The following is a 119,058-nucleotide window of genomic DNA, read 5'->3' on the forward strand; positions in this document are numbered from 1 at the left end:
TTTTATTATGTAAATTTCTTCTAGTATAATCTAATATTACTTATTTACCTCAAATATTTTACTTTTCTTTTGTCAATTTACGCATATAAATACATTTAAAACGTATAAATCGCACGTAACACGTCATGATTCAAAAACTATTTTCTGCATGTGTGTAGAAGATGTATGAAAGAGATGAAGGACATAGAAGAGTGACTAAGATATCTAGAGATATCAACAAAGATAGTTATACAAAACGAAGGCTAAAAATCAAAACCTATCTCAAGTTGCTTTTACTTTCTTAATTTTGATTTGAATAATTCTTCTTCCTCCTTTCCCTTATACCTCATATCCCCACCATATCTAAAACACAAACTGTACAAACCCTAAAAACCAGGTTCCCACAAGGCTGGCCAAGGAATATACATAAATCAACCAAATCGACAAAAAAATATAAACACAATAACCTCCTTCAAATACAGACCAATCAAGAAATCGAAAATAACACGAAATATCAGACGGCTAATTCTGTGTTACAACTCTCCTTCAATAACAAAATAATAAGTTCCATCATTAAGTTTTTGAGCAGAAAGAATCTAGAAGCTACAAATATGAAAAAGTCTATAAGAAACTACAAAGTTGCATTACGATTTGATTCCGCGGTGGTTTTCAGGGGAACAACAAAGTCAATAGCATCTCAAGTTTCAATATCATTCCTCCTCAGCTTGGGGCGAACGGCTGCAGTTAACAAAAGACCGTGTGTTAAACAACAGAAGCTAAGAGTAGATGGTAAACAAGGTTAATAATCCAGATTAGTGCGATTGAAATTCAAACCTGCTATATCTCTCATTCATGGGGCTTTCAGGCCCGCCATAATTGGGGCTATCCCTAGCTTCAGGCGCAGAATTTGGGCTTGCGACACGACCATTTTCCGGGCTGGCCCTCTCTGTTTCATAAGGACTACCGCTGTGGCCACCACCATGTTCAGGACTGACCCTCTCTCTCTTATATGGACTACTGCTTGGGAGACGGCCATTTTCAGGACTATCCCTTGGACCATCCCGTTCTCTCTTATATGGACTACGTCTGGGACCATTTTCAGGACTGACCCTATCTCTCTTATATGGGCTACGACTGGGACCATGGCCATTGTCATCCCCAGGCCTCTCTCTTCCGTAAGGACTACGGGTACGATCACGAACACGGTCACCACTCACCCTCTCTTTTCTAGGACTACGACTGGAGATGCGGCCATGATCAGACCTGTCCCTCCTATATGGACTTGGGCTGCGCCCACGGCCATAGTCAGAACTAACTCTCTCCCTTCTATAAGGACTTGCTCCACGTCCATAATCAGGACTACCCCTTTCTCTCCTGTAGGGACCAGGGCTAGGGCCTCGGCCATAATCAGGGCTACCTCTCTCTCTTTTGTAGGGGCTTGGGGACCTTCTTCTATCACGGCCTCTGTCTGGAGACCTATCACGACTTCTCCGGTCAGGGCTAAATCCATCTCCTCTTTCATCGTCATCACGAACTGCATATTCCACCGATATAACTCGATCCATCAGCTTGCTGCAAAAACACATATCATCGGCCAATAGATGCACAAATATACAGAAGAATGAACAAAGATATAGTCGAGAGAGAGAGAGAGAGTGAGAGTGAGAATGAGATATCCACCTCATGTTTGTAGCTTCCAATGCCCTGGTAGCATCCTCTTGTGACTCATACTGAACAAATGCAAAATTTCTTCTGATCCTTACGCTGACAATTTTCCCATATGAATCAAAATGCCTCTCCAAATCTTTGGTCCTTGTGTGATAAGGATCAAAATTTATAACAAACAAGGTCTTTGAAGGTCTTGTATTAGTCGAAGATCTTCTTGATGCACCAGGTCTTCTAGCACCACGTTCTTGCTACAATACAAAACATCAAAGTGCTAAAACCAGGACAAACTTGAAAAAACAACTGACAAACAGTGACAAAATTAAATAGTGATAAAAATGGCCTACATTTGCTACCTTCGTCCATTCAACACGAAGCCTGCGTCCTTTTCGACCAAATTCTTTTCGGTCAAGTCCCCTAATGGCATATTCAGCATCTCTCTCATCCTCCATATAGATGAAAGCAAACCCTGTAAAGAAGTAAGTACAACATTCTGAACTGACAACAAATGCCATGTATTTTTGCCAAACAAAGGTAAGAATTCCCCGTACAAGGATTCTTCAATAAGAGACGGCATTGCTCCTTTCGACAATATACAAACCACCTAAATACTATCCTAATTAAACAGTGAGGCAACCTAAGGGAAATCTATAAACTAAGGGACCAATAAAAATAGTAACAGACCTTGCAAAATGAACTAAGTGATGTCAAGGGACAAGAATCCAAAATGGATGTCTCATGGTGGGTCAATGTAAAGAGAGTGCCTTCTCCATCTAATCGGCTGCCCCTGCCATGGGATGGCAGTGTTTCAATTGTGATTGAGGGCTGGGCGAAGGTCATGAGGAATGAAAGGCAATTGTGACTGGAAAACGTGGGATGGCGGTAGTGCAATTGCCGATCAGAGTGACTCTTCTTGAAAACAAGAAGAGGAAGCTCATCACAAGCAAGAAACAGAATTCTGAAGAGCCCATCCACTAGCCTGGAGGATTATGGTTATCCCAAGATAATCCTGCGTCAAAGAAAATGTTGAGTATGGGGGTTTATGCGTCAAAAAATACATGCTCTTTCTTAAACGTATCCGGAACCCCCACAGTAACTCAACAAGGAAGACTCCTGCCACTGAGAAATGTAGCCAGATGATTATTCGGTCAAACTGCTGATGAAACAGCACATCTGAGGTGCCACGGCTACAGATGCAGACATGCCATGGTTGAATTTCCTTTCCGCTGTAAGACCCAGTTTTGATTCTTGCAGGGGGATATATGATTGTTACTATAAGTTTATTTCACTGCAGATTACATGCATGCACAATTTTAATCCAATGTTTTCTTGTCTTCAACAGACCCCTCGCAGAGACAATAATTTGAACAAAGTAACAAATTATAGTGATGTCCATCCCTCAAAGTTGCTTTTAAATAACCAACTCAAAGCTGGATGAAATAGGAATGCAAGATTGCTGAATCGAGAACATGTTTACAATCATTCATGTTAATTCTGGAAACAAAGAAATTGAAAATTTTGAAGATGCCATGTTAGAATATATATATATATATATATATATATATATATATATATGTTTTTTTTGGTCAATAATGCTGTACTAGAATTCATCCTTTAATTTTGATCCCAAAGGAATTAGAAATAATTTATTTACCAAAATCACTAAAATCACTTTCACAACTCAAATCTTACCACAAATCTAAGCTGTAAGTGTGGTAAAATTTTGAAACAGATATATATTGTTCGCCCATGTGAATTCACTTTCACAACTCAAATCTTACCACAAATCACTAAAATCACTTTCACAACTCAAATCTTACCACAAATCTAAGCTGTAAGTGTGGTAAAATTTTGAAACAGATATATATTGTTCGCCCATGTGAATTTAGAAGTCAGTCCTCATTTTGGGTTTCAATTCATTAGTTCAAATGAAATAAAATGACTTATTACTCTTTCAGGATCAAAACTAGAGGATGAAATCTCATACAACATCTGAGCTGACTATCCAGCTTCATAGTGATTTACCATGTGAAGTAGAGGATGTTTTGAATATGTTTGAGGAGAATGGATGCATCACATGAGGAAGAGGGTTAAATATCGGTGCCACAAGTGAAATAAGCACAATACAGAGACAGAGAACTAAAAGGTGAACTCACCAGACTTCATATCGACCCTATCAACTTTCCCATATCTACCAAACAGGCGCTCCAATTCATTCTGTCGAGCATCATATTCAAAATTCCCACAAAAAATCGGCTTCATTTTCTGGCATAAATGAAAATAAACTGTTATCAATCATGAAAACAATCTTTCACACCTTACGTGATGCGGTGGAGCAAAAGACCAGTCTATCAAAGAATATGCAAATGATAATAATGAACAAGAAAACCCAACATCACTAAATTCCACATCACATAAACAAAGGGCACATAATTTCAAAGAACACCACCCGACACCAAACATTCTTTCAATTGTGAAAAAGCACTGGTCATATCTTATACAAGAACCGTTAAATTCACAATTACATTCACCAAGTTCCAAATCACAAGAAATATCACAAATAATTAAAAAAAAAATTACAAAGCACTGGTCATATCTTATACAAGAACCGCTATTCCAAATCACAAGAAATATCACAAATAATAAAAAATAAAAAATCAATGCCTACAAACAAATTCACTGATATTCCCTGTGTAACTTCAGCTATGCGATTTAGCTAAAGAAAAAAAAAATTCAGCTAAGAATTGCACTAAACAAGATCTCGGTCTCAAATACAACCAAAGAAAATTATGTAAGAACACACAAATCCAAATTAATAACCAAAAAAAGAAAACCAATTGGATAATTAACCCTAAAAAATCTCACAAATTTCAATAAATTAAGCCAAGAAACAAGAAAACAAACACCTAAGTCGCAGAGCAATCAGATCTACAACTAAAGAATCCCTATAAGTCAGATCTCCATTTATTTTCCAGAAACGGCACGAAAGATAACAAATTGAGCTGCAGAAAAAAGATTTTGGTTTCTTTACGAATTTTCTTGGGAACCAAACGGAAAATTGAGACACGTAGAATTAAGTTTCAGGTTTCAGAGAGTTTCGTACCTTCTCTTCGGAACCGTAGCAAGCGAGCGACGTGAAGGAAGTAGGTGATGCTTTCTTCGATTTGACCGAACTGTGAGGCCCCGTGAGTGGAATAAATAAATAGTAGGGATAAAGAAAACAACGTTTTTGATATTTGTGAAAAGGGCCCCGTACTTTATATTATTTGTAAACTTGGCCCTTTCACACGTACATGCACAACTATTTAATATCAGGGGCAAAAATGATATTTTACAGCCCACGTGCGTTATATCGGGATTCCAAATTATCTCGCGGATTACAAATAATATACATGAGGCTAAATTGGAGTATCTTAACATCAGGCATATGCATATCGCGTGCTAATTAAATTGCGACAATTAATAAACTAGTGTCGAATTGTAACAATTGAAAACACTGTAACCAAAATGGAACTTCAGTCCATTGGTTTTAGCCAATTGTGACATCATATACTTTATGTTACTATATAATATGTGCAAACGTAAGTTATACCAGTTCACTACAGCAATTTATTCGTCTTCTTTTAATCAATTTCGAATAAATGTAAGTTATACTTTATGTTACTCTGTAATATTTTGGTAACCTTTTTATTCTTTTGCAAACAATAAGGAATCAAATAAACCAAGGAACTTTGGAGGAAGAACCAAATTGGGTTGCCTCAGCATTGGTTTGGTCTGGAAAGAAATTCAAGTTGGGTTGAACTTCTTGCATTTGATGCACTTGATTTGCTTGTCCTACTCCACCTACTCCGCCAGAGTTGATGAAGGTGACCTCAACTTGTGTTTTAGCTAATTGGCATTTTATGTTGTGAATTTCTTGATATAATTAAAAAAAATAGTCTTTACATAACTGTATACAGAGTCTTATATTCTACGTTCAGCTTCATACCACAAAGTCTCTACTATGTCAGCTCTCATATAGTCTGGTAGTTGCTGACGAATCATAAGAGAAAAAACCAAAGTTAATCATCCCATTAATACAAGATCAATTTCTCTTAAATTCATAATTAAGAAACGGCTGCTATTCAGACTCTCTCAAAAACAAGTTCAAGTGGAACAATTTATGTCGCCACCTGCTTGAATCCACATTATAACACAATAAAAGAAGAAATATTACGGACATGGAGTTTTAACATTGCTGGCACCATAGATCAAAACATAGAGTTTTTACCATTTCGGATATGGTAAGTAGGTTTCTCCATTTGGCGTTGCATACGCGGATGAACAATGACGGCTTCTTTGGAGCTATCCATTACATTAAGGCCTGGTTTGGTACTGAGGTGATTCTGAAAAAAGCTGGTATCAAAAAAAGCTGGGAGCTGTTTTTGTGTTTGGTAAACATTCAGCTTCAACTTTTTTTCACAGTTTTGGGTGAAAAAAGCCAAAAACAAGAAGCTGCAAAACCCAGCTTTGAAAAACTGGCTTTTTTTCACATTTGTTTTACATAAAAGTTTACCAAACACTATAATACTGCTTTTTTTTTTTCAAAAGCACTTTTACAAAAAAGTTTACCAAACACTTTGCTGCTTTATTTCACAGCTGCTTATTCTCACAGCACAGCAGAAGCAGCTTTTTTTCAAAGCACAGCAATACCAAACCAGCCCTAACTACTATCCAACTGCTTTAATGGCAGTTCAGACCACCATTGCCTTATCTCCATCAAAGACTCGGAGGATCCCAAAACCCTAACTTTCCCATTGATCTCCAAAACTATAACATCCCAACCAGAACAAGTCCCGAAGTTACAGTTCAATCCCCACAAAGAATCCCATTTTTCTTTGGCTTTAAAAGAAGCTAATTCCATAGCTGTCATAGCTTTCCCAATGATACTTACCGGCCTGTTGCTTTACTCAAGGTCAATCATCTCCATGCTCTTCTTCGGCCGCCTTGGTGAGCTCGCCGTAGTGGACGGGTCCCTTGCCGTGGGTTCGCCAACATCACCGGTTACTCCATACTCTCCGGCCTCGCCATGGGAATGGAACTCATCTGCGGCCAAGCTTTTGGCGCCAGAATACACGCTCTGCTCGACCTCTCTTTGCAGAGGACAGTCCTCCTCTTACTATTTACATCCTTACCCATTTCTCTTCCCTGGCTGAACATGAAGAAAATCATCCTCATCTGCGGCCAGGACGAAGCGATCGCTGCCGAAGCTCAGTTGTACCTCATCTGTTCCACCCTCTGAGAATTTACCTCAGAAGTTAATCCATCACTCTGCCTCTAATTATGTGCAACTCTGGCGATCATCCCCCACATTCCCATAAACTATTTTCTCGTTTCGCACCTCGATTTGGCAATCAAGGGTGTTGCTTTTACTGGGGTTTGGTCTAACTTCAACCTCGTAGCTTTCCTGATCTTATACATCATCTTCTCTGGGGTCTACAGAAAAACCTGGGGAGGGATGTCAATGGAGTGTTTCAGAGAAATGAGGACCCTTCTAAATTTAGCAGTGCCCAGCTACATTTCTGTGTGTTTAGAATGGTGGTGGTATGAGATCATGATCTTGCTCTGTGGATTGTTAATAAATCTGAGAGCCACCGTTGCTTCAATGGGAGTTTTAAATCAAAGTGCCGCCTTAATCTACATATTTCCTTCTTCCTTAAGCTTCAGTGTTTCCACGGGAATCGGCAATGAAATTGGCGCCAGCAACCCGAAAGGGGAGTGGTGTCTCAAGTAACGGGTTTTAGTCCTCTGATTCAAAGACGATACCTCTGAATTCGGGGTTGAGGAGGACAAACCAAGCAAAGCTGAAATCAAGGAAGATTGTTTATGTTTATCAGGTGAGTTAGATACTTATATCCAGTTCAAGTGCCGGACGCAACTCCGAATCAAATAAACCCCACTGCTGCGGACCAAGGCCTAGACACTAATTATATTGTGGCTGTGTGCAGTAGCAGGGAGGTGATCAACAAGTCCTCAACCCCGAATTCAGAGGCAACGTCTTTGAATCATAGGACTAAAACCTGTTATTTGAGACACCACTCCCTTTTCGGGTTGTTCCCGCCGATTTCATTGCAGACTCTCGTGGACACACTAAAGCTTAAGGAAGAAGGAAATATGTAGATTAAAGCGGTGGTTTGAATTAGAAGAACTCCCATTGAATCAACGGTGGCTCTCGGATTTATTAAAAATCCACAGAACAAGATCATGATCTCATACCACCACCATTCTCTGAAACACTCCACTGAAATCCCTCCCCAGGTTTTTTGTGGATGATGTTATGATCGGGGAAGCCACGGGGTTGCAGTTAGACCACACCTCACTAAGAGCAACACCTTTGATTCCCAAATTGAGGTGCAAAACGAGAAAATAGTTGATGGAAATGTAGAGGATATGATCGCAAGAGCTGCACACAATATGAGAGGCAGAGTGATGGATTGACTTCTGAGGTAAATTCTCAGAAGGTGGAGAAAAGATTGAGCAAGAAGATCAGGGAGAGAACAGAGGAGGTACAACTGAGCTTCGCGATCACTTCGTCCTGGCCGCAGATGAGAAGGATTTTCTTCATGTTCAGCCAGAAAAGAGAAATTGGTGAGGATGTAAATAGTCGGAGGAGGACCGTCCTCTGCAAAGAGAGGTCGAACAGAGTGTTTTTTGGCACCAAAAGCTTGCTGCAGATGGGTTCCATTCCCATGGCGAGGCCAGGGAGGATGGAGTAACAGGTGATGTTGGCGAAGCCTATGGCAGGGGACCCGCCCACTAAGGCGGCCAATGAAGAACATGGAGATGATTGACCTTGAGTAGAGCAACAAACCGATAAGTATCATTGGGAAAACTATCCAGCTATGCAATTGGCTTCTTTTAAAGCCAAAGAAAAAGGGGATTTTTCGTGAGGATTGAACTGTAGTTTCCGTACTTGGTTGGGATGTTATGGTCTTAGAGATCAATGGGGAAGATAGGGTTTTGGGATCCTCCGAGTCTTTGATGGAGACGAGGCAATGGTGGTCGAATTGCCATTGCAGCGGAGAGGCAATGTATTTGGTTATTCATGAATCTGAACTAATCTTACAACATCCAGTACGATACAAAGCAGTTTATAGCTAATTTGCATTGGAATGAATCAGAATGAATTTCACTATTTTGTTAACCTTTTTATTCTTTTGCAAACAGTAAAGAATCAACTAAACCAAGGAGCTTTGGAGGAAGAACCAAATTGGGTTGCCTCAACATGGGTTTGGTCCGGAAAGAAATTTAAGTTGGACTGAACTTCTTGCATTTGATTCACTTGATTTTCTTGTCCTCCTCCTCCTCTGCGAGAGTTTGTGAGGACGATCGCAACTCGTGTTTTAGCTAATTGGTATTTTGCGTTGTGAATTTCTTGATGCAATTGAAAAATAGTCTTAACACAACCATAAACTGAATCTTGTATTCTACATTCAGCTTCATAACACAAAGTATATGCTGCTTCAGCTCTCAGATGGTCTGGTAGTTGCTGATAAATCATAAAAGGAAAAACCAAAGTCAATCATCCCATCAATACAAGATTAATTTCTCTTAAGTTCATAATTAAGAAATGACTGTTATTCAGACTCTTTAAAAAACAAATCCAAGTGCGACGATTTATATTGCCACACACTTGAATCCATTATAACACAATAAAGAAGAAATCTTACGAGTTTGAGAAATATAATTGCATTTATTACGTTTCTAGAGTAGGATTATGTACCTGGAGCATTTTGGAAACATTGCTGGCACCATAGATCCTATGAACAGAAGCAAATCTTTGAGGATTGTTTGCAGGAAAATACGAAGAGAAGATGCAATCGGAAGGACATCTTCTTCTCAGATACTTGCAAGCTGCACAATAAGAAATCATGATTCAAAATCTAGAGAAGGATCAAAATCTCACCCTAATAGATTTTTTTTCAATCTTTTCGGAGGAAGAAAATCTTAGAAAAGATTGTTGTGAGTTAGCTTTTGAAAAGGTAAAGATACGCACGCTATTTGTATTGAGGGAAATTGGTGTAGCTTTGGAAAGATTTTTCCAACGGCTACTTTTTTATTGGCAAATTGAGGATTATAGAGGAAATTTGATTAGGATGATAATCCTAGACTTTTAATTAGCGTTTGGTTTCTCCTTCTAGATATTTTTGCTGATCACAACATTTTCTTCCAATACATTGAAAAGTCAGATTGGCTTTAAACCGCATTTGTCATATTAGGTGGCTAACCATGGAAGAGTTGACCAAATTTTGTCTGACTTTTATACCATAATTTTTACCATAATTTGATGAGACTAGGCTTAATATGGGCCTTACTCAATTTAATTTGTTTGCTCTAAAAGCCTTGCCACCATAGCCCAATTCTTCCCAATCTCGTAAGTGAAATTGTTTGTGAAAGAAGAGGGCTAATGTATAATAAAAAAGAGCACATATTTTTATTTCATTCATTACGTAACTGATAGAAAAATAAGGAAACATTCTAGTTGCCTTGATGTTTTTCTTTGAAAGAGAGTAAACATGTCAAATGTCTTAAAAAGTAAAGCATACTAGGTCTTTATTTTATTTTCAAAATACAACTTAACTAGATAGCCAAAGTTCAACTTTGCAAGATAGCCAAAGTTCACTTGTCTAGCAAACTACATAATTATTACATAGCCGAAGTTCAACTTATTTATCAAACACTATTACTATTACATTGAAGCAAGCCAGACCTATTATCTAAATCCAATCAAAATAAGTAAATAAATTTCTCCGAGACTGGATTTGGATCAATCTTGCTCGCTTTTAACTCCCTTCAATACAGCTTAAAGACCATCACCCAGTAGGGCATTCAGGAAATCATGGTCACAATCCTGCAAAGAACACAAGTGAAATAACCAAAATGTTCATTAGCAAAACTTTTCAGAGATACTATGTCAAATCGTATAAGTGGTAGCTATAAATTGAATTCTTGACTTGCCGGAAAAGGTAGTGGTGTCTCAGATAACATGTTATAGTCCTCTGGGTCAAAGACGTTGCCTCTGAATTCGGGGTTGAGTACTTGTTGATCACCTCCCTGCTGCTGCACATAGACACAATATATGTTTAGTATCATGATCAAATCCATTGTGTGTCCATGCGCACGCGTGTGTGTATGTGCTCAAAGTATGAAATGAGTATGCATTCCTGGCTCCAAGATTGTTCATTAGGTGCGTTTTCTTCAACATGGTATGGGCCAGAAGAGTTAGGGTTTGGAACCTGGTCCACGGAAGGGTTGAAATGAGTAAGCAATATAATTAGTAGCATGATCAAGTAAATGTGCGCGTGCACACGTGAGTATGTGATAAAATATGAAATGAAGTAGGCATGCCTGGCTCCAAGATTGTTCGTTAGGTGCATTTTCTTTGACACGGTATGTGCCAGAAGAGTTAGAGTTTGGAACCTGGTCTGCAGAAGGGTCGGAAACTTTGTTTACAGCAGTGCCCAGACCTTGGTCCGCAGAAGGGTTGGAAACTTTGTTTACAGCAGTGTCCAGGCCTTGGTCTGCAGCACTAGGGTTCATTTGATTCGGAGTAGCGTCTGGCACTTCAACTGGATACAAGAAACTTGAGAAGTCGGGAGGAAGTTGATCTTGATCTCCACCTTTTTGCTGCACACAGTGAAGCAGACAATTTGGTGAGAAAACGGTAGAAAGGAAAAGAAAGATCTTTAAGGTTTAGGGTTTTATATGTACCTGAGAAGAAGAAGGCTGATAGTTGTTATGCTCGTCCATGAAAAGATTACTAATCATCAAATCATCAAGAGTTTTGTCCAGTTCTTGTTCAGGAGCCACTCTATTCTTGTTGACCAATGTAGGAGCAGTAGTAATATTATTATCGTTATTCTCAGCTGGGGGTGGCAACACAGAAACATTTTGCTGCTGATCTTCTTTGTTCTTATTGAAAACTTTTAGAAACTGATATGCACTAGAAGTAGTAGTGCTAGTCTCAAACCCAGCAGAAGACGACGATGACGAAGAACCTCCTAAGGTAGCCATTGGTGCAGTAGTACCACTCAGACTCACGTTTCGAACCCCATTGGTCAAGCCATTGATAATCTCATTGTTGAAGTTAAACCCATTTGATGAAAGTCCACCAGTCCCATTGAGATTATTGAGTTTTCCCAATATCTCAGATCTGCAATTAGGGTGGGTTCCAGAAAAGTTACCAATCAGCTGCTGATTAGTAAAATTGTTCTGAATTCCAGATGTGCCAAAGTTGTAGCTGAATGGGTTGTTATTGGTGAAAATTCCCTGCTGCTTTACTTGTGGAATCATTTGGATCAAATTACTTGCAAGCATATTATTGGTGGTAAGTCCAGTAATATCGGCAGAACTAGAAGACATGCTTCCACTGGATCCATGATTGTTCATCAGTTGTTACTTTCCAAAATCCCCTGGGTGGCGACTTTCTTGAGAAAGCAGCTGATGATTCACATTTCCAACCCATGGTTGGTGGCGGAGAAGATTAGCTTGAGTAATAGGGTTCAGCAGACGAGACTGCCCCGAACCGATTAGTTGAGTCACGGATCTCATAGTGTTGCTGCTTCTTGAAGATTGCTGATAATTAGGGCATTGGATCAAGCCAAGGAGATTAATGGTATTTCCATCAATCCCAACTGAGGATGGTTGAAATACAGAGGCATTGATTGGAGATGCTCCCATTTGTTGTTGTAATTTCAGGTACTGCGAATATTGGTCTCCTGCTTCCGTACTGTTGAAGGCCAGTCCTGGATGGCCAACTGCAAAGCTTGACCTGAACACCCTATCAGACAAGCACTTGGAAAGTCTAGCTTTCTCAGCAACTCGTTTCAAAAAGATGCGATACTTCTGCAAATTCACAGATGCACATACCATCATTAACAATCTGGTCATCAAGGTATAATCTTTCTAGCTTATATACGCACAATGTTTTGTGATAAATATTAAAATACTTGTTATGCAACAAGTGCAAAACCCTTTTTTTATTTCTTTCGCAAGAATTGAACATCTTCACGCACACACAAGTTTTCTTTCTTTCATTAGTCTTTCTACAACTGATAGAAACGGAAACCACACATAAGTGAGTTAATTATTAGGCCAAGTGGTCATGTTAGTGCACGCCCTTTGTACTCTCTCTCTCTCTCTCTCTCTCTCTCTCTCTCTCTCTCTCTATATATATATAAATATCTCCTCTTGTAAAATAAATAAAAAAGGAAAAGGAAACCACATAAAAATAGATTTTAAAAAAAAAAAAAAAAATCTAATATATATTCCAATGACATTCAAACAAATAAATAACCTGCAAATGACTAGCTACATTTGCCCTGGTTAAGCCAGGCACATTCATGAAGTCGAGAATATTCTTTGGCACTGCCCCTGCATGAACCCAATTACATTAATCAGTAAACGCAAAGGTATGTCTATAAACACCAATGTTTTAAAAGGCTCGCCTTATGGCGCGCCTAGGCGCCCTCTAAGATTGGGCTTGAGGATTGCTGCTTTTGGGGTTTTAACTGCCTCATACCTCTTCCTTGCACTATCGTCTCTCTGCCTTTTTTTTTTCTTTCTAATTTTTATTTTTTATATACTGGATCTATGTGTTGTCTGCATGCATTGTTATATGTGTTCTCATTGCGCTTTTCATCCTCTATTATATATATATAATATAATATAATATAATATATGTCTATATATGTGTGTGTATATTTATAATATATGTGTGCGCTCAGGATGATTATTGGTTAATAATTTTTTTAAATATAATATATGTGTCAGTGTATATATTAAAAAATTTAGGTCTTGTGAGGCTTTACCTCATGCCTAGGCCGGGGCTATCCCTCGGACGCCTCGCCCACACCACAAGCTTTTAATACACTGATAAACACACACTCAGAAATTAGAAAAGAAAATATGAGATGATTGAAAATGTCACGTACTGTCAAGGCCGATGTGTCTAATGGCCAACGGAAACTGATAGTGAAGTGAGTTTATCCAAACCACTTTTGGCTTCTTTGGTGCAACCATGCGTTCTTCATTATCGTCTTCCCTACCTGTCTTTTTTGCCTTCTTCGTCTTTACCTCGGCCCATTTTTAATGTTGTTCCTCATTAGCATCCGAAGATATCTCAGAGTTACTTCCATCGTCGACCTCACCAGGTGCTTCTCTTGGAGCACCTTCTATTTCCCCTATGACAACAGATTTACCTTTCTTAGCTGCCACAGCATACTGCCACACATTTTTAATGTCATCTTTGCTCACAGGCTTTACTATATAGTAAGCAACTCCACCCTCTAAACTCTTTAGTATCACACTCTCGTTGTCATCTGCGGACATCACTGCATTAAGAAATGAATTAAACAAAATGAGTTGGACATGTATTGATTAAAAACGAAACTACATTTATGAGATTAATTTGTTTACTTAAGAATGACACTCACTAATAACAGGTAGTTTAAACTCGTCACGAACATGCTTTTGCAATTCAAATCCATCCATCTCAGGCATATGGAGGTCGGTAACAACAAGATCAAATGCGCCTTTCTGCTCTCGAAGGGTAGCCAAAGCATCTATAGGATTCTTAACAGGGACAACTAAATAAAGTGTAGCAAAAAAAATATTAGTGTTGACTGTAGACAGCATGAATCAATGAAATCTTGCAAAATTATTCAACGTAGCAGTAAAGCGATCTAAGAATCGTTTTTTGAACCCTCATAAGCAAGCATGCATGCGATTTACGTTAAGGAATGGATCTCTTAAGGGGTTTTTTTTGCTTATTATAAAGGGAAATATTATTGGCACTCCAAAAATCTCATTCTACACTCCTCACAAATGTATTTTTCTTTCCTAATATCGAAAGTTTGGAGTGTAGAATGAGATTTTTGGAGTGTTAATAACAATTCCCAACAAAATAATTCTTTTTTATACTCTGATTGCAATTTGCAAGGAAGCCAACAATTGAGTACCATTTCTTGAAAAAAAAAAAAAAAAAAAAAAACAATCAAGTACCCTTTTTACTAACTTAAAAAGTTACACACATAAGAACCCTAATTGAAAAACAAATATATATAGTTTTCTTATCAACCATTCTTACAAAAAAATTAAGACGGCGAAAAGTCTGAAGAACAAAAAATCTCCGAGATCCACTGAATGAAAATGATACAATTTTTTATTTTTTTTTAAAGAGCACATGCAGCAAAAATCTGATCAATTTTACATTGTATAAGATGAGATCTAGCTAGATCTAGTGTCTATAGAAAAAAGGTTCGGTCAAAAAATATTTTCAACATAATTTTTCTAAGAAAACATAACACATAAGAAAAGGCATGCAAAGTCTGAAAAAAGAGTTGACCACTTGAAGATCTAGGTCACTTATGAAACTAAACAAATTACAAATGATAGGACAAAACAAAACAAAAAATCAATTATTATAAGAAATATTTAAATCATTTTTTTTATTCTTTTTAAAAAAAATAATCTAGACAAACTTTTCAAACATAAATTATGTACAAAGGGCGCCAATTCATGACAAAAATTCCAAATTCCACTATTCTTGTGTATATAGGTGGCCAATCAAAATGGAATTTGTATCTGAATTCAGCAACAAAAATTAATTCTTAGAAATTCTTGTCATACGCTTAAACATAAACACAAGTTCTAAAAGGACGGCGCACGAAATCGTATTCAAAACCTTGTTCTTTTGTTTTTGGGTTACATATTTGATTTTAAAATTAGTATATGTAGTTGTAATCTTCAATCTATATACCTTTATAGTTCCATGTTTTGAGCATTGCTGAAACAATAGTTAGAGTGGTGGCATCGTCGTCTACAACCAAGATGTTGATCGTATCTGCGAAAGAGGGTTTGGAATTGGAAGAAGATTGCCTAAACTCAGCACTATCTGTAGCATCCATTGCTTGGAATGAAGCCTATCTTACGCCACATTATTGAGCAGTGAGGGGTTTATATAATACAAGGGCTGGTTAAGTCAGCCGTGACAACAAATGAAGGTGCAACAAGTGTAAGAAAACTGCTTAATTTAAAGAGAGAGTGTTTATCTTTATCTGAATTACCTCTATGTATTTTCCAGACAAATGCACGCAGTTCACATTGTAAGTTACAAAAGATATATGTACATGCATCGCCCACTTTAACATTTCACACTAATTAATGGTAAAATCTAGTATGAAATAAAATATTTATTTTACTTTACCAAACATAGGAGGTTCTTACATATACTTCTTTGTGAAGAAGATTTCACAATCTTTCATTTAATTGCCTGCCATGGAAATGCATTTTTTTTCCAATTTTGGAGCATAATTCCAATTTTTCAACCTGAATGCTTATCATTTTATTTGCAGTCCAAAATTCAAATTTTAATTTTTTTTTTTTTTTTTTTTTTGAGAGAGTGTTGTTTAATTAGTTAATGAATTTAAGATAACTCGTACACTTCAACAAAAAAAGATAATTTAAACACAGTTAATTAGCATTTTTTTAGTTCAATTTATATAAGTATGAATTATCCATTTTACAGTCAGCCAAGTTACTTCTCACATATTGAATCAAGGTGTTATTAGAGTTATTAAGTTAAACAATCTTCATTCGAAATTTTAGAATGAATACATTAACGTGGAAAAGAATGGTAAAATATTAGGAGTTTTTATTGAAGGTCTACTAGTTGTAGCTTAACTAAGTGATCTATTATCCATTGTATATATAAAGAAATAATAAAATATCTTGAAATTAAGGGTTTAACAGTCTCTAACGACCTAACGGTTAACGACTTAAGCGTTCCTGCTTAGCCGCCTATAACGACTCACGGACAATCATTTGCATAACAAAATAATAGAATATATTGAATTAACAGTTTTAACGGTCAAACGACCCAACGGTTGATGACGTAATGGTTTAAGACCTCTTACTTACAAAAGAAGAGGAATACAACTAGACCGTAGTACTAAATGACATTTTTATCACATTTTTCTAACTGAACAGATTAACTACTATATGGTATAATATTTACCTCTTTAAATTAACCGAAAAACTAAAATAAGAATATCAAATTCAAAATATTATGGTTTTTCTGGTTGTTAAAATTCAGAATATTATAGAGCAAAAGTGAAAAATTGCGAGGTTCGTTATAGCTAAGGCATTCGTGTTAGACAAATAAGGAATATGGTTGGAGTCCTTGTGTAATTGTATATAATATTATTATTGGAAGAATAAGCCGTCCTACAGCCGTTAAGCCGTCCTACCTTGTCCTACCTACACATTTGTATCATGTATATATATCCTTGTAATCTTGTAGAGAAACACAATGAGAAAAAAAGCATTCTCTTCCATTTCTCCACATTCACGTATCAATAACAAATATATTTTTTAGCCTACATACCTTTTTCTACATGGTATACAGAGCAGGTTTATAACCCTAGCCCTAATTTTTTTTTTTCGGCAGCTTTCTCTGCCGTTCCCATGGCTGACTCTTCTTCTTCCGATGGTGTTTTTTCCCTTCATCATTCCGACCACCCGAATCTTGTCCTTGTATCCAAGAAGTTGAATGGTGATAACTACACATCCTGGGCCCGTGGCATGCAGTTTTCCTTGAGTGCCAAGAATAAACTTGGTTTCATCACTGGCGATATCCAAGAACCTTCTTCCTCCGACGACTCTGATGCTCACGCGACTTGGCGTCGTTGCAATGACATGATTCTCTCTTGGCTTCTGCATTCCTTGGAACCTGACCTTCAAGAATCTGTGCTTTTTTCCACCTCTGTCCAAGCTGTATGGGATGATCTTCGCGAACGCTTCTCTCAAAGTAATGCTCCACGCATCTTCCAACTCAACCGGGAACTTGCTACAATTTCTCAAGGTTCTTCTTCTATCTCCGCCTATTTTACTCGCCTGAAAGCTCTCTGGGATGAGCTTGCTTCTTATAATGATGGTTGCATGTGCTCTTGCAACGCCAAGCATGACCGTCAACAACTCATGCAATTTTTAATGGGCCTCAACGAATCCTTTGCTGCTGTTCGTGACCAGATTCTTTTAATGAATCCCCTTCCCACTGTTCGTCAGGCCTGTTCCTCGGTGTCTCAAGCTGAAAAACAACGCTCCCTGGGCGTCCTCCGCTCTGTCGATCAACCTGCTGTCATGGCTGTTCGTGGCCCGTCTCGTCCCTCCTCTGCTCGTCCTCCCCTCCACTGCACCTACTGCAATTTTGATTATCATACCCGAGACACCTGTCATAAACTTCATGGCTATCCCGTTGGCCATCCCCTCCATGGCCAACCGTGGCGACCACCTCGCCGTGCCACTGCTTCCAGTTCTTCCCGCAGCCATGCACCTTCCAGTCCTCCCCGGCAGCCACGGTTTTCTGCTTCCCGGCCCCATAATTTCACCCAGGCCCATCACGTGCAAGGCACCCAGGCCCCCGCCTCCTCTTCTACTCCAGCGACCCACCAAGTGCACGGGGCCCAGCCCACTTTGCATGACTTGCAGCTTGCCATGCCTGACCTCTCTGCCGAGCAGCACTCCCGTGTTCTAGCTGCTCTACGTGACACCACCACCCCTCCTCAGGCCAATGCCGTGCTCACTACTGATTTTGCCCAAGGTTTGTTACCTGTCACCTCTCGTCATGGTCAATGGATTCTTGACAGTGGTGCTACGGATCATATTACTTCTTCCGCTTCATGTTTGGTTAATCGTTCTCCTTCACATTTGCCGCCTGTTTCTTTGCCTAGTGGTGCTTCCGCTCCCATTACTTTTACCGGCACTCTTCCTTTAAATTCATCAGTTACTTTGAAGGATGTTTTATGTGTCCCTAATTTCCGAGTGGACCTTTTATCGGTTGGTAAACTTACAGATGGATTATCGTGTTCCATAACCTTCTTTCCTTCTTGGTGTGTTTTGCAGGACTTGGTTTCGAAGGCGATGATTGGTGTGGGTAAGCGACGTGGCGATCTGTATTACCTTGTGGCCCTTACCTCTTCTCTCCCCACCCGTCAACCTCTCTGCAACATCATTACCATCCCCTCATCCCTCTGGCATAGGCGTCTAGGTCACCCCTCCTCCACTCGTTTGCAAGCTTTAGCATCTAGCTCTCTTAATTGTACTTTTGATTCTAGTCATATTTGTGATGTTTGTCCGTTGGCAAAACAAACTCGTCAACCTTTTCTTTTGAGTTCAATTTCATCAACTTTCCCTTTTGCTTTAATTCATTGTGATATTTGGGGCCCGAATTGTCAATCTTCTCTTTCTGGTGCTCATTATTTCTTAACCATTGTGGATGATTTTTCTCGCTTTACGTGGGTCTTCCTCATGAAACATAAATCCGACACTCAACAATTAATTAAGGATTTTTTTGCTTATGTCACTACCCAATTCCGCACTACCATCCAATGCATTCGTACTGACAATGGTGGTGAATTTTTATCTCTTCGTAGTTTTTTCTCTGATCATGGGGTGCTTTTACAAACTTCTTGTGTTTATACCCCCCAACAAAATGGCGTTGTTGAAAGAAAACATCGTCATCTTCTTGAAACCGCTCGCGCCCTTCGTTTTCAATCCCATCTTCCTATCAAGTTTTGGGGGGAATGTGTTCTTACCGCTACTTATCTCATCAATCGTCTCCCTACCCGTCTTCTCCATCATAAATCCCCATTTGAGGTTCTCTTTTCGAAAACCCTATCTTATGACCACTTCCGCGTCTTTGGTTGTCTGGCATATGCCACCTCTGTCACTCCCACCACCAAATTTTCCCCTCGGGCTCATCGTTGCATTTTTCTCGGTTATCCTCATGGACAAAAGGCCTATACCCTTTACGATCTCGACAATCACCGCATTTTCACTAGTCGAGACGTCATCTTTCACGAAACTACTTTCCCTTATGCCGTTTCTCACCCTCATATCCCATCCTCTTCGCCTACCCTACCCATCCCACCCCCTCTGGACTTTACATATAACCCACCCTTTCCTGCCCCGACGCCTCACCCTCCTCAACATTCCTCCCCTTCCACGCCTCCCACAGATTCCCTTGCTGCCCCATTACCCGTTCCTCCCCTTCCCCGCACCTCTTCCCGTGCCCATAAACCTCCATCCTATTTAAAAGACTACGTTTGCTCGCAGGTGATTCTGCCATCCCACCCATCTTCGACTTCGCAACCCGGTTCTACACAAGGTACGCGATATCCACTTTGTAATTTTCTCTCTTATCACCGTTACTCTCCCATGCATTTTTCTTACATTAACTCTGTCAGTCGGACTGTGGAGCCTTCCTCCTTTGCCGAGGCTACCAATAACCCCAATTGGCAACGTGCTATGACTGAGGAGCTTCAAGCTTTACATGCTAATGGTACTTGGACTTTAACTTCCTTGCCCCCTGGCAAAATTCCCATTGGTTGTAAGTGGGTGTACAAACTCAAGCACAATTCCGACGGCTCTATTGACCGCTACAAAGCTCGTTTGGTTGCTAAAGGCTTCACTCAGGCTGAAGGTATTGATTATCATGACACTTTTTCTCCTACTGCTAAGATGATTACGGTGCGTTGTCTTCTTGCTCTTGCTGCTAGTCAGTCTTGGTCTCTTCATCATCTTGATGTTAATAATGCTTTCTTACATGGTGACTTACATGAAGAAATCTATATGTTTCTTCCTCCTGGTCTTCGGCGACAGGGGGAGAATCTTGTGTGTCGCCTTCACAAGTCACTTTATGGTCTTAAGCAGGCTTCTCGCCAACGGTTTGCCAAATTCACTAGTGCCATCATTTCTGCCGGTTTTCAACAATCCAAAGCTGACTATTCATTGTTCACTAAAAAATCTGGTATTTCTTTCACAGCTTTGCTCATTTATGTGGATGATATTGTGATTACAGGCAATGATGCTAGTGCCATTAATTCTCTGAAGTCTTTTCTCCGTGATCATTTTCGGATAAAAGACCTTGGTGATTTAAAATATTTTTTGGGTATTGAGGTTTCTCGTTCCAAACAAGGGATTTATATTTCTCAACGCAAGTATGCATTAGAGATTCTTAAGGACTATGGTTTTTTTGGAGCACGACCCATTGCTTTTCCTATGGATGACACAAAATTATCTGATAAAGGAGAACTTCTCAAGGATCCTGAAAAGTATCGACGATTAGTAGGTCGGTTAATATATCTCACTATCACTCGGCCGGATATCACCTATTCTGTGCATGTTCTAAGCCGTTTTATGCACGAGCCAAGGATATCTCATATGGATGCTGCGCTTCGTATTGTTCGTTATTTGAAGGCTACTCCAGGTCAAGGTTTATTATTTCGTTCTGACAACCAGACCAAGTTAACTGCGTTTTGTGATTCTGATTGGGCAGGTTGCCCTATCACTCGCCGTTTGACTACTGGGTATTGTGTATTCTTGGGCGGTTCTTTGATTTCTTGGCGGACGAAACGACAGAAAACCGTTTCGCTCTCTTCAGCAGAGGCGGAATATAGGGCCATGGCAGGTGCTTGTTGCGAGATAGTTTGGCTTCATTTTTTGTTGAAGGATTTGAACATTCCTTTGGATGGTCCTTCCATTTTATTTTGTGATAATCAAGCAGCGTTACATATAGCTGCCAATCCTGTTTTTCATGAACGAACTCGTCACATTGAGATGGATTGTCACTTTATACGAGATAAGATTGTAGATGGCACAATAGAGACCAAGCATGTGGGTACGGCACAACAGTTTTCGAGTATGTTACGCAAGTTGGGAGTTCTTGACATCCACTCTCCAACTTGAGGGGGAGTGTTAGACAAATAAGGAATATGATTGGAGTCCTTGTGTAATTGTATATAATATTATTATTGGAAGAATAAGCCGTCCTACAGCCGTCAAGCCGTCCTACCTTGTCCTACCTACACACTTGTATCATGTATATATATCCTTGTAATCTTGTAGAGAAACACAATGAGAAAAAAAGCATTCTCTTCCATTTCTCCACATTCACGTATCAATAACAAATATATTTTTTAGCCTACATACCTTTTTCTACAATTCGTAGCAAAGAAAAGCGGTCAAATTTCACTTCTTTGAGGGTTTCGGGCTTTAAATGTAAAAGCTGGTAAAATTTGTTTGATATTATCTTGTTACACTTTACAGCCTCAACGTCTCAAAACTTTTGATTTCAAATTGGAGGGAACCTGAGTACTTCTGCCAATTGGTAGTCTATCAGGGCTGGCTTTGGTTCACAATAACTTACCATAAACTAAAGCTAAAATGTATATTAATACAAAATCTCAGACATGAAACCAGGATAAGCCAATTGGCTCGTGGTATTTGAAAACCATTGTCTTAGTTCGGTCATTTTTTTCTAAAACAACTCATGCCATTATGTAAGGGCTCAACATCTTTCCACCATTGTGGTAAAGGGCTGCTGACGCCTCTTTATTTTACTTCAAATTAATATATTAGCATCGGTTATTCATGTACACGTAGACAGCTATGTCATACAAGGATGTTCATGCATATCAAACGCAGGTGAAACAAAACGTTTTTCTTTGTTTGAAATCCAACGGAAAGAAGAAATGAAATCCAGGGTCACTGATTGCATTCTTAAACTTTCACCACCTTTAGATTATGATTCGCTAAATTGGCATGGACTCATAATATCGTTTAATGACTTCCTTATCGCGTAATCAAATATCCATGCAAATACAACCATTTTTTGGACAATACCAATGGCCAATCCCATGGTTTGCTCACAATATTGATGTCATTGCTGACACATATGCTTTAATAAAAGTGACTCTTCCTATTAATTTATATGTGGGATCCACTTTTATTAAAGAGTGCATCAGCAATAACGTCAATTCTAGAAGTCATCATAGAAGGGAAGCCATGCATATATGCCAAGCCGAATCACTCCTTCACCCAAAGGACGAAGGCCTTAAGCATGGAGGTTTAATGGAAATGCAACAAGTTTCCTATAAATTACTTGGTTTTCTAATTGTTTTTGTTTATATCCTTGTTGTATTAAGGTCCCCTGCCACCTCCAAAATGCAACATAATATTTACCTTCATCTTCAAGCAGTAAATAATATCAATCCGACTATTTCTAATATATTTGAGGTGATTATGAATTGCAATATACAAAAATAAAAATGCTTTTACAACAACAATCTTCAGTTCTCTTTTCTTATAAGTTCTTAAAAGGTTATAAGAAAATGGAAAATACTTGATTCCTAATATGTAATAATTCATTCTTCCGTTGTTTTTACAAACCAATCAAATTTAACACGTTTACACATTGTGATTTATGTGTAATGAGGAATGAGACCTTAACATCAAGGAACCCCACCAGAGTTCAAATTTATATACAAAACAAAGATCAATTAGCCATTTGGGATTTCAAATCAAAATGGACCCTTTAACCCGCCCTTTATGAACTGCTCATATAATGCCCACAAGTGGGTGGCAATAATAGTGACTAATCAAGTCTTGGACCAACTTCACAATCCAACCATTACAAGAAGCATCAGGAGCACTGGTAGGCCTCTGCCCTACAAGGTCCCTAAACCTTAATTAGGTCTCCCGGGTCAGCTAGTAATGCATATATCACACCATTCATGCATCCCTTTCCAATAATGTACCCCAACCACTCTCTTACTCTTGTTAACAGCTTTGCTCCTCTTTAAAGACCATGCAAAGTACTGAAATATTCAACAACACGAAAACAAGTCACTTGGTAATTTTCATTCTGCATTGTATTATAGACTGTTCATAACTTGGTTAAATTAAGATACCTACGGTGTCTCGCTCGTATATAAGAGGTTGTAGGAGCGAAGGATATGAAGAACTTAGCTGCTCATAAAGCTGAGATGTCAGATGTGCTATCACTTGTACTTGATTCCTACAATGTAATCAGATATATGTTTTGTTTGATCAAGTTAACTATGATCTAATATGTATTGAAAAGTTGTACAGTTAACTTTTATGTTGTAATATTAATCCTGTTAATCAAACTTTACCATCTCTAATTCATCATTAAGACTCTTTTTTGAAATATCAGAGGGTGATGTTATCCCTCGAACAACTGAGCTCACTAAGCTCAGTTTCTCATCCCAATTCAGCGAATTCCAAGCCCTTTCAAGCTGCAAACACAGCACATAAATTACCAAAATTTTATATCAGGAATCTTTCTACGGTGTGATTAAACACTTGCAGTCAAATTTAGCGACCACATATCGAAAATCATTTTAATCACATATCAGCAATTTTAACTCTGTAAGTACGCATGCAGTGTAAAGAATATTGATAATATATCCGTACTTAAAAAAATGCAGTTAACAACGTAGTAGAAATACTTTTATATATAATCCTGTATTGCAGTAGGGTTTAGATTTGTTCATACAGTAATTTCAATTGGCCGATCCCCCACTAACTTTTCGAGCAGCTCGGAACTGCAAACCATTAAAGATCACATGGACATGGTCACACACCTGATTTCATTTCAAGCTGTACATATTACCATCAATTAAATTTAATTGTAATCAACTACCTCATCACCGAAAGGACGATTGGTGTCGGATGAAATCTTTGATGAGAAAATCACCAAAAGTAGACGTAACGCTAGAGCAGTTTGACCCCCTACGACATAAAATTATATCAGTAGTTTCATCTGCAAATAAAACCATAAATTGATGAACAAGAAATTGGTTTTTACCCAAGTTTGTGCTCGACCAATGGCCCCGAAAAATCCAGTTCCATTCAGAGAGAACACATTTGACCTTAATTGTTGGCCTCCTGTCTCACTATCCCTGGAGGCATCAGCATACATAATCCCAGCCCTGAAATTGGTTCTGCAAAAATTTAAGTTAAGAGGTGGAGTATGGATATTGATCTGGAGTGTATTTCATTGAACTACCCAAACAACTACAAAGGTTGCCAATTGGGTACATAAGCTCCAGTGACCAAGAAATTGATTTGGTGTAAATTTGCGCAGTAAAACAAACAACAGTAAACCCCTATACGGCTACCACAAACACTGTCCTAACCCCACAAATCATCATCAATACAAATATGTTACAAAAACACGGTAGCCGCAACAGACTTATACTGACGACTGCAGAGGTTATTGCATAAATGCGATGCCAAATAGACTTATCGTTGAAAGACGAGACCATAAACTCAACGCATAAAGTGAAGACAACATCCAACCACCGCAAACACACAACCACAACATTCATAGGGCGAGGCAACATAATCAAACACTACTCCGACAAAGGACCATCGGTCAGCTCATCTCAGCGAGCAGGTCACGAACCAAGACCACACCTTGGAAAAATGGCGCTGTCAAATTTGAATGCCCAGGCAGCAGGTCCGCCGGATCTGAACGTGCAAGGATACGTAGCCACCAAATCGATCGAGATGAGCATCACCGCCATGAAAAACAAGCTGATGGAAGTGGAACCAACCACTAGCAACCACGAAACCTTCCCAAACCACAAACCAGCCCTAAATCGAGGAACCTTGAAATAGGGATGGCTCGGATCTGGGTAGAGGCACACAACCAATGACGAGTTACTCACAAAATGGTGGGAAAAAGCTATGGAGGCAAGGAGGGGAGGCACTATAAAAGCTAAGAGAGGGTAGGGAGGCGGGGGAGAGAAGGGGGAAACGCGGGAAAAAGGGGCGGCGCTGGGAAGAGGGAGGGATTTAAGGGAATAAACGAGGTGAATGGGTTAGCAGACGATCGAGGGGGGGGGAGAGGTCGGGAGGAAGGTAGGGAGTGGCTGACGCCGACCCTAAGCCGGAGCAAGGGGCTAACGACTAAGATTGCAAAAACCTAGGGTTTTGTTTTGGGGAGGGTGGGTCGAGGACAACTAAGAGGGAAAAAATAATAGTTAATTGTACCAATAATTTCTTAACTATATTGCACATAATCTCATATTGAAATTAAGGGATGCAAATGTTACTCGAGGAATAATTCATGAACATTACTGCAATTATTCTACAAAATAACAATTGATATTACACTAAAGTATAACAGTTGATTAAAAAAAAAGTTTTAACTATAGCAATAATCCCTAAACGACATAACTCAAGCACGTAATCTCATATTGAAGCATGTTGGATAATTATCAACAATCAATGACAAATTTATATATGCTAATAAATAATAAATGCGAACAGATGACTTAACAGAATTTGAACTCAACGAATTAATATTTAAGCAAACAAAACTGAAGATTGAGGCTTGCATACCGCAATGTCCTTAAAACAAAAATTTCGCACCTACTCAGTGCTCGTAGTTCTATGGACATTTGCCTCACCAGGATTCAACGATCTAAGTTAGGATTCCAGCATCGAAAAATTAACTTATGGCAAATTTCTTTGTGGTTCTCTCAGTAAGAAAGTTTGGGATTGTAGAAGAAGTATTTGATATTTGTGTGTTCTAAATGCCATGCAGATGGATGTATATATATAGATGGTTTATACTTGTTCACAGCAGGTATGAGAATAGGGTGCGACTGTTGGGAAACATCTTTCTCAAAGGGGTGCTTTGCTCTGAGCTCTTTCATCACTTTCAGGCTTCATCTGAAAAGATGAGTCTGTTGATAAAATTAATTAATTAATTAAATTCGAAATTAATTAAAAATAATTAATTAAAGAATTTAATTTTTAGAGCCCAGTAGCCTCAAGAGCCCTAAAGGCCCAAGGCCCATATTTTGATAATTAATTATCAATTAATTCGCACACCCCAAAGCCCAACCCCAAGGTTGAGCCCAATTTCATTCTCCATGGTTAATCACTATCTATAAGGGACAAAGCCTTATAAAGTAAAGGAACCTTTCGAGAGTGACCAATGTGGGACAATGAAATTTTTGCTCAAAATTTCCAACAATACCCCACATTTGAATGCAAATCTAAATGAAAATGTATGATTAGGCTGCCTAAAACTGAGAGAGAATAGACATGATATATATTGGGTGAAGTGCATTTTGGACTTGAACTTACCCTAGTGAAAACATATTGGGTTTACTTGGTGACGCAGTGGAAGTGGAAGATCTTGAATTGTTCTCTGCAGTAGTAAACCAAGACAATATGCTACACATATATCATGTCTGCCACATGTCAATTCATACAGTTGTGTTCATTTTGGCCATAAACAGATTCCTGATTTCGTAGGAGCTTTAGACAATTTAGCCATTTCAATTCTCATAAATGCGGCCCCATTTACTCCTATATAGGTGACATTAATTAAGAATAGTTTGTCATATTCCTCTTGATAACAAGATATTAATGTCATTAAATGTATAAAACATAACCCCTCGAACTTCAACAGACAACACACATTTTATCATAAGAGTGGGTAAGTTGTGTGTTCAACTTTTGAATCAAACTCAACTAGTTTGCCTATTAAACCTAGACCATGGGATCTCCAATCAGCTAGGTTAGGTTTCTACCCAATCTGATTCATTGAATTGTCTTGAGACCCATTCCCCTTGATGTAATAATATTTGCTCTCTTGGTAGGCCTTTTTGTCAAATGATCAGCTATATTTTCCTTTGACTTTACATAATCAATGAATATTATTCTACTGGAGAGCAATTTCTTAAGAGTATTATGCCGACGCCTGATATGTCGTGACTTTCCATTATATACATGACTTTTGGCCCTTGATTGCGTGGCCATACTGTCACAATGTATACATATAGCAGTTATAAGCTTTGGCTACATTGTAATATCCTCCATAAAATGTTTGAGCCACTTGGCTTCTTCTCCAGCCAAGTCTAAAGCTATAAACTCTGACTTCATGGTGGAATGAGCTATACATTTTTGTTTAGAGGATTTCCAAGATATTGCTACACCTCCCAAAGTAAAAACATATCCACTTGTCGACATGGATTATGTAATGTCAGAAATCCAATTAGCATCACTGAAACCTTCTACAACAGGTGGATACATTGTGTAGTGTAATCTGTAGTCAAGTGTATTTTTCAAATACCTTAACACTCTTGCTATAGCATCCCAATACTCTTGTGCCGGATTACTTGTATCTACTAAGCCTACTTACTACATAATCTAAGTCAGGCCTAGTTGAATTCATCAAGTACATTAGACTTCCAATTACTTCAGAATATTCAAGTTGAGATATGGCATTGCCTTTATTTTTCTCCAACTTGCATCCAACATCAAAAGCAGTTGCAACAAGTTTGCAGTCAAATTGACCAAACTTTCGTAATATTTTTTCTGCAAGTTTTATTAGTACTCTTAATGTAGACACATTTATGAGATTCATTTATTTTGAACCCATGTGTCAACAAAGTATGATCAAATTTCTTATGCCATTGTTTTGGTGCTTGTTTAAGTCCATACAATGACTTAACTAATTTGCACACTTTGCTTTCTTGTCCTTAATTTAAGCACGAACCCTTCATGTTGTTCTATGTATATTTCTTCATCAAGTTCTCCATTTAAAAATGTTGTTTTTACATCCATTTGATGTATATCAAAGTTGTACACAGCTGCAATCGCTATTAACGTCCTAATTGACGTTATGCGAGAAACTGGAGAATAGGTGTCGAAATAATCCAACCCTTCCTTTTGGCGATAACCTTTGGCTACTAAACGTGCCTTGAACTTGTCAATGGTTCCATCAACCTTAAGTTTCTTCTTGAAAATCCATTTTTGACTAATTGGTTTACTAGCGGGAGGTAAATCAACCAATTCCCATGTGTTATTTTCCATAATGGATTCTATTTCACTTTTAATTGCTTCCTTCCATAAAGGAGCCTCTTAAGAAGACATTGCTTCTTTAAAAGTTATAGGTTCAATCTTGGACAAGTAGACAATGAAATCTTGTCCAAAGTTTTTAGAAACGTTGGCTATTTTTCCTCCTCTTGGTTCCACATCATTTTCTTGGACACCAGAAGAAGAGCCTTCATCATACTATGATCATGAATCCCATTTGTATTAGAACCAGATTCCTTTTCTTTGTAAGGAAATATATCCTCAAAGAATTCTGCATCTGGCGATTCTAATATAGTGTTAACATGTATGTCAAAAATCGAAGATTTTACAAGAATGAACCTATAAGCAGCACTATTGTTTGCATATCCAATGAATACACAATCAATAGTTTTAGGTCCTAGTTTCGTTCTTTTTGGTAACAGAACTTGCACCTTTGCAAAGCAACCCCATACTTTGAGGGTTTTATAAGTAGGTTTATGTCCTTTCCATATTTCACAAGGTGACTCGTCAATCTTCTTTTGAGGCACCTTATTCAATATGGTATTTGTCGTTAGTAAAGCTTCACCCCACAAACTGTGTGGAAGCCCATAACTATTTAACATGGAATTAATCATATCCTTGAATGTTCCATTTTTTCTTTCGGCAACACCATTTTGTTTGTGGTGTGTATGGAGCCGTTGTTTGATGTATAATTCCATATTGTGCACAAAAATCTAAGAAGGCAGTAAACTCATACTCCTCCTTTATCGGATCTAAATGCTTGGATTTTTCTCTTGAGTTGATTTTCAACTTCAGCTTTATATGTCTTAAACATATTCAAAGTTTCGTCCTTTGTATGAATCAAATAAACATAGCAATACTTACTGCATCAATAAAAGTGACATAATATTTTTTTTCCTCCACAAGTTGGTGTGGATTTAAAATCGCAAAGATCACTATGAATTAATCCAAGTAATTCATTTGATCTTTCCATAATTGACTTTCTAGTTTGCCTAGCAAATTTGGATTCAATACATGTCTCACACTTATGATTAAAATCAATCTCGAATTTAGGTAATAATTCTAATTTAACCATTCTTTGCATGGAATGAAAATTATCATGGCCTAATCTAGCATGCCAAATATTGGAAGACTCACCAATATAAGTAGAAGCATTTATTTTATTAGCATCATCAATGGCAACTAGCTCTTTTCGATCAAGAACCTCCTATTTTTAGCCAAATCAAGCGGTTTAGGGTGAGTTTTGGCTATTTGGCTCTTGAGTCCATTGATATTTCTGACCTGAAATCGAAGTCTGGCAGAGGCGGTTTGATGGAAATCTTGGAGGGTACGTGAGGCTTGGGATGAGGAAAACTGGGTTGGTGCGAAAAATTGGGAAGCTTCATGATTGAATGGTCTCCATGGATGAGAAGAGAGAAGAGAACTGCCTTAGATGGAGAAACTAACCTCAAGACAATGAAACTTACTTTTAACGGTCGGGCAGAGAAAGAGGGAAAAGGTATGAAGGTTTTTTCTTTTGTTATTTGTTGATAGTGTAAATGTGGGTCTTTTGTGGCCATAAAAAATGGGATTTGGTGCTGTGGATTTAGAGAGAGATCTTAGGAAATTGATTTTGACAAATTAATAGGTTTTTCTTTTAAAAAGGTGATGAGACAGAGAGAATGTTGGAGCTAATATATTAACATGAGCTAGTTTAGCACTGTGGATTATAACTTGGTTACTAGATTAGTAGTGAAGGAGAATCATAGGCATTTAGACATGTCACGGTTTTTTTTATTTCGTCTTAATTTACGATTTATTTAAGATTAAATCTATTTTACTAATTAAAAGATTTAATATACGTTTGATATGACCTTCACAATAAGTATTAATAAACTTCAGCTCAATCGACTTATCCTTTAAATAGTCAATTCAAATGTTGCTTAATTAACTTACAAGTATACGCTACAAGCTCGAGCACTTTAATTTTTTTTTTTTCCCTAGTTTTTGGTATGGAAAAATACTAGTTTAATTTTTATTCTTAATGACAATATAGACTGGTTATAATAAAATGTCAAACTTATTACAAATGTAAATTGACTTTACAGTAATGTGACTGCCGTTTCTTGCAAATTAAAGAATCCCTAATAAGGATTAATCAGAATCTCCAGCAGCAAAAGAAAATCGATTAAAGTATATTCACCTTTGTTATTTAAAAAAAAAAAAAAAGGAAAAGGATTCTCACCCAATCCTTTTACTAGGAATCACGTGATCTCATCTGTTCATCGTATATTGTACGGTCAATTTTCGTTATGTACTATTCATATTTAATTTTAAATTTTAAATTTTAAAATGATTTATAATCGCACAATCTGTGATAAACGGATGAAATCACTAGATATCTAGAATCCCTAGGATTTTCCGAAAGAAAATTCATCTTGATACTTTACTTTATTTTTTATATTAAAAAGAAAAAGAAAAATTGTTAATGGTGCAGATGACATCCGTACAGTCAACCAAAGCAAAGAGGCTGATGCAGATGCTGCAAAAAGTGGTCCGCATGATGCAATTAAATTATGAATCTCACCCCCTAAGCCCGCAGCACAAACACTAACCAAAACATGAACCAAATAATAGGGAAGAAGAAAGATAATTAAAAGCACACTTGTTAGCTTCTGATCCGTAAGAATTACTTTTTATATGAAGATGTGACATTATGTTAATCTACAAATATTACAATTGAGATTGTTTATTCTCTTTATCATTATTTCTACAAATTTTATTCAATTTAAAGACAGTTTAATTATTTATACGAATAAAATAAACTTAACTTTTAATCATGAGAAAAAACAATTGATCTTTTGTTGTATATGAATAAGGAGGACGTATTTGTGACACCATTTTTTTACATAATTTTTTATGGGGTGCACTTTTTAATATATTTCAACGATTCAAACTATATATTTTTAGATATTTCCTTAAAGATCATGTTAACTAAAAATCACCCAAACCTAAAACCATTAAGATTTATTTGTAGAACTATATTCGTTTATTTTTTTTTCACTACAATAGAATGTTTTAAAGGTTTTGGATTTGTCTAATTTTTTGCAACAATGATCTTTAAATGATGTTCTAAAATATAGATAATTCAGATCATTAAAATACATTACGAAATCAGCCTTTCAAAAACTTATGTCAAAATTTGTATAAAAAAATTGATATTTACGAATCTGTCTCATGAATAAAACAGTCTCTAAATTAAACTAAAAAATATTTTTAGATGAAAACAATGAACAAGTTGAATTAATATTGGTACGATAAAAATGTGTCACGTGTTGATGTAACGAACGATCTGAAGGACTTAGTCCGAGTATTGTACTAAATAAAATTCAAAGGGAAGATCTTGATGACCAGACCAAGTTGACAACAGCTAATCTCTAGCTGCTTTAATGCGTGTGCTCTTTGTGGTCTCATTTCACATCAACACCGTCTCACTCACAAAGTATTAATTCTTAATTATTATTAATCTTATTTAGTCACACTCACACACAGTGTACATAGAAAGGAGGAAAAAAAATATATATATAAAAATAAAATAAAGAAAGCTAGCAAAGGCTCCGCGACTTTCCCACGCTTCTTACAAAAACAAAACAAAACAAAACGCCGTTTTTGCATATATCATAGCATTTAGTCGCGAATTCACATATATATAAGTTACATACATGCACACAAAAATTGTATGTAGATATATTTATGGCCGATCCGTATAGCAACGTGCCCAAAACCCCAATTGACCAACCAACTACAACCTCCAATCCCAACCCCTTTATACAAATTCCTCCTACTCTTCCTAACCCTCCCACATCAACCCTACCTGACGATTCCTCCTCCTCCTCATCCCCGCGAGGCTCGACATTAGGATCGTCGAGGAGGCATCCGGTCTACCGGGGAATCCGATGTCGGAGCGGGAAATGGGTGTCCGAGATTCGGGAGCCACGTAAGACTACAAGGATATGGCTTGGCACTTACCCTAAGCCGGAGATGGCTGCGGCTGCATACGACGTGGCGGCGATCGCGCTGAAAGGGCCTGATACTCCCTTGAACTTCCCCAACTCGATTCTTACGTACCCAATACCGGCTTCCTCCGCCGCGAGTGATATACGGTCTGCGGCGGCTAGGGCAGCACAGTCGAGGGCAGATATGTTGGCTCCTCAGGAGAGGGAGAGCGGAGGGAGATCGGAGCCGAGTGGGGTTGATAATGAGGGTGGTGGTGGTGGGGTGGTGAGCCAGCAGCAGGAGGAGTATATGGATGAGGAGGAGCTTTTGAATATGCCGAATCTGCTGGTGGACATGGCGGAGGGAATGCTGGTGAGTCCGCCGAGGATTTCTTCCGACAATTCCCCTGGGAATTCCGACGGAGAAAATCTTTGGAGCTATTAATTAATTAATTAATCAGATTTCCAGTGTCGTAGCTAGGGTCACGATTTGGATCTTCATTCGGGAAAGAAGAAGCGAAATCAATGCTTTCATTGTAACGGATATCATCAGTACTGATTAAGGGTATGACTCACGAATCGCAATATATTAATTAATTAGTTATTTTTGTGTGTTTTTGTTGGAATAATTTTAGGTTAGCTGCTTCAGCACACGTACTGCTTTCTTTCGTTTTTGAAGCTGATTTGTATTTTTGTTAAAGTGTGTATAATACCAGCTCTGGGAAATTAAAGGTTATTAGGTGATGGATTTGTCTACTGCTATCGTATGATTATAACTAACTAGATGTAGATTACTAGTTTGCTGTTTTCTTTGAGTAGTGTGTACATATGTTGATCGATGGTATGAAACTGCTACTGAATTTGCTTATTTCCTTTTTGGATTTGCGATTAGGACCTAAGAATTTAGGTCTTGGTTATAATTCAAAGTTGCAAGACTAGAAGCAAAGGTTGTGCCCAAGATTTAGGGCATATCATGATCATATAAATACACTTTGCATTATCAAAATTACCGAAACAATCTCTTCTAAGTTACAATTTTTGGTGATTGGACTTGTTAATGATAGGGTTTAGGAGATACAAAGAAAAGGACGTTGAGAATGAGTCTCATATATTGATGGGAGAAGAGATCTTACATGAGCTAGCTTATATGTAAGTTGGGTTACTCTCTATATATAGTCAATTGGTTTTAAGAGAGAACTTAAAAATAAGAGAAGTAAGGAAAAGGAGAGTAGAATCAACTAGCACCCTAGTTCATCTGATTGTCATTTTTAGGTATGATCAAGGATTTCAATAGGAAACTAATAGTTTTCTGATTCCATGTGTTTATAACACATGAGAAAGTTTAGAAGTGAGGGCATGCTTACTTAATAGAAATTGGAGAAGAAATTAAGGAATTAGAGAGCTTAGAAATAGATGAAGTAAGGAAAGGAAATTGAATCAATTAGCCAGCCCCTAGTAGGCTAGTTGATATGATTCATGATTTTTAGATATTTGATTACGATTTTAAGGAGATACTCGCACTTTTTAATTCCATGTGCTAGTAAACACGTGGAGAAGTTAAAGAGTGAAATAATTATTATACACAAACGTTCAATGATTTCAATTTCTATTCTTAGCAAGTAAACATGCATGTACCATATTAGTAAACTCATAAAAATTATAGAGACGACTTAGTATCTGTTTATATACCCAGATTTGCGATTGAGAATTGGGTTTGGTTTTCAGATCAGAAGCAGCAATAGGAGAAGAAGTTATTAATCCCTTGCGTATAGACAATAATGATATGGTACTAGTCTTACGTACGCAGCTGGGTAGGTGTACTTGTTAAGCAGACTTTAATATAAAACTCACTATTTAGAGTGGCGGAGGTATAAGAAGAGATATTATATGCTGCTGCAACTTGTGGCTATTTCTATATATGGCCCCCCCTGTGAACTGACAATCAGCGTGGCCCTGTCCTCCTCTCACCCTGTCCTTCCAAAAATGGAAAAGATTCTTACAGATCTATTTCTATCATTCTTGGAATCAAAACATCATATCTGTCTGAAATGTATGTATACACAAGCGCAAAACAAACACAAAAACAGGAATAGTATCTGTATTTTCATGTCAATGAGTATTACAAATTTACAACCACTCAACCGAAAATCGGTGTTAACTGGGAATTGGAAAAACAACAAATAAGCAATTGAATCAGTAGCATACATAGAAAAGCTGCAACAAATGTATTTTTTCTCATCCACTGATTTGTGTTTGAAGAGATTGCCACTCGTCTGCTAATTGGTTGTTCAAATAATTACTTATAGAACACAATGGTGAATGAAATTTTAGAGGTTAGAGTGTTTTGGTTTCAGTGATCTTCTAGTTCCAGGTTAGAATGCATAGATTAAGGTTGTACACTACCACCAGAACAAAACCAGCAACTCTAGCCGTATCGATCGGTTGTGTTGCCACTACTAGAAAATCGCCATTAAAATCGCCATTTTATTAGAGACGGCTATAAAAGCGGTTTCTATAGAATGCTAGAGGGGACTAATCAATAGATTTCCATGCCTAACAATATAAAGTGACCGACATCTGTTTCATGCTTGGCTAGACCTGACTACTCCAGAGCTAACAAAAATGAAGGTCTGTTTCTGAATTTAATTTTTAGTTTTCATTTTCAAGAGAAACATATATGGGACGGTAAGAGAACAGCCAAGATAAAGAAATGAAGGAGAATGTACGAAAAAAATTGAAACTAATTAAAAAAGTTTCATACTTTTATGCTTGCTTATTTCACAAGAAAGAGAGAACGTATAAAAGAAACTCATTTATAAAAAAACAGGAACAAATTAAAAGGAGGTTAATTTAAACTTTTCTATTTATTTGGAATGAGAGAAGTTATCAACAGAAAAGACAAAAAGGGAACGAATATGGATTTTAGTAAATATAAGATAAATCAGGAATTTGAATAATTTCAATATCCATGTTTAAGTTTTTATGACATTTTTACTTGGAAAGCGAGAAATCAAGGATTATGAAGGAGAAAGACATAATGGGTATTGAATCAACTAACCCCTTTCTTATTTATGAACTTTCAGGTATTAGATTACAAATTTTAACGTAAAACCCACACTTTTTTGGAGTCTGCACCCAAAACCCTCTAATGCCTCTATACTCAATCTACTTGAGTGACATATTTTTTTTACCCAACTTCAACTAACACCGTCCGCGAGCATGTCCGACAGGTTTCACATCGAAACTTCAAGTATACATCAATGATACCAATGCCCAATAATCTCAAAGCCACCCGCAAAATCAATACCCTACACTCTCTCCATATCGCTCTGTAATCTATATGTCGTATGGTTCAAAATCTAAGGGCAAGATCAATGATTTTGTTTGGTTTGGTGATGACGGAATCGATATAGATCTAGATTTAAATATGGTGCAGCGATTTTTTGAAAAAAAAGGGAAAAGGCTTGTTCGGCGACAATGAGGAGATGAAGGACATCAGTGAAGAATAGTGAACGTTTGTTGAGATTGAGCGGGTGATTGTCGTCAGGGTTGGGGTTGACGGGGATGTTAAGTTGCTGCTGTGAATTTATCTTAGTTTTTAGAGTAATGCTAAGAAGACTAAATTTGTAGACAAAGTTTTGAAAACTAAAGGACATGGAAGTTGATGATTGGTTTATTACTTACAGGTTGATAAACGTGTTTATTCTTATTGATCACACATCATTTAGTTTGCAAATTTAGTCTCTAAATTTAGTCTCCCTAGCATTACCATAGTTTATAATTTTTTTTTAATTGAGGTGAGAAGTTGAAGAGTTAACACTATTAAGTGGAATTTAAATGAATGTTTAAGTGTCAACAAATGAGATAGGTAACAAAAAGGCCACGTAGAGTTTTGGATGTAGAAGATTTAAACTCCTTTTGTTAATCTCATATGTGTTAGTAAACACAAGGGAAATTACAAATTGAAATGTAAGAGTAATGCTATTTGAATTCCATTTACTAACTTCTTTGGTGAACCCCACTTATCAAATGATATTATCGACATTGAGGGGGGTGGTGGAGTGGGTTAAGCCTCACAATGAGCTACCAATAATGCGGTTCAAGTTTGATTTTGACGAGAATCAAACTTAAGACCTCTCATTTATAAGTGAAAATGAATGCCACTAGACCGTAGTACTAATTGGCAAAAACCACCTATATTTAAACATCCAATTAAAACTCAAAAATTTAAAGTCATTGACATGTAGACAAAGAAATAACCTATTATTACAAACTAGGATTTGGATCCTCTTCGGATCCCCTCACTGGGGATCCTGGGGATCAATGCACAAGGTCTATTCATCAAAGATTGTACTGCCACAATTAAATACTTTTTACACAAAACGAGACTTCTTTACTTTTAAAAATATAAAAAACATTTAATTGTGGCCGCACAATCTTTGATAAACAGTCCTTGTGCATTAATCTCCGGGATCCCAAGTGAAAGGATCCGGAGAGGATCCAAATCCTACAAGCTATTTACAACCTATGACACAACACACTAATTATGTCAACAAACTTTATTAGTACCTATAATGATGATGAATTCCTAACAATAATGATGAAATACTAAATTTCATCTAATTTCATCCATGTTTTTTTTGGCAAGCATTTCATCACGTAGGTGCATTATACTTTAAAATTGTTTTAGTTAACACTTGTTCAAAATTTTATAAGCTAAAATTGAAATATGTATAATTGAAACAATATACATATATATATAGGGAATTGTTATTGCCAGTCTAAAATTCTTATTTTTCACTCTAAACCTTCTATATTTAGAAAGAAGAAAATACACTTGTGAAGAGTGTTAACTAAGATTTTTGAAGTGCCAATAACAGTTATATATATATATATATTCTTTTTTTATTATATAAATATAATTATCTTCGTCAAAATAATTTAATTATATTTTTTTAACCAAATAAGGTATCACAATTGACATCCTTTATCTTGAACCAAATGACATTCTTTATCTTGAAGCAAATGACATCATTTATCTTCAATCATTATGTTATTATTATGCAATGAAATAATGACATTAAATTTTGTTTTTAATCCGACATAAGTTATTAAGGGTATTTTGGGCATCCAAAGATACAAAATTGTCAGAGTTAATTAAGGAAGTTGTTGTCACGATAATATACTATGGTGGGTTTTAGTTAAAAAATAAATAAAATTGCAAAGGGTAAAAGTCATATTTTCAGTATATTTTATATCGATATATTTATACTAAGGATGTGGGATAATAAATTTTGGTATCGAACCCGCCATTTATTACAAGCCAAGATCTTCAAATTAAGGAATGACATTAATCTCATAAAGTTCATATATACGAGTGAGAGTGTCAGTAGTAAATAACGAGTTCTTAACAGAGAAAAAAAAAAACCTTATAAAATGGGTATATACTATTGTAGTATAATATCGTTCACTTATTAGCTTGAAAGATAACAAAGTAACACTAGCCTCTGCTATAGAAGAAAGATACGTCATTAACCAAATGATAAGAATGCATGTGATAACCCAAGAAATATATGGCAATAATATTGCTCCCGGAGCAGGGTCCAGCTCTCTCCGATGGTCTCTTTTAATTGTCAGACAAAAGATACTATCAGTTTCATGTATTACTCATAGACCATCGATATACATGTGTGTGTGTGTGCGTGTGTGCGTGTGTGCGTGTGTGTAGATAACAGAATCCTAGTTACAGAAAACTTATTGCGTTACCTCTAGATGCATCCACGCAGAATATTGATGACGATTTCCTTTCCCTTAAATAATGAAACTCTTCTGCCATGTCTGATTTGTTCTGTCACTGAGCCTGGATCTGCAACCTTTCTGCTTGATATATAATTAAACCAAACCAATAAACATCTAGGGTTGAAGGCTAGGTTTTAACCTCTTGCCCAACTTGTCTAATATATATATATATATATAGAAAATGAATATTTATCTAATATAATTTGTATATGGGTACCCTTTGTGTATATCTTAATTAAACGAAGATGAGAGTTAGCCAGACCAATTATGTTGTCCGGACAACTCTTACTTTTTTAGGGACACAAGTTTCGGTGACTAGTGATCACACATGTGATGCGCTATATATATGCTTGTACATGACCAAAATGCACAATTAAATATTAATTAAGGGCCAATTTGCACCCTAATCCAGCATTTTAATTAGCGTGCGTTCACTCAAAAAGGTAAAAGATGATGACAGGAACTTTTTCAAGCAGGCAGAAGGTTGTCTTTTCTATTTCTCGAAATAAAATGTCGATCAAACTAAGGTGTTAAAAACTTAAAATAGGGTATGAAAAAGTGGTGGTCCAAAAGACACTTTAGGTTAAAACTTAACGACACCCAAATAAGATCCGCTTTAAAAAAGCGGTGAATGCTGTCGGATCGTATAATGAAATAGCATAGTGGATAGATTCAATTGATCTGGAGGACGACTACTGTTGCTAAAGTGGCTGCAAAAATTACATGAAAAAAAAAAAAATGGGATAATGACAGATGCAGAACAGAAATTTTGTTATTTTATATGTAATAGAATTAATAGAAGTAAATAAATATGAAACAAAAGTGATTTGCCTGACTATTATGTTTGGGACAAATGGTTATTTAATATTTTAGTTTCTGATGTAAACATTTTGATTTGATTATAAATGAATTAATATTTGCTCTTGATAAAAAAAAAAAATCAACAAATTATCTGTTGGTGCCACTCAAATGTGGATATTTTGAACTTTTTGGGTTGTACGGATTATTGTAGTTTTGGTTTGACCTCTGAAAGATTATTGTCTTATTTTCAATTTTATTCAATAAACGTGAGTTTTCTCTCTATTTTTGTAGTAGATTGTAGGGCATGGCAGTGAATTCTAGCGTGGGAATTCCGTTATATTTTCCTTGTCATATAACCGATGCGTCAATGACTTACATGTACAATCCTATTATAGTGACATTACGTGCGAATGAGTCAATTTTATATGTAAATTTCTTAGCGCATACATTATATGATCGATATGACATATTAATGGTGTATATGTGCCATATATATTTGAAAAGGAAATTTATGCAATAACAGATTTAGCTCTCTAAAGTTGGGAGCCGACTGTTGCTAAAGTGGCTACAAAAATTACATGAAAACAGAAAAGAGTACAACAAAGCTTGGGGGATAAGACGACTGTTGCTAACGCGGCTACAAAAATTATATGAAGAAAAAAAAAAAAAAAAACAGAGGAATCCTACCTTTTTTTGCACTAGAAAATATGGTTAAACGAATCAGAATATAGCTAGGTTTGTTTTTTTTTGGAGACAAAGACACTCGGCCCTTGCATTTCAAATTTTAATTAGTCAAGAATCAAAGGAGCACTCAATCTCTCTCCATGTCGGCTGACTGGCTCGGAGGAAAAGAGCACTAGCTCTGTCTAGTTGATATCCGCATTTCAATGGTCGACGATATCCGCATTATTTCAATGGTCGACGGTATCCGCATTTCAATGGGCGACGTACTCATGATCTTTGAATGGATGGGCGATCACATCACACCACACCACTTGGGGATGGTTGGTTCCTCAAGACAGTAGTATATGGAAAATGGGGGCTTACATACTATTGAACCGTTTTTTAGAACTTGTGGATTAACTTCAACACTGCATATAAGCATTAGCCGACCATTATCGTCATTTCATTGAACATGAGGTCCAAATTTGATGACATTTTTATTTCTCACACACTCTTTTTAATTTTTGATCATCGGATCGAAAATGAATTGAAGAAAATCAATGGCAAAAAATTAATAAGGCATGTAGGTAAAATGAGTGTGTAGTGACACTATCCTTAGATAAAATGGAGGACGAATGCTGGTTTTTTTAGGGAGAATAAACCAATAAGAATATGTTGATAGGATAAGTGGTTTCAAGTACGTACCCTAGTCGTGATAAATGACGAGAATGTCAAAAAGGCTTCATGAAGTTTGGATGCCAAATTGTAACACAAAGTTAGATTGGGTAGTTAGTTGTATAATATTTAGATGATGGTAAATAAAATGAACAATTCAATCTATGACATGTGAACAATCAAAAAATGACAAATTGTTATATGAAAGGAAATGACTTCTTATACGTCATAAACTAAATATTATCTTGATTGATTTAAATTTGTATGATCTAGCATATAAAGGAGACTACGTAAGAAGCACCACTTCTCCTAGATGTGCTACAGGGCAACCCGGCCTGTCTCCACAACCTAACTTAACTGATACAAACAATCAAAAATCAAACTTGAATTAAGTCAAGAAAAACTTCCAAGTTCAAACCCTTGACTAACTCCTCTTTATCCACCTAGAAATTCCTACCTTTACCCAAAAAAAAAAAAAAACCTAGAAATTCCCACTTGACGGCCCAAAGAAGAAAAATGGACCCTTGACTTATCAATACGTCACGCTGACTCACGTCCTTTGATGTTGCCTTTTCTTCTGTACGAAGGGACCAACTCTGTGTATATAGTACTAGTTTTAACGAGTCCATTGATATTGGAAACCCTAAACCCTAATTGGGCTCATGGCGTTTTCCAACCACTTAATGGTTGGCTAATTTATGACATACACTGGTATATAGTAGTTAAAAAACAGAGCACTTTAATGAAAGGGGTTTGAATCCAAAATATTTTAACTAAAGATCATCCTATAATTTTCTTTAACCAAAGGATCTTAAAATTAACCATAAAGACAGAGCCTCCAAATTCTACATGGGCTGGATTACAGGGCTCAACATAGACAAAATTGAGTTTCCAAAAGTACCCCTAACATAAGAAAACTCTCCAAGGCCGACAAGAAGATCACCTATGTACGATTCCAAGCTCTGCTCCCTCCTCGACGAGTATGGCCAGGTCCTCATTGTCGCCGCCGACAATGTCGGCTCCAAGCAGCTCCAGAACATTCTCAAGGGGCTGCGCGGAGACTCCGTCATTTTGAAGAGGAAGAACACGATGATGAAAAGGTCTGTCAAGATCCATGCGGAGAAGATGGGCAACAGTGCCTACCTCAACTCATCCCCCTATGTGGTACGTTCTTTGGATTCATTTGTGTTTGCTGATTTGTTTGTATTCGTTGGTTTTCTGATTTGTTGTTGTTTTTTGGGATTTAGGGCAACATCGGTCTGATTTTCACAAAAGGTGATTTGAAGGAAGTCAGCGAGGAGGTTGGCAAGTACAAGGTAACCGAATTCGATTTCCATTTTCGTTGTTCGAATTCATAATATTATCAATTTTAATGCGTTTTAGTTGTTGTAGTGATATAAGATGCTTATTGTGGTATAGGAAACTATAATCTGTAATTGTTTGTTGTGTAGATTTCAAATTGGTATGAAATTTAGTGTATTTATGATCAATGGGAAACTCAATTTGTTGAATTATCCGTAAGAGTAAAATTAAGGAGGTTCTGCTGTTTTTTAATGTGAGTAATCTAGAGTTACTGCTTCTCTAGTATACCTTAGCAGGAAGAAAAGAAAAAAAAAAAAAAAAAAAAAAAACTTTTCAAAAAATTGTTCTAGAGTTGCGACTTCTCTAGTATACCTTAGCAGGAGGCATCTTTTTTCGACTCGGATGATTATTTATCGAGTTTTCATATTTTATATGGGTTTAGTTTGCCTCATGATAATTTTTGTTAGTTTTCCAATCTGTCCCATTTTGTTTATGTGTTTCACTATATCTATCTAATTCCTAGGTGTATTTTATTTTGAATTGAATAGGCTGGAGCCCCCGCTCGTGTTGGTTTGGTTGCTCCAATTGATGTGGTGGTTCCTCCTGGTCACACTGGTCTTGACCCATCTCAGACCTCTTTCTTCCAGGTGTGTAATAATCGTTCACAATAAATGGTGTTGCTTTTTTGTGGGTTTAGTAGTTCTGACTTGGTATGTTTCACATTTCAGGTGCTCAACATCCCCACCAACATTAACAAGGTACTGTTGAAATCATTACCCTTGTTGAACTTATCAAGAAGGGAGATAAGGTTGGCTCTTCTGAAGTTGCCCTCCTTGCCAAGCTTGGAATCAGGCTATTCTCATATGGTCTTGTTGTCCAGGTGGTGTACGACAATGGTTCCATCTTCAGCCCATAGGTGCTTGATCTGACTGAGGATCTCATGGAGAAGTTTGCTTCTGGTGTCTCGATGGTCACTTCATTGGCGTTGGCCATCTCATACCCTACCCTGGCAGCTGCACCACACATGTTCCTCAATTCCTACAAGAACGTGTTGGCAGTTTCTATTGCCATCGATTAGAAATGGTTGTTTCGATATTTTTACAATGGCAGTAAGCTACCATGAGATATCCATCCACAAAGACATAAACCTCTTGTATAATTATAGCAAATAGTATACACAATCATGTATGAATTATAACTTTCACCATATCCCCATATCTTTTTTCTTTCTTTTGCTATAGATATTGAGGGACGGGTTGTTACAGAAGGTAATTTTGCCATAGTTTTAGAAATAATGTGAGTAATTTTGCTGTAGTTTCATAAATAATGTGATAATTTGCTGTAGTTTCATAATTAATGTGAGTAATTTTACTGTGGTTTCATAAATGGTGTGGTAATTTTGATGTAGTTTCATAAATAGTGTGGTAATTTTACTGTAGTTTCATAAATAGTGTGAGCAATTTTGCTCTAATTTCATAAATAGTGTGGTAATTTTTGTTGTAGTTTCATATAGTGTGAGTAATTTTGCTGTAGTTTCATATATAGTGTGTAATTTTGTTGTAGTTTCATTAATCACTTCCAAATGCAAATCCCAAATACCAAATGCAATCTTGCAAGTTCAACTAGACTACCCATCATGACATTATTCTGCCGTGATGATTGCTAGAATAGCTATTTATGAAACTGTCCCAAGAATTAGACATTATTTATAAAACTGTACTAATTACTGTACACTATTTATGAAAATGGATCAAGAACTAGACACTAATTATGAAACATAACTAAAAACTAGGCACTATATATGAAAGTGGACCAAGAACTATGCACTATTTATGAAATTGGACCAAGAATGAGACACTATTTATAAAATTGTGCCAACTACTATACACTGTTTATGAAACAATACCCAATAACTAGACACTATTTTATGAAAGTGAATAAAAAACTATACACTATTTACGAATATGGACCAATAAATAATGTTGTACCGTTCAGTTTCATAAATAGTATAGTATCGTTCAGTTTCATAAATAGTGTAGTACCGATCAGTTTCATAAATAGTGTAATACCGTTAATTTTCATAAACAATGTAGTTTTGTTCAATTTCATAAACAGTGTTTGGTATGGACGCACAAACCCCACACATCACGTTTTTTTTTTAATAATTTTAAATCTATCTTCATTTCCCATGCCCTTCGCTAGTAAGCAACTCATGCTTATTAGAACTTTGCCTTTCTCCTTTCACAAAGTTTGCCGATGATATACATGGAATCTCTAATATCAAATACTTAAGCATTTTTCCATGGAAGGGATAGTAGATTGCACTTATAGCAAAGGCAAATGCATGTATTTGGAGGCCTTACCTTTCAAATACCATTAGAATATGCCTTCACTAATCTCGATTCTCAAACTAGATAACAAGCTTAGCAGTTATGTGGTAGTTATAGAAACATTCAGACTATTGTAATCAACATTCATATCAAATCATCTGGGATTTGATACCCCAATGACAAATTATATCAATCTAAACCGATACCAACCTTGTATAATCTATTAAATTAGAGCCAATTCTCTTTGGGCATCTTCTTCTCCACGAGAGCATTTTCAAGGTCTGGTAACATCTGAGATAAATTGTCTGTACACTGCCTTTCTGGTGCTGAGACATCCCCAATATCATAGAAAGTATGATCTGAAAACAAACAATTAAGCAAAGCTGTTTTTCTCAACATCGATCCGAACCTCTAATTCACGATCCGAAACTATATTTCTTGATTCCTCAATTAGCTATACACATATTAATTAAATAAGAGCTTTGAAAGCATACCACGAAGACATCGCTGTAGGGGGAGACGGTGAATTTCTGAACGGAGCTGTAGTCCTTGGAACATATCTGTGCTTCCTAATTCACCATCAGAATTCTCACCAACGTACATATGTGCAACAATTCCCCACCTTAAAAGATAAAAGAGCCAAGATTTAGCCCAACCATAAATGCGTACTATGCTGTGCATACGCGCAGATTTCCATTGGAGGAGGTCGAAGCTTGGGCTTTGCGTCCCATGACGAAGGAAGAGGTGGATTTTGATTTAGTTTGAAAAGAAAATTACCTGATGAATCGGAGAATCACAGAATCAAGACATACGAAATCTCCTTGATTAACAGAGATGAGAAACTAGCAGAGAGAAAATGAGTATCAGATCCGTAGAATCTTGTAGAAGTTGTACAAAAATTACTCTCTCTTCATCTAGAATGAAACGGGCAAAACAAACGGCGCAATGTTTGCCGTTAGGGTAAAATCGGAAATTCGTTGCTTGGGCCAATCTTGCTCGGAAATTCGTGGTTTTCGGTTAAAATGTAAAGTTTTGAAGCCCTTATTATTAGTTTTTCTTAAAAACTAATGGTTAACTTGATAAAATGACAAAAAAGAAATTGATTAGGAAGTACGCACAAATGTTATACTATTAGCCATTAGATACTTAGCTGTTGCATTCAACCTAGGCAGTTCATTTTTAGTATGCACTATATATAATGACTAGAAACTGACTGATTAGCTCAAAAAAAGTATGAAAAGAGATTGATTAGGTAGGTTGGACTTGTCTTGGTACACAAAGGATCTTTGACTATTAAGTGTTCGATTCTTCTATAACAAATGTTTCGTTATTCTAATAGAGGTAGAGCTCACTTAACACATGTAGGTTATATCTCTATTAGAAAAGTTCTATAAATGGGATATGAAAAATACGGTAAGAGTAGCATAACTCTTCTTTTGGCTATCTTCAATTGCACATAACCTAGACGGTTAATTTTTAATATGCATTGATATATAATATCTAGAAGCTGACTAATTAGCTAAAAAAAAGGTTTGAAAAAGAGATTAATTAAGAAGACCGGACCTATCTTGGTACATAAAGAATCTTTGACTGCTATACTATTAGCCGTTAGATTCTCGATCGTCATATCGAACAGTTTATTATTCGTGCATGTCATACGAAAGAGTATAATATAATTTTTCAAAGATAACACCACATGAGGAGAAGAAACTAAAACTAAAACTAAAACTAGACTAGAAGGAAGAAAGTCTCCAAGAAATTGACATCCTCACTTTCCTCTCCTACTTCCAACTGAGCTGATCTGAAGATTAAAAGTAGGTCCCATGATATTTTTGGAGGATAAGACGAAGTTTATCAAAATCTTTCGGTGCGACCGAGACCAGATGTTATTGTCTTTGGGGGAGACAGATTAATGAGCCACGTGGTTCACGTGTTAACGCGGGAAAACCCACTGGATTTGCTCTGTAATCTTAGCAACTAATTAAACCTTTAACTAATCCTAAAAGCATTTTCAGTTGGTTAAGTTATTAACTGTCAACCGTGTTTTTGGAAAGTGTGACGTCATTTCAAAAGGATTGTGCTTGTACTTTCCGCCACGTCATCACCGCCTCTTGTCTCCTGCTTTCTGTGGTAGCTTCCTGCTAGCTTCTCTTTTTCCATGCTCAGTCATACTCGCCGATGTTTTGGTAGATTCTTGTTATTTGTTTGTCTATTTTTTTCCATTCAAATATTCTTGGACCCCAAAAAGATAAAATTTAAGGGTGATCCTTAGTGCGGTGGGAATATTGCTCCTTTATGATTGAAAGAGTCAGAATTCGAGTTGTGGAAACAATTTATTTGCAAAATAAGAGTAAAGTTGCGTGCGATAAACGTTATTTTCCGATTCTCACAAAACAGGAAGACTTGTTGGCTTATCGCCAAAAAGATAATTTTTTTTTTGGTTACTTAGTGAAATTAAAAAGGCAATACTAATATTAATTACTTTTTCACATACTGTCATACGTATTTTACAATGCTACTTTTTAATAAGATTAGTAATTTATCAACCAGTAACAATGAGTAGCAATTTAGTATTACAATTGTAAGGCTTATTTAGAAATGTTTCTAAAATAACTGAATACGTTTTTAGAGAAAATGTTGTTAGGTTATACATGCACATAATTTGCTTCATGTGAGAAGCACTAATTATGTGCTTTTTGTAGGAAGAAGCACTTGAAGTGCTTTTCTAAAATTCACATGCATTTTTTACTAAAGAGTGGTTCCAAAATCATTTTAGCAAAAACTGCTTTAAATCATTTTAAAGCAATTCCAAACGAGTCCACAAATATCAAAGTGTAATTTGAACTCGAAGAATCCTTTAACTAGTGGACACAGTAACATTGTGGAATGAATCAAACCAATGAGCCAAAACAATACGCGCGTTTAAATTACATTAAAAAAACGCCTTGAAGAAAATAATGAGGAATTTTAACGAAAAGCTCTTGGTACTGTTCACTTTAACGAAAAATCACATTTTTACATTAAAATATCAATCCTGGTACTATTCACTTTATCTTTTATTTTATCTTTATCGTTAAAATTCAAAGTTTTCAAACATTTTTCCATTAATTTTCCAAAAATAAAATCAACCCGCAAGTGAGTAACAAATCGGCGAGGAATATGTCTCCCCAGAGTGCAGCTGGTGTGAAAGCACAATTGGCTTGCAAACAAACTACAGATTGAGTCATGAGGGACCGCGACCGACCTTTGACCCTGACAGCATTCACAGTAAACAAATATATTATTAAACGAGGTTTGTGTGAGTCATCCAGTCAAAACTCAGAATCCACACACTTGGCACACTCAAACAATACCACAAGCCAAACCCGCAACTTCCGAAAAAGGAAGGGAGGCATACATTAGTACGACAGCTGTCGTACTAACAGTCCCTGACTGTCTGCCTGGCCCGCGCCGCCCAACCCAGGATAGACCCAGCCTGTATCCGTGTGCGCGTTTTTTGTTTGCCAGGTTACCTTTTTCTGGTCACATATATACACCAAATCATCCCCACGAAGGGTACAGAATCATCACAATCAATATCTCAGTCCTTTTTAATCACTATCCACTTTCCAACTCCAAAACTGCAAAGTACCAGATTATCCACACTTCCCAGTTTCCATATCTGCTTATACAGCTCGATTCGCTTGTAGTTCAGTTAGTTAAGAGCGTAAAAAGCAAACTTCACTACTCTCGTACCCAGAAATGGATGGTTGCTCTAATTACTACGTGGACCCACCGGGGGAATCGTCGTCGGCTTCGGAGACCAGCAGTGCTCGCCCAATGTTCATGACCTTGTCGGACGAGGAGGTACTGCTGGCGTCTACTTGCCCGAAGAAGCGGGCTGGACGGAAAAAGTTTAGAGAGACACGGCACCCGGTGTTTCGGGGTGTAAGGAGGAGGAACTCCGGCAAGTGGGTGTGCGAGGTGCGCGAGCCCAACAAAAAGACAAGGATTTGGCTGGGCACTTTTCCCACCGCAGAAATGGCCGCCCGCGCGCACGACGTGGCGGCCATTGCACTGAGGGGCAGGTCCACCTGCCTTAATTTTGCTGACTCCGCGAGGAGGCTGCCTGTCCCGGCTTCTTCCAACGCCAAGGACATTCAGACGGCTGCCACAGAAGCGGCAGAGGCGTTTCGGCCGACTCAGGAGTCGGATGAGGTTTGTGGAGCTTCTGTGGCGGCTCCAACGGAGTCCACGTCCGCATCGGAGCAGCAACAAGTGCTCTATATGGACGAGGAGGCGGTTTTCGGGATGCCGGGACTGCTGGCAGACATGGCGGAAGGAATGCTATTGCCTCCACCCCATTACAGCGAGGATGATGACGTGGATATTTGTGCTGACGTGGCCTTATGGAGTTTTTCCGATTAATTTTAGTCTTAGTCTATACCATCTTAGTCTATACAATGTAAAAAAGTAGCTTCCGTGAGAAGCGTCAAATTTTGATTTCGTTTTTGCAGTGATATTTGCCTTGCAAAAGTGCTTTTGCTCCGCACAAAATTTTGTCTTGTACGGAAGCACTTATGTAAGATATAATGTACAAAAAAATAATTACTCAAAAATGTAGGAAAATCTCATTAAATTATCAATAACAAAGCAAATTTGCGAGTAATATAATACGAACAAATAGTTCTTGATCAACTTTCAAATTGGACAACATATGAGAAGCCAATTTTCATCCTTCAGCGATGAAAGGTGTCTAACTGCATGTTGCTATGAGGTCATTGAACAAAAATTGCAAGTCGTTACTGCTCGTTGCTCGATATCTGTGCTTCCATATGCTGGCTTGCTTCTTCAAGAGACAATTTTTCCTTCTCGAGTGATTCGAGCTTGTCCGCATTAGCCTTCTGAATCTTCTCCGGGACCTTTTCTTTGTAACCGGCTACATTCATCGCCCTGGATAGCTTCTCCTGTTGCCTGTTAGTTAATAAAACAGTTGTCACCACTCGAAACGTGTAGGGGTTTTAAAATTTAATCTGAGCTTTCTGTCACCAAGTAATTTCAATCACAAGCTTACAATTTAATGTCTTCCATCTTCTTCCGGATCTTTTCAAGGTCGGCTTCTAATGAACGACTTCCTTGAAGCTTAAGATAAACAGAAAGGTTTTCATTTACAACACCCACCACACACCCAGTTGGAGCAGCATCGTTCTCGTTGATTACCTGCAAGGATAAGAAATTTTCATATATTAACTGAATTTGCGTAAAACAAAACTGAAGCTAAACAGTGTAATGGTCAGTCAAAACGAAGTTCCTTCTATAATTTTGTTGCTTCTGTTGAGGAAAAGAGTAAAATTCGATAGAAAATTGCTAGAGCAGATTTTTGGAATACATCACTTGACTTACTGTCAAAGATGACAAATTGGCCAGCGTTTCAATCTCCAGTTGACGGCTGCATATTATTTCCCTATCTAATGGTGTTCGACAAAGCACAGAAGCTGGCCGCCTGAAAGAAATAAACCCTAATTAGAGATATTCACAACATGGCAAATCAAAATTGGTCAGACTCACTCTAACAAGATATACCTTTCACGACTTTCTTTTGCAAGTGAACGAAGAGATTTCACAACAGAATCTATAAGATTCATCTCGGACTCCGCCCTTTCATTTGTCCAGCGCTGTAAAAATGAAAAAGATAGGAAGTTACTATACATACTGTCTCCACAACATCATCAGAAAAGTACAGGGTCGTAAGGGTCATAATGAAAACCACCATTCCCATGAGTAATCCTTTACGGCCTATGAAGAACAATGATGCAAGTGTACTTTTTTGCATGAACATTTGCCTCTAGCTTTAGGCTGGACAGGATCATCCAATTTATGTTTGAAAAGAAAAAAATAACCAACCAACCTCTACAGTGGAAGGATATTCGCATATCATAATTGAGGCTGGCCTCTTGTGATCCTTTGGTGATGGAAGGCGCTGCCACAGTTCTTCTGTGACGAATGGCATAAATGGATGAAGCAACCGCAGACCATTGTCAAGACATAACCATAGTGTGGCTTGTGCAAAACCCCTTTCAGACTCGAACTTTGGATTGTTGCCCGAAAAGTAAGGCTTGATAGCTTCAATAAAGACATCGCACAATTGGTACTGCCACCAGGCATACACTGCAGTGGCTGCATACGAGAAGTCATACGCTTCCAGTGACAAAACAGCTTTGGAGATGACTTTGTTTAGTACTGAAAGTATCCACTGGCAACTAAATGGAAGCGCGTCTGGATTTACATCTGAGGGGGGAACATAATCATCCCCAAGCCTGCTCATAGCAAATCGTACTGCATTCCACAGTTTATTACACCATTGACGATAACCCACAACCCTTTGGATGTCCAGATTTATCTTATCAGACTGAAAAGACAAGGAAGGACAATCAGATATGTCACTATATCCATGGAAGAAAAACAGTTTTCAACCAAAAATATAAAGAACGAATCTTAAACCTGAGCAGTGTAAGAGACAAGGGCAAAACGGAGAGCATCTGCACCGCATTCCTCAATACCCTTAGGAAAGTCCTTTACTTGCCCTTCTTTGGCTACAGTCAATTCCTTGGGATCCAAATTTCCCTCTAAAAGCCTCTGATGGAGACCTTCAAGGGTAATACCATTTATTACCTCAAGAGGATCAATGACATTCCCCAAGGACTTGGACATTTTACGCCCATGTGCATCACGAATCATAGGGTGCAAATATACCTGCAAAGCAACCAGATTCCACCTGTCACTTCAGTAACCAAACTATAATCTAAAATCAACACCATCTTTGCATGCTCAGGACCACTTTTGCAAAAATTAAAGATGGTGAGCAAAGGGATGTGTCTCTGACAAAAACCCACTAGGCATCCAATCGAGCTAGTATACATATAAACACGTAAAATGGAACTCGAATTAACAATGTAGTATAATTTCACAAAAATTATTTTCCTTCAAGCTTTTACCAAGTAGAAAACATCATGTGCCCTTAAGTACAGCATGCTATTGAATTTCATAGTCAGGCAACTGGAAAATTATAATTTAGGCAATATGCAACACACAGATAAAGCTATACATGCAAAATGTTAAGAAAGTTCCCCACCTTTGTAAAAGGTACGTTGCCACCCAAAGTAATTCCAAGCATTACCATACGAGCAACCCAGAAAAAGAGAATGTCATGCCCGGTTTCAAGAACTGAAGTAGGATAAAATGCCTTCAGATCTTCTGTATCATCCGGCCAGCCCAACACAGACAATGGGAAAAGACCAGAAGAAAACCACGTGTCAAGCACATCAGGATCCTGCATTAACTGAAATTTCCCCTCAAATGTTAGACTAGCCTGTGCTTTGGCCTCTTCTTCGTTTCTCGCAACCACCCATCGCTCATCTGATGCTCCAAAATTGTCTGGACTATCACCCTCATAAACAACATACCATGCAGGAACACGGTGACCCCACCAGAGTTGCCTTGAAATGCACCAATCACGAATGCTCTCAAGCCATCTGTAACAATTGAGACCAGAAGTAAGTACAACGTTTAACCTTTTTGTTTGGAGATTTCTTTATATAAATTGTCGAGACCCAAGCCTAACAACTAGATTTCATCCACTGACTTGTTCAAAACTTTCTGGAAGTATGATCTTATTATCCTTACAATGCATACACAAGAAATTCCAAAAAGGTAAAGAAAGAAAAAAACCACCTCTTCCAATCAGCAGTATACTGTTTCGGGATGATCTCAAGCTCCCTATTCTCATCATCTATGGCAGCATGAAGGGCTTCTTTTCCCATACCGCTGCATTTAACATACCACTGGGGCTTTATCATGGGCTCCACAACATCTTGACTTCTAGAGCAAATTCCAAGGCGCATCTCATTGGCCTTGGCATCTTTAAAGAGGCCCTAAATGCAAGGAGAATAAGGTCACTGAAATACCCATAAAATTGTGAACAGATGGATTCAAACAGACAGTCCCCTCCAACAACTAGGAAGGTTGATGCACATGCAATACAAAACTGGTGATATTGACAAAACTGGTGATACTGACAAGTGATGTTATTACAAGTAGGGTATATTAAATTGCGTGAAGTGTCTGGAATTATGAGAATGCAATATGTTGATCTATTGGGTAAGCATTTAATAATCGATAGAAATAAGACAAACTATGTTGATAATCGGAGTGAATTTTTTTAATCAACATCTATGCATATGCTACACTTATAGTCCTGTAAAGTGTAAACAGATACCTTCTTCTTTAGTGCTTCAGTCACTGCCTCTCGGGCTTTGAAACGTGGCATCCCTGCAAATTCTCCACCATCCTGGTTTATTTTTCCATCATCAGTAAAGATGTTGATAAATTCAAGATTATGACGCCTTCCAACATCAAAGTCATTAGGATCATGGGCCGGTGTAATCTGCAGAAGGCAAAAGAGAAAGATCAACAAATCTTTATAACCTGAAACATAAACCAGAAAAGAAATTCAACGTAATATTTCACAACTTATATGTTAGATTTACCTTCACAGCACCAGTCCCAAATTCTGGATCAACGAGAATTGCATCACATATTATACGAATCCTTCTTCCATTAAAAGGATGAACGGCATGCTTCCCATGAAGATGCTGATACCTTTCATCATTAGGATGTACAGCAATAGCAGTATCACCAAGCATTGTTTCCACTCTAGTAGTGGCCACAACAATCTCACCTAAACCTTCTTCCAAAGGGTAAGCAAATGAAGTCAAAACTCCAAATTCTACAGGGTTCTCATACCCAGGAACCTTTAGTAGCGTCCTTTCTTTTACATCAATATAGTCCACCTACATAGACCAAAAATTTCATAAATAATTAAATACTGAAAATATTTGAGAAAGTATGCCACTAAAAGGAGAAGGCTGACCTCAATTTCAGATATTGCTGTCCGCAAGACACAATCCCAATTAACTAGACGATTATCCCTGCAAAACAAAAGCCAAAATGTGTCCTAACCAAAATGAATAAAAGGACATTAACAAGAAGATGATTATAAATGTGGTTGATTGGAGAAGTCCTTTGGTTGTTAGTACTATCACCCAATCCTTATCCCAACTGATTAACTCAATTAAAAAATATAAATACATATAATATCAAACAAAAACCATAGCAAGCATCCACCAAAACATCATGTTAAACCAAGAACAACACAGCTCCTATGCCGAGCATACCTGTAGATAAGCCCTTGCTTATGAAGCCTCACAAAAGCCTCTGTCACAGCCCTTGATCTTTTCTCATCCATTGTAAAGCACTACAATTAAGAAGAAAACAAAGGAAAAATCAACGAAATAAGTAACATATACACGTGTGTGTATGTGAGAGAGAGAGAGAAAGAGAGAGAGAGAGAGAGATCAAGCAGTTTAACAAGACAACTAATACATTGCTCCAAAAGAACTCCAGGACTCAACTGATTACCTCACGGGACCAGTCCAAAGAAGCACCCAAACGACGTAGCTGCTGTAAAATGGTGCCCCCATACTTATTTTTCCAATTCCAAACCTTTCACAATCAAAGGTAACCAACCAACATTATTAAAAAGTATGGACAGATCAATTGACTTTAAAACATCATATGTATGGATCAAATACAAACTAGTAATAGTTCAAACTCACTTCAGCCACAAATTTCTCACGACCAATATCATGCCTGGTTAATTGGCTTTCACGCATTAGCTTCTTTTCTACAACCACCTATAAACGACACATGATGTTATAGCCAGCAAACAAATAACATATGACATATACAGAATCCAGGTTCAAATTCATATACATGCATATGGTCAAGATGATAAGGTTAATAAATTCATGGAACATGAGCTATTAGCAATGCACCCATTGAAAAGGACATATCATGTGTTGTTGACTCAAGTCCAGTGTTTTGAAAGGCATTTCAAAACGTGCCTAAATTCGAGGCAATGCATACGAACCTGAGCACTAACTGGTCCTTCTCCCACACCCAAAAGAAGGCCAAATAAAAGGTACACAGCAGATTGATCTCCACCAACGACTTTTGCTCATATTGGTAATCGTAATACACAAAAACTAAACTATAGTAAATATTCAGTACTTGTTAAAAGAAACACAACCTGTGTTGCTATGCCAGCATGGTCCATTCCAGGCACCCACAAGGTATTGTAACCAGACATTCTCCGCCAACGAATTATAGTGTCCTGCATATAACAAAATTACATCAAATTAGTTTTTTATTTTAGAAAACACACTTAGAAAATCACCAAAGAACAGCACAAACACAGGAATCACCTCAACAGCAGCAGTAAGAGCATGGCCAATATGAAGGGCACCAGTCACATTGGGAGGTGGCAAAACCTATAATACATTACAAGTTAATTTTGTTTTGTTTATTGGTACCCAAATCAATGCACACCCAAGAAAAAGTTTGATGCATATGACACTCACAATGACGAAAGGAGGTTTGGAGCTCTTGGCATCTGCCACAAAGAACCCTGTCTTCTCCCACCATTCATACCACCTAAATCGTCAAGCATAGATAACATAAATAACTAAGAAGTAAAATTGTTGGAAGAAGTGGTAAAAAACAAAAAAAAAAAAAAAAAAAAAAGAAAAAAGGCAACCATGACACTCACGATTTCTCTACAACACTTGGACTATACTCTTTCGCCATGAGATTCGACATCCGTTTCTTCTGGCCAAATGGAGTCTCTGGATCAATAAAGTCCTCTTCATTCTCCTCCTCCTGGTTGGAACGCTTTACATGCTTCTTTTCACTCTTTTTAGAAGAAGAACTCGCCGCTTGTTGCGCCTAAAACCAAATTGATTCTTTTACCAGTCATCTCAGGCATTAACATTATCATAGGATGATTCAACACACAGCACAACACAATGTGTGGACGAAACCGAAAATTGAATCCAAAACTTAACACCAAAATGCAATTCACCATCATTACCTGAAGCTTAGCAGCTTTCTCTAAAGCTTTCTGCTTTTTCAATTCCTTCTCTCTTGCCTGACCAAATATCAAAAACCCAAATTACTCTCTTTCGAAAATCCAGTAATTCACATAAGTATCCATCTGGGCCTGGAATTACAACATCAAAAGAAGCAATATTCCATAAAATTACCTTTTCTTCCTTCTTCTTCTTCTTCTCCGGGTCTTCAATCCCTTTTCCGTTATCCATCTGCATCGAAACGACACAGTTAAACCAATCCCAAAAGCTAAAAACGAATGAAATTACAAAGATCAAATCTTTGGTTAGGTGGATGAGCTCACATACCGGCGCGCTACCGGCTGGGGGAGAAGACTGAAGAGGCGTCTGAACGTGGAAGCGGCGGAGAAGAGACGGCGCCGCTGCTGCAAATTTGATCTGGTTGCTGATGAAGTGGTAGAATATGTGGGGTTGCGTTCCAAAAACCCTAAGGTGGGCCCGAATCATATGCGTATTGTTGGTCTTTGATGCCAAAAATTATCTGTCAAACACTTGCAGCCCAAGCACCGCATATCAAAAATGCAATGCATCACCCTTTTTTTTTTTTTTTTTTTTTTACGTTAATAAAATTATATTTTTGGGGACTGCAGTTAAAGATAATTAGACTTTTGTCACACGCGTTAATTTTATTTATTTATTAACATATGTTTGTTACTTAGTACTACGTTTAGTAATATTCCTCTTCACTTATAAGTGAGAAGAAAAAAATGCAATTTTAAAATTATAAAAGCTTTTGTTGTAAGCCTATTCTACTGAACTGTATTTAGGGCAGAGAGGGAGAAAGGCCTAGGGCAACAAAGAGATGAGAGAGATGTAATTATGAGATGTGTGTTGTATCACAACATTGTGTTTTTGTGAACACGAAAGATTCCTTGAAACAAGAAACAAGAATAACGTGTACAAAATAATATTTTTGTGTTTATGATTTTGGGGTTACGATCTCTCTCAAATTTGGTCCTCTGATTCTATCTTCGTAGGGTGTAGGTTTGTGGATGAGTTGTTGATCCAAAGGGCCGTTGGGGCTTGATCTAAGGATGAACAGTTGATGAACGGATGAACACTTTCTTCAAGGGCCGTCGGGGCTTGATCTTGAATAATGGTTGTGTGGATTTCTTCAAGGGGCTTTTGGGGCTTGATCTTGAAGGTTGATGGATGAGTGGATCTTCAAGGGCTTTTGGGCTTAATCTTGAAGAACGGGTGTATGGGTTTGTTGAGGTTGTTGATCCAAATGGCCGTTGGGGCTTGATCTTAGGATAAACAGTTGATGAATGGATCTTCAAGGGGCGTTGGGCTTGATCTTGAAGAATGGGTGTATGGATCTCTTCAAGGGCTTTTGGGCTTGATCTTGAAGGTTGATGGATGAGCAGATCTTCAAGGGCTTTTGGGCTTAGTCTTGAAGAACGATTGGATGTGTGGATTTGTTTGTGTTGTTGATCCAAGGGGCCGTTGGGGCTTGATCTTAGGATGAACGATGAACACTTTCTTCAAGGGCCGTCGGGGCTTGATCTTGAAAGAGGATTTAACGAAGAACGAAGAGAGTTTTCTTGATTCTTCGGAATTCTTGGGAATTTGTATGGTTGGAAGCTTTGGAGTTTCAAAGCTTCAAGGATTTGGGGAATTCTCTTCTAATTTTGGAGTAGAGAAATGTATTTGTGAATTCCTTGATGCTTGATACCTTGATGGAGAAGCCTATTTATAGGCTTTGAGAATGAATCACCACCACAAAATATTTTTTTTCCTTTCCAAGCACCATTGCCTAATTTTCCCACTTAATGCAATATTGAAATTGAAGTGGTGTAACTTATGGCCTAATTTCCCACTTAATACCATTTTAAACTTGAAGTGGTCTAACTTATGGCCTAATTTCCCACTTAATACCATTTTAAACTTGAAGTGGTCTAATTTATGGCCTAATTTCCCACTTAACACCATTTTAAACTTGAAATGTGTATGCTTTGTCATTGCCCAAATGAGAAAAACTTGCTTTGATCCGTAATGGATTGAAGTGTGCTTGCCTTATCATTGCCCAACATGAGAAGAAAAACTTGTTTTGTCCTTCAAGGGTATTTCTTCCTATTTTGTTGAGTCACACGCCATGTGTACAATTTGTACAACACGTGGCGTATGTCATGTATGCCTTGACACGTCAAAACTTTAATACATTGGTGAACATTTGTTTTACTGAAATTTCGATGTCTACAAATGCCCCCACTTCAAGGCGCGTCGTAGACATGTGCTTGTCACGTGTAGAAGATGCGTTTTGAAGTCCCTTAATGTAGATGTCAACCCAAGGGCCATCGAGGCTTGATCTTGAATTGGGCTGGAAATTTCTTCAAGGGCCATTGAGGCTTGATCTTGAGTTCGACTGGAAGATTTTCTGGTTTCCTCCAATCGTTGATTTTCCACAGGCTTAGTCTTAAACTGGGCTGGAGGATTCTTTTGGTCTCCCCCTAAGGTCTGAACTTACTCCTTTTATCTGGAGTTGAATTTGATTCAAGGGTGGTGAACACTTGATTTTGAATCGGACTTGTGATTTCTTCAAGGGCCATTGAGGCTTGATCTTGAACTGGGCTGGAGGATTCTTTTGGTCTCCCCTGAAGGTCTGAACTTACTCCTTTTATCTGGAGTTGAATTTGATTCAAGGGTGGTGAACACTTGATTTTGAATCGGACTTGTGATTTCTTCAAGGGCCATTGAGGCTTGATCTTGAACTAGGCTGGAGGATTCTTCTGGTCTCCTCCGCTCGTTGATTTTCCTTTGTGCTACTCTTGAACTGGGCAGCAGGATTCTTTTGGTCTCCCCCCGAAGGTCTACGAGCGGTTTCAGGATATGGCAGGCAAGTACGAGGTGGAGGTGCTGACCTGTTTCTTTGTTCAATCTTTCCAATTCGTATTGAATACGAATTGGAAAGATTGAAGTTTCCTTGTCCCTTCTCTGGCAGTGTATCAACCGTTGAAGATGACTACTCGAGCAACGCTAGGTAAGCAACCAGGCAAAGGTTCCAGGTAGTCAGTTCCAGATCGGAAGACTGACTCCAAGTGCCGGCTGATTGCTCTCTTTCACTTTGCCATGCGAGTAATAACAAGGACAAAGGAAAAGACAGGGAAAAAGCATGATATGAGATACCTTTGCTTTCGAAGAAGCAGCGAATGAATCAGCACATATATTTGTTGTGCTTGTCTCCACATGCTTCGATGTATCATTTTCACTTGCCTTACTTGCTCCCTTTGCAGAAGTGGTATTTCCTTATGCAGGTTTAGCATCTTCTCTTGTAGTATTTGTCCTCTGATGCAGGAGTTGAATGCAAACCTTGCATTTGAATGAACCCTCACTTCTTGGTGGCAGCGCAAGTTTGAGTGGAGGTTCCGACATATTGCTTTCTCTGTCCTTGTCTTGGCAGGTGAGAACAAGGGCAAAGGAAAAGACAGGGAAAAAGCATGATATGAGATACCTTTGTTTTCGCCCTTGATGATATGAGATACTTTTGCTTTTGAAGAAGCAGCGAATGAATCAGCACATATATTTGTTGTGCTTGTCTCCACATGCTTCGATTTACCGTTTCCTCCTGCCTCATCTGTATTCCAGGCATCTGGTATCTTCTTTGGGGAAGAAGAAAAAAATTGAGTATTTCGAGAGGCTTTGCTGGGAGTGCGCCCTCAGAGGTGAGGAAGAGTTGGGCATTTTTTTTTTCAGGTCTGCCTTGCCATAAAAGATGAAGGTCGACATATATAGGGATTTCCCAATAGCAAGTGGTGGTACTGTTCTTTTACCCTTGTCGACAAACGTCTCTTCGATTTTTTAACAAGCGTCTCTTCGATTTCTGAGCGAGCGCCTCTTCGAAAAAGTAGTCACGGGTGCGGCTCTGTCACCACGCTTGTTGGCAAAGGCGCGTAGTTGGGATGATAACCTTCATGTGTTTTCAACTTTGTCAGATATCTTTTGACAAAGTTGAACGCGTTATCTGAAAAGCCGCGAAAGCGTCGCCGAACTTCACGCAGGAAAATCCGGTTTTTTTAATCGGTGGTTGTGTCGCCTTGGCTTTTTATAGAGGTATCGATCACCTCCAACATGCACACTTTAAAGATCGCCCGTTTGTGAAAATCGTCTTCGGCCCTTTCTGATTTTACTCCATCCACCTTTCTCTTTTAACCTTTTGACAATGGCTAACCCGTCTAACATTTGCTTAGATTTGAGTCTCAGCAGTGATCCGAGTGCGCCGCGTCAGGTAAATGTATGGTGCCCTTCTTTCTTATCTTCTAATGGCACTTTGACAGGTGAAGATTCTGTGATGAAGGACGCAACAACAGCTACGATAGTAGCTAGGAACTTCCTCACTCCAAAAGATAGTAGGCTGCTTTCAGAACGGTCCGATGAGTTGGCCGTTCAAGAGTCCCTAACTCTCAGTGTTCAGTGCGCAGACTCTGTGTCCAACATGGGCCAACGCCTACTTGCTCGATCCCGCCAAGTGGAATCATTGATGGCGGAGGTGGAAACTCTTAAGCAAGAGATCAAACAGTTTAAGCACGAGAATAGAAGTTTGCATGTGCTTGCAAATAACTATTCGACGGGCATGAAGAGGAAACTTGATGAGCTGCAAGAATCCAGTGGTCGAATTCAAAGTGACCGTCAAAGGCTTACTGCTTTCTTCCAGAGACACCTTTTTCCTGGCTCATTTAGCGTTCCACCAAGTATTGATGCCTCTTCTTTGATGCCTCCCGCTTTTGTAGTTTTCCCAAGTAGTGGGGTTTCACGTGAACAACCTTTATGAAAGCTTCATCTTTTTTTTTTTTTTTTTTTTTTTTTTTTGTACGCACTTGTAATTTCTCGGAGATCAATGAACATGCTTTATTTTATTTAGTGTATTGTGCTAAATACAGATAAAACATATACATCACCAAGATGTGTTATTTCCCTTTTTTTATTTTTTTTATTTTGATGATGTGACTGTACTTGAAGTTTTGAAGTTTCAAGTTGCCTACGTACCCTTGGTTGAGGAGGGATCAAGTCATGACGTAGTTCAAATGAGTGATGATTTTTTTTTTTTTTTGATGATTTTGCCGTACACAGTTTATGCTCTTGCGGGCCAGGAGCGTGGTGCGTTTGCTTTAGGGGTAGTAGCGCTTCAAAAATCTGCCGTTGATGGGGCCGATCTTCAACCCGTCTTCTGCCATGATTAAGTAGGCGCCATTGGTGTAGATCTCTTGTATTACGTAGCGTCCATCCCACTTTGATGTGAACTTGCTTTTTGTCTTATGAGTTGTAATGATAGGCCTACGTAATGCCAACACGAGATCTCCGGCTTGGAAAGACCTTTGGGCGGACTTTCTTGTTGAATGCCTTGGATAACCGTGCTTAGTAGCATTCCAAGTGTTGTTGAGCTTCGAGTCTTCTCTCATCCAGCGCTTCCAACTCCTGAAGGCGCAACTTTGCATTTTCTTCATCAGTCAAGCCTTCTTGTATAGCCATCCTTAGTGAGGGAATTTGACTTTCGAGCGGTAGAACAACTTCTACGCCATATACGAGAGAATAAGGTGTAGCTTGGGTAGGAGTCCTATGTGTAGTCCTATATGCCCAAAGTGCTTCACTTATTCTTTCATGCCAATCTCTCTTTGTTCGGCCGATTACCTTTTTTAGGAGGTTGCACAACGTCTTGTTGAATGCTTCCGCGAGGCCGTTGGCCGGAGCATGATACATGGAAGACTTGTGCTGCTTGAACTTGTATTTGTCGCAAAGCTCGTCCACGAGTCGGTTGGAGAACTGCTTTCCGTTGTCAGTGATAATGTAGCGAGGCACCCCATATCGGTGGATGATATGCTCCTTGATGAAACGAACAACAGTTTCCTTTTTTACTTCCCTTAAAGGGATGGCTTCAGCCCACTTGGAGAAGTAATTTGTTGCAGCTAGGATGTAAGCTTCCCCTGCAGATGACTTTGGCGTAATTGGTCTCACAACATCCAATCCCCATGCGTCGAACGACCATGAAGCAACTGTAGGGTGTAATGGTTCAGGCGGTTGATGTATGAAGTTGGCGTGGAATTGGCAGGCTTGGCACCTTTTGGCGTGTTCCAGGCAGTCCTTCACCATGCTCGGCCAGTAGTAACCCATTCTTTTAAGCCGGAAATGTAGCTTTGGTCCAGACTGATGTGCCCCACACACACCTGAATGTGCTTCTTCCATGGCTAGATTAACTTCTTCCTCACCTAGGCATCTCAGGAGCACTCCTTCAAAAGAGCGTCGATAGAGTGTTCCTTTGTAGTAAAGGAAGCGAGGTGCTCGTCGACGTATTTCGGAACGGTGTCTGAGATCATCTGGAAGCTTTCTGTGCTCTAAGTAGTCGATCATCGGCTGTCTCCACTCTTCAGCATCGACTGGAAGTACTGAGATGACATTTGTATCATCTAGTGACATTTTATTAACGAGCGGAATCACCCATCTTTGGCAAACTGGCACGTCTGCAACTTCATCTTTTCCTAGTGTCATACTCGAGGCTAGATTGGCGAGAGCGTCTGCCATTTGATTTTCCTTTCTTGGCACATGTTCTAGTGTCACAGCTTCGAACTTTTGTAGCAGTTGGGTCGCTAGCCGGAAGTATGGGACGAGATCATCTTTCCTCACCTCATATTCAGTTAAGAGTTGATTGATTATGAGCTTGGAATCGCCATATACCTCAAGAGCTGTGATTTCCATGTTAATCGCCATTTGGAGCCCGATGATCAATGCTTGGTACTCAGCAACATTGTTGAAGCATAGCTCATTCAGTTGGAAGGAGTAAGGTAGTATTTGCCTTTGTGGCGACATGAATACTACTCCTGCCCCCGTTCCGTCTGCTCGTGCGGATCCGTCGAAGAACATCGTCCATGTTGGGAAGATGTTGATGTAGAACACCTCCTCGTCAGGCAAGTCATCTGAGATTTTCCAATCAGCCGGGATTGGATGATCGGCAAGGAAGTCTGCTAGCGTTTGTCCCTTGATGGCTTTAGCTGGGACGTAGATGATCTCATATTGATTAAGAAGCAAAGCCCATTTAGCGAGTCGCCCTGTCAAGACTGGTTTAGTCATAACGTATTTGACAGGGTCGGCTTTAGCAACCAAGTGGATGGTGTAAGCATGCATGTAATGTCTGAGTTTCTGAATGGCAAACACCAAAGCGAGGCACATCTTTTCTATTGGGGAATAGTTCAACTCAGCGCCGGTGAGAGTTCGACTGAGGTAGTAAAGTGCTCATTCTTTTTGGGATTCATTCTCTTGCGCCAAGAGTGCTCCGATTGAACTTTCCTGAGCAGCAATATACAATATGAGTGGTTTCCCGGGCACAGGTGCCCCCAGGATAGGTGGACTTGACAAATATTTCTTTATGCTTTCAAAAGCATTATGGCATGCTTTGTCCCATACGAATGGAACATTTTTCTTCATAAGGCGACTAAACGGTTGACAACGCCCTGCGAGGTTGGAGATGAAGCGTCTGATGAAGGCTAGCCGTCCTTGTAGACTTTTCAGCTCGCGCAGGTTTCTTGGCTAGGGCAGACAAGGTGCGTTTGGTGCCGTTTGCAGTTTCAGCTCGTACAGGCAAGGAGCGTTTTGGTGCCTTCTGCAGTTTCAGCTCGTGCAGGCAATGAGCGTTTGGTGCCATTTGCAGTTTCAACTCGTGCAGGCAAGGAGCGTTTGGTGCCATTTGCAGTTTCAACTCGTGCAGACAAGGAGCGTTTGGTGCCGCTTGCAGTTTCAACTCGTGCAGGCAAGGAGCAATTGATGTCGCCTTTTATGCTCGTGCAAACCAGGAGCGTTGGTTGTCGCCTTTTATGCTCATGCGGACCAGGAGCGTTGGTTGTCGCCTTTTATGCTCATGCGGACCAGGAGCGTTGGTTGTCGCCTTTTAGGCTCGTGCGAACGAGGAGCGTTGGTTGTTGTTGTGGATTTGTCAAGCGATCTGGGAGAGGTGTTCCTCACAATCTTCATAGGAAGGAGCCTTGACCGAGTAATTGAAAAAATCTTCTGGGAAGAGGTCGCACATTGTGATGGGGATGGACGATCTTTGTGTCGAAATTTCATTATCTTCAACACTTTCACATTGTTCTGGAGGTTGACAAGAGCTGTTTTGCCCCCTTTTCGACTGATAAACTTGTGGACAAGATGGTTGCTGCTTGTCCAATTTCTTCGAAGCGATATTCGAACTGCATTCCTCACAATCTTCATAGCAAGGAGCCTTGATCGAGTAATTGAAGACGTCTTCGAGGAAGAAAAGATCCCGCATGAACGATCTTTGTGTTGTAATTTCATCATCCTCAACATTTTCATGTAGCTTTGAAGGTTGACGGTAGCTGCTTTGCCCCCTTTCCGATTGGTGCACTTGTGGAGAAGACATATGTTTCTCGTGCAGTTTCTTCGGAGTGACATGAATCCATCCTTCAATTTCACTTGACTTGGAGCATGCCCCCAACAGTCGAGGTGAAGACTTTGAGTCGAAAGAGCCAGAAGTGACATCTTTCTTAGGGATTTCATCTTCAGTGCCGTTTTCTTGGGTTTGTTGGCATGAAGATTTGCCAGTGTGGACGATGATGCGCCTCCTTACCTTCAGTGGTCCTTTTGTGTCGACCTCTAGGATTGCTTGGCGCTTCATCCTTGAAGGAATCAAGCTTCGAACGTCGCCTTTTTCTGCTAACCCATCGAACTTTTCTTCCTTTGGTGTTGTCTTCCTCTTTCCAAAAAGCTTCTCATTATCTTCAAATCTTTCCGAAGCTGATCGTCGCAGAGGAGAGATAGCTGTGTTGCTTTGTTTCTTAGGCTTTAACAACCTTTCAAAAACAGAGCTTTGGGATGTTGGCGCGTTAAGCCTCTTGAAGACAGAGGTTCGGCCTTGACTACCGATGCGATTAAGCACTGAAATTCTGGAGCTTGAATGGCTCATCCTATCGAAGACCGACATTCGAGGGGCGGGTTTAGGCTCTTTTTGGTCTTGTTCAATGCTCACGCTGATGTGTTGAGCGCTAGCTTTCTTCACTTTGCTTGAAATCTTCACGGGTGTATTTGGTGTGAAGCCAAGTCCAGCTTTGTTGTTGTCAACTCCGTAATCATGCTCCTTCAACTTCTTTTGAGTCTCGGTGAGGTCACGATCTTTGTCATTGACAGTGTTTGAAACCTTCTTTCCAAGATTTGAAGAGGAAGCAAAGTCATGCCTAGCCTTTGACATGAGTTCGTAGGCATTTGGGTTAAAGCCTTCTTCGGTCTTCTTAGTTGGAAGAGAGCTTGGTTTCATTTTGACGCCATGATGTGCCTCCAGACGGTTGATGAGTCCGGTGGTTTGCAAGTTTTTCTCCTCTGCAGTCCGTGTGAGCTTTGCGATTGCTTCATTCATCTGAGCTAGCTGCTCCTCGATTGAAGTTACTCCAGTGGTCATGACTTGCATGGTTGTACTGCCGCTCGAATCAGCGTCGGAGAGTAGGGACTCTGAGTATTTCCTCGGGCTTTCCCCTCTTGATGCCCTTAGCGAGGCTAGGGTGATCACAGGCTCGTGCCTCAGGTGCTCTTGTTCCTTTGACAGAGTTAATGCAGGGGCGGAAGCCGCGGCAAAAAGAGCTCTTGCCTTACTTCGGGTTATGGTGCCCGAAATATCACCACTTGCGGCGATGATGTTCTTGTTCTTTGCTTTGATTGCAGGAACAGCTTGATCCTTTCTTGATGCCATTTGCGTTTTTCGATGATTTGAGGATAGAGATGAGAGGTAGAGATGTCCCACTGGGCGTGCCAAATTTGTGAACACGAAAGATTCCTTGAAACAAGAAACAAGAATAACGTGTACAAAATAATATTTTTGTGTTTATGATTTTGGGGTTACGATCTCTCTCAAATTTGGTCCTCTGATTCTATCTTCGTAGGGTGTAGGTTTGTGGATGAGTTGTTGATCCAAAGGGCCGTTGGGGCTTGATCTAAGGATGAACAGTTGATGAACGGATGAACACTTTCTTCAAGGGCCGTCGGGGCTTGATCTTGAATAATGGTTGTGTGGATTTCTTCAAGGGGCTTTCGGCTTGATCTTGAAGGTTGATGGATGAGTGGATCTTCAAGGGCTTTTGGGCTTAATCTTGAAGAACGGGTGTATGGGTTTGTTGAGGTTGTTGATCCAAAGGGCCGTTGGGGCTTGATCTTAGGATGAACAGTTGATGAATGGATCTTCAAGGGGCGTTGGGCTTGATCTTGAAGAATGGGTGTATGGATCTCTTCAAGGGCTTTTGGGCTTGATCTTGAAGGTTGATGGATGAGCAGATCTTCAAGGGCTTTTGGGCTTAGTCTTGAAGAACGATTGGATGTGTGGATTTGTTTGTGCTGTTGATCCAAGGGGCCGTTGGGGCTTGATCTTAGGATGAACGATGAACACTTTCTTCAAGGGTCGTCGGGGCTTGATCTTGAAAGAGGATTTAACGAAGAACGAAGAGAGCTTTCTTGATTCTTCGGAATTCTTGGGAATTTGGATGGTTGGAAGCTTTGGAGTTTCAAAGCTTCAAGGATTTGGGGAATTCTCTTCTAATTTTGGAGTAGAGAAATGTATTTGTGAATTCCTTGATGCTTGATACCTTGATGGAGAAGCCTATTTATAGGCTTTGAGAATGAATCACCACCACAAAATATTTTTTTCCTTTCCAAGCACCATTGCCTAATTTTCCCACTTAATGCAATATTGAAATTGAAGTGGTGTAACTTATGGCCTAATTTCCCACTTAATACCATTTTAAACTTGAAGTGGTCCTACTTATGGCCTAATTTCCCACTTAACACTATTTTAAACTTGAAATGTGTATGCTTTGTCATTGCCCAAATGAGAAAAACTTGCTTTGATCCGTAATGGATTGAAGTGTGCTTGCCTTGTCATTGCCCAACATGAGAAGAAAAACTTGTTTTGTCCTTCAAGGGTATTTCTTCCTATTTTGTTGAGTCACATGCCATGTGTACAATTTGTACAACACGTGGCGTATGCCATGTATGCCTTGACACGTCAAAACTTTAATGCATTGGTGAACATTTGTTTTACTGAAATTTCGATGTCTACAGTTTTATTTATGGTAGTAGAGAAAGTTAAATCCTTACCCTAATAGAATTACAACTCCAACAAGATATTAACTACTCGAGGGAATATACAAGATACTTCTAAATATACTAAGGTTTACGCAATCACGTTCCTAATCCAATAAATATAGCGTATGCCTACGCACTTTGTGTGTGTAAATATATTTATTTTTGTTTTTAAAACAATGAGGAAGGAAAAGAGAGAACGTGTGAGTGGAAGTCAGAAGAGATATTTTGTTTTTAACCTTTTTTTAACTTTTTAATATTAAATATATGCTAAAATCACCCAAACCAAATGCGTTGTTGACACGGTTGGCAGAAAATTTTGACGCCTATCAAAAAAAAACACAAAATTGACATGTTAATAATAAAAACACTCGTAGCAAAAACATTAATCAGCAAAAGCTTTCTACTGTTTTTCGATTGGTACCTTTACCTTTCTCCATAAACTATGCTAGCCCTCATTAAACATCACCGTACAACATGCTAAAATGGCATTCCACAAAGATTTACATCACAATAAAGTAGCTTGAGAATTCAATTCTTACATCTAGAAACTGAGATTTCCCAGGAAAAAAACACCAACACAATGACCTGAAAATCCGGATCCATCGGAAGAAGTAGCCCACCGTACACGGCGGAAACAATTGGGCCGATACCAATGGGAAATGCAAAAACAAAGGGAACCACATCACGATATGCATTTCGGAGGAACGCATACACATGAGAAAAAAAAAGAAAACATTATATGATTAACAGGGCTGAGCATGTCATGTACTTTGAGTCTTTGATCCAACCCACCATTTAATCACTTCATATGCTTTTCGATTCAGATCTACTATTTTGCTTTCTTAAGGTGAGCTGATGTAACAAACTCGGCATCATCCCTCACAAAACTCCACCAGAGGTATGTAACAGGTATGTTGATTGCGTTCCAGAGTGCGTGCGCGTCTATAAAGCCTCGGTAAGGTGGGAAGTCGTATATCTCGAAGAACAGGGCAAGGGCTCCTCCTGCCACTACCACCCACAACTGCACTCGCGATGGATGACGACTAATACCAGCCCAAACTGCCCATGTAAGAAGCTGAACAATACCCATGGCCATGCACACCTTCACATTCAAACCTGCAAAACTTGTATAAGCTCATTGACACGGCAAACAAAAAGTTTGGCTCGAATTTGCAACAGAAAGATATGGTTTATCATTCAATGATATCGGGGGCATTTTGGAAAATGTCCTACCGTAATCAAGTTTATAGAAGTTCAGGTACAGTATGTGTGTGGTCACGAAAGCAATCAGCGGAGCAGAAACCATGACCCTTGCAGCCTCATCTCTCACATTAAAAGCTCGAAATAGGGTCAGAATGAGTGAAAATCCAAGGAGTGCTACAGAAGAAGAATAATCCAGCTTCTCTGTCAACTCTACGTCTCTACATTGGATAAGGAAAGAAGCAGTTAACAACTGTCTGAAAACAATTAACATAAGATTTTAGATGAACATATCAAAATTGTGTTCTTCCTTCACACGAGGCACAACCAAGGCACAAAAGTTTTGTATTCGTTACAAGGTCAGAACCACAAGCTATAGCATAATCTTACTGTTGAAAAATTGGCAGAGAATTCTAGACGATGGAATACCCTAATTCCATTTGCACAACACTACACTAATTCTTGTCCTGCTGTTATAAATTGCGCCAATTAATTTGTATAAATCCAAAGGTTGCGAGGTCTAAGGAGTGCAAAGTACTAAAATATTATCTTTCACCTAAAGTTGACATTTTGGAGCAGATAACTGTTGTATACATAAATCACTTATGGTGTCGAGGAATTCAAAACCACTTACCGGCTATGAAATACCCCACTCCAAAACCAGGCATTCATTGATAAGATCCCATAGATGTGCCACATACCAGTATACTCGTAGTACGTCTTCTTATTTGGATTCAAAGGCAACTTGTAGTATACAAGGATGAAAAATGATATCCAACCATGAAATTGAATGGCAAGATTGATAGCACAGAGAGCAACAGCAACGGGTTCCTAAACAAGTTCATTAAAATGGTTAGGCCATATCAGCAAGTCAAATTAGCTTAATCAGATTAATAATCAACCGACGCTCTCTACAAAATATCAGTGAAAGACCTGGATGCCATAAACACGTCGCAATGGCCATTTCCCATGGTATTTGACAGCCTTATCGCCGAGTTTCTCTCTCTCTTCCTCCCTAGCAAGCATGCAGTGGTACCTGCAGTCACTGCGACAGTCCCATTGCTTCCAGCGCAAATAGAGGGGCTCTTGCATGTACCACGGACCATCAATAGGTTTCCCATCTGAAGAAAATTTACAGTGTTGAAAGCATGTGTCCCCTACACACCCAGATTTTTCGCACTCCGCCACACAAGACCTGGAAAACCCATAAAACCGTAATGATTATCATTCCATAACCGTCAGAGCGAGCCCAAAACAGATAAATACACGAAGCATGACGAAATGAAATTCCGTGAATGTAAATTTTGCACTTGTGAAATGAAATCACATCAAATAATATACTCATTCAGGTAAAGCTCCTGAATCTAATTTATGAATTATGGCACAGCATAACCATTGTTATAGCAATTAAATGCAAGTTACGTATAAAATATTTTTATTTTATTTTTTCCTAGCATTAAATGATTGTAGAATTTTCTTAAGTTTAATAATATAAATCCTTCATGTTCTAAAAGACGCTAGGCACTAGTGAGTCGCGAAGAGGGGCCTAGCGCCTATACGTAGCAGAGATTTTAACAACAGTGCCATCAGTTAACAAAAGCATCACACTAATCGTTGATTCGGTGTGCCAATTCCATTTCCGAGTTTTCGACCCCGGAAACACGAAAACTTGATCAAATTTCTCTGTAATTTGGTTACCCAAACAACTAAACCTAGCTCATCAATCAAACAATTAGAGCATTCAATTGAATTAAAATACTCCAAATAAACAACTCTATGAGCTCGACTAATATAAATAAATCAAATCAAATACTGATACTGATACGAACACAGAAAAACTGAAACAAAATGAAAGCGAAAATCCAAGTATGTCCAAAAATTAAACGAAAGATTACAGAAAGGAAGGGCATACTTGTAAATCGGATCAGCATCGCCATCACTGGCGCGAAGAGCCGGAAGCAGAGAGGAGAGCAAAACGAGGAGGAGAATGCAACGAAGCTGCGCCATCGGATTCTCGGAAGCAGAAAGTCAAAAGCGTAAGAATCTTCTGGAGGTTTCTAGAGCTGGCGAGGAATGTTCGTGCGGAGATGCGACTAGTTGCGTCGCATGGAACCGCGCGGTTAGAGAAAGAGGAGAGAGAGGGCGGAGGAGGAGGAGGAGGAGCTGAGTGAAGGAGCGAGAAGGGACGAGTTGATGTGAGAGAGAGAGAGAGAGGGGGAGGAGGAGGAGGAGCTGAGTGCAGGAGTGAGAAGGGACGAGTTGAGGCGATTTGGTTGGGATTGCGTGAGTTGGGTGGTGAATCGAGGCGATGGGGCGGAGACCAGAATCTCGTGAGGGTCTCAACTCTAGATGATTCTCGATGAGACACGTGGCCGGGTACTGGAAGTGCTGAAGCTGTACTCTCTCTCTCTCTCTGTCTCTCTGGCCTCTGCCCCCCCCCCCAATTTATTTTATTTCCTTTTTCTAGTCCCTGTTTTGCCCGTGACGCAGTGAAACATTGAGGACATTAATGGTAAAAAAATTAAAGTTCGGTCAGCTCAAGAGGTAGAATAAATCAATTTATATTGTGCATATAATTTCTTCGTCGTAAAATTAATCAATTTATATTGTGTGTATAATTTTGATGGAGTTTTTTTGTTAAAAGGATTTCTAACATGAATATGTTCTATTTTCGTGATTGATAAATTGAAAATAGGCTAAATCAAACAAACTGAACGATCTAAATATTTTAAATTAGACTAATTTGAGTGGTTTGATTTTACTGCAAAACAAAAAAGTGTAAAATTGATTCGAACGTTGCCAAAGCGTAGTTAGTTCGGTTTCATTTTGTTTGGCATATATGAAATTTGCCTCAACCTTAATATCAAGTTCAAATATGATTAAATTGGTAATTGCTGTTATTTTGATGGACTATTTTATTTTTGTAAAAACAATGTAAGGAAAACAAGTTCAGACCTCGATTGTAGAGATAAATATCAAGTTTGAATATGATTAAATTGGTAATTTCTTATTTTGTTGGACAATTTTACTCTTGTAGAAATAATATCAATGTTGAGCAAATCGAGCTTCCGACCTTGACTGTAAAGATAAATGCTTTACCCTCAAACATTAAAAAAAATGAAAAATCATTTTTGGAGAAATAAAAAATGGTTACGGAGAGAGAGAGATATATACTTTCGGAGTTTGGCGCGTGGTGGCGAATATATCGTGTTCTAATCCCTATTTCCACTGCCAAGCAATCCACTCTCGAGAGCGGCAACAGAGCAACCGCCATGACCTCTCTCGTACTCTCTCTCCCTCTCACTCCCACCCCGACGGGCGCTCGCACAGTCGCCTCCAAACTTGCCCTCTCCTCTCTCCGCCAATCACATCCCTTCCCGCGGTTTCCACTCCGCCTCCGAAAACCCATAAAGACCACCGCCGCCTCATTCGCCTACGTGTCCGGACCCGCCTCCGACGCGATTGTCAGCGAGCCCGACCCGAAACTTGACGAGTCCGACGCCAATGTCCAGCCCCCGAGCGTGATTGGCTGGGGCCTCTTATGGAGCCTCCTGCTCAAGCACAAGCTGCGGCTCGCCGTCTCCGCCTTCGCCCTCATCGGCTGCAGTGCCTGCACTCTCTCAATGCCCATATTTTCGGGTACCAATTTTTTGTTTCGCTTCAAAGTTTCCATTTTTTGCCTGTTTGGTTGCCGAGAAAATTGAATGGACAGAAAGGAAAATAAAATCCCTAAAACCAATGTAGCTGACTTGCTGTTTTTTTAGGGCGGTTTTTTGAAGTGCTAATTGGGAAGAGGCCGGAGCCTTTGTGGAAGCTGCTGAGTAAAGTCGGTGTCTTGTATGCATTGGAGCCAATTTTAACGGTCATCTTTGTTATTAATTTGAATACTATTTGGGAAAAAGTTATGTCCACGCTCAGAGCTCAGATTTTTGGAAGGGTTTTGATTCAGAAGGTAAAACTCCAGTCATTTCATTTTCGATCGTATCGATTAATACAAACCTGAATTCTCTTAATGTGTGATCCTGTTTTTCTTTTGTTCATTGTTGCAGGTCGAATTTTTTGACCGTTACAAGGTATGATTGTGATAGTTTTTTTAATAAGGAGTTTTTTATTTTTTTTTTGTGCATTCTGATCGAGTTGGATTTGCTCCATATAGGTTGGTGAACTGACGGGATTGTTGACATCTGATTTGGGTTCTGTTAAAAGTGTTGTGAGCGACAACATATCGAGGGACCGAGGATTCAGGGCACTTACTGAGGCAAGCAACTCTACCACCAAGTACAAGTGAGCTTTATGTTGCCTCCATTTAAGCATGTAATACCTGGTTTTGAAATTCACTCAGTTTCACCACTAGAGCACCAAATTGTATCCCGATTTTTGGATGTACTTATACTGACATTAAGTTATTTTTTGCGAATGTGGTTATTATAATTGTATGAATCAAATTGTTGCAGGAGAAATCTGGGTTAATTTTCGACTCATGTTCATGTGGGTCTAATATATGTTTTGTTTTCTTTGTTTTTATAGGTTATCGGGACAGTATGCATACTGTTTACTTTGGCTCCCCAACTTGCCCCAATCTTGGCGGTGCTGATGCTCACTGTGTCTATTTTAGTTGGTATTTGTCTTATCTTCAAGACTCTTTTAAATTGATATTGCGTGGTTTTGTCACATAAACTGCGGTTTTCTTTATGTGATTTAATTATAGAAATCCTCAGAGCTTAATAATGATTTGCATGCTTATATTTATTAATCTGTTAGTATGCTGAAATGTTCACAGATTAGAAGTGACAAGCACTTCAGTTAAAGTTCGTATTTTTTTGTCATTTTTTAAATTTGTTTGAACGTGGGGTGCAGATGGTACGAGAATAGAACTAGGATTATTTTATTTTGTAATGGATTAGGAATATTTTATACATCATATCAACTCTTAATTGGTGATGTTTCACCAATAATATTTGTGTATGTTAGTATCTGAATTGCCAATTGCATCATATTAGGTTCTTCACATCCTACGATCTGTACTTAATTATCCTTTTAATGGTTGTCTATTGTCTAATGTTTAACAGTAGCCTTTAGGTTGGAAATTTTGTTATTTTGTTGCTTGAAACATATTATTTTCTCTGATTTGACTGTTATCAATTTTTTCAAAGCTGTATACAAGAGATCAACTGTGCCTGTTTTCGTGGCTCATGGATTGGCGCAAGCATCTATATCTGATTGTGTGTCAGAAACATTTTCTGCCATACGCACTGTAAGTTTTCTGAAGTCCTTTGCTATATTATTTGCACGCCATTAGGATTTTAGAATCATAATCCCTATCAACCTTTTGTCATTCAGAAATCAGAATTGAGTGAGAGTTAAGATTGTTTGTGCACTTTATCATCGATATGGTAACCACTTGCTATTGCAGGTAAGATCCTTTGGTGGGGAAAAGCGCCAAATGATAACATTTGGTAGACAGGTAAGCTAATGCAATCTAGTAAATACAAAAACAGGAAATTCCTTCCCTTTCACTAAACAAATTTCTCGTGAGTTTGGCAGGTGCTAGCTTACCAGAGCAGTGGGATAAAGCTTGGGACTTTTAAATCTGTTAATGAATCTTTGACTCGAGTTGTTGTTTACATATCTCTAATGGCCTTATATTGTCTTGGAGGAAGCAAAGTGAAGGCGGTAAACTCTTGTGACCATTGTAATGTTTACTTCAGATTCAGTCCCTCATCTCCCACCATCCATTCATGTGTTCAGTCTAGCTCGTCTTGTCAGCTAACCAAATTGTGCAGAATAATTCAGGCCTTCATGATTGTCAATCACTCTCTCTCTCCCTCACCCGCCACCAAGAAAACTTGACCAGAAATTGTATTATAGAAATTCATCATATGTTTTTCTAAACTTTTCCTGTTTGCAGGGTGAACTCGCTGTTGGAACTGTGGCTTCTTTCATTGGTTATACTTTCACATTAACATTTGCTGTGAGTTCAGTTTCTATTGTTTTAAACTTTTTATACCTGTTTGCTATTTCCATCTCTATGCTATTGGTAAGTGCCTGATGTAACCTACCTTTCAGGTTCAAGGTCTGGTTAACACCTTTGGAGACCTTCGTGGAACTTTTGCTGCTGTGGAGAGGATTAACTCTGTTTTATCTGGGGTAGAAATTGATGAGGCCCTCGCTTATGGTTTAGAAAGGGAAATGCAACAAAAGAAATTACTTGATGAAAATTACAGATTGTTCCTCATAGATGGTCTGAGCGAGACAAATCAGTCAGTAAATACACATTACATGTCAGCTCTGAAATCGGGTAGTAACGTTAGTCGCTTAGCTTGGTCTGGCGATGTTTGTCTTGAAGGTATCTAGGATACATTTTCATTGAAGTGCAGTTATTAGCACATTTGCTTTCTGTTTGTCCCCATTGTGGTTTTAGTTAATATTACATTACATATAATAGGCCAATGTCTAGTTGTTAAGATGATACAAAGTTTCCCGTAACGCGCATTATCTGGGTATAATTTACATATTGTGGAATATAGTGTTTACTGTTGAATTTCTACTGCTGAAGTTCTACAGTGAATGCACATATACCATGTTCCAATGTGCCTACGAGTAACCTGATTTTGTTATGCAGATGTGCATTTCTCTTATCCTTTGAGACCTGATGTAGAAATTCTAAATGGTCTAAATCTAACGCTAAAGTGTGGAACTGTAACTGCTCTAGTCGGCTCAAGTGGTGCAGGAAAAAGTACTATTGTACAGCTACTGGCACGTTTCTATGAGGTCTTATTTTTCTTCTCTTTATATGTTTGAGGCATCAATTTCATTTTACTAGTCTTCAGTTGGTGAAAACTATGAATAAGTTCAATGTCTGATTTCTGCAGCCAAATAGAGGCCGTATAACGGTTGCAGGAGAGGATGTTCGAACATTTGACAAGAGTGAATGGGCACGGATTGTTTCTATAGTCAGTCAGGTAACGTACCTAATCCCCACATCTGACATAACAATTTTACACACTTCCTAATTTTCACATAATATTAACCTTGGTTTTGCTCATATACTTTCAACATTTTTTTTTTACATTTCTCCATTTTAAAATGATACAGGAACCTGTACTCTTTTCGGTATCTGTTGGAGAAAATATTGCATATGGGCTTCCGGATGATCACGTGTCAAAGGATGACGTGATAAAAGCCGCAAAAGCTGCAAATGCTCACGAGTTCATAATTTCACTTCCACAGGTTGGTAGTCCTTGAAATATGTTGTGTTTACTCTGTGATTTCGTGTGTTCTTTACTGAATGCTTATTTTGATTTTGAAAGGGTTACGATACACTGGTTGGTGAACGTGGAGGTCTACTTAGTGGTGGCCAGAGACAGGTATGAAAATCAGTTGAGAGAGAGAGGGAGGGAGGAAATTGGAGAGAGGCAGTGGTACTTATGCTTTTTCCATTTTTCTTTTCACCTGCAGAGAGTCGCTATTGCGAGAGCTCTGCTTAAGAACGCCCCAATCCTAATACTTGACGAGGTAAAACTGCCAGTTTGCTTTAATCACGTCTATACTCTAGTTCCAGTGAACAAATTTAGTTCCAGTCCTGATCGTCATTACAAATGAATCTGGAAATATCAGTTTCATGACTTTGATTCCCCATTACCATTTTCCAAGCCCCATCCCAGGTTAGGTTTTCATGTATTGTTCTTTGCTGCAGGCCACCAGTGCGTTGGATGCAGCGAGTGAGCGCCTAGTCCAGGATGCACTGGACCATCTGATGAAGCGGAGGACAACGTTGGTGATTGCTCACCGATTAAGCACAGTTCAGAATGCGCATCAAATTGCATTGTGTTCTGATGGGAGGATAGCTGAACTAGGAACCCACTCTGAATTATTGGCCAAGAAAGGTCAATACGCTTCACTGGTTGGCACTCAGAGGCTGGCATTTGAATGATTTTGAAACATCTCCGATTGTTGAAAACAAGTAAACGACAACGGAGCACACAAGTGAGTTGTATCCATATAGCATATAAAGTGATGGCTGTAGTTACAGAACAAGAACGATAGCACAGAAAAAAATTCATAACTTTTATGGTAGATGATACCTATAATTTCTGAGAGAAGGAAATAATAGCATTCAGGTCGGCGAGGCCTTCCGTGGGAAGGCTAAGGAAGGATTGATCAGAAAGTCATCAATAGGATCAACGGTTGCCACACCAACCAGTCTGCATTTCCTTGTTTGTCCAACCTCTCCCCTCTTCCGCTTCTCGTTGTTCCTTTCGATTCCTCGGATGTCAATACCGTCTTCCCCAGCAGCGGAGGAGCCTTGTAGATGCTCCCAACCGAAAACGAAAACTCCGCCTTGAATTCAAGATCAACCTGCATAAAAAAGTACCAACCAGAGTGGTTATGAAATGTATAATAACCAGTTAGTAAGTTAACGTGGCGCGGAAATTGGTTTTTATCAAAGCATATTTTACCTGCCCGGATTCCGGATTGAGGCTCCCACTGAAGAGCTCCGGGGCAATGTAAATCTTCAGAAACGGCGGCAATGGGAACCGCAAGGACTTTGTTGTTGCGCTCGCTAATGGTGGGATATAGAGCCTTCCGATGTCAAACGACACCAAGACATCTCCAAACGAGTCGCTCTCCGTCATCTCTGCAGCAGAATCAGTTCCTGCACCACCTTCAGCATTGTATTATCTGGCCATGCCAAGCTTGCAGGCACTCAAAGTCTTGAAGTTTACAGAAAAAAGCTTTGATTTTCGAATCTTCGGTTTGAGTGTAGGAAGGGGAAGAGAAGGAGATGATGGTTTTTGTTCTGGGATTCTGGTTTTCAGTTGGGAATTTCCAGAGAGTTGGAGGGTTGGAGGGGTTTATCCTGCAGCACCCCATTTTTGGCGGGCACTTTTCTTTTTGTGATTTGTGAAGATTAGGTGAACTACATATATGAGCTGGGTCAATTGGTAGCATAATACAATTTTTTTTTTTTCTTTTTTTGTGCCCGATAGTCAGATTAGGTGAACTGTTCGACCAAATTACGTAGGCATGGAACTCTTTGCATTGAGGTTTGTAATTTGTACCTACGCGTTGAGAGTAACTTATGTAGCAGAAGCATACTGTAACCAGATCATCATGTGTCATGAAAGCTCTTCTTCTGCGCAAGGAAAATTCACACCCTAACATAGACCCATCTTTGTGATTAAGATGGACGGCCTACCTGATCCGACTATCAGATACAAAAATTTCTTCTCTCGAATTAGAGTCCAAACCCCCTCCCATAAAAAATTAAAAAATTGTGAACAAGTGAGGTCATGGCTGATTCGTATTTGTTTGTATGAGAGGTCAAAAGCAAGACTGTTTGGTACTTATTTTCATAGTTTGTGGTGATAATATTAATTATCTTTTCTTTAGGGCAAGCCAATGGATAACGGAAAGCTGTCTCCTAAAGTAGGGCTGGCACTTGGCAGAACATTAAAAAAATGAGATGGTGCTTCGTTTACCTACATGCTTAGTGACTCAGTTTTCCACTCTTAGCAAATGTTTCTTTCTCGTTAGGTGATCCGTTTTTCTACCTCTCTTGTCATATGATTGGAATGTATCTGTAGTTTTTCGTTCTTTCGATTGTATCAGTAAACAAGAATCTACCTACGGCAGCCTTGTGGCTCATACGGGAAAGTATTTACTATTTACTCATGGACCAGAGATCTCGTGTTCGGCCCTCCTGATACCGCCTGTATCGCTGACGAAACTGATAGGGTGGATAACCAAAAAAGGCCAGAAAGACATATCACAAGACTTGGAAAGCAATGCTGTGAACAATTACTTTATACAAAAGGGCAGAAGCTCATTAGGCATAAATCATTTAGCACTCTTTCTGGCTACCAACATGAAAAATGGTACTAAACATCACAAATCAGACGAACGGAAACAGAGACACGAACGATACATTCCATTAGCTTACAGAAGCCTGTCATTTTCTGGGTATCGTAATAAAACTTCATCGGAACCCTCCACCTCCATCTGTCGCTCTTCCTATATATCTCTCATCATACCACCAGCTACTTGGAGTCGAAACTACAGAGAAAAGTGGCACTAAGCAGTAGGAATCAATCAAACGGTAACATGTGCTTGATACTATGCATGAGTGAAAGACTTTGGACTTCACATGGCCATCAGGGCCATCTGCCTTATCTTTTACTGCTTCAGGTCCACACGGTTAACAGACAAGAGAAGATCTCAGAGATGTAGGAAGATTTGTGCATGATGACCAACGAATGATTGACTCGGTCACCATGAAATCTAGTTGCTCGTGCTCACCAAGTCCAATCGTACGGTTTCTCTTGTTGTGAATGGCTGACGTCCTTGTTCCACCTGTCCTTTTAGCTTCGGCTGGTTTGTTAACCATTTGTCTCGTTTCAAGTCTGAACGAAAGGGAACCTGGCAACAAGAGCAGCTTCCCATTAAAACGATTGAGACAACGATAATTCTATGATACTGGTGCAAGGAACAGCAAAAAGGAACTCAAAATACCTCCATGAATTGCGTCTACTCTGGATATGCTGGCTGAAAACTCTATCGCACAACTACCTTCCTCAACCAAAGAACCAGGGCTGAAGAATGCAAAGCTTGGCATTGAGGGAATGGGGGAGGAGAATTCCAAACTATTAGAATCACCATCGCTGCAGAATGAAAACCCGCCTGATGCTAAGTGGGGAGCAAATGGTTCCACCATGAGAGCAGAAAAAGATGACCTACAAGTAAATGTAGGTGATTGGGCATCACATGCATTATGTGATGCATTGCCAAAGCTGATGTCTTGACTCCTGGACATAGTACAGAATGAGCTGCCGGCTACATCACATTCTCCACGGCCTCCATTTTCACATTGACTCGGTTGTTTAGGATATGGTTCATTAACCCTCATCCAAGGATGATCTACAAAGGAAATTCCCAAAGAACACAGATAAGTCAATCCAACTTATAAACTCCGTTGATTTGCCAGTAACACAGAGAGTGCAGATTACAGGAGTCATTGATGCAAATATTTTGATTTCTTAGAAGAATTACAGCGTATAGATAAATAGCAAGGAGCAATGGCCTATTTGACTGAAAAAGTTATAATTTTTCATGTTTTGAAGAATACGGACAGATATATGACTTATACCTATATATGCGCTAACCAAAGGAGAGCCTTTCTCCAGTTTCATCTAACTTAAAGATACGGTCATATAAATGAAATTTGCTTTTGATTCTTCTAATACAGTCATCTTCTAGAACTTAACTAAATTTCAATTACCACCTTCCACAGTCCAAAGATGCCAAAATGGGATGTCCGGACTGTTAAAGCATTATAATAAACTCTGTGTGTGTGGTGTGTATTTGCGCGTGCATTTGACCTACCTAAAACCTGCTGAGCAGTGAGCCTTTGTGAAGGATCTTTATAGAGCATTGCTCTAATCAAATCCTTAGCTGATCCAGTAATGCGATCCCAGGGATCAGATGGGAATTTCAGGTCAGCTGTCCTAACAGCATCAAATATCCGTGATTTTGTCTTCCCCCAAAACGGCGGCATTCCACTAAGAAGAATATAGAGAATAACGCCCGCACTCCATACATCTGCAGCCTGGTTATAGCTACCTGCAAGTACCTCAGGAGCTATATAAAACGGACTACCAACTAACCCATGCAAACTCTGCCCTGCTTCAACCAAAAATATTGTCAAAAATCTGAACTCAAAGTTTTAGCGGGATAAAGTTAACCAATATAAAGGAAATATAGAATTACCGGGCTTGATGTAGGTTGCAAGACCAAAATCTGCCAACTTGATTGGAGACGAGGAGGCTTTTGTGGCCAATAGGATGTTCTCTGGTTTCAAATCTCTGTGAACAACCCCATTTTCGTGACAATATAGAACTACCTGAATCAAATGCCTAAAGAGAACCCTGGCATCAGACTCAGAGAATCGTCCGTGCTTCTCTAACTGGTGGAAAAGCTCCCCTCCTGCGCAAAGCTCCATCACCAAATGGACATACTCTTCCTCTTCATACACCGCCTTGAGATCGACAACATTTGGGTGCCCAGATAACCTGGTCATAATTTCAATCTCAAGTTTAATGCCTCGCACATCGTCTGAGGTCACTAATCGATCTTTAGCAATTGATTTACATGCCAAGACCTCTCCGGTCAACTTATCGGTGCACACCCTAATAACACCAAACTGCCCCCAACCTAATTGCTCTCCTAGCATGTACCGATCTTTTAGATTTGAAGTCTCGTTTGCATCTAAAATGGAGGAAGTCAAGCTTGCAACTTTGTAACAGTTGCACGGCCACGTTGATGCTGCACTGCTGCTGTTGCTCCTGGCAACAGCCATACCAATATCCCGCTCCTCAACCACCCCGACCAATAATCACAATTTCAGCTCACAAATTTCAACTTTCCGGCCTTCGAGCACATTGTTTCAAAACCCTTTTCCAACAGATGAGAAACCTGAAGTTTGAAGTCAATATCTTGATTCACAAAAGCATACTCTGTCAAATCAGAAGAGAAGCTTCCCGGGATAGTAATTAAAGTTCCCAATGAGGCTTCTATTTCAGCAGGGAATTCCTTTTTGACGTGACTGGATCACGTGGATCCAGTCCAGGGGGAAATCAAGCTGTACAAATTCAGTCTCAAGCATTAAATCCAAAACCAAAAAGCAATTACAAACGATATCCATTGGAGCAATTCTATTTACAGCAAAAAAAACCTTGCTTTCTATCAACAGGTTGCTTCTTTTCGGACTTTTCGACACTTCAGAAAACAGAACTTAAGTTCAATTCAGACACAAATCTCCCGCTTTTCAAAAACCGCCCAAAAATAGAAATAATGGAAAATCAAAAGTTTGAGCATTTCTATGAATCGATCCAATAACAAGCTCTAATCATCTGAAAACAAAAGCCAAAAGAAAACCCAAAATCCATCAACCTAAAAAGTTCCCAACTTTACTTAAAAAAAAAAAAAAACAGAATTCAAACACAACCCATCAAAAGTCCAGTTGAAACTAAAGCAACCCAGATCCAAATTTTCCAAGTGCTTACAAAAAAAAGCACTTATAAACGAAACCCAGAACCCCAAATCCACACGCACTCAAACATATACATTCACAGAGAGAGAGAAAGGGAAAGTTACCTGCTTGAAGAGAGATAAAGCACAAAGAAAGGAAAGGAGGCCGTTGGAACAGTGGTGGAGCTCCGCAAGACAGAGCTCTTGTGTCCTGTGGCTTCTCTCTGCTCTCTCTCTCCTTTGGATGTTGCGCACTTGGCTATTTAGCCCAGTGGTCAATATTGTAATTCACCTTTTTTTATTTTTAAATTTTGTATCTGAATATTTGTGAGCTGACTTAGCATGAGAGTTGTCAATTACCACAAAAAGATTTTTCAGTGCATGAACCGTGATTCGGTATATTAAATTTATAATATAAGCGATTAATTTTTTTTTTTTCAAATTTTCAACGACCTATATTATGACAATTAATCAATCAAACTGTATTCTTCTGAATTACCTGGAGCCTATCATTGGATTTTGGCTTTGGCTTCGTCCGAGGCTGCTTTGAACTCTTCTTGTTTGCCCTTGTTTTGGCTCCTCTCTGTTTATTTACTTCAACACTTTCTCTGTCTCTCTCGATGGAGAAATACTCTTTTTTCTTTTTATTTTATTTAATTAATATTTTTTACGTACGGATCTTTCTTTCTCTACTCGCTGGGTTGGTTCTGGTACCGCGTACTCGCCTGTTATCCGAGATTAAAGCTTCTATACTTATTTTGGTGTATGACTTCTATTATTGATCGACACGTGTTAAATTTATGATAACAAAATTAAGGAATGTTAAGTTTATTAACATGTGTTAATCAATGATAGAAGCTACAGAAAGATCACACACAAAATAGGTGCAAAACATTTAAACTCGTTTTATGTTAGCCAGCCTTGGAAGTAAGTCAACTCCATCCCTAAGTTTAAGAGTTCGATTATGATGAGTCTTTATATGACTAAACTCTAATTAAAAAAATCGTCTCAGGAATTTCAACATTCTCTTTTTCTCTCGGACATATTCTTACACAACATTTTGATCAACAATCTAACAATGTTGTTATCGATCTCATTCCATAGTATTCTCGTTAGCATAGATTCAAAGGTTATCGATGTCATTTCATAACATTACTACATTGTTAATTAAAGGAAAGGACGGAGTTACAATGGGCTTAGGGGGGGACGAATTAAAAAAATTGTATGCATTCTAATTCCTTATGAGTAACACTAATTAAATAACAATTAAAAACTTGTCTTTTGAATCCCTAATGACTTTCACCTTTTGCATCCCAATGATTCACCGTTCACTTTAAATTAAAAGATTCAACTTGAGATTTACATTGCGGATATGCGGTCTAGCATTGAGTTTTTAGGTTTAAAAGGGATTGGAGATCTTGCAAAAAAAAAAGGTTCAATGCAAAAAACACAAGGTGTATTCGCTGGTTTACTTGTTTGTGACATTAGCACTAACTCTTCCAGTTGCTACTGCAACCGTTGAAAGAACATTTTCGGCCATGAAATTTCTGAAAAATCGATTAAGAAATCGGATGGGAGATCAATGGATGAATGATAACATGATTATTTTTATAGAGAGAGATATTTGATGATATTGGTAATGATGTTGCCATGCAACGCTTTCAGAACATGAAAACGCTCGAGGGATATTGTAAGGGAATGTTGTATGAAAAACTTTCTAGATTAATATATAAATATTTTGTTTAGTAAATTCTTGAACTTTTTAATTATGACTTTGTTGTTTGAGGATGCTCTCATTCATATAATATCTAGCTTCGGTCTAGATTAAAGGTGAAGGAGAATTAAACCGTTGTACACCCATAGAGATTTTCTTAGAACTAGAAACAAGAGAGCTACAACGTGAATGCAAGTTTGGACTTTCATGCAATGCCTGCTTAAATATGCTGATATTCTTTTTATGGACGTCATCAACTATGACACTTTCTTCTTCTTTCTTTCTTGTTCTTCTTAGAATCTGAGAGATTTCTGTTATAATCGACGAGAGTAAACTAAAAAAAGAGATCTAAAAAGAGAGGATTGAGAGAGAAAGAGGAGAGAGGAGGAAAAAAAGTAAAAGATGATTGGAGAAAAGAGAAAGAAGTGAGAGGATCGGAGGAGACAGAGAGGAAGAGGAAGATGAGTGATAGAAAAAAAAACTGAGAAAATAATGAAAGCGGATTGGAGGAGTGACGAAAAAGGTAAAAAAAAAGGGAAAAGAGTAAAGAGAAATAAGAAAAGAGAGAGACAACTTTGGAGTGAGAGAGGAGGAGGGAGAGAAAAAAAATGAGTGAGTTTAAATTTAAAAACTTTAAAAACTCATTTTTTGTGTTTTTAGAGAATATAATATATTTTTGAGTTAGTTTTGAGTTCAGTTTTTAAAAATAGTCATACCAAACAAGTTTTTAAGGCCTAAAACTTAAATATTATTTTTAAGTTTAAAAAATTAGATTAAAGTAGAATACCAAACAGACTCTAAACTTGCGTTTTCCTAGTTGAGACTTGCAGTCAATTAAATGTTCATGATCTAAGATATCAGCCAATGAAAATAAAGTACAAGCAACTCCAGGCATATGACGAAAAAGGAAATATATACATCAAATTATGACATGCATCACATATACACCTTTTGGGAGCGATGGTGGCTTAAACACAAGAGTTCGAGTGTTAGGATAAGTGTTGTTAACTTCTTAAATTACATGTTGGATATATAGGGTCAGTGGGTTATAATTACGTGAAAATTTTGTATGAAACATTATTTCAAGACGAGTTGATTACTCGCTATTTTGACTTATTAAGTCGTGAATTAGCCATATAAATACAATAAAGTCTTACCTAAAAGATCAAGTGTTGAGCCTCGGTTTTTAACAAAAATGGTGGAAAGATATAGAATGCTTTTGTGTTGATCACTTTTAGCAAACCTTAATATAAGTTAAGTGTTCATAAACTACATAAATGATCTTTTATTTGTGATACTTCTTCTCTCGTTTCTCTTCGTGAGAGTTCTTCTCATTTGATGTGATGTTACTGTTAAATTCTTTATTTTTTTCACCGCTGGACCTCACTGAGGCCAGGATCGGTGGGCAGTCCCCGCTTCTCTTTTTCTTCTTTTCTTTTCTGTTTACTAGTTAATTTCCCCTGCTTTTTTGCCCTTGCTGTTCGTCTTGATTTCCCCTTTTCCTCCAATCTTTGTTTTCCGTCCACCTCCATGTTTCTCTTCATTCCAAATCTTGTCCTCCCCACCTGGCTCCGGCCTTCCTCAATCCCACTTCATTTTGGATTTGCAGTCACTTTTTCTTCATGCGATTTGTAGTGAGCCTCTCAGAATGTTCATACAGCTCCGACTCTAGCGATCACACCACCATGTGTTTGTTTGGAGCTTTCTTTTTTAAATAGTTTGAAAGACATTAAAATCCAAATAACATTTGGACTACAACCCATCAATTTGAGGTATCACTTTATATAAACCATGTCTATTCGTTTGAATTTGTTTTCAAACTTCTAAAACTTGTTTATGAAGTCACTTCAATGTTACATAAGTAGCAGAGTATCGAGTAAACACATTTTCGAATGTGCTAGATGCAGAGGTACATAATAGATTGATATGAACATCATGAGCTGTTCCGCAATAAAACCGGTTGTTGCTGATACTTTATTCTCGGTTCCTTCTCCTTCATCCATAACCCAAGCTCAGAGAAGGAAGAGATAAGAGGACCCTATGGAGAATGTGCGAAAATGTGTGATGATTTGGACTCTTCAAAACAATGACAACCCGACTAGTTTTTGCGATACAAAATATATTGCAACCAACACAATTACATCTGATACTTATGTTCATTTATGAGTGAGTAGTCTCAAATTCAACTCTTATTAAAAATGAGTTTAATATCTAATTGTAATTGCTTTATTGTGTAGTTTAGGCCAAATTTGTAATCACGCTAGAACCCTCAATAATTAATTCTCCTGCATAAAAATTGCTTTGGGAAAAGTAAAAAGACAAGGAAAACCCTCCACGAAAACTTAGTGATTATTTAGAAGTGATTTTAAAATGAGCAAAAGCGCTTCTGGTGAAAATATTTTTGAAACCAATCCTTAGTAAAAATGAAAGTGAATTATAAAGAATACTTTAAATGATTCATAAAAAATAAAAATAAAAGTTATGTATTTCTTGTAGAAGGCACATACTTTTAGAACCTAAGACATTTTTGCTAAAATTTTTTCAGTCATTTTAAATATACTACCAAATGAGGGGTTTTTTTCTTTTTTTTTTTTTTTTTTTTTTTAGTACATTGATATTTTTACACTAAGAAAAGGGGAGTTCGACGAAATCACATAATGGGCAGCCTAATTTAGTATCGAATTCTCCATCCACGATATTCAAACTAAGACATCTCACTTCTAAATAAGAATGAATACTACCAGATCGTAGTATTGAGGGACACGAAAACGAGCCCTTTTACAGGGAGCGTATCTTCCCATCAAAACCAGGGCATTTCGGTAATTCAACTTCCTCGTAGACGCGACGCAATTCCAGTTTTGTACATAGCCTCCCTCCCTTTACCGCGAGAGCGACGGAGAGACAGATGGGTGAACAGACTGATACAAATCAAACTCTGCTCCTGAAATCAAATTAGGGTTTCCGAAATTCAAATCCCCCCAATCCCTCACCATCCAGAGAGAGAGAGCAAGAAAATTTCGACTTTCCGATTCTCTCCAACTCCATGATCGAATTCCAATCAACCAATTCATCCAATCGAAATTGAAAAACCCCATAAACAAAAAAGGGGGAAAATCGAAGCTTTTGAGTTTCAGTTCAAAGTCTATAGCTACAGAGAGATTCCAATCCGTGGCCAATGGATGTAGACGGAGGGGGAAGCAAACGGGTCTTTTACAGACTGGGTGGGCCACAATCCGACCCATCAAAGAACCAGAAGGTATGCTACCATTGGAGAGCGGGCAAGTGCAATCGCCACCCTTGCCCTTTCCTCCACAGAGAGCTACCGGCGCCGCCGTCGCAGCAAGGTCTCAACGGGATGGCCTCGACTAAGCGCCATCACGCCTTCGCCGCTGACACCGACGGTCCATCGTCACGGAATCGGGGTCCCAATAACTTCAATGGCGGGACTTCTTCGACGTGGGGTCGTACAGGAGGAGCAAATAGGGTGTTTGTTAGGAAGATGGAGAAAGTCTGTAATTTTTGGGTTCAGGGGAATTGCAGCTATGGGGATAAGTGTAAGTTCTTGCATTCTTGGAGTATGGGGGATAGCTTCAGCTTGTTGACGCAGCTTGAGGGGCATGAGAAGGTGATTTTTAGATTATATATGTTGGGTTCTCATTGTTTCTATTGAACTACTTATGTGCTTTTGGGTCCTTCTTGGTATTTATGTTTTTGGAATTGATGAGGTTTTGTGAACAGGTTGTTAGTGGGATTGCACTGCCTTCTGGGTCTGATAAACTTTATACTGGGAGTAAGGATCAAACTGTGAGGGTTTGGGATTGCGCGTCTGGTCAGGTAGTTATTCATTTTTGGGACTCCAATTTTCAATTATTTAACTATATTATATGTATGTTCCTGAGGACTTGTAGTTAAATGGATATGTTTCAATAGTTCTTTCCCTTTTTTGTGATGGGTGAAAGTTTAATGTTTGATTAAATGGGTAGAGGACTCCCGTAGTTGATCCCATTTCTCATGTTTGGATTAGGGCTTAGTGTAATCAATCTGGGCGACTTGAGAGTTTCTTATCAACTGAAAGTCTTTGCGTAATAGCTAACTTGAGTGATCGCAATTAGTTAATTCAATTTGGATTAGGAATGTTAAAATTGTATGCCAGCTAATGACTCTGTAAAGAAATCTCTTTCTTTATTGATCACAATTAGTAAAAGCTGTAAACAATGAGTGCAAGTTGTATGTGGAAAGTAGTTTCTATTAACATCACTGAATGCAGCTGTCTCTCAAAGAATAGTCAAATTGAATGGAGATCACATTAGCAAGCAGAGTATTCGAGACTGACAAAAAATGTAGAAGGGTAAGATAGCTTGTGTTCTAGGATGCATAGAAGAGAGCTTTGGACACAGTGGACTGGAGGCTGCTCTAGAGATTTGCACCCATGTCTCCTATATTGTCCTTTTGTTTTCCTAAGTCACATGCTCATTGCCATTGGGCTTAGTCTAGATAGTTGGATACTATTCTCGACATGTCTCATTGCCATTCCCAAGGGCTAGGAAAATAATCCGTGTGCTTCAATTTGTTTATGTTGCAGTGCCTGGGAGTTATTAATCTTGGCGGTGAAGTAGGGTGTATGATCAGTGAAGGTCCTTGGATTTTTGTTGGCATACCAGAAGCTGTAAAGGTAGGGCAGGAGGAATCTCGTGTAATGTAAGCTTGTAGCATCAGAATATAAGGATGTGGCTCATTCATATATGGATATGGTTTTGTAGGCATGGAACACCCAGACTAACTCTGAACTGAGTCTTAGTGGGCCTGTCGGGCAAGTTTATGCCATGGTTGTGGGAAATGATTTGCTCTTTGCTGGTACACAGGTAATTTTTTTACTACCATTATACCTCAATTAAGGTTTGGTCCTCATATCTTTCTTGTTAGGGCTTTCAGCTACATTATGTGAACTGTATTATTGAGGGAGAAAACTTTGTGTTTTTATTTTTCATTTGAAATTTGTTTATGTATGTTGCGTGCCCATGCATTACTTCCTCCATCGCTTCCTCTCCATTTTCCTTTGTGCATATTCATGTGTGGGATCAACATATTTCCTAATATTTAGCAAAATTGTCCTTCAATGCAGGATGGTTCTATATTGGCATGGAAGTTTAATGCTGTTACTAATTGCTTCGAACCAGCTGCATCACTAATAGGTCACACTCTTGCAGTTGTTTCATTAGTAGTTGGAGCAAATAGGCTCTACTCTGGTTCAATGGATCCTTCTATAAGGGTAAGTTGGGTTCAGTATCACATGTATTCTTTAATAAGCATAAATTCTCGCTGGTGGAACGCTCGAGGCCCTTAATTGCTCCATACCAGTATAACAGTTATTTCATTGGAATTCTTTTTAGGTCTGGAGCCTGGAAACTTTGCAGTGTATACAAACGCTAACAGAGCATACTGAAGTTGTCATGTCTGTTCTTTGCTGGGATCAGTTTCTTTTATCATGTTCCTTGGATCGACAATTAAAGGTGTTTTTTACTTCTATGTTTTGTAACTCTTTTTGTGGGCATGTATATGTAACAGAGTGTTGCAGAACTGTAAAATTATTTAGTTGTTCCAATTCATTTGCTTGTGCAGGTCTGGGTTGCTACTCAAAGTGGAAACTTGGAAGCAACATATACTCACACGGAAGAACATGTATGTTTATGTTTCAATATATGTCTTCCCTCTTCAGTTAATCCCTATTCCTGCGTTGACAAAGAACAAGCTGGGTATGTTTTAAGATTTCCACAGCCCTATGTTTGGATGAGGGACTTTAAAGTACCCAGGAACTCTAGACTCAATTGTTAAAATGCACTCCAAGGGCACTACCAATGAACTAAAGCACTACAAAGGTCTTACTAAAACGCTACAAATACACTTAACAAAGGACTTTCAGAATGACACCATGACAGGTGTCATTTGAAAGTCTTCTCAATTGTATTGCATCAAGTCCATCCATCTAAGTTTGTAGTACATTCCTAACAAATTAGCCTAGGTTCCATGGAAATTCAAAGTTCCTCATCCAAACATAGGGTAGAGGAACATTCAAGGCTGATACTCCGTGTCCGTACACTTGGAAAGTTGGAATCTCTGATGCGTGCTACACTTGTATTTTGTGTTTTGGTATCGTAATCATCATTGTATTCCCCACAGTAAATGAATAACTTTGCTTGGTGTTTCACCTAGCGATGGGTTTAACGTTCAGTTTCCTGAATTTGTCATCATTAGAGGTTTTTTATGATTTTCAAGGTGTCATGAAAGGTCCAGTTTAATAATGCTTACGACCTTGCTGCAGGGTTTGATAACACTCTGTGGGATGCATGATTCAGAAGCCAAGCCAGTCTTACTGTGCGCTTGCAACGACAACACTGTCCGCATATATGATTTACCATCGTGAGCTTTCAGCACAATCTATCTGTTGTAGTCCTCTCTTATTTTTAGAAAACTTATATTTCAAGCATCTGACGTTGCTGCAATTGTCATCTTTGCTTCTATTGTATGGTCTAGGTTTTCGGAGAGGGGTAAAATATTTTCAAAACAGGAGATAAGATCGATTCAGGTAGGCCCTGGTGGCTTGTTTTTCACGGGTGATGGAACCGGTCAAGTGAAAGTATGGAAATGGACTGAACCAGCTGCGGTCACTGCCTAAGGAGAAGGGGATTATTTATTTTGGCCACATTGTATCTGTAATTTTTTCGTTTTCTTATTCTGGGTTCTTTTGTAAGTGAAAGCTCTGAGGAACGAATTACGGGAATGCATTGCGATTTTTCTTGTTTTGGAGGATTTATAGAGCCAGGAATTAGTAGCTTGAGCACCATCCGCCGTCCGCCGTCTGCAGACCCCTCTTTTGGGTGCCATGGACGTGAAGAAGCTTCTTGGCTCATTCCAAGTTGCTATGGACTTCGGATTGTAATCTTTCTCGTCTCAATTTTGAATAAGGGTTTTTACAGGGTTCGTTGTTGAAATTGGACCTTCCAGTCAAAATGTTCTCAAAAATAAAAAATCAATCAATTTGGTCCCTTCGAAAGCTTTTTGTCAAATCCTTTGTTAGTGTTCTTATGCCGCACACGAGCAGATCTCGCACTCAGTGTGCTAAGTATTGGTTTGGTACTGAGGTGTTTTTATAAAAAGTGGGTATAAAAAAAAATTAAGCTCAAAAAATGTTTGGTAAATTTTCACAATTTTGGGTGAAAAAAGTGGAAAACGTGAAGCAACAAAAATGAGTTTATTCTCACAGTACAGCAGAAGTAGTTTTTTTTTTCAAAACACAGTAATACCAAACCAGCCCTAGTTTCATAGTTTGTTAGTGTGCTTGTGCCGTATCAGCAGATGGAAGTATTAAAATTGATTGATTTTCTATTTCAGGGGACCACTGTGATTGGAAGGTCCAATTTCAAACACCAATCTTGATACAAATTCTTTTGAAAAATAAATAAAAGTCAGCACATGTTAATTCTATTTTGATTTGAATGAAAAAAAAATTTTGGTTGAAACGAGCATGAAACCACACTAATGCTAGGACTTTCTGTGAGCAAATTTGGAAATATATTTTCTAATTATTAAAAACGCTTTTGGCAAAGAAAATTGTATCCGGATGCTTTTCAATAAGAACGACAAGTCTTCAATAAAAAATTTCGACATTTTCAAGGAAAAAAAAAGAAAAACTAATGAAAAGGGCTTGAAAACTTTGAGTTTTAACGATAAGGACAAAATAGAGGATAAAGTGAATAGTATTAGGTTTGACTTTTTAATGTAAAAATATGATTTTTCGTTAAAGTGAACAGTACTGTAGATTTTTCGTTAAAACTCCAAAAAAAAAATGTAACAAAACTTCAAACGGGCTTGAAAGTCCACATAAACCCCTTGGTGATTATCAAATCAATGGGAGCAAGGTGTGACTGGGTTACCAAACCAGATTAAACCAAACAAATAAGCCCAAAGGGCTATCACAAAGAGTTCAAGACCATAATTTGGCAATTCTCGAACTTCTATAAAAGGGAAGGACTTATCAACACTCTTTGGAGAGATTTTCAGTATGCTCAAAATACGGAGTGATACATTACGTGTTACTATACAAATTATGAGATATTTATGTTAAAAAGTTAACAATTTGGACAATCTCCAAAATAGATGCCAAATCTTAGGTAAAATGCCAACTAATCACTTTTGACATTAAATATATAGTCTTTTAACTGGAATGAGAATCCTCTTTGTGAGGATCCTGGGGATCCTCAAATCGTATTTATTCATTGTTCGGTTAGAAATTATTTTAAATAATTTTATTTAAAATTAAATATGAATAGTACCTGATAAAAACTGGCCCGATAATGTACGATAAATGAACACGATTTGAAGATCTCTAGAATTCTCACAAAGAGAATCCAAAAGGAATAATCATTCTTTTAATGAGTGGCATTACAATGCACGATGAATGGCAGGATGGCTTTCAGCGGCAATTTCAACGCTGCCTACGTTTGCAATATATTTATTTTTTAATTGGTAGGTCCTCTAATCCACTAGAATATAAAGGTTTAAAATGATTTTTCTTTTTGCTAAAAAAAATGATTTTACTTTTTATTTTATTTTAAAGTGGATCCCATATGATAAAAAAATATTAAGTAACATACCAGTTGAAATATAAAAAAAATTTAACAGCATGCTTCAACGTATCATATCAGCCATCAATTAAAAATTTGACAAAAAAAATTAACATACCCATTGGAGGTGCTCTTTAAAGATAAGATTTTCAATCAATTATAAATAACATGTAATGTATCATCCACGTTAGGGGCACCATGAATAATTTCTCCACTTTTTGATATGTCATTGTAACATTTAATTTTAGTAGCGTAATAACATGCGTTTCAACTTTTTACATGACATCGAATTATTAGTTTGGGATGTCGTGATAGCCTCACACGGTGTGTAGGCAAGGCAAGTCTCTTCTATAATTTTAGATCCCTGAGAAGCACTATTGCTAAACATAAAAAACTCGAAGATTGTTGAAATTTCGTAATTAGGTGATTAAGAGCGTTCACCAATCCATTAATTAACAGTTAGATCACAGACGAGACCCCACATCCGTCTAATCTTATCCACATTTAACTTGGTTTGACTCCGAAGCAAGTCGAAAGCTTCCCCCGCATGCATGCCCTTCTCGATTAGTATTGGACGGTACCTCCAATTTTCTAACCTGCTTGCATGAATTTTCCGATAAAATTATCCAAATAGAGGCTGAAAGTGAATATATAAAACATTATCCAAATTGGTTTGCTCTAGAATGTTGGCCGGCAGGTTTACTCAAAGTTGAATATTAATTATTGACCTTGCAGAAACTACCCTTGCAAATACATCGAGTTTTAAACAATTTTGGAGATTTGGCCAACATCTTCCTTTCCCTTGACTAAGTGTGGCTTCTAATTAGCTTTGAACTAAACAATATATTCTCCCATGAAAAACGAACTATAAACATTTTTTTATTTCGTGTTTCTTCTCGCCAACACACAGAAAAGTAAATGCATGGTGATGGGGTAAGAAATTTTATAATTCAAGTGGTTATGAATGTTTATTTATGGATGTTAGGTCTTGGGTACGAATTTTTATCTCTCAATATCGATGAATTAGAAATTAAAAAAAAGCATAATGTGAACGTGTAATGTCATCTAATCAGTATACCACCACAAATTTTTAGGGAATTAACTTGGCTCTTCAATAAATTAGGTAGAGTTCCTCCTCAACTCACTGCGTGACTAGTTTAAAGAATTTTATGTCTATGATCCGAATTGTTCATATTTTATGTAAATTACTTTGTAAAGATCATTTGTACATCAATTAAATATGAGATTATTACTCATCAAATTGTGTAAAAAGTTAAAAACAGATGGACGTATTCGAGAGAAAATTACAAATTGCCTATCTATTTGCTGCAATTGATTGACCAAACAATCTTAGTTTTAATTCTTTCTTTTTATGGTTCGGACCATAAACACGAAGTTCTGTGAATTAAAAACTAAGTGAATTTCGAAGAACTCCTCCTCAATCTTAAGGTCTTTCTCATTTTTATAGTATCTAAGTCAACCTCTAGCCTTGACATCCAAAAAAACCTAACAAGCATCCATATAATCAGGCAGGATTTGTTTAGTGTATGGCCACAATGTCTTAGCAAAGCGACTTAAATTCTAGCCTTGGCAATTGGCATCCCCCAAAACCAAACAGAAATCTGCTCTAACGAGTAGTAGGTAAAGCTAACAAGTAGGTAAAAATTGGTTTTTTCTTTTTGATTTTTTTTTCAAGCTGTTTTCTTTTGTGGGGCCGGGTCACGAACCATCTTGTTTTACAAGTTCTCTTGTTCGTAGTCTTTTCTTGTTTCCTGCTAGAAAGCAGCAGTCACGTCACATTTGGTGTGGGTATGTATAAGTGGGACATGATCCTCTCCTGATCTACGGATGAGGATCCTCCTGACCAAGAAGTGTAGGCCGTTGGATGAAAATCCAACGGTTACAAACAGGAGGTCCATTTAAAGTTATAATAATTATAACAGTTGGATTTTCATCCAACGGCCCATATTCCTTGATCAGGAGGATCCTCATCCTTAGATCAGGAGAGGATCCTGATCCGTACAAGTGGGATTTGAATTCTCTCCCCTCCCTTCCCTTCCTCCCCTTCTCTCTTATTTGAAGGTTTATGATTAAGTTACGTCATCATCTTGTTTTATTTACTCCGTAAAGTGAGAAAGAAGAAGAGGAAACTGAGAGAGAAGGGAAGAGAAAAATGAAAGGGAGAGAATCTGACTTCATACTAGTGCCCCCTTTCATTGGATTTCTTTTTATTTTTGTCATTCTTTATAATAATTCCAAAGACACGGTAAACTTGCAAGTGGTTTAATTTTTTTTATTTTAATTTTATTTTTTTATAGATCAAATATGATATTCAGAAAGTTTGGAATATGTACAAACATGAAGGATAGGGTGTAATTACATGGGCCTCGATAAAAACTTTGTTGGGAATTTCAATCCGGTTAAAGAAATAAAGAGCATCCCGCACCAACAGATTTATAAATTAGTTATATTCTATAAACAATACAAAACAACCCAAAAAAACAAACCACAATCCAAAATACAAACAAAATGGGAAGTCCGTGCAAGTAACACCATAAACAGTATGGATAAAACCATACGATTGAACTTGTTTGATGAGCTTTTAGGTCAATAAACTTGCTTATTGAGTGATAAGTGATCAGGTAACAAGCTTGCAGTGTCCCTACAAATTAAACATGACTTTAATAGCATTGCCTCCACGAGCACTGGTCTCAAAGGCATCTTCCACTTCCTTCTGGGAAAATCCGAAACGGTGCGTAATAAGAGGCTTCACGTCGATCTTCCCGCTTCTCAGAAACTCGATGCAAAGCGGCCACGTATTCTTGTATCGGAAAATTCCAACCACATCCACCTCCCTGTGTTCAAACACACCAAAAAGAGGAAATGTTAGATACAACCAAATTTGTAAACTCGCACTATGGTTTATAATGCCCTAATAAATTTATTGACGTAGGACAAGAAAGGGGTCATTCCTTATCGAGAAAAGAAAAAAAAAAAAAAAAAAAAACCAAATTTGCAAACGCACTCCATGACCTAGCTACAATTAATTGATCCCTAATAATTTTGTTGACCTATAACAAGAAGACGGTCAAACCATATCGAAATATACCTAGTGGAAAAAATTTATACCTGGCAGTAGCGGGAGTGAGAGGGACAGTCATCATGCTGTGTCCCATTCCGACCAGGCAGACCTTGCCGCCGGGACCAGTGGCGGCGAGAGCTGTTGACATGGTTTTGCTGAAACCTACACAGTCAAAGGTCACATCCACTTCGGACTTCATGGCTTTTTTAATCTTGGCAACTTCGTCATCCAAATCCTCAGCTTTTGTTGAAACTTTGACGGTTTCATCGGCACCAAGAGACTTTGCCATGGCTAGACGCTGGTCATCCATATCCACAATGACAATTCTTGGCGCCCCGAAAGCACGAGCAGATAGCATGGAAACAAGCCCAATCGGCCCTGCTCCGATGATCAGAACAGTTGTTTCCGGAGTGACATTGGCTCTTCGACAAGCATGAACCCCAACACTCAAGGGCTCACACATTGCCCCTTCCTCCAAGCTCACATTCTTGGGAAGCTTAAAGCACAAGTCCGCAGGATGCACAATCTGTAAAACGACATGAGTATGAAACGGGTTCATAGTATAAAACACCATAACATTATGTTCAAAGCTTATAATAGAAGTTGAAATTTCGTAGTTGTGCGAATATATTACCTGGTTCGCCAAGGAACCATGAACTGGCGGGGTGGCGAAAAACTTCATGTCAGGGCAAAGATTGTAGCGGCCTCCTTTGCACTGATGACACTTCGCGCAGCTGATGCCAGGCTCTAAAGCCACGCGATCGCCAGAAACCAGATGCTTCACCTCGCTTCCGACTACATCTACGATCCCAGCACACTCATGGCCAATCACCATTGGCTCCTTAACTTCATAATCCCCACACTTCATGGTCTGAAAAATTTCCAAAAATAAAAACTTTAGAACAGGGAAGTTTACAATCAATAAACATCAAAAGTGGGAAAAATACATGGAAGGGATGAGAACCTTGAGGTAATGAACGTCGCTTCCACAAATGCCTACGGCCTTGATCTTAATTCGAACATCATTGGGTCCTAAAATTAAGAGATCCCAAGAAAACAAGGGAGCAAGAAGTTAGTCAAAACGACGATACATAATTTGACATGAAAACTAAAAACTAAAAACCAAAAACCAAAAAAATGAGAAAAAACAATTGCGAATTAAAAGATCTATGGTAGTGAGTGAGATAGATGTATACCAAGTCTCGGGAGATTGAAAGTCTGGATCTTGAGGTTGTTAACACCAATAAGCCATGCAGCCTTGTTTTCTTGTTGCCCCCCTTCTCTGGCCTCCCCGTCAGCCGACTGACCTCCCTCCCCCATATTATTTGTGCTTCCTCTTTTTGTGTGTTTGATAAGAAAAGGTTACTTTTCTGATGGAACAAAGCGTGCCCTAGCTATAGTATTATATCAAGCCAATGAGGAAATAAGATTGCTGCTCTTGCAATTTATAAATCTATAACATGATTTGGTCTTTGGTTTGCCCCTGCTATATATAGTGTTTTTAGGGTCATTATTTTATGTGTGTCCGTAATCATCCTAACTATTTTTGGATAGTCTTCTTTCTGTTACACTATCCATATTTCATTAAGATTTGGGAATTATTATCTCAGTGGAAACTCCTTATTCATCTAGGTTTACGTATGTGGAGGTATTTCAAACCAATCATATTATCTAAAATTGCAGTAGTCTTAACTTTCTTTATGGTAGAGAAGCTCCTTATTCATTTAAGATTCCCGCATGTTGAGGTATTCTAATTTAATAATGTATTATCAAATTTTATAATTTGTCTTAACTTTTGTCACGTTACAGTTTGTAGTACTATAACTTTGTATGTGCATGAAATCTTTCTGGAATAACTTCCTACGTTCCAAGAGTATCTAATTTTTAAACTGTCCAAAATATTTGGATTTAGCAAATTGGAATTGCCGGAGTTTAAGTTGGCGGAGTTTTTAGGGAACCGGTGAGTGGATGTGACGTAATGCAGAGTCATATCAGCGGAGCAACCGTCCATACTATTCGTTTATTGTGGACACCGCATCTAATTAGATTGAAAATCCTAAGAATTCCGTGATTGTGATCGTTCATCGTACATCGTGTAATCAGAAATTATTTTAAAATTTAAAATTTAAAATTAAATGTAAATAGTGCCTAACGAAAACTGACCGTACAATGTGCGATAAATTGTCACGATCACGAAATCCCTAAGATCCCCAGAAAAATGATCTGGCGAGGATCCTTATCCCTTATGAGTGGGTAGATTTTTTTTTCTTTCTTTAGACCACTTCCACCCTTAAAAAATGAGTTGGTTCAAAGTCCATTTAATTTACTGCAATGAACAGTAATTGGCCAAGTACATCTCCACATCTAAAAAATGAGCTAGGCAAGAGTCTAGTTAATTGGTATCAAAATATTTTTTTAATAAAATAATAAAAAAATTATTTTTAATTTTGGATATGATTTTTAACCAATCTTGTTATGCCACGTGTTATTATCTGAAAGTACATTTTTTGTGGAAGATGGTTATATATTTATATTAAAAAAAATTGTTTAATTTTTCTGTATTTTTAAACAATTTTTATAATTTTTTATTAAGTTAATTAATTTGGACTATTACATTTCAAAAAGGTTGAAATCCAATAGCCCAAAAGTGGACATGTGGCCCATTGTAAGATTCTGACATTTTCCTTTTTTTTTTTTTTTAATGCTGGAATGTGCGCCCACGAGCGCGCATATCCCACATGCCAATAGCAAAACAAGAAATTTACATGGCCAGTTCCTTGCTCAGTCCATTATGTGCTGGGCTCAAAGCTAGCCTCCACTTTGAGCTGACCTATTTTGTGGGGTGGAGTGGATTTTTTTAGGTGCCAGCCTATTTTTTTAGGCTTTGAGCCAGTCTCCAAAGGAGGGGTGGACTTGCTCTTAAAAAAGAGGACAACTGGTAGCAAGCCACAGTTATTCACTTCTTCCGGGGGCCAGGAAGACTCACAGAGGCATTTCAGCCTCCCATTGGCCACGGGTCTGGTTTCCACATCAGTAGTGGGTTTGAACCCGAAACCTCCAGTTTTTAGTTTTAAGGAAGTCTTGTAATCCGCTCTTTACTATTAGGCTACTGGCTTGTGGTTTAGTGGGTAGATGAGCAGTAATTATTAAACCCAATTTAAGATAATTTAAGATTAAGTGTTGTGCCTAAAAACTAACATGTTTGGAAATAATTGTTATTGGATAAAGGAGAACATATAGGATCAACTAATATAATTTTCGAAAATCAAAAAGTAAAAGTGAGCTATAACGATATTTAAAAGTGAGCTATAACGATATTTATATCATAAAAGTTTTATTAAAGCACGATTCTCTCATAGCATCTCTATCAATTGGGGAAGTGTAATGGCAATTGAAGAATAAGGGCAATAAAATTGTATTTACTTTTCACTTTAAACAATAACTGTCTTTGTGCACGTCCAACAGTTTGGAAGGAGAAAGGGCAAGTGCAAGCGCAAGGGCGATTGATATTCACAAATGTTTTTTTTATATATATAATGTTTTCTTCGTCTTATCCCACATATTATTACTGCCGTAAACTTTTTGGGTAATTTTAAACGTTTAACTTGGTAGTGTGTTGCAAAATCGGCCCTGAGGGATTGCAAGTTGTGTCACTGCACAGGGCCCCCAAATCGGAAGGGCCTCGATTTCCATTTTTGCATGTGTATATATATTTAAATGTGTTGTAGCCACTTGGTGTTACGGTCTAGTGGTAATCCTTTTCACTTGTAAGTGAGAGGTTTTAAGTTTGATTCTCACAAAAGACAAATTTGAACCACATTATTGCAAGCCCATTGTGAGGCTTAACCCACTCCCCCACTCCTTTAGTGTTTTTAAAATGAAAAGCTCAATTGAAAAAGAGAAAGAAAAATAGTTACTTGCGACTGAAGCAATGAAAAGCTCAATTGAAAGTATTTTTAAAATGAGTGAAAGCTTTTTAGTGAAAATGTTTTTGAAATCAAACCTTAGTAAAAATACAAGAGCTCGTTTGGATGTGCTTTTAAAATGATTGAAAGCACTTTTAGAGAAAATGTTTTTGGCTTCCAAAAGCAGTTTAAGTGCTTTCTACGAGAAGTACTAGTTATATGCTTCTTCCAGGAAGCAATTTAAGTGTTTTTCCAAGATTTATGAACATTTTTACTAAGGATTGTTTCCAAAAATATTTTCACCAAAAGCAATTTCAGTCATTTTAAAAACACATCTAAATGAGCTCTAAGTGGATCCCGGAAAAGCACTTAAAGTGCTTCCTGCAAGAAGTACATATTTGATGCTTCTTTCAAAAAATATTTTAATTACTTTTGGAATCCAAAATCAATTTCACTAAAAATGCTTTCAGTTATTTTAAAAACATTTCCAAACGAGCCTCAGGGCTTCTGTCTTAAATGACATGATTTGAACTATTAAGCCTCATGTTAAATAACCACAACTTTTGGAGATAAAAAAAATGTCTTATAATGATTGAAGAACGTTTCGGCATAATGTAACATTACATAGTTCATATTTCTTGAAGGAAATAATGGCAAATAAAAAATATTTCAACTCTGTACATCCAACATTGCGAACCATCACAACTTGTCCTCTCAAAGAATCAGAAATTTAGCAACTTATAGCTAATTTCTATAGATTAAACATGACTTTGATGGCGTTACCCCCACGAGCACTGGTCGCAAAGGCTTCTTCCACCTCCTTTTCGGTGAATCCAAACCGGTGAGTAATAAGCGGCTTCACGTCGATCTTCCCAGTTCTCAAGAAATCGAGGCAAAGTGGCCATGTGTTCTTGTACCGGAAAACTCCAACCACATCAACTTCCCTGTGTTCAAACACAACAAAATAATTAATCAAATAAGATCACATAATTTGTTAATGTACGATAAGCTAGGGGTCGATTCTTATAAGAGAAAAATTATACGAAATGAAAACAATTTATACCTAGCAGCAGCTGGAGTTAGAGGGACAGTCATCATGCCGTGTCCCATTCCGACAAGGCAGACTTTACCGCCGGGGCGAGTGGCGTTGAGACCCGTCGACATGGTTTTATTGAAACCAACACAATCGAAGGTCACATCCACTTCGGAATTCATGGCCTTTTTAATCTTGGCAACTTCATCATCTAAGTCCTCCATTTTTGTCGAAACTTTCATGGTTTCATCTGCGCCGAGAGACTTTGCCATAGCTAGACGCTGGTCATCCATATCCACAATGACAATTCTTGGTGCCCCAAAAGCACAAGCGGCCAAAACAGAAACCAGACCAATGGGCCCTGCTCCGATGACCAGAACAGTTGTTTCCGGACCAACATTGGCTCGACGACAAGCGTGAACCCCAACACTTAAGGGCTCGCACATTGCCCCTTCCTCCAAGCTCACGTTCTCCGGCAGCTTAAAACATAGATCCGCAGGATGCACAATCTGTTAAAACGAAATGGTTATTAGATGGCCCTAATCCTACAGAATTCATATGGCACTAAGCTTAAGAAAGTCGAAATTTTTTAATTGCATCTATTAATACCTGATTAGCCAAGGAACCATGAACCGGTGGGGTGGCGAAAAACTTCATGTCCGGGCACAGATTGTAGCGGCCTCCTCTGCACTGCTGGCACCGTGAGCAGCTGATACCAGGTTCTACCGCGACGCGGTCACCGGGCACCAGATGCTTCACCTCGCTGCCAACTTTTTCTACGATCCCAGCACACTCATGTCCGATCACCATTGGCTCCTTAACCTCAAAATCCGCACATTTCATCGTCTTGAGGTAGTGAACATCGCTTCCACAAATGCCGACAGCCTTAATCCGAATCCGAACATCATTGGATCCTAAAATTACAAAATCCCAAGAAAACAGGGAGCTATACGTGAGCAACGATATAAACGATGAAAACTAAAAACTGAAAGAAATAACCATGGAATTAAAAGAAGGGAGAGAGGTAAATACCGATACTGGGGAGCTTGAAAGGTAGGATCCTGATGGTGTTGACATCAACAAGCCAAGCAGCCATGTTTTCTTGCTTCATATGTTTGGCTTGCTTAGCCACTTCGTTAATCAATTGCCCTCCCTTACCCATAATGTTTTCGATACTGGGTCTGTTTTTTTCTGAAGTGTCTTGCTTTCTCTGTGTTTTGTGTTTCAAAGACAAAGAGTACTTGTGTTTTGTGATGGAACAAGCTTGGCTAGGGTGTGGTATTTATAGAAGTCTTGATAGTCAGATTTGGTCAAGTTGGTTTGTACACCTATATAAAATTTGGATAAGCCAAACCTGAAACACTATCTAATTCCTTACAGAAAATAATAAATTATTGTTTAAAGCGGACATTGCTTGAATGTTTCCTGAGGACTCATTCCGAGTGCTTTTCTGTAAAAGGAACATACCATATGTTTCTTCAAGATTTTTTTTTTCTTTTTCTCAAAGCGCTTTAATTTTGTTGAGTTTTAAAAAAGAATAATGGTAGGAAAACTAAATTTAGAGATTAAATTTATAAACTCAACGATATGTCACCAATAAAAATGAGCACGTCTATCCACGTTTAAGTAATAAATCAATCATCAACTTACATATTTTTTAGTTTCCAAAATTTAGTTTCTAAATTTAATTTTCCTATCATTACTCTTTTTAAAATTATTTGATAAGGGTTTCTGAGCACAACTGCTTTCCACACATATCCGAAAGAAGTTTACCAAAAAATTGGTCATCGTTCTAGGCCAAGCCCTTTAATGTCGCCAAGAAGACTATCAAGGATATATTGGGTTGGGGGTTGAAACCTACAACCCAAATCCACCGAAAAGCTTAAATTAGCAAGGCTACCAGAGTGTCGGCTAAAAAAATAGAGATTTTTCAATATGCAGAAAACACAATTCAGTACATCAAATAATGGTACAATTGCTTGAATTTTTTTTTTCAAGTTTCCAATCAATTATATTATTAGTACACTTGGTGACCAAGCCCTGTTCCTGAAACTGAAAAAATTCATCTTAAAAAAGTTCACTAAAGAGTTGTTGAAAATCAGCATCATATCTAGCCAAAATCAGCTCAAAGTATAATCGATGTCTTGTAACTCGAGTGATTAAAACATCTATTCGTAATTGAACTCATCATATGTTTTCAATCCCCCTTCTCTAAAGATCTTGTATAAACTAAAAAAATAAGCCACTTAGTACAACGATCTAGTGATGTTCCTCTCTTTGGTTCGTTTCTTACCAAAGACGAATTTGAACTACATTATTGCTAGCTCATTGTGAGGCTAAACCCACCTCCATCTGTAAATAATATCATTTGTCAAAAAAAAAAAAAATAATAAACTAAAAAATAAATTTGTCATTATACATCTTTCTATGACTAGGTTGAGATCAAAGAACAAACAACCCCACCCCACAAACACCAAAAACCCAAACACATGTTTGACACTGAATTTCGCCTGAGTCCTAGCGTTATCCACAATTTACTTAGTCCATTCCACACTTGGCGGAGAGAAGCTTCTACCACATGCTGTCTTGGAGCTAAAGAGGTGCTGAAAATCAGCATCAGATCTAGCCAAAATCGGGTTAAAGTATAATCGATGTCTTGTAACTCGAATAATCAAAACATCTATTCGTATTGAACTCTTGTGTTTTCAATTCCCCTTCTCTAAAGATCTTGTATAAACTAAAAAATAAGTTACTTAATACTACAGTCTAGTAGTGTTCATCTCACTTGTAAGTGAGAGGTCTTTGTTTCGTTTCTCGTCAAGGACGAATTTAAACCACTTTATTGCTAGCTCATTGTGAGGCTAAGCCCACCCCCACCTGTAAATAATATCGTTTGTCAAAAAAGAAAAAAAAATAATATATATATATATATATTGTCATTACACCTCTTTCTATGACTAAGTTTAGATCAAAGAAGAAAACCAACCAACCCACCCACCCCCCCCCAACACATGTTTGACACTGAATTTCGCCTGAGTTCTAGCGTTATCCACAATTTACTTGGTCCATTCCACACTTGGCGGAGAGAAGGTTCTACCACATGCCGTCTTGGACGGTGCATCGGTTTTCCCAAGCTGATAGCAGGAATTTTCCAATTGGATTATCCAAATATTTGGAGGCTGAAAGTGAAACTATAAAACGTTATCCAAATGAAGACCGTTGTGACAATTAATAAGTTTGAATGTGTCAGTTTGACGAAATAGCTAGGTTTGAGTATGAATACAGGTTACTGTTAGTCTTGCCCATGTTAGGGCCATATTGCTAGGTTTAGGTTTACTCAAAGTGGAATCTGGAATATAAGTCGGGTGGTGCCCATGTTAGGTTTAGGGTTACTCAAAGTGGAATCTGGAATATTCAGTTCGGTGGTGGTTTTTACATTTTTTTTTTTTACTTTACACTTTTTTTTTAAAATTTTTTTACTATTGGATTGAATAAATTAAAGATGATCAACGGACAAAATTAAACAAGAAGTGTGTGAATGTAAAAATAGGTGTGTGAATAGCACCACCCTATTCATTTTATTCTAAATAACTTGGCCTTACATCAAATTGTTGAGAGTCAATCCCACATCAGGGAAATAAGAAGCTTTGCATGTGCTTATAAGTAGTCAATAGATTACTCACCATATTGCCAATTAATTTTATAAGGAAACCTCAACTTCTTCACGAGATTCAAACAATTTTGGAGATTATATCAAGAGGTTGCTTCCCTTTACTTCGTGGTTTGCCATAACATTGAACTAACCAATATTGTTGACAGAAAAAAGGGTTGTTCCATTTTCTTCGCCAAACATTAGAGTTGAACGCAAGCAAATTTGTATGGAAAAATTAAAACACATGATGACAGGAAGATGATAATAACATAAAAAAACACATAATGATGCATGGTAAGTTTAAAGTACTGTTATTTTAACGTCGTGTTGCCCTATTGCACATTCCTAACACAATTTTAATTGTTGCTGCATATATATTTTCATTTACCCTTAGCATCCGAGTAAACCGTAGCCTAGGCATCCCCCCAAAAGAACCTACTAAGACCTGCTCGAACGATCGAGTAGGTGGAGCTAACAAGCAGGTAAGAAAGCTTTTGCCCTTTATGGATCGAGTAGGTAAGAGTTGTTGCCAAGAAGTTTGAGTGGAGTAGGTAGGGGGACACGAATAATCATCTTGTTTTACAAGTTTTCTTTTTGTTCTTTTTCATGGGACTTTTTAACTCCTGGATTATTTATATTTTCGGTCGGTTAATAAATCTATTAGCCAATCAGTGAAGTAATTAATCTTGTTATTCATATATGAACTAACAGAAACCGACCAAAAAAAATAAAAGATTAATTATTTAGCAACAGTTGGATGGTCGCTCTGCAGCCAGGCTTATGCATGAGATGTGCTCTCTGTGTTGCCAGCAAACCTTAGGGTTTCTGGCACGCGTCCAAGGTAGGCGACGTCTGACTAATTTCCACGTCAGGTATACGTGGGATTGAATCTTGCGACCGTTGGCATGAGTTGCAACGATCGATGCTGAAGCTCCTTTTCTAAAGTGCTGTGAATAAAGTCAAAGGAGCCGTGGTACGTTAATAATGGATAATGAAGTGCCACGACAAGGTGTCCAGTCGGACACGCGTATGCAATATAAAATATCAGGAAAATTGTTATAGTGGCCCTCTTGCAAGGAATGAAAGATCAACTTCGAATCTTTGTGTCTGGATCTTAGGGACTGAGTGGACCGGACGGTTCAAGAAAGAAAGAAAACAATATGGGTTGTAGAATTTGTTTTGAAGTGAGCCAATAGAGTAAGCTACTGGTGATCGTAGAACTGAAATTGAATGGTTTAGATTTTTTGGTCAGCATGCTTTAGATACAAAGATTCGGAGTAAATTTCAATGCCCCCGCAAAATATTCCTCTCCGTTGGGCTCTTTTAAATGTGTATTCTCATATAATTAATATTTTATTTTAATTTACGTAATATTTTACTCCAATTTATATCATGATGATAGGGTTTGAAAGACTGAGGGCTGAAGAGGAACCTCTTACATCCAATATTAGGAAATTATCAACAACGTAAATGCGGACTATTAACATATTATTAATAATATCAACAAGAAATACCAATGCATAGAGCATATTGACAAAAAAAACAAGTTAATTGACCGTCTCTCCCAAGGTTCCTAGACGTTCTTTGTCGATATTGTCAATGTATAAATATTGTTGATATATTGGGTATATGACATATACATATTTGGTGATTTTTTACTAGTTCCCTAAAATATCTCTAGAGATCATGCGCGGTGGATCTGAAGTTCAAGTTCCATATCGGAAAATTAACTCCAAACCTCACTTCAAAAATTTCTAGAGATCAGGGGTTTGAGCTATATCCCTGTCGCTTGGCAACTAATTCAGTCCAAACCGAAAAAATGAAACGGTCATGTTTAATTTCTAGATGGTTAGACTTAGGGTTCTTGTAATTTAATAAGATGAAAGTATTGATGGCTTAATTTGATATCTTCTTAACTACAAGTTGAATCTTATTCTGCCGTTAGAAACTTGTTTCGTGCCATTAAGTCGATGAATTCAATTTTCGTGTCACACTTTATCTTGTTCCGTTAACTTTTTTCACCAAATACTCTACTAACTTGTATAGCATGGCACATATGTGAGCTAGTTTTCGCTAACATGTAAATCAAGTAAGTGGCATAAGTATTAACGAGTTTAAAATTTAAATTTTTTATAAAACCAATTGAAAATCACTTGGCCTGCTTCTGTCCTAATTAATGAACCTCAACCCTTCCGACATATATCCTGCAAGCCGAAAGACTTTGAGCCCATTTATATTTGGCGTGAGGTGAACTTTGCTGCAAATGTTTTGGCTCACTCAAGACACCAACTGATTATAAAGGCTTTGCTCTTTTTGACTGGTTTTCGTTTTATAAAAGAGAAATGGATTCTATTAACAACCAAAAATAATAATTAGACAACCATCATTAGGGTTTACAACTTTAGGGTGATAAGAAAAAGTAAAAGGAAATGCCTTAGTAGGGTTGGAAAAAAAAATCCCGAAAATCTCGAATTGTACCAAAATAATCTTGAAACTAAATGGAAAACATCCCAAACTGAAAATTTCGAACCGCTTGATATCCGACCCCGAACCAATTCATAAAAGTTTGGTACGGGATTGGGACTTGATATGGCCTCGTTAGGTATTCCCGAACAGAACTGATCAATATTTTAATATAATTTTGTATATATTTGAATTAATAATGGCCATTGAATTTAGTTGAGGTTCAATCTCAACCGTTCGTTACTATCCGTCACCTCACTTCCTCAAGAGACTTCAAGCTCTCCCGTCTATCATCTCACTTCCATAAATCTTCCCAAACCTTAGCTGTCATCATTATGTCTGAGGCCATAATACTTCCACCTCTTTGCTAGCACCTAGACTCTAGGCATATTGACTTTCAAACATAAAGCTAAGACAACTTCGCCTTCACAATGCAAAACCAAATTGGCTTTCATACGTAACCTTGATATTCTCTCTCTCTCTCTCTCTCTCTCTCTCTCTCTCTCTCATCTGAGTTCTCTCTGTTTCTCCGTCGCCCAGCCAATGCAGCCACCACGCACCACCACCAAATGACTTCGTGGCGCAACCACCACATGTTCCCCACCACGTCGCACAACCACCATGTTGCACAGCCACCACGACTCGCTTGTTGTTTCTTTGTCTATCAATCTCTCCTCCGCCCTTATTCTCCACCTCTGTCGGCGCCGTGGGAAATCTTTGCACGGAAAATGGCCAATCCCAAAACGTACCGAAATCCAAAAATTTTTTGGAAATCCTAAACTTTCGGTTTGGTTTCGGTTTTTGGAATCTCATACCGAAATAAATTGGTTCGAGATTTGGGTTATGAGTTTAGGTTCGGGATCCCGTCCCAAACCACCTCTATGCCTTAGGGTGATAAAAGAGAAAGGAAAAGGGTAATTTGCAATTTAAGCAATGAAGTATTTTCATCTTGTGTTGCAAGATTTGAATAGATAAGTTAGTTTATCTTTGATTATAGGCCGATTGTACGTACATGACGATGTGTCTGTAACACTCATCGATAGTCCAAAGAAAATGCAAGCAAATAAAAACAACTTTGGCGGAAAAATGATTTATATTGAAGACAATTTAGTTACATGCATACGTACGCACACAATTATTATGTATTGAAGGACTCATGTTAAATAATGAATTTACTACTGTGGTGCATGCCGAGATCTAATACAGCTATACAATGGTCTCTGTACATCAACAAGTTTCCCGGAACTTAAGAACAAGACCATTCTTCATCCGAGACGATGACTTCCAATTTTCCAAACCATCACAAAAACTTGTCCTCTCGATGAATCCGAAATTCATAAACTTAATGGTTTATTTACTATAGATTAAACATGACTTTAATGGCGTCACCCCCACGAGCACTGGTTGCAAATGCTTCCTCCACCTCCTTCTCGGTAAATTCAAACCGGTGGGTAATAAGCGGCTTCACGTCGATCTTTCCGCTTCTCAAAAACTCTAGGCAAAGAGGCCATGTGTTCTTATACCGGAAAACTCCAACCACGTCAACCTCCCTGGCGGCAGCCGGAGTCAGAGGGACTGTCATCATGCTGTGCCCCATTCCTACAAGGCAAACTTTGCCGCCGGGACGAGTAGCATTGAGGCCCGTAGACATGGTTTTGTTGAAACCCACACAGTCGAAGGTCACATCAACTTCGGCTCCCATGGTTTCTTTAATCTTGGCAACTTCGTCATCTAAATCCTCCATTTTTGCCGAAACTTTGACGGTTCCATCAGCTCCCAGAGACTTTGCCATGGCTAAACGCTTATCATCCATATCTACGATGACGATTCTTGGTGCTCCGAAGGCACGAGCAGCGAGCACGGAAACCAGCCCAATCGGCCCTGCTCCGACGATCAGAACAGTTGTTTCGGGACCAACATTGGCTCGCCGACAAGCGTGAACCCCAACACTCAAGGGCTCACACATTGCTCCTTCCTCCAAGCTCACGTTTTCCGGCAGTTTAAAGCATAGATCTGCAGGGTGCACAATCTGGTTAGCCAAGGAACCATGAACCGGTGGGGTGGCGAAAAACTTCATGTCGGGGCAGAGATTGTAGCGGCCTCCTTTGCACTGCTGGCAACGTGAGCAGCTGATGCCGGGCTCTACCGCCACGCGGTCACCAGAAACCAGATGCTTCACGTCGCTCCCAACTTTTTCTACGATCCCAGCACACTCATGTCCGATCACCATTGGTTCTTTCACCTTAAAATCCGCCAGTTTCATGTTCTTGAGGTAGTGAACATCGCTTCCACAAATGCCGACAGCCTTAATCCGAATTTGAACATCATTGGGTCCTAAATTAAGAAATCCAAACAAAACAGGGAGCAACATGTTAGTCAATACATCCATGAAAACTGAAAATAAAAATATAAAAAGGAAAAAAAAAAAAAACTAGCGATGAAATTAAAAAGTAGGGAGATAAGTAAATACCAATATCGGGGAGCTTGAAAGGTAGGATCCTGATGGTGTTAACATCGACGAGCCAGGCAGCCATGTTTTCCTGCTCAACAGGTTTGGCATCTCTAACCACGCCATTGCAGGATTGACCTCCCTTACCCATTTTTCACCTTTCTCTGTTTTTTTTAATGTGTTTGGAAGACACAAACTACTTATTCTTCAAATAAAATAGATACAGAAGATACAGAATACACGGAATACACAGAATGCACGGACTTGTTTGATTTCTTGATGAAAATAGAGTGGCTACGGGGTGGTATTTATAGTGGTCTAGGTTGCCTGTGAAGGTGCAAGATCACCCGCTGTAAGTTTATAGAATCTTATATGGCCAAATGGTGGCTGTCATAGTTGTATCTTAGGGAACCTTTTTTAACGTGTGTCTTGAATTATTCTAGAAAATTTTCGTTGAGTTGTCAGATGTTTACATGGAGAAATTAATTCGTTCTTATCATAATACGTGTGATTATCACACTGTTACATAGAGAAATTAATTCATTTTTATCATAACACGTATGATTGACACACTATTACGTGGATAATTTAATTCATTGATATCATAAAACGTGTATATATTTGTTAACTTTTTATCATAAATATATGAAATCTCAAAAAAGTTTGGATTTGGGCGGAATGGTTTGTTCTCAAGTATATTCCCTTAGTTACAATCACACTTTTGGATATATGCGTCTCTTATTAAATTTGGGATTGGTATCTCCTCTTGTGATAAACTTCTTTGTGAATCTCGAATATCATTCATGAATTAGCTTGACGTGTCGTTACTATGTCACGTAGATGTTTTCTTCTTGATTTTGGGATCTTAACCAGTTACCAATTTTATCTATTTAAACAATAGTAAAAGATGATGAAAATATGCATTGAGCCGTACAACAAGATAACTACAATTTGGCATGAAATTCGCCTTATCATCTACTACGCAAATTCAATTGAGAATTTCTCATATATGACTATCTCGAATGAAGAGAAATACAATTAAAATATAGTTCAGCTACTAAATCAGCCGAAAAGTTGGAGTGCAAGATGCGTGAAAGTGTGGGCGTAGGGACCACCTAAATGTTGATTCAACTGATGTTTTAGGGAACTGCTGAATCGATTCCACGGCATGCAGAGTCAGATTGATGTAGCATCCGTCCTCATTATCCATCAGTTGGGTCCCATGTCGATTCAATTTGTGTAGGCAGTTGAGTAATTTGAACTCAATTAAGATAAGCCTTGGAACCCCATGAAGGAAACATATTTAACGTAATTACCCCATATGAACCTTGGATAGATGATTGATCGGATCATATCGGATAAATCTTTATTTATTCTACGTTATCAAAAATATTTGTTTTATAACTCGTTTGTAAGTATTTTGAAAATAACTAAAACCGTTTTTAAAGAAAATATTTTTGGATTATAAAAACACTTGAAATATACTTCAAGTGTTTTCTAAGATTCACTTGCATTTCAAAAAACATTTTTAACAAAATTGCTTTCAATTATTTTAAAAACACTTCCATATGAGCCTTAGCCGCTAATTAGCACTACCGTTTAGTAAATTTTCTCTTCACTTGTAAGTTAGAAATCTTAACTTCGATTCTCGTAAAAAACAAATTTGAACCCTCTAAATAATATCAAACATATTAAAAAATATTATTTTAGCCAATGACATGAATGTGAAGTTATCAAATAAAATGTATGATCCATTTATCTATTCTTTGGTCGGCAAATGACTAGTGAAAAAATCTATATAGTCAAATTACTAAAATATTTCTCCAAAATTTTGCGATGTCAACATCCTACCAACCAAAGAAAACTGTTTGATTAATAACCGTCGGTTAATGAAAACAAAAATGTGTCAGTTGACAGTTGGGCTCTTTTGTTTCCAGCCCCAATTTTCTGGCGCATGAATGATGACGAAGTTTCTTCGAAGCAGAGCATCAGCATGTGAAGTTTATCAATTGAAGTCCAGCATGAAGTGAAGGAGTGGTCAACAATGGTAACCCAGATGGAAGGATGAATGCCACGGCACCGCCACCCACCCAACAGTACCCAAGCCGCCACGCCAAGCACCACTTCTCTCTCGACTTTCACAGCGATCCCTCCGATTCAATAAACTTACCGTAAAAAACGAATTGAAGAATTACCAATCAGCATTTTTGGTATTATTAAAGGGTTATTTGGTTTGGTAGCTATTTTTAGTTAAAAAAAAAAAAAAAACCAAAAACTCAAAGTTAAATTTATAAACACAAGATAAATAATTTTTAATTTTCAATAAAAGTAGTTCGGTGATGATTTTTAAGATTTCAAGATAAATAATTTTTAATTTTCAATAAAAGTAGTTTGGTGATGATTTTTAAGTTTCAAGAAATTTGAAACAACTAAAAGAGAACGCGAACAAAAGGTGCCTAGACGAAAATTGAGATTAACTAAATAAAGACATGATATTAGATAGGATATGTGACAACCCGTTTCAAATTTTACGTTTTTATTTTATTTTAAAAGCGTGAGTTTACGAAACTTCCGTTGACCATCGACTTGGGAGATGTGTGACTTATTCTTTTAGCATATCCTCGTAGTACTCGTTGGTACAAACGTATAGGCGAAAACCATTTGCGAGTCCGGATTATAATGATATAGTTACGGATGTTCGAAATTAGTTATTCAAGGTTTAGTGTTAATTAAATTAAATCCCCACTTTGTGGGGTGAAGCCAAAAATCAGAAATGAGAAAAAAAAAAAAAAAAAAAAAGGAAAGAAAGAAAAAAAGGGGGGAAAAGCTCTCGTGGGTTTCGTCCGTACACCTCTCCGATTACCCATCTTTCAATGTTGATTCCGGCCAACTCCGATGGAGTTTTTCGATGCCACCACCACCATCTTGAAGCTCTCATTCCCCTCTACAAAACCCACCCAAGAACCACCTTGATTAACCATGGGATGAGACTGTTTGAGGCCACGAAAGTTGACGAAAATCAATAGTGCTCCGCCTACCCTTTTCGATTTTCCGGCAAATCGGCAAAGCGATGGCCGATGCCACCACTTGGGCTTTGTAGCCCATCATCCCAGGAGCAAAACCCAACCAACCTTGACCCCGTTGGACCACCGTAGACGACAAATCGACATCGGGAAGTTTTAGGCACCCGCCCGCTTTGTGGGCAAAATTGACAATCTTCCGTCCACTTTTGGACTTCGTGGCAGGTGACAATAGATCGTGATGTCTCGATGTGCGTGCAAGATAATCATAGCGTGGACTCTAGGTGAGTGGGCCTTTTTCTTTCATAGGCATATAATTGATAGTTCCACAAGCACTTCTATAGTGATCTATGCTTGTTACCTAAAATTAATCATTTTGAACTACGAATGACTTGATCCCTGTTTAGGGTACATAGGCAGTCTAACAAGACGTTAGATGCAGCCATATAATAAATGAGATTAAATAATTGAGACAATAGCCTTGTTTAGTGAATTGAGCAATGTGAGGGACATTGGTGGGAATTGTGAGATTTAACTTTATGATTTGGTGATTAAATGTTGATCATAAATCAATGCGTGAAGAATCAAGAAATTGAAGTAAGGAAAGGTAAGTATGATAGTTAATGTAACTAGGGTCTAATTGGGCTTATCACTAATGATTACTCTCAAAAGTAAATAGTTTGGGAGTAGGGTGTTATTGATTGTACATGTTACGCCGTATTATATATATTTTGGGAATATCATGAAATGTTTGGGTTTAGATTGCATCATGCATATTCATATGGATATTACCTGGACCTGACTATTGTAAATGCTTTGAAGTGCTATATGATGCCGCGGACGCCCATGTAAGTCTTAGGTGAGTACATGTTGATGTTAGTGAGTATGATTGTGTTGAGATATAATATAGCTCATAAACCTGCACCCCGGTGTTAGTGCTCCCACCCATGGCCAGGGCACAGTCATTCACGTGATGTTCACCTCCCGCACCTTACGCTCACCTTGGATCCAAGGTAGGTGCACAGTCCTGTCGTACAGACCACTTTAGGTGGTTCCGACTCGTAGGTGACCCACGATTATTCGCACAGTCTTCACGTGATCGTAGTAATTGAGCGTATTTATTTACACCCAATCTTGTCGTACAGACCACTTTAGGTGGTTCCGACTCGTGTGCAGGTATACTTATTGAGTTATTGGCTAGCCATGATTGATGAGATATGAATAAGTCGTACAAGTCACTATAGGTGACTCCAACTTATATGCTAGCCATGATTGATGAGATATGGATAAGTCGTATAGGTCACTATAGGTGACTCCGACTTATATGCTAGCCATGATTGATGAGGTATGGATAAGTCGTACAGGTCATTATAGGTGACTCCGACTTATATGCTAGCCATGATTGATGAGATATGGATAAGTTGTACATGTCATATTAGATGACTCCGACTGATATATCATTTTGTATTAATTAAGTTCATTTAGCCTACTTATTATTGCATGGTGGAGTTGATGGCAAACCGTGGTTCTGGCCATTTCTGAGTATGGTTTGGATTTTGTATATATGTTGTATTGTCTTATGGAAAACGATACGGGTTTTACATTTAGGGGCATTACTTTTAGAGAGGTAATAACTTTGGGAAGCTTGGTTTTATTGCTTACTCATACTCTCTGTTTGGTGCCCTCCAGGTTTTAACTGCTGAGTTTGTATCGACAAGAATCTATGGCGAATCTTAGTATTGATGGATATTTCTAAGGGTATAATTCTTACCCACACTCCTGTACCTTACTTATGCTCTGACATCGTGCGTGAAATGGGTTCGCTCCCGCTTGCAATGCACTCTGGTATTAATAATTTTTAGGTTCAAATTATTCACATTTTTCTACACTCTATCACATTTTATGGCTTCGTCACCTTCCAGGTGTCGGCCAGCACAGCTCGATTCAAGGTCCAAGTAGACTTTCTGGGTCGGGGTGTGTCAGGATATATGGCTTGGATTAAAAAAACCAAAAAAAAAAAAAAAAAACGATAGGATGGATGGATGGCTGAATAACTCAAAGATCAACTTGACAAGCCTAAATCGGATAATAAGGTCCATGCAACGTAGGCTTGGGCTCTTAATTAGCTCCGATTTGGGCTTGTAATAGACTTATCTCTTCAAAGACAATGTTTCAAGTCAAACTAATTGAAAAGTTGTGATCTATAGGTTTATAGATCAAATTCATTTGTTTGCTATGTTAAGTTTGAAATTTAAGTTTTGAGAATATCTTTCGTGATTTTGTTATTTTATTCCTTTTGTGCTTACACTTAGGATTCCTTGCACGCCACGTTTGAGATAAACTATAAAACCATTTTTCTGTGGTGATAGGGTTTCTCTTTCATATTATTCTACCAAAACTTTGAGACTTTTCTCACATTTTCTGGTTTCATTTTTCTAATATTTAAAATTATAGTTTAACTTCCTTCCTATTCTTATTGTCATAATGTGTCCAGACAAAAAAGTAAACCCGAAAATGTTGAAAATCGAATTTAATTATCGAGATATAATGAAAAATCTAAGTTACCGTGAATTACCAAACCAAAAAAATCTCGATACTAAAAATTAAGTTTGAGTTTGTTATGTATTTTGTAGTCTCTAATTGAGGGTTTTAGTTGCTTCAATGTTGTTCGATGGCAACACGAGCAATGGTTGTGCCATGTCACATATTAAATAATGTCCTCCACAGATAAAATAGCTCATTTGCACTTAAGTTTTGTCCCCACATATGCTTATTGTTGCATAATTCCATCCACAGTACCTTTTCTATGTCGAACGTGCGCAGTAACTTAGACCTTTTCTTCCCCTTGCCATCCCAAAAAACCTTAACAAAATTTTGCATCAAAGAGTATTAGGTTTTTTTTTTTTTTTTTTTTTTATGGTCAATCAAGAGTAGTAGGTATAGCAAAGGACTAGGTAAGAAATAAGAATGCGGGGCATTTTTCTTTTCTTACTGTTCTAAAATCCTATTAAAAAGTTGAGCTATGGCCACGAATTCCAGGCGGCATCTCGCCATTGTGGCATTAGCCACACTTGGGGAATAACCTAATAGCCACACTCGGGGAGTAACCGTCGCTTAATTTTCTCGCTCTTGGTAAAAGTGTCAAAATATTGAGTTAGCAAACGAGTCAAGGAGATCGTTTTGTTAAGCTTCGCGGCGCAGGACTAATACAAAGCAAACATAATGAGAAGCCCACGAAGAGCAGTACTATTATTACTTGAAAAACCATTCAAAGGAATGGAACTCGCTAATTGGGTTATGACATGTTAATAATCCTCCCCCTCCCCCCTCTCCACAAAAAAAAAAAAAAAAAAAAAAAAAAAAAAAAAAAACTCTACATTCTGCTAAGAATTTGATCATCAAAACCTGTCTTTGTCTTTACAATTTGAACATCACTTTGATGGCGTTACCTCCACGAGCACTTGTCGCAAACGCTTCTTCCACCTCCTTCTCAGTAAATCCAAAACGGTGCGTGATAAGAGGCTTCACATCGATCTTCCCACTTCTCAAAAACTCGAGGCAAAGCGGCCATGTGTTCTGGTATCGGAAAACTCCAACAACGTCAACCTCCCTAGCAGCAGCGGGAGTAAGAGGCACCGTCATCACACCATGTCCCATTCCTACCAGGCAGACTTTTCCACCCGGACGAGTAGCATTGAGGCCGGTCGACATGGTTTTGTTGAAACCCACACAATCGAAGGTCACATCCACTTCGGAGATCATGGCTTTTTTAATTTCTGCAACTTCATCATCTAAATCCTCGATTTTTGTCGAAACTTTCACGGTTTCATCAGCACCGAGAGACTTTGCCATTGCTAGACGCTTGTCATCCATATCCACAATCACAATTCTTGGAGCCCCAAAAGCACGAGCGGCCAAAACTGAAACGAGACCAATAGGCCCTGCTCCGATGATCAGAATAGTTGTTTCGGGACCAACATTGGCTCGCCGACAAGCGTGAACCCCAACACTCAACGGCTCACACATTGCCCCTTCCTCCAAGCTCACGTTTTCCGGCAATTTAAAGCACAGATCCGCAGTGTGCACAATCTGATTAGCCAAGGAACCATGAACCGGTGGCGTGGCGAAAAACTTCATATCAGGGCCAAGATTATAGCGGCCTCCTTTGCACTGCCGGCACCGTGCGCAGCTGATGCCGGGCTCTACCGCCACACGGTCCCCAGGCACCAAATGCTTCACCTCGCTCCCAACTTTGTCTACTATCCCGGCACACTCATGTCCCATTACCATTGGCTCTTTCACCTCAAAATCCGCACATTTCATGGTCTTGAGGTAGTGGACATCGCTTCCACAAATGCCGACAGCCTTGATCCGAATTCGAACATCATGAGGTCCGAAAATTAAGAAATATCCCAACAAAACAAGGAAGCAAGATGTTAGCACCAATACAAATAAGAAAACAAATAACCAAGAACTATAAACTGAGAACCCAACGAAACAAGCTAGGAGGGAATTAAGAAGAAGGAGAGAGATACATACCGATACTGGGGAGCTTGAAAGGTAGGATCTTGATGGTGTTAACATGAACGAGCCAAGCAGCCATGTTTTGCTGCTCAACAGGTTTGGCTTCTCTTACCACGCCATTGCAGGATTGGCCTCCCTTACCCATTCTTTACTCTTCTTTGTATTTTTCTTAAGTGTTTACTTGTTTTTGAAAGACACAAACTTCGTCTTCTTCAAGTAAAATGGACTGAGAATACACGGAAATTGGAATACACAGACTTGCTTGATTTGTTGATGGAAATAGAGTGGATGCGGGGATGGTATTTATATGAGTTTGGAGGAGTGTGATTTGGTCAAGTTGCGCTTGTACAGCTATGTAAAATTAGGATAATCCAAAACCAAATTATTATCCATTTTCTCTTAGGAAAAGGAGAAGCATTCGTTACCAATTAACGGGAGGATATTCTTGGCTCCTTTCCGAGGTGGGGCGGTTAATTTACTTTTGTAAATTAATTTTTGACATGTAAGAAATAAGTCACTGAAAATATAAATAGAAAAAAATTTATGTACACATGTTCAATGTGATTGGTATGTATATAAAAAGATTTATTTATAAGGAAATGAGCCAAGTATTTTACATAACAAAATGTGCTAGACAATGCAACAGTGTCAAGCAGAAGATGAATTGCACTTGGAAGTGTCCCACAATTCCATCAATTACTCGTGTAAAACAAAATACTTTTCTTTGGAATGTTAGTAACATTTTCTTATCTTATTTGGTCCTTCCGTGGTTGATATTCTATCATCTCACATGCACGATTTTTGTCAAATATATTATTCTCCGTTGCAATCACACTTTTGGGTATATCACACTTCCCTTGGAATGGGAATTGGTATCTCATTATGAGGAAGAGAAATGCTAAGGAGACTCTTGATGGACTCTCCACCACATCAGGTTTTTGGCACAATTATCGTGTTAACATTATAAAATATTGTGCTAAAAACATAAGATGATAGAGAGTTCATAAAAAAATTTCATTTTGAGAGAGTCTCCTTAGCACATCTCGAGAGAAAAACCTCTATGTGCAATTGCAAATTTCACCCCATAATAGTAGTTAATACTATATAACTGATCTAAATTATTATAACAGTGACATTTATATAATATAAAGTTCTCGATTTTAGGAGCCTAACAGATAATCTAATTCCTTGATAATAAATAAATAAAACAGGTAAACTAATTTTTCTAAGCAACATAAATATTTGGGGATTGATTCTTGCGAGTTTCTTGGAAGTAGCCGAATCTAATTAAGTCACAAGATGCGGAAAGAGTAGGTGTAGGCCTAAAGTTAAACTTCAATAATGAACGGATGTTATGCATTTGCTGAATCCATTCCACGACATGCACAGTCAGATTCACGTAGCAAACCGTCCGTTGTGGTCCAGCATCTTAATTATTTAGTTTTCAGCAGTAGTTAATTTGGTGCTCAATTCCTAACAATCTTCACTACGAAGGTTTAATTTCTAAACGATCTTTTTTACTGTAAATATACACTAATCACGTTTTGGTGGACAAATATATGAACTTTTAGTTAGAACCTAAGAGGTCACACACATGGTAAGTTCTAATAACGTTCCATGAATGATGATAAGATATAATTAATTGCTAATTATATTGCATTAGTTATTTAGGTTTATTGGATATGATTTTAATTAAAATAATTTCGGGCTTTATTTTTCTTTTGAGGTTGATACATTTGTGGATACTAACTGTACAAATTCCATAATCAAATGAGTGTTTTTTATTATGATATTTGTACAGTTAGTATCCACAAATGTGTAGATAGATAGATGTATGCAAATGTTGTCCTTAATGAATATGATGGTGATCACCAATCAAGATTAATTGGGTGTGAGTATTCTAGAATGGACCATCTCATATTATTAATTAACTAATTAAATGAATGAACGGTTGAATATACAACCAAGAATCTAATGGTTAAGGATTTTATTTTATTTTTGTCAAATGATAAATTTATTAGATTAAATCACATAGCATGATCCACGCAACATAGACTTAGGCTATCAACTCCGATTTGAACTTATGATATGGTTTTCCCATCAAAGGTATTTTGCTTTCACTTAGGATTTCTCGCAAACATAGATTTGTGGAAAACTATAAAACTATTTTTTCCGTGGTGATAGAGTGTTATCTTTCATATTATTCAATCCAAACTTTGAGGTTTTTCTCACATTTTTTGGTGGATTTCATATTTCTAATATTTTAAATTATAATTTAATTTCCTTCTTATTCTTATTATCATAATGGGTCACAACAAAAAATAAACCGAAAATATTAAAAAACGAATATAATTATCGAGATGTAATGAAAACCCGAATTTGTTGTAGTCTCTAATTGAGAGTTTAGTTTCCTTAATGTTGTTCTATAGCAGCACGAGATGAAGGCGAATAATAAGACATGTATCTTCTCACATATTATGTAATGGCTCAAATTGATAAAATAGTCCATTTGTATTTTGAAATCCCACACAAACAAATAAAAATTTGAAAAACTGAAATAAAGAGCAAAAACAAAAAGATAACAGCCTGGACGTCGATAAAATATCCCATTTGCATGTAAATTTTATATCCATGTCCAGCCTTTTTTGCTTATGGTATTTCCTGTTGTCTTGGTGTAGATTAATACACTATTTTATCGTTGCATAATCCCATCCACACTCCAGAGTGCCACAGAATCAACGGGTATTAGGGACTGTTGAATGGATTCCACGGCATGCAGAGTCAGATTGATGTAGCATCCCTCCTCTCTCTCTCTCTACATGACGTAGGTCCCACGTCGATTCAATTTTTGGTAAATTTTTTGGTCACTTCAATTTTTGGAAGCGATAGTTGAGCAATTTTTAATTTAAACCAAGATTAGGGATGCAACCCCAGAAGGAACAATATGTGGAGTAGTTACCTCATTTGATACGGGATCATATCAGATATCAGATAAATTATTTATTTATTTTAGCCACTAAATTAATTTAAACAATAAGAAGATGATAAGATTTGAATTCAGAATGTAGTGGGTTAAAAATTCAATAATCTACCACTTCAAAAAATAAATTTGTCTTATTATTTTAGCCAATGATATAAATACGAAGCTTATCAAATAAAAATGTATGCTGAGGCCGGTAAATATCTTATTATTAAAATGTATTCATCTTCATTTGTAAGTGAAAGGTCTTAGATTCAATTCTCACTAAAGACGAATTTGAACCATATTATTGCTAGTCCATAATAAAGCTAAACCCATCATACTCCTCTTAACGTAGAAATATCGATTGTTAAAAAAAAATAAAAAAAATAAAAAACCAATATTGTCAAGGCAAACCACTTAGCCTAATATCAAATAATGTTGAAATGTCTCCTAAGGACCAAGGAAAACTCTTTAACTAATAACCGTCGGTTGGGATTTTCTGGCCATCAAATGTCAGTGACGAGGTCTGCAGTACGAAAGTCAAACAGCCGTTGTACGGACAACAATTGGAACGCTGGTTACAATACTAACGCTAGATTTATTATATTTTTTCATACTAGATTTGTATTATAATAGAAATAGAATCACTAACACATGTGAGTTCTATTTCTATTAAAGAATAACATTTTTTTGTGGTATAAAAAATATGATAAGAATAACATTTTGCAGTTATAATAACAATTGGATAATGAATGCCACAAAAACACACTCAAACACACCTTGGCAATAATTGACGGGTTTATAATTGATGTGAGCTAAGTCACTTGAACAAGCCAATAAATTTTCAACGTTTGAGTATGTACATTGGAAGGTAAAACATTGTCTTAAGTTTTAATAAATTTGGAGTGTGCATTGGAGGTGGTTGAAGTTAGAACTTAATGTCATTTTTCTTGTTGGGAGACCTTATTAGCGTGACCTTTATCTTAGACTTAAATCTTATATTGAAACTCATAAAGTTTCATTTGAACTCAAAAGTTATATATATGTCTTCACTTTGTAGTGCATAGGAGAGCAATTATTTTTATTCTTATACCTATATTTTTATATTTATGTAATGTAGAGCTTTTATTCGTATACCTATATTTTTATTTTTATATTTGTGTCTAAACGTAAAGCACATATCCAAATCTTTGAGACTAAATTTGGATTAAATATTTGAGTATGTGGATTTGAAGTGTTAGCCTTGGAATGCAATGATTTCGGTTTTGTTGCACTTGAGTTCGATTCCCTTGCAATTGTTTATGAGGTGAACTAGCATTTTGGGCAGAATAAGAATATGGTCTCCACATGAATGATTGCGTCACTTTCACGCCAAAGTTAGGCTTTAGTCACAGGGAATTTTAAGATTGG

At 38.1% G+C, this 119,058-nt stretch overlaps 16 protein-coding genes, 2 long non-coding RNA genes and 4 pseudogenes across 28 annotated transcripts; 6 read left to right on the plus strand and 16 right to left on the minus strand.

Annotated features, from left to right (window-relative positions):
* Positions 1 to 505: 505 nt before the first annotated feature.
* LOC103960525 (serine/arginine-rich splicing factor RS41) lies at positions 506 to 4,877 on the minus strand. 7 transcript variants are annotated; one of them, XM_009373006.3, is made up of 6 exons: positions 4,748 to 4,877; positions 3,801 to 3,909; positions 2,001 to 2,113; positions 1,660 to 1,895; positions 814 to 1,551; positions 506 to 717 (listed from the first exon to the last, which is right to left on the minus strand). In XM_009373006.3, the coding sequence occupies exons 2-6, from the start codon at positions 3,904 to 3,906 to the stop codon at positions 690 to 692; spliced, it is 1,221 nt and encodes a 406-aa protein (XP_009371281.2). In that variant the 5' UTR covers positions 3,907 to 3,909; positions 4,748 to 4,877; the 3' UTR covers positions 506 to 689. The 7 variants fall into 7 exon arrangements, with proteins under 7 accessions (XP_009371281.2, XP_009371280.2, XP_048421271.1 ...); XM_009373005.3 differs by having other exon boundaries at positions 1,992 to 2,113; XM_048565314.1 differs by lacking the exon at positions 4,748 to 4,877 and adding an exon at positions 2,329 to 2,932.
* A 1,488-nt stretch (positions 4,878 to 6,365) lies between these two features.
* LOC103960577 lies at positions 6,366 to 7,417 on the plus strand (annotated as a pseudogene).
* Positions 7,418 to 7,705: 288 nt separating this feature from the next.
* On the minus strand, positions 7,706 to 8,545 carry LOC103960575 (annotated as a pseudogene).
* Positions 8,546 to 8,796: 251 nt separating this feature from the next.
* LOC125468116 (LOB domain-containing protein 24-like) lies at positions 8,797 to 9,850 on the minus strand. The gene is made up of 2 exons (XM_048565164.1): positions 9,407 to 9,850; positions 8,797 to 9,172 (listed from the first exon to the last, which is right to left on the minus strand). The coding sequence occupies exons 1-2, from the start codon at positions 9,554 to 9,556 to the stop codon at positions 8,858 to 8,860; spliced, it is 465 nt and encodes a 154-aa protein (XP_048421121.1). The 5' UTR covers positions 9,557 to 9,850; the 3' UTR covers positions 8,797 to 8,857.
* A 636-nt stretch (positions 9,851 to 10,486) lies between these two features.
* On the minus strand, positions 10,487 to 12,072 carry LOC103960574 (dr1-associated corepressor homolog). The gene is made up of 4 exons (XM_048565880.1): positions 11,395 to 12,072; positions 11,104 to 11,310; positions 10,642 to 10,743; positions 10,487 to 10,534 (listed from the first exon to the last, which is right to left on the minus strand). Exons 1-4 carry the CDS (start codon positions 12,070 to 12,072, stop codon positions 10,487 to 10,489), a joined length of 1,035 nt encoding a protein of 344 aa, XP_048421837.1.
* Positions 12,073 to 12,078: 6 nt separating this feature from the next.
* Positions 12,079 to 15,590, minus strand: LOC125468998 (two-component response regulator ARR11-like). The gene is made up of 5 exons (XM_048565882.1): positions 15,443 to 15,590; positions 14,118 to 14,246; positions 13,815 to 14,015; positions 12,980 to 13,056; positions 12,079 to 12,528 (listed from the first exon to the last, which is right to left on the minus strand). Exons 1-5 carry the CDS (start codon positions 15,588 to 15,590, stop codon positions 12,079 to 12,081), a joined length of 1,005 nt encoding a protein of 334 aa, XP_048421839.1.
* Positions 15,591 to 22,794: 7,204 nt separating this feature from the next.
* LOC103960524 lies at positions 22,795 to 25,073 on the minus strand (annotated as a pseudogene).
* Positions 25,074 to 32,056: 6,983 nt separating this feature from the next.
* LOC103960523 (ethylene-responsive transcription factor ERF027-like) lies at positions 32,057 to 33,113 on the plus strand. The gene has a single exon (XM_009373004.2). The coding sequence runs from the start codon at positions 32,116 to 32,118 to the stop codon at positions 32,800 to 32,802; it is 687 nt and encodes a 228-aa protein (XP_009371279.2). The 5' UTR covers positions 32,057 to 32,115; the 3' UTR covers positions 32,803 to 33,113.
* A 920-nt stretch (positions 33,114 to 34,033) lies between these two features.
* LOC125468746 lies at positions 34,034 to 38,321 on the minus strand. The gene is made up of 2 exons (XR_007251149.1): positions 38,124 to 38,321; positions 34,034 to 34,326 (listed from the first exon to the last, which is right to left on the minus strand). It is a non-coding gene; the product is annotated as an uncharacterized LOC125468746 (long non-coding RNA).
* Positions 38,322 to 41,112: 2,791 nt separating this feature from the next.
* LOC103941285 lies at positions 41,113 to 42,829 on the plus strand (annotated as a pseudogene).
* A 1,063-nt stretch (positions 42,830 to 43,892) lies between these two features.
* On the minus strand, positions 43,893 to 45,063 carry LOC103960522. 2 transcript variants are annotated; one of them, XR_669269.3, is made up of 3 exons: positions 44,705 to 45,020; positions 44,422 to 44,549; positions 43,893 to 44,286 (listed from the first exon to the last, which is right to left on the minus strand). It is a non-coding gene; the product is annotated as an uncharacterized LOC103960522 (long non-coding RNA). The 2 variants fall into 2 exon arrangements; XR_007251327.1 differs by having other exon boundaries at positions 44,422 to 45,063.
* A 2,406-nt stretch (positions 45,064 to 47,469) lies between these two features.
* LOC103960521 (dehydration-responsive element-binding protein 1D-like) lies at positions 47,470 to 48,575 on the plus strand. The gene has a single exon (XM_009373003.3). The coding sequence runs from the start codon at positions 47,669 to 47,671 to the stop codon at positions 48,332 to 48,334; it is 666 nt and encodes a 221-aa protein (XP_009371278.2). The 5' UTR covers positions 47,470 to 47,668; the 3' UTR covers positions 48,335 to 48,575.
* Positions 48,526 to 55,403, minus strand: LOC103960520 (valine--tRNA ligase, mitochondrial 1). Its single transcript, XM_009373002.3, has 21 exons — positions 55,219 to 55,403; positions 55,066 to 55,122; positions 54,894 to 54,950; positions 54,573 to 54,748; positions 54,385 to 54,457; positions 54,229 to 54,294; positions 54,054 to 54,137; positions 53,581 to 53,658; positions 53,384 to 53,467; positions 53,140 to 53,219; positions 52,836 to 52,893; positions 52,453 to 52,755; positions 52,182 to 52,349; positions 51,638 to 51,837; positions 51,039 to 51,438; positions 50,408 to 50,659; positions 49,815 to 50,315; positions 49,490 to 49,581; positions 49,310 to 49,409; positions 48,981 to 49,126; positions 48,526 to 48,880 (listed from the first exon to the last, which is right to left on the minus strand). The coding sequence occupies exons 1-21, from the start codon at positions 55,375 to 55,377 to the stop codon at positions 48,709 to 48,711; spliced, it is 3,306 nt and encodes a 1,101-aa protein (XP_009371277.2). The 5' UTR covers positions 55,378 to 55,403; the 3' UTR covers positions 48,526 to 48,708.
* An 11,062-nt stretch (positions 55,404 to 66,465) lies between these two features.
* Positions 66,466 to 69,633, minus strand: LOC103960519 (post-GPI attachment to proteins factor 3). 2 transcript variants are annotated; one of them, XM_009373001.3, is made up of 5 exons: positions 69,110 to 69,633; positions 68,131 to 68,392; positions 67,832 to 68,028; positions 67,231 to 67,418; positions 66,466 to 67,113 (listed from the first exon to the last, which is right to left on the minus strand). In XM_009373001.3, exons 1-5 carry the CDS (start codon positions 69,202 to 69,204, stop codon positions 66,827 to 66,829), a joined length of 1,029 nt encoding a protein of 342 aa, XP_009371276.2. In that variant the 5' UTR covers positions 69,205 to 69,633; the 3' UTR covers positions 66,466 to 66,826. The 2 variants fall into 2 exon arrangements, with proteins under 2 accessions (XP_009371276.2, XP_048421672.1); XM_048565715.1 differs by having other exon boundaries at positions 66,906 to 67,135.
* Positions 69,634 to 70,469: 836 nt separating this feature from the next.
* Positions 70,470 to 75,273, plus strand: LOC103960517 (ABC transporter B family member 28). Its single transcript, XM_009373000.3, has 16 exons — positions 70,470 to 70,836; positions 70,962 to 71,149; positions 71,247 to 71,270; positions 71,354 to 71,455; positions 71,725 to 71,815; positions 72,351 to 72,451; positions 72,611 to 72,661; positions 72,742 to 72,870; positions 73,106 to 73,168; positions 73,264 to 73,543; positions 73,820 to 73,968; positions 74,070 to 74,159; positions 74,293 to 74,427; positions 74,508 to 74,564; positions 74,656 to 74,712; positions 74,894 to 75,273. The coding sequence occupies exons 1-16, from the start codon at positions 70,470 to 70,472 to the stop codon at positions 75,128 to 75,130; spliced, it is 2,121 nt and encodes a 706-aa protein (XP_009371275.2). The 3' UTR covers positions 75,131 to 75,273.
* LOC125468866 lies at positions 75,189 to 76,329 on the minus strand. Its single transcript, XM_048565433.1, has 2 exons — positions 75,657 to 76,329; positions 75,189 to 75,555 (listed from the first exon to the last, which is right to left on the minus strand). The coding sequence occupies exons 1-2, from the start codon at positions 75,831 to 75,833 to the stop codon at positions 75,358 to 75,360; spliced, it is 375 nt and encodes a 124-aa protein (XP_048421390.1). The 5' UTR covers positions 75,834 to 76,329; the 3' UTR covers positions 75,189 to 75,357.
* A 657-nt stretch (positions 76,330 to 76,986) lies between these two features.
* Positions 76,987 to 80,507, minus strand: LOC103960516 (calcium-dependent protein kinase 17). Of its 2 annotated transcripts, none has more exons than XM_009372999.3 (5): positions 80,350 to 80,507; positions 78,964 to 79,834; positions 78,580 to 78,876; positions 77,710 to 78,114; positions 76,987 to 77,616 (listed from the first exon to the last, which is right to left on the minus strand). In XM_009372999.3, exons 2-5 carry the CDS (start codon positions 79,550 to 79,552, stop codon positions 77,396 to 77,398), a joined length of 1,512 nt encoding a protein of 503 aa, XP_009371274.2. In that variant the 5' UTR covers positions 79,553 to 79,834; positions 80,350 to 80,507; the 3' UTR covers positions 76,987 to 77,395. The 2 variants fall into 2 exon arrangements, with proteins under 2 accessions (XP_009371274.2, XP_048421450.1); XM_048565493.1 differs by having other exon boundaries at positions 77,444 to 77,632.
* A 4,322-nt stretch (positions 80,508 to 84,829) lies between these two features.
* On the plus strand, positions 84,830 to 88,980 carry LOC103960514 (zinc finger CCCH domain-containing protein 63). The gene is made up of 9 exons (XM_009372998.3): positions 84,830 to 85,562; positions 85,676 to 85,771; positions 86,520 to 86,609; positions 86,698 to 86,799; positions 87,060 to 87,206; positions 87,328 to 87,447; positions 87,557 to 87,616; positions 88,257 to 88,354; positions 88,469 to 88,980. Exons 1-9 carry the CDS (start codon positions 85,113 to 85,115, stop codon positions 88,608 to 88,610), a joined length of 1,305 nt encoding a protein of 434 aa, XP_009371273.2. The 5' UTR covers positions 84,830 to 85,112; the 3' UTR covers positions 88,611 to 88,980.
* A 3,879-nt stretch (positions 88,981 to 92,859) lies between these two features.
* LOC103960509 (sorbitol dehydrogenase-like) lies at positions 92,860 to 95,078 on the minus strand. The gene is made up of 5 exons (XM_009372994.3): positions 94,837 to 95,078; positions 94,605 to 94,672; positions 94,275 to 94,511; positions 93,688 to 94,166; positions 92,860 to 93,413 (listed from the first exon to the last, which is right to left on the minus strand). The coding sequence occupies exons 1-5, from the start codon at positions 94,958 to 94,960 to the stop codon at positions 93,221 to 93,223; spliced, it is 1,101 nt and encodes a 366-aa protein (XP_009371269.2). The 5' UTR covers positions 94,961 to 95,078; the 3' UTR covers positions 92,860 to 93,220.
* A 3,039-nt stretch (positions 95,079 to 98,117) lies between these two features.
* LOC103960511 (sorbitol dehydrogenase) lies at positions 98,118 to 99,843 on the minus strand. Its single transcript, XM_009372995.3, has 4 exons — positions 99,611 to 99,843; positions 99,188 to 99,492; positions 98,609 to 99,087; positions 98,118 to 98,489 (listed from the first exon to the last, which is right to left on the minus strand). The coding sequence occupies exons 1-4, from the start codon at positions 99,738 to 99,740 to the stop codon at positions 98,297 to 98,299; spliced, it is 1,107 nt and encodes a 368-aa protein (XP_009371270.2). The 5' UTR covers positions 99,741 to 99,843; the 3' UTR covers positions 98,118 to 98,296.
* A 5,924-nt stretch (positions 99,844 to 105,767) lies between these two features.
* LOC103960512 (sorbitol dehydrogenase) lies at positions 105,768 to 107,345 on the minus strand. The gene is made up of 2 exons (XM_009372996.3): positions 107,164 to 107,345; positions 105,768 to 107,027 (listed from the first exon to the last, which is right to left on the minus strand). Exons 1-2 carry the CDS (start codon positions 107,291 to 107,293, stop codon positions 106,051 to 106,053), a joined length of 1,107 nt encoding a protein of 368 aa, XP_009371271.2. The 5' UTR covers positions 107,294 to 107,345; the 3' UTR covers positions 105,768 to 106,050.
* Positions 107,346 to 113,500: 6,155 nt separating this feature from the next.
* LOC103960513 (sorbitol dehydrogenase-like) lies at positions 113,501 to 114,979 on the minus strand. Of its 2 annotated transcripts, none has more exons than XM_048565056.1 (2): positions 114,705 to 114,979; positions 113,501 to 114,559 (listed from the first exon to the last, which is right to left on the minus strand). In XM_048565056.1, the coding sequence occupies exons 1-2, from the start codon at positions 114,829 to 114,831 to the stop codon at positions 113,580 to 113,582; spliced, it is 1,107 nt and encodes a 368-aa protein (XP_048421013.1). In that variant the 5' UTR covers positions 114,832 to 114,979; the 3' UTR covers positions 113,501 to 113,579. The 2 variants fall into 2 exon arrangements, with proteins under 2 accessions (XP_048421013.1, XP_048421014.1); XM_048565057.1 differs by having other exon boundaries at positions 113,501 to 114,555; positions 114,701 to 114,979.
* Positions 114,980 to 119,058: the final 4,079 nt, after the last annotated feature.

The sequence above is a fragment of a genome, unplaced genomic scaffold (genome assembly GCF_019419815.1).
Source record: "Pyrus x bretschneideri cultivar Hongxiangsu unplaced genomic scaffold, Pyrus_bretschneideri_v1 Contig4, whole genome shotgun sequence".
NCBI classification, from domain to species: Eukaryota; Viridiplantae; Streptophyta; class Magnoliopsida; order Rosales; family Rosaceae; genus Pyrus; species Pyrus x bretschneideri.

Excerpts from the sequence above, each read along its gene's own strand:
- LOC125468998 (XM_048565882.1), bottom strand. The coding sequence starts at position 15,590 with ATGGATGCTACAGATAGTGCTGAGTTTAGGCAATCTTCTTCCAATTCC. Across the intron at positions 14,247-15,442 it reads CAAAACATGGAACTATAAAG|ATGCTTTGGCTACCCTTCGA; the intron begins GTATATAGATTG and ends AGAATCCTATAG. Across the intron at positions 13,057-13,814 it reads TGGTGAGGTCGACGATGGAA|GGGCAGTGCCAAAGAATATT; the intron begins GTAACTCTGAGA and ends GGGTTCATGCAG.
- LOC103960574 (XM_048565880.1), bottom strand. The coding sequence starts at position 12,072 with ATGAACAATCATGGATCCAGTGGAAGCATGTCTTCTAGTTCTGCCGAT. Across the intron at positions 10,744-11,103 it reads CCGACCCTTCTGCAGACCAG|CAGCAGGGAGGTGATCAACA; the intron begins GTTCCAAACTCT and ends GTCTATGTGCAG. Across the intron at positions 10,535-10,641 it reads AGACACCACTACCTTTTCCG|GATTGTGACCATGATTTCCT; the intron begins GCAAGTCAAGAA and ends TGTTCTTTGCAG.
- LOC103960516 (XM_009372999.3), bottom strand. The coding sequence starts at position 79,552 with ATGGCTGTTGCCAGGAGCAACAGCAGCAGTGCAGCATCAACGTGGCCG. Across the intron at positions 78,877-78,963 it reads TGCAACCTACATCAAGCCCG|GGCAGAGTTTGCATGGGTTA; the intron begins GTAATTCTATAT and ends TGGTTGAAGCAG. Across the intron at positions 78,115-78,579 it reads CACTGCTCAGCAGGTTTTAG|ATCATCCTTGGATGAGGGTT; the intron begins GTAGGTCAAATG and ends TTTCCTTTGTAG.
- LOC103960512 (XM_009372996.3), bottom strand. The coding sequence starts at position 107,293 with ATGGGTAAGGGAGGTCAATCCTGCAATGGCGTGGTTAGAGATGCCAAA. Across the intron at positions 107,028-107,163 it reads TTTCAAGCTCCCCGATATTG|GACCCAATGATGTTCAAATT; the intron begins GTATTTACTTAT and ends TTCTTAATTTAG.
- LOC125468866 (XM_048565433.1), bottom strand. The coding sequence starts at position 75,833 with ATGACGGAGAGCGACTCGTTTGGAGATGTCTTGGTGTCGTTTGACATC. Across the intron at positions 75,556-75,656 it reads TCAATCCGGAATCCGGGCAG|GTTGATCTTGAATTCAAGGC; the intron begins GTAAAATATGCT and ends TTTTTTATGCAG.
- LOC125468116 (XM_048565164.1), bottom strand. The coding sequence starts at position 9,556 with ATGATTTCTTATTGTGCAGCTTGCAAGTATCTGAGAAGAAGATGTCCT. Across the intron at positions 9,173-9,406 it reads ATGTTTCCAAAATGCTCCAG|CAACTACCAGACCATCTGAG; the intron begins GTACATAATCCT and ends ATGATTTATCAG.
- LOC103960521 (XM_009373003.3), top strand. The coding sequence starts at position 47,669 with ATGGATGGTTGCTCTAATTACTACGTGGACCCACCGGGGGAATCGTCG.
- LOC103960523 (XM_009373004.2), top strand. The coding sequence starts at position 32,116 with ATGGCCGATCCGTATAGCAACGTGCCCAAAACCCCAATTGACCAACCA.
- LOC103960520 (XM_009373002.3), bottom strand. The coding sequence starts at position 55,377 with ATGATTCGGGCCCACCTTAGGGTTTTTGGAACGCAACCCCACATATTC. Across the intron at positions 55,123-55,218 it reads CCCCAGCCGGTAGCGCGCCG|ATGGATAACGGAAAAGGGAT; the intron begins GTATGTGAGCTC and ends GTTTCGATGCAG. Across the intron at positions 54,138-54,228 it reads CTCTTACTGCTGCTGTTGAG|GACACTATAATTCGTTGGCG; the intron begins GTGATTCCTGTG and ends TGTTATATGCAG.
- LOC103960509 (XM_009372994.3), bottom strand. The coding sequence starts at position 94,960 with ATGGGGGAGGGAGGTCAGTCGGCTGACGGGGAGGCCAGAGAAGGGGGG. Across the intron at positions 94,512-94,604 it reads GCGACGTTCATTACCTCAAG|ACCATGAAGTGTGGGGATTA; the intron begins GTTCTCATCCCT and ends GAAATTTTTCAG. Across the intron at positions 94,167-94,274 it reads ATGGTTCCTTGGCGAACCAG|ATTGTGCATCCTGCGGACTT; the intron begins GTAATATATTCG and ends GTCGTTTTACAG.
- LOC103960513 (XM_048565056.1), bottom strand. The coding sequence starts at position 114,831 with ATGGGTAAGGGAGGCCAATCCTGCAATGGCGTGGTAAGAGAAGCCAAA. Across the intron at positions 114,560-114,704 it reads ACCTTTCAAGCTCCCCAGTA|TCGGACCTCATGATGTTCGA; the intron begins TCGGTATGTATC and ends ATTTCTTAATTT.
- LOC103960517 (XM_009373000.3), top strand. The coding sequence starts at position 70,470 with ATGACCTCTCTCGTACTCTCTCTCCCTCTCACTCCCACCCCGACGGGC. Across the intron at positions 71,816-72,350 it reads CACTGTGTCTATTTTAGTTG|CTGTATACAAGAGATCAACT; the intron begins GTATTTGTCTTA and ends ATTTTTTCAAAG. Across the intron at positions 74,565-74,655 it reads TTAGTGGTGGCCAGAGACAG|AGAGTCGCTATTGCGAGAGC; the intron begins GTATGAAAATCA and ends TTTCACCTGCAG.
- LOC103960511 (XM_009372995.3), bottom strand. The coding sequence starts at position 99,740 with ATGGGTAAGGGAGGGCAATTGATTAACGAAGTGGCTAAGCAAGCCAAA. Across the intron at positions 99,088-99,187 it reads ATGGTTCCTTGGCTAATCAG|ATTGTGCATCCTGCGGATCT; the intron begins GTATTAATAGAT and ends TCGTTTTAACAG. Across the intron at positions 98,490-98,608 it reads CTAACTCCAGCTGCTGCTAG|GGAAGTTGATGTGGTTGGAG; the intron begins GTATAAATTGTT and ends GTTTGAACACAG.
- LOC103960525 (XM_009373005.3), bottom strand. The coding sequence starts at position 3,906 with ATGAAGCCGATTTTTTGTGGGAATTTTGAATATGATGCTCGACAGAAT. Across the intron at positions 2,114-3,800 it reads TAGGGTCGATATGAAGTCTG|GGTTTGCTTTCATCTATATG; the intron begins GTGAGTTCACCT and ends ACTTCTTTACAG. Across the intron at positions 1,552-1,659 it reads TTGGAAGCTACAAACATGAG|CAAGCTGATGGATCGAGTTA; the intron begins GTGGATATCTCA and ends GTGTTTTTGCAG.
- LOC103960519 (XM_009373001.3), bottom strand. The coding sequence starts at position 69,204 with ATGGCGCAGCTTCGTTGCATTCTCCTCCTCGTTTTGCTCTCCTCTCTG. Across the intron at positions 68,393-69,109 it reads GATGCTGATCCGATTTACAA|GTCTTGTGTGGCGGAGTGCG; the intron begins GTATGCCCTTCC and ends TGGGTTTTCCAG. Across the intron at positions 68,029-68,130 it reads GACGTGTTTATGGCATCCAG|GAACCCGTTGCTGTTGCTCT; the intron begins GTCTTTCACTGA and ends GAACTTGTTTAG.
- LOC103960514 (XM_009372998.3), top strand. The coding sequence starts at position 85,113 with ATGGATGTAGACGGAGGGGGAAGCAAACGGGTCTTTTACAGACTGGGT. Across the intron at positions 86,610-86,697 it reads GCATACCAGAAGCTGTAAAG|GCATGGAACACCCAGACTAA; the intron begins GTAGGGCAGGAG and ends ATGGTTTTGTAG. Across the intron at positions 87,448-87,556 it reads CCTTGGATCGACAATTAAAG|GTCTGGGTTGCTACTCAAAG; the intron begins GTGTTTTTTACT and ends TTGCTTGTGCAG.